Source organism: Mobula birostris, chromosome 4 (genome assembly GCF_030028105.1).
Source record: "Mobula birostris isolate sMobBir1 chromosome 4, sMobBir1.hap1, whole genome shotgun sequence".
In the NCBI taxonomy this organism is placed as follows: Eukaryota; Metazoa; Chordata; class Chondrichthyes; order Myliobatiformes; family Myliobatidae; genus Mobula; species Mobula birostris.
Window position 1 is genome coordinate 204706477 of NC_092373.1, and position 128821 is coordinate 204835297.

Consider the following 128821-nt stretch of genomic DNA (forward strand, 5'->3'; position numbering starts at 1 on the left):
ATTAGTTAACTCATTAGCCCATTCACGGCAGCATTTCCAGGCTCTACAGCTCGGCCGATTGAAGCCAGTGACGTTCTTCATGCCTCCCTCCCTTGTACTACTCTGCCCAAGATCGTACACCAGCAGCAAACACGCCATCTCAAAATAAACCAGCACCAAAACAATCTATGCAATACACCAAATCAGAACTAATAATGATGACAACACCTAAACAATGCAGGTGGATGCGGGACTTATCGGTCGCTTTGCCCTGCCGCGCTGAGCCTTGTGTCACGTGGCTGCGCGCTGATTGGCCGCGACGGGCAGGGGTCAGGGGTCGGAGTGGAGAGGAGAGGAAGATGGCGGCTCCCATGAGCGAGGTGTTCTCGTTCTGCACCGATCCCAAAGCGGCGGAGTCCCGGCTGGAGGTTCGGGAGGTGGGCGCAAAGGTGAGGAGTTGGGGGAGGGAGGGAGGAAGGGAAGGTAGGTGAGGGGTCAGGGAGACGGTGAGGAGTCGGGGGCTGGGTAAATTTGTTGGGGTGAAGGAGGCGAGGTAAAGTGATTGGGAGGAGGGGTCTAGGGAGATGGGGAAGAGTGGGAGAATTTTAGTGGGGAAGCGGAGAGGGGAGAAAAATGTTATGGTCGAGGTCAGTGGGTGGGCGGAGACAGGAAAAAGTGAGGTGGGATTGGGGGAGAGGGAAGGGTCAGGTGACGGGTTGGTTAAGTGGGGATGAAGGTGAATATAGAGACGGAGGAGAGAGTAGGGGGTCCTGGGGAGACTGGGCGTTTGTGGAACCAGGAGGGAAGTTGTGGTTTTAAGGAAGAGGTGGAGGAGTGGGGAAAGGGGTTGAGAGAGGAAGAGGAATGCAGGGGAAGTCAGTGGTTTCTAGGGAAGAGGGATAGGGAGGTCATAAAGACAAGTGTTGATTCAAGGAGAAGAGCAGGCATTCAGGGATAGTAGAGAGTGAAAGGGTGAGTGGAGTCAAAGGGAGAGAGAGAGGTGTGGAAGGACTGGTTAAAGGTGGACAGAGGTAAGGAAGAAAGATGGGAGAGGGAAGGGGTAGAAGGTGAAAGGAGTCAGGAGGAGGGAGACAGGGTCAGGGGTGAGTGTTAGCATGTGTTTGGTTGGTCAAAGGTGAGAAAAGACAGTCGGTGGTTACAGATAAAGTGAGGGAAACATGGGAATATAGGGAATGTACATGGAGAATAAAAACTGAGGAGAGTATGTGGCTGGGAATGTGACCGGAGAAAGGTGTGAATGGGGGAGGGAACATCCCTGACAAATTACCCAAAGAAAAAATACGCTGAATTTAATTGAGATGTGTGATGTAAAGCATCCTAGTAGAATTTATTGTGTTACTGACCGTGTTCGGTTCCACACATTTAACCTGCAATTTTGTGCTAGTCATCAAGGGTCTACTCGGCATGTTGATCAGGCTTTTACAGGTGCTCAGTTTATGTTTATGATAAGACTGATCCATTTTTGCACTCTGTTGTGTCTAAGGGAAAGGGACTCTTTGCCACTAAGGTTATAAGGAAAGGGGAGACAATCTTTGTGGAGCGGCCCTTGGTTTCTGCCCAGTTTCTCTGGAATGCCTTGTACAAATACAAAGGTAAGGAAACAAACCTGGACTGGCTGATATCTTGGTTGTCTCTTGAGCTGACAATCTTGGGCGTCACAGTCGCGTAGAAATGATGAGGGTTCAATTCCCGCCACTGTCAGTAAGGACTTTTCCCCATAAACATGAATTTCCTCCCAGATTCCAAAGGCGTACAGTTAGAGTTAGTAAATTTTGCTCATGCAATGTTGGTACCAAAAGCATGGCGACAACTTATAGGCTGCCTGAGTATAATCCTTGAAATGTGGATGTGTGATGGTGTGAACGGAGCTTCACTCTGTGTCTGACCCTGGGAGTGTGTGATGGGACAGTATGGAGGAAGCTTCACTCTGTGTCTGACCCTGGGAGTGTGTGATAGGATAGTGTAGAGGGAGCTTCACTCTGTGTCTGACCCTGGGAGTGTGTGATGGGACAGTGTAGAGGGACCTTCACTCTGTGTCTGACCCCAGGAGTGTGTGATGGGACAGTGTGGAGGGAGCTTCACTCTGTGTCTGACCCTGGGAGTGTGTGATGGGATAGTGTAGAGGGAGCTTCACTCTGTGTCCGACCCCAGGAGTGTGTGATGGGACAGTGTAGAGGGACCTTCACTCTGTGTCTGACCCCAGGAGTGTGTGATGGGACAGTGTGGAGGGAGTGTCACTCTGTGTCTGACCCTTTTTTTTTTTTACAAAATAACTTTATTACAAATTCATTGCTACGATATGTATAAACCAGTGACTGGCACGATTACTACACTACAAATAGACAATACACATTAAACTAAAATGTTTCCATCTCTGTCAATGATGGCACTAACCCCCCGAGGAGCCCAATGGTCCTGGAACGCCTCTATGGTCACCTTGGACAGCACATGCTCCTTCTCAATATTTACCCGGGCATGAACAAACCCCTTAAACATTGCCAGGCAGTCTGCCTGGGCAGATCCCTCCACCACCCATTTCCATGACCTGCGAATGGCTGTTTTCGCCAGCCCTGGGAGCAAGTTGACAAGGACATCTTCATCCCTCCGTGCCCTCCTCCTTACTGGATGACCGTTTATAAATAGGGTGGGACTGAAATGTAACCAGAAGGCGAGAAGCAGCCCACCTAGATGCGCAGAAAAGGGCTGCAGCCTCACGCACTCCACGTACGTGTGGTACACCGTGTCCTCCAGCCTGCAGAAATGACATGAGGCTGGGAGATCCATGTACAAACTAAAGAACTTATTGCAGGGCACCGCTCTATGCAATGGCCTACACCCCAGATCCCCAAGGTGCATGGGAAGAACTCCCTCATAAAGGGACTTCCATTGGGGAACCCCCTCACCTCCAGGTGGAAAGACAGCCTGCCATGGCGTGTCGGGACGGTGGACAAGGGCTAGGAAGTGGAGGGTGTGGAGCAGCAGCTCATACAGGTACCTCCTACTTGTATCCCTGAATGGGTTTGTAGGTGTCGATGAGAGATGGCTCAAGTTGTGTGGGCTCGGCTCTCAGTTAAGATTGCTGGGCCTGGGCCTGATAAGCAGCTGCGGCGGTGCAGAGGTGAGCCCAGCCGGAATGGTTCCACGCACCTGAGCCGCACCAACATCCATTGAGATAGGGCAGGGGTTGACCCTCTGCCAGAGGAGGGGACTTCCAGCCTGAAGCAACCATGTTCCACACTCTCAGTAGGTCCTGATAGAAGCCGAGCAGACTCTGCAAAGCAGCATGGCTGACGCTTACTGGTGGTAGCCGCATCTCTTCGTGAAGACCGCAGCCCCTCCGGAGGAAGAAAGTCGCCAACACATGCCACCTGGGAGGGTGCTCGGCGTACAGGAACCTCCGCAGGTTCGTGAGGCAGAGAGCCGCCAGTCGCTTACGGACACACACAGGCAACTGTCAGCCCTCTCCCTCTGCGAGACTCAAGACCGCTGCAGAGACCCAGTGTTTCCTGTTACCCCAGAAGAAGTTCACTGACTTCCTCTGCATTCTCACGACAAAGGAGGCAGGTGGGGCCAAGGTGACCATCCGGTACCACAACATGGAGGCCACTGGCTGGTTTATGACCACCACCCTGCTTCGATACGAAAGCACCCGGAGAAGGCTTGACCAGCACCCCAGCCAGGCCATGACTTCCGTCTCCAGGTCCTGACAGTTCGCCAGCCAGGTCTCCCCAGAAGGACTCAGGTAGACCCCCAGATAGAGGAGATGTCTGGTGCTCCACTCAGAAGCTCTCATCTTCTCTGGCAGAGAGTCCACCTGCCACTGACCCACTAAGAGTCCAGAACATTTTGCCCAGTTGATCCTAGCGGAGGACACTGCTGAAAAGCTTCTTGGCACTCGCGCATCCTCCGCGGGTCACTGGGATCTGTCATCATGAATGAGGAGTACATCATCGACGTAGGCCGGGAGGATGACCTCCATGTCCGATTCATGCAGAACCAGACCCGTCAGCCTTCGCCGAAGAAGGCTCAGGAATGGCTCAACACAGATCGCATACAGTTGACTGGACATGGGGCACCCTGACGTACTCCTCTTCTGAAGGGAATGGGTGCTGTCAGTGAGCCACTGATCTTAACAAGGCACTCTGCGGCACCAGGAAACTGGTCTACCCGGTCAAACACCTTCTCCTGGTCAAGAGAGAGAAGTGCTGCCGGGGACCCAGTCTCATGGAGCAGGTGGATCAGATCCTGTAGATGGACATTGTCCTGAATGCACTGGCCCGGGACTGTGTAAGATTGGTCAGGATGGATCACCTGTCTCAGTACTGAGCCAAGATGGTTAGCCATTGCCCAGGCGAAGATCTTGTAGTCCGCACACAAGAGGGAGACCGGGTGCCAGTTGTTTAGCAGGCGGAAGTCTCCCTTCTTGGGCAGTAGGCCCACGACAGCGCTCCACCATGAGAGGGGCATTTCCCCTGTGTCTAGGTTCTCCCCTAGGACAAGGCTGTAGTCATCCCCCAGGACATCCCAGAAAGCCTGTGATAAAACTCTACACTCAGACCATCTAAGCCAGGGGACTTACCCGTCCAGAGTTGCTGAAGGGCAGCAGACAGCTCCTCCTGAGTCAGGGGAGCGTCCAGCCGCACTACGTCCTCAGGGCTGACCTTAGGCAAATCTTTCCAGACCTCATTGCACATCTCTGCATTTGACTAGGCTGATGAGAATAAGGACCGATAGAATGAGCGGACCTCTTTATTGATTTCATCAAGGTCCATGATGGAGGAGCCATCAGCAGCCAGTAACTCCACTAACTGCTTTTGGACTCCCCGCCACTTCTCTAACGAGTAGAAGGGTGAGCCACGGTGCAAATCCTACAGCGTTTGGATCAGTGACCTCACGTACGCACCGGAACTGCTGGAGCTGCAGATTCCCTCGCAAGTCCTCCTTCTCCTGGTATTCCTGCCATAGCTGTAGGTCCCCAGCAGTCGGATCAAGATGGGACTCTAGGTCAAGCTGCTCAATCTCAGAGCAGCGCCTCTTTGTCGACCCCCTAGTGTACTCCCGACATAAAAACCAGATGTGGGCTTTGCCCACATCCCAGTATAGCCGGATGGAGCAGAAATCTCCTCGTCTCTTTCTCTCCAAGTGACCCAGAACGCTTGGAACGAATCCCGGAATCAGCTGACCTCCAGCAGCCGGTTGTTAAAATGGCAGTACCTGGATCCCACCCGAGCGTGCAGAGGAATAAATTCCATCCACACAAGGTGGTGGTCCAAGCACAACACCGTCCACATGGAGAGGTATACAGGCAGTCTATCCGGGAACCTCCCTCTTTAGACCTCGAGAAGGCGCTCAAGTTGGGGTGAAGATTCCGCTTGGAGTCCACCAACTTAAAGGACCCGCCGAGCTCCTTCAACTTCTTTGCCGATGCTGGGTGGCGCTGGAGACCAGAGCGGCCCTCCACCTGGAGGGTACAGTTGAAGTCTCCCCAGAGGATGACGCTGTGCTGAGCTCAGCAGAGTGGACAGCTGACAGAAGAGGTGCGTCTGCATCACCCTGTGCGTACACATTGATAAAATGCACGGGTACACCATCCAGGCACACGGCCAGGTGGAGCAGACAGCCGGGCATGACATCTTGGACTCTTACAATTTCCAGCTGGAACGTCGGGGCCAACAGGATCATCATCCCATTAGAGTTCGAGCTGAGGTGGCTCATGTAGACCCCGCCCTGCCACTCCAGGAGTGAAGTGATCTCGTCCCCAGGGATGGTATGGGTTTCCTGCAGGAAACTCACCGCATATCTGCCATGCCTGAGGACTGAGAGATTGTTAAATCTGCGGAGGGAATCCCTGCTACCAATTACATTTAGACTAGCTACGGTGAGCTTCATGTCGGGAGTACACTAGGCCTCAGCACTGGTACCCTTCCCAGTGAGAGCGGAGGCGCCCTCAACCACACTTTCCCGAGAAAGCAAGAATGTTCTTTGCTTTCCGGGCCGAAGTGGTGCCAACGCCACCCTGTAACCCACCGTCTCCCGAAGGAGTGGGGCTGCTTCCCACTCCAATGTCCCTCACTAGGTCATCCAGGAAGGATTTCAGCTGTTCCCCGTTGTTCCCAGACACAGCTTTCCTCTTCCCCTTCCCCTTCCATCTGAGGATGACACGCAATGACTTAACCAGCCTTGGCATGCTAGACGAGCGAAGCGAGGCTAGTTTCGGCCGATGCTTTGCACCCTCAGAGGTGAGAATGAACTCTCTGAGCTCCTCCACAGGTATCAATGGGGATTTCTCAGGAGGAGTGAGAATGTCCATTGTCTCTCTATCAACAGAGTCTCCCTCCACTACGAATAGATCCCCCATCTTCCTCCCTGTGTGTTCTAATAGAATGCTGTACTTGTAACCCACACTGCACAGCGGGTACCTCACTCATACCTGCCTGCTCCACTGTTGTATCAACCTTATCCACAGTTACGACAATGGAGGGATAATCTCCAGGAGCTCCCTGCGAGCCATGAGTTGATGGGGTCAGCAAGCAGAGTACATCACCCTCCCCAGGAGACAGGTACGAGGGGACCCCAGCAACTCTGGTCCTAGGGATCCATTGGCAGCCTGATGCTGCGAGTGAGAGAGGCTAGTCTCCGCTCTGCTTACATTATTTGATACACTTGCCTCCATGGAGGCACTAACTACTCAGTCCTGGGTGTAGGGCTCCAGAGCTGTCTCAGTTGCACAAGCAGGGCTAGTACCACCTTTCTGCACAAACACTCCACCTGCCACAGGACAGGAGGCCACATCTGGGGATTCAGGTTTAGAACCGAGCTGCAACCGGATTCCCACCCCTTCCAGGGACTCCCCCGCATCTACATTCCCTGCCCTCTTGGGGGAAGATCCCCTTTTCCTCTTCAAGCCGGAGGAGCACACAGGAGCAGGATTCACCGATGCAGCGGCACTCTCTGCTTCCATCGCCCCGTCCACCTGCGCGCTTCCCCGAGCCTCCTGCTGCACTTCGGGGCAAGTGAGCGAGAGCTCTGTGTTCTCGGGGGCCAACATCTTAGGGTGTTTGGATTTCTTCTTCACTTTCTTGCCCCACGCAGGCTCCACCCATCCCCTGCCGGAACCTTCCTGCACGTAGCCTCAAGATCTCCCACCCGACCACGGGCAGGAGCAGGGCCTGAAACATACGTAGGATAAGGGACAGGAGTAAGGGTAGTGGCAGCCGCAGGAATAGGAACAGGGGCAGAGGCAGCTGGGGCACTGGTGCCAGAAGTGAACTCCCTACGGTTTCGGGTGTTGGGACAGTCCCTCCGAAAGTGCCCCACCTCCCTGTACGCATGGCACCATGGGCGCTCAGAGCTCCAATACACCTGATATTCTACCCCCTCGTGCCGGACAGTAAACCGGCCCTCAACATCGTCCTCCCATGCCAGCTGCATGAACACCTGGCGCCAGAAAGAGATTACGTTGTGGACGGTGCATCTCTCAAATTTGTGCCATATGGCAGTTATCCCTGACCTTACTTGTCCCAAGCGGGTTAGATGGGGAAGCAGGATCTCGTTGGGGATGAAAGGCTTGACATGACCGAGGACAGTTCGTTGCGTGGGAGCTGTCACCAGCTCCATCTGTAAAAAGATGTCTTCCACTGTGATCCCCCTCCTGAGAGCCCGGTGCACTAACTCATCATTCCCCAGATAAAACACTTCCTTCCAGAACTCTTTCTCAGAGGCCAAAATACTGCCTTCCCCAGCCAAGTCCTCCATGGCCTCCGCACATTGTTCCAGAGTTATTCCAGGATGCAAAATACATTGCACCCGCGCTCATCTTCCACCGACTGAAACAGGGCATTGTCCAAGGCTGGAGAGGCAGCTGCCTTTGCATAGCTCCCCGGAGGCCTGCGGCTCCCTGGAGACCAGTCCCGCATGCTGGCACTATGTCCAAATCAAGAAATACACGGCGGTACCTGTTATGGAGTCCTGAAACGAGTAGAGTAACTGGACGGAAAAGTTTATACTCTGTAATACCTTGCTGGCTCGGCGCCAGAAATTCCAATGCCAGGAATGGCTCTGTCAGCCCTGAAGAACTCCCAGGCCGTGAGAGGTTCAGACGTCTCAAAAAATGCTCCCGCTCCTACACCGAACGAGAATCACGACAACAAAGGAGGAGGGGTGCTGTCCCGATCTTAGTGGGGGAACAATGGCGTTTGTCTCCTTGTTTTCGGAGCAAAATGGCTTCCTGGCAAATTGCCAATGGCTGCAGCTGGGAGCTACGTAATAGCAGCCACCAACAAACCCAGTCCAAACTGGCAGAAAAACTCTGAAGTCTCCACACTAAAACAGCCAGTCACTAAAATTTTCAAGAAACCCTTCGAATCCCCTCCAAAGTGTCTCACGAACTTTATGCAACAGTTTTTCCTCGATTTCTCCCATTTCATTCAGAATAGCTTCGCTCTGTGTCTGACCCTGGGACTGTGTGATGAGACAATGTAGAGGGAGTTTCACTCTGTGCCTGACCCCAGGAGTGTGTGATGGGACAGTGTGGAGGGAGCTTCACTCTGTGTCTGATCCTGGGAGTGTGTAATGGGACAGTGTAGAGGGAGCTTCACTCTGTGCCTGAGCCCGGGAATATGTGATGGGACAGTGCAGAGGGAGCTTCACTCTGTGTCTGACCCCGGGAGTGTGTGATGGGACAGTGGAGAGGGAGCTTCACTCTGTGTCTGACCCCAGGAGTGTGTGATGGGACAATGTAGAGGGAGCTTCGCTCTGTGTCTGACCCTGGGAGTGTGTGATGGGACAGTGGAGAGGGAGCTTCACTCTGTGTCTGACCCCAGGAGTGTGTGATGGGACAGTGGAGAGGGAGCTTCACTCTATGTCTGATCCCGGGAGTGTGTGATGGGACAGTGGAGAGGGAGCTTCACTCTGTGTCTGACCCTGGGAGTGTGTGATGGGATAGTGTAGAGGGAGCTTCACTCTGTGTCTGACGCCAGGAGTGTGTGATGGGACAGTGTAGAGGGAGCTTCACTCTGTGTCTGACCCCGGGAGTGTGTGATGGGGCAGTGTAGCGGGGGCTTCACTCTGTGTCCGATCCTGGGAGTGTGTGATGGGACAGTGGAGAGGGAGCTTCACTCTGTGTCCGATCCTGGGAGTATGTGATGGGACAATGTGGAGGGTGTTTCACTCTGTGTCTGACCCCGGAAGTGTGTGATGGGACGGTGTAGGGGGAGCTTCACTCTGTGTCTGACCCCGGGAGTGTGTGATGGAGAGAGCTTCGCTGCATCTTCATCTGTTTGAATTTCTCTGCAGCCTGTGATCACTGTATGAGGTCTCTGGAGACAGCCGAGGAGAACAGTCAAAGATTGTCAGGAAATCCCAGCCTGATCCTTCCCCACCCGGAGCAGTGCACGGTCCAGAAGGAGCTCTTTGACACTTGTCCCATGTGCCTGGTAAGGCTCAGAATCAGAATAATAAGACCGTAAGATACAGGAGCAGAAGTAGGCCATTCGGCGCATCGAGTCTGCTCCGCCATTCAGTCATGGGCTGATCCAATTCTTCCAGTCATCCCCACTCCCCTGCTTTCACCCCATACCCTTTGATGCCCTGACTAATCAAGAACCTATCTATCTCTGCCCTAAACGCACCCAATGACTTGGCCTCCACAGCCACTTGTGACAACAAATTCCAGATTTATCACCCTCTGACTAAAGTAATTTCTCCACATCTCTGTTCTAAAAGGACGTCCTCCGATCCTGAAGTCGTGCCGTCTTGTCCGAGAATCCCCTACCGTGGGAAGTAACTTTGCCGTATCTAATCTGTTCAGGCCTTTTAGTATTCAGAATGGCAGACTTGATGAGCCGAGTAGCTTGATTCTGTTCCCTTACCTTATGGTCTTGTAGAATGTGTTGAGGTTTGGAAGATGTCAGTGCATCTGCTGTCTCTGTAGTCACCTCCTTTAGAATGGCTTAGTGTAAATGCTGGAAATTCAGAGCAACACACACAAAATTCTGGAGGAACTCAGCAGGTCAGGCAGCATCTGTGGAGAGGAATAAACAGTTGACATTTTGGACTGAGACTTTGCATCAGAACACTGATCATGATGAAGGGTCTCAGCCGGAAAAGTCGACTGTTTACTCCCCTCCAAAGGTGTTGCCTGACCTGCTGAGTTCCCCCAGCATTTGGGTGTGTTGCCCTGGATGTCCAGCGTCTGCAGAATCTCTTGTGTTTATGATTTTCTATTAAATCTTTCTCTCTCACTTGAAACCTTATGCTCTCTGATTCTTCATTCCCGAGTTCTAGGTAAAGACTGAGTGGATATCTCCCCCACCCCCGGCTCTGCTCCTTGTGATTGTATCCTTCAATAAGATCATCCCTCGGTCTGCTACACTCTAAGAAACAGAATCCTAGTCTGTCAAATCACAAATACCAGAGATTCTGCAGCAACCACACAAAATGCTGGAGGAACCCAGCCGCTCAGGCAGTATCTCTGACCACTACCTCCCCCGAGCATTTTGTGTGAGTGTGTGTATGTGTGGGTGTTGCTCTCTCGGTGGGGTGCTGTCTGGAGGGATGCGGGCCGCCTCACTGAGTGGGATGTCCTGTTTCGTTGCTGACTGGCTGTTGATCTTGCTCCCCAGGTACTTTACTGCAGTGCCGAGTGTAAGCAGTCTGCACTGCGGCAGTATCATCAGCCTCTGTGCCTTGGTCCCTCGAAGGATGACCCCCAGCACCCTCTGAACAAGCTTGAGGAAGGGTGGAGGTTAGTAACAGTGTTACTTCCTTGTTCACAAGCTAAATCTAATGTATGTCTGATCCTGATTCAATTTGCCAGCTTGTACTCCTCCTCTCCTTCCTCCACCCCCCACCCACCACCTAATTCTGGCTTCTTCCCCCTTCCTTTCCAATCCTGATGAAGGGTCTCAGCCCAAAACCTCGACTGTTTGTTTCCACCAATAGATGCTGCCTGACCTGCTGAATTCCTCCAGCATTTTGTGTGTGTGTTGCTCTGGATTTCCAGCATCTGCAGAAACTCTTGTGTTAATGATTTTATTTATTTATTTTACTTAACGATACACCATGGAGAAGGCCCTTCCAACCCTTCGAGCTGCGCGTGTATACATTTGTGAAGTTTAAAGCTAAGCTTAGGAATGATTGCGACGCTGCTGAAAAACGCCAGACCTCCTTCAGTCTGCATATTCTGACTGGCTAAATTTCCATCTGCTATGGAGGTTCCAATGCACAGGGTTGGAAAAAGCTGCAGAGGGTTGTAAACTCAGCTAGCTCTATCAGTCATTGAAGACTTCAAAACACCATGACTCAGAAAGGTGGCATCCATTATAAAGGACACTCACCACTCTGGAAATGACCTCTTCTCAATACTGTACTATCTTCAGGGCGGATGTAGAGGAGTCTGAAGAAGCAGACTCAAAATTTTAGGAACAGCTTTTTCCCCTCAGCCATCAGATTTCTGAATGGTCCATGAACAATATCTCAGTATTTTTGCTCTTTTTTTTTTGCACTATGTATTTATTTTTGAAAATATACTCTTACTGTAATTTATATATTACACAAAACAACAAATTTCACAACATATGTCAGTGAGAATAATCCTGATTCTAATTCACTTTACTGTTATCCTGAAAACACAAAGCAAGTTGTTTTAGGCTATTTGCCCCCTCGAGTCTACTCCATCACTTCATCAAGGAAGGGAAGTAGCAGTTCCGGAAGCTGGTGGTGTAGAACTTCAGGTTTCTGTAGCTCTTAGGTAATGCTAGCTAGAAGATGGCGTGGCCCGGATAGTGGGGGTCTCTGATGGATGTTGTCTTTTTGAGGCAGCCTCTCCTGTAGATGCTACCCGATGGTGGGGAGGGATGTGACCGTGATGGATGCACTACTCTCTGAAACTTCTTGCATTCCTGTTTATTCAGACTGCCGGTCCAGAACATGATACAATCAGTCAGGATATCACCATAAGACAAGGGAGCTGAATTAGGCCATTTAACCCATCAAGTCTGTGCTGCCATTTGATCATGACTGATTTATTCTCCCTTTCAATCCCATTCTCCTCCCTTCTCCCCGTAACCTTTGACAGCCTTACTTATTACAAACCTATCAACCTCCGCTTTAGACATGGCCCAATGACTTGGCCGCTACAGCGATCTGTGGCAATGAATTCCACATATTCACTACCTTCTGGCTGAAGAAATTCCTCCTCATCTCTGTTCTAGATGGACATCCATGTATTATGAGGCCACGCCTTGTGGTCCTAAACTCACCCGCTATAGAAAACATCACCTCCACGTCCACTCTTTCTAGGCCTTTCAATTTTCGATAGGCTTCCATGAGATCTACCCCCCGCCATTCTTCTAAACTCCAGCAAGTACAGTCACAGAGCCATCAAACGCTTCTCATATGTTAACCCTTTCATTCCCAGGATTATTCTCATGAACAACCTCCGGACCATCTCCAATGTCAGCACATCTTTTCTTAGATAAGGGACCCAAAACTGCTCACAATGTTCCAACTGCAGTCTGACCAATGCTTTATAAAGCCTCAGCATTACACCCTTCGTTTTAGCAGTACATCTGTAGAAGTTCGTTAGAGTCATCAGTGGCAAGACAAACCTCCTAATGCACAGGAATTTAAAGCTGCTGGCTCATAAACAAACAGGGGATGTCCAGAAACATCTAACGACCACTCCATGGGCCCTCTGAAGCTGGAAGGTGTCATCTACAGTGCTGTCAAGTGGCACTTACCCAGTGTTCTTAGTGGGTTCCGTTGCTCTTGTTTTCTGGTTCCACTTTTCAGAAGACCGTGTGTGTGTGTGTGTGTGTGTGTGTGTGTGTGTGTGTATATATACATTCAGTGGCCACTTTATTTAGTACACCTTGTTAATGCAAATATCTAATCAGCCAATCGTGTGGCAGCAATTCAATGCACAAAAGCATAAAGACATGGTCAAGAGGTTCAGTTGTTGAGACTAAACATCAGAATGAGTACGAAATGACTTTGACCGTGGAATGATTGTTGGTGACAGATGGGGTGGTTTGAGTATCTCAGAAGCTGCTGATCTCCTGGGATTTTCAATCTCTTCAAACTCCAAGTGAAACTGTTGGTGCCAATGGGGTGGGTTGATTTTCATGCACAACAATCTCTAGAATTTACAGAAAATGGTGCAAAAAAACAAAAAAATCTAATTGGTGGCAGTGCTGTGGGTGAAAACGCCTTGTTAATGAGGGAGGTCAGAGGGGAATGGCCAGACTGTTTTGAGCCAATAGAGAGGTGACAGTAACTCAAATAACCACGTGTTACAACAGTGATATGCAGAAGAGAACCTCTGAACACACAACATTTCAAACCTTAAAGTGGACGGGCAACAGCAGCAGAAGACCACAGTGGGTTCCACTCCTGTACCTAATAAAGTGGCCACGGAGTCTATGTCTGGCTGTTAGTGAGTGAGGTTTAATGTTAATAAATATTCTCCCTCTGTTTCAGGAGCATGCATTACCCTCCAGAGACGGCTAGTATTATGCTGCTGGCCAGAATGGTGGCCATAGTAAAACAGGTGAATAAAGAGACTCCAGGACTTTGGACCAGAGACGGTGATTAGGGCACAGGTTGTGTTTGGTGGGTTCCAGTCAGATGCAATATGCACTGTGAATTATTTCCACCAAAGTTATTCAAACATGGTGAAAATCACCAAGTGTCAGGTGACTGGTAGCTGACCTGACTTTTCTCATTTACATTATTTTTTATGTATAGATGCAACACTAAAGTAACCTAATTAAATTTACCAATTAAACCGTTTTAATTAGGGTGACAGTGTGGGGATATATCGCTAACAAAGGAGATGTAAGGCGCTCCTTCCCTCCGCTGGCTTGCATTTCACCCTTGGGCAAGGTGTAGCACCTGTTTAGCACACCCCCACTTCTCTTCCACCTCCCCCCCCCCCCCGAATCAGGGACATGTGAAGCCATGGGAGCAGGTGGTGGAGGGTCGCATGAACAGTTGGCACATATCACAAGTCCTGGTTATGCGACCACTGACTCCAGGCAGACAGTCTCTGAAGAGTATTGATAATGATTCGGGTCACCCGTCATGTAAAGACACTAGCCAGAAGGCAGCAATGGCAAATCACTTCTGTAGAAAAATTTGCCAAGAACGATCATGGTCATGGTAAGACCACAATCATCTACGTCATACGACATGGCACATAACGGACGTACAAATCAGCCTTCTAACGTGTATGCCTCTGTGATGTGGGAGGAAACCGGAGCACCCAGAGGAAACCCAAGTGGTCACGGGGAGAACGTACAAACTCCTTACAGACAGCGGCGGGAATTGAACTCCAATCTTAGAGCTGGCACCGTACAGCGTTATGCTAACTACTGCGCTGCCGTGAAGAAAACAGAATTCAAAATGTAGTGTTGCAAGTAGATTTTAGAGAACTTTCTGACCACTCTGGAATGAAGATTTAAAAAGAGAAGAATGATTGTAAGGAGCAACACACAGAAACTACTGGAGCAGCTCAGCAGGTCAGGCAGCATCTGTGGAGAGGAATAAACAGTCAACATTGCGGGTTGAGACCCTTTAACAGGACTCGAGCCTGTAATGATTGACTGTTTATTCCTCTCCGTAGACGCTGCCTGGCCTGCTGAGCTCCTCCAGCATTTTGTGTGTGTTGCTCTGGATTTCCAGCGTCTGCAGAATCTCTTGTTTTTATGATGTAAAAGATTAAAGATTAGCTTTATTAGTCACTAAAGCTAATCCTACCTTATCACGCCATTGTTGAAGCTTATCCCAGTGACCAAAGGCGCATTTCCTGCTCCTGTTCTATGACTCTGACTATGGATGGGGACATGGGGGGAGGTGTGGTTGAGCGATATCAGAGCCAGTGTAACTCAACATCTACCTGTGTCACTTTCTCCCTAAAGGCAAAAGACAAAAGTCGCTGGATAAGGCTCTTCTCTCAGTTCTGCAGTCGAACAGCCAATGAGGAGGAGGAGATAGTTCATAAACTGATAGGAGATAAGTTCAAGGTGTGTGCTTCGCCAACGTTGCCACATTCACTACATTAACACCACTCTTTGTATTTACTGTGGAGATGGACATGGAAGCCAGTGAATTCAGGGGAGGGATCACTGATATCCTGGGCCGTATCGATTGTTTCTTAAATGTCCTTGATGTATCTGTCTCTACCACCACCCCTGGCAGTGTGTTCCACACACCCACCAGTCTCTGTGATTTTTTTTTAAAAAATGCCTGCCTCTGACACTCCCCCCAAATGCTTTTCCCCAATCACCTTAAAATTTTGCACCCTCATATTAGCCATTTCCACCCTGGGGAAAAAAGTCTCTGGGTATCCATTCGATCTATACCTCTTATCATCTTGTACATCTCTATCAAGACACCTGTCATCCTCCCAAGATTGAAGCCCTAGCTCAGTCATCCTGTCCTCATAAGACATGCCCTCTGATCCAGGCAACATCCTGGTGAATCTCCTCTGCACCCTCTCTAAAGCTTCTACTTCCTTCCTATAATGAGGCGACCAGAAATGAACACAATATTCCAAGAGTGGTCTAACCAAGGTTTTAAAGAGTTACAACATTACCTCTTGAACTCAATCCCAACCCGCCCCCCAACTAATGAAGGCCAACACACCAATATGCCTTCTTAACCACCCTCTCAACTTGTGCGGCAACTTTGAGGGATCTGTGGATGAAGAGGTTTAAATATTTGAAGGTGTGAGCCTGACTAGACATGTCCTAGGATCGCGGAAGAGAGACAGGAGGTTGTCGGAGTTGTGGCAGAGTCTTGTACCTTTGTTATTCACAGGTGAGTTATTGGAAGACTGGAGGATGGCTGCTGTTGTGCCTTTATTTAAGATGGGCTGCATGAACAAGCCAGGAAGCTACAGTGGTGGGATAGTTACTGGAAATGATTTAGAGTCATACAGCACAGATACAGGCCCCTTAGCCAAGCTGGTCCATGCTGACCAGAGTTTGCATCTAAGACAGTCCTATTTGCCCTTGTTTGGCCCATATCCCTCTGATCCTTTCCTGTCCAGTTACCTGCCCACCTGTCTTGTAAATGTTGTTAATGTTCCTGCCTCAACCAATTCCCCAGGCATATATCACTTCCTTCCATATAGCAACCATCCTCTGGATGAAGAAGTTGCCCCTCAGGTTCCTAATAAATCTCTCCCCTCTCACCATAATCCTAGTTCTTAATTCCTTAGCCCTGGGGAAAAAGACTGTAAGACCATAAGACAAAGGAGCAGAAGTCGGCCATTTGACCCATCAAGTCTGCTCTGCCATTTTATCATGAGCTGATCCATTCTCCCATTTAGTCCCACTCCCCCGCCTTCTCACCATAACCTTTGATGCCCTGGCTACTCAGATACCTATCAATCTCTGCCTTAAATACACCCAATGACTTGGCCTCCACTGCCGCCCATGGCAACAAATTCCATAGATTCACCACCCTCTGGCTGAAAAAACTTCTTCACATCTCTGTTCTGAATGGGTGTCCTTCAATCCTTAAGTCATGCCCTCTCGTACTAGACCCCCCCACCATAGGAAACAACTTTGCCACATCCACTCTGTCCATGCCTTGCAACATTCGAAATGTTTCTATGAGGTGCCCCCCTCAATTCTTGTAAACTCCAAGGAGTACAGTCCAAGAGCGGTCAAATGTTCCTCATATGTTAACCCTCTCATTCCTGGAACCATTCTAGTGAATCTTCTCTGAACCCTCTCCAACGTCAGTACATCCTTTCTTAAATAAGGAGAACAAAACTGCCCACAGTACTCCAAGTGAGGTCTCACCAGCACCTTATAGAGCCTCAACATCACATCCCTGCTCCTATACTCTATTCCTCTAGAAATGAATGCCAACATTGCATTCACCTTCTTCACCACCGACACACATTCACCGTATCAGTGCCTCCCTCATGACCTTATACACCTCTATAAGGTCCCACCCCAACCTGCTCTGCTAAACTATAGCTCAGACTCTCTCCATAACTCAGCCCTTCAACTCCTCTGGCAACAATCTCATAAACAACCTCTGCGCTCTTTCCAACTGAATGCCAGCTTTCCTGTAACAGGACAACTTTAGTGGAGAGTTGTTTTTCAGATCGGAGTCCTGTGACCAGAGGTGGGCCCTAGGGGTCAATTCTGGGTCCACTGTTTCTCATTTATTTTAATGCTTTGCACAAGGTGTAGTGAATCTGTAAAGGACAAGGTTACACACAAAATTCTGGAGGAACCCGGCAGATCCGGCAGAGTCCATGGAAATGAACAGACAGTCAATATTTCAGGCTAAGATCCTCCTTCAGGACTAGAAAGGAGGGGGGAAGACACCAGAATAAAAAACGTTGGGGGGGATGGGGGAGAAAGGAAGATTTGCTGGAAGGTGATAGGTGAAACCAGGTGGGTGGGAAAGGTAAAGGACTGGTGATGACAACAGGGTTCTTGTGAGGTGGGTGGTGAAGAGTTTTGTCTAGGATCTAGATGAACTAGGAAAGTGAGCATAAAGGTGACAGATGAAATTTAACTCAGTCAAGTCTAAATGAGTGGTGGCACGGTAACGTAGCGGTTAGAGCAACACTTCACAGAAATCAGTGATCAGGGCTCACTTCCCACCACCGTCTGTAAGGAGTTTGTGTGTTTTCCCCATTTCCTCTGGATGCTCCAGTTTCCTCCCACATTCCAAAAACGTACGGGTTAATTGGTCACGTGGGTGTCATTGGCGTGGGCTTGTTGGGCTGGGAGGGCCTGATACCGTGCTGTATCTGATGAAAATAAGTTCTCCCTCATATCTTGTTTGTGGTCTCATATCTTGCTGCTTTCAACCAGGGTCAGCTGGAAATGCTACGGCAGCTCTTCACCGACGCACTATACGAGGACAGTCTCAGCCAGGTAAACTCCCTGACCGAGGGCTAAGCTAAAGACTGAACTGGGTTAGTGAAGATCCGGATAGAAACGACACCCTCTGGCTAAGTTCTTGATCGTGATTTCATGCTTTAACCACCCCACCCCTTCTCCTGTCCTCCCCTCACCTCGTTCAAACCCTCCCTGGTGCCCGTTCCCCCTCCCACTTCCCGCTTTTCTTCCCATTCTTCCTCATCCCTTACCTCCCCCTCTTGTGAAGCCTCCTCTATCCATACCCCTCCTCCTTCCCATCCCCTCCAAAAACAAACCCAAAACACTTCCAACCCCACACATTTCAAATATGAGTACTCAACCTATAAATGGTAACATATATGCACTTCGATAATAATGTTGAAATTTTGTATGTCTCTCTCTCCCTCCTTCCGTGAGCCTCACTCTCACAAGCTCTCTCTCTCTCTCTCTCTCTTTTTTCTCTCTCTCTCTCTCTCTCTCTCCCCTGCAGTGGTTTTCCCCGGATGGTTTCCGCTCACTGTTTGCTTTGGTTGGAACTAATGGACAAGGGATTGGCACCAGGTGAGCTGTGACCCAGTAACCACTGGTGTTGGGGACGGGGGTTGGAGGGAGCCCAGAAACTCCTCACCCTTCCTCTTGTATCCTCTCATCCTCTTGTTGGGGAATAGGAACTAAGGATCATTGTTAACACAGACCATAGACCAGGATAGTACATCCGGTTTGATTCCAACATCTTAGAGAAATTTGGATAGGTCCATGGATGGGAGGGATATGAAGGGCAATGGTGTAGGCAGATGGGACTAGACAGAATAATAGTTCAGCATGGACTAGATGGGCCAAAGGGCCTGTTTCTGTGCCGTGGTGTTTTAAGACTACATGTGACAACAATAAATCAACCGATCAATCCAGGCAGCATCCTGGTAAAGCTCTTCTGCACTCTGTCCACGTGCTTCCCTCTTCCAGAGATACTCCTGTCCATCCTCCAGTACTTAAAGCTTCATTGGAATGGTGGTCTTGGCCCAAAACATCAGCTGTTTATTTAATTCCATTGATGCTGCTTGACCTGCTGAGTTTCTCCAGCATTTTGTGTGTGTGTTCTATTTCAAGCTACTGGCTTCTCTCCGAGACAAGGTGGTGTCTCTGATTCAGTAACTCTGACCTCATACCTATTTCCCTGGCCTTCCCTTTCTCCTATGGTCCACTCACCTCTCCTATCAGATTCCTTCTTCTCCAGCCCTTGACCTTTCCCACTCACCTGCCTTCACCCATCACCTTCCAGTTATCCTCACCCCCCCCCCACCACGTTTTTATTCTGGCATCTTCCCCCTTCCTTTCTAGCCCTGAAGAAGGGTCTAGGCCCAAAATGTTGACTCTTTATTCATTTCCATAAATACTGTCTGACATAGACTCATAGAAAAATACAGCACAGAAAAAGGTCCTTCAGCCCATCTACTCTGTGGCGAACCATTTAAACTGCCTACTCCCATCGACCCGCACCGAATCCATAGCCCTACGAACCCCTAACGCCCATGTACCTATGCCAACTTCTCTTAAACATTGAAATCGAGCTCGCGTGCACCACTTGTTTTGACAGCTAATTCCACACCCTCGTGACTCCCTGAGTGAAGAAGTTTCCCCTCATGTTACCCTTAAACTTACCACCTTTCACCTTTAACCCATGACCTCAAGTTCTAGACTCAGCCAACCCCAGTGGAAAAAGCCTGCTTGCATTTACCCTGTCTACAACCCTCATAAATTTGTATACCTCTATTAAATCTCCCTTCAAAGCTTTCACATTCCAAAGAATGAAGTCCTGACCTATTCAATCTTTCCCTATAACTCAGGTCCTCCAGTCCTGGCAACATCCTTGTAAATTTTCACTGTAACCTTGTTGACATCTTTCCTGTAGGTAGGTGACCAAAACTGCACACAATACTCCAAATGAGGACTCACCAATGTCTTGTACAACTTAACCATAACATCGCATCTCCTGTACTCAATAATTTGAATCCTGAGGGCCAAGGTGCCAGAAAGCTTTATGACCCTATCTGCCTGTGGTGCCACATTTAATGAATTATGGACCTAACAAATGGTTTATTTCACTCTGTCACAAATATCAAATTTAATGATTAAAATCCTAGAAAAGAGAGATTTCTGGAATTTAGATACTAGCGGGCTTTCCCAGAAATGAATGTTTCTCCGTTGTATGAACAATGAGTATTGCAAGTTGAAAAGTTGTTTCTTTTTAGTTGTGTTCTTGGTGCTGCTCCAGGCCAGGCTGACTGACTCCTGCCAATATCAACAATTTCTCTACCCTCCACCCTTGCAGATCCTTTTAGCTTCTTGTTCCCTGTAAAGAACACACCCTCTGAACATATGATGTCAGGCACCAAGATGAACTAAGCCATCGGTCATCAATGTGAATTCCAGCCAGACAACAGAGATAGCCATCTCTCAAATTCACCAAAACCATAGTCCATAAGATATAGGAGCAGAATTAGGACATTGTCCCATCAAGTCTATTCCACCATTTTAAATTGACTGATTTATTTTTTTGTCTCAATCGCATTCTCCCCGTATTCATTTCCATAAGTGCCACCTAACCTGCTGAGTTCCTCCAGCATTTTGTGTGTGTTGCTCTGGATTTCCAGCATCTGCAGAATCTCTAAGGTTTAATTTTCCATACATTGATTGGGACTCCCATACTGTTAGGGGTCTAGATGGCTTAGAGTTTGTAAAATGTGTTCAGGAAAGTTTTCTAAATCAATATATAGAGGGACCAACTAGAGGGGATGCAATATTGGATCTCCTGTTAGGAAATGAGTTAGGACAAGTGACAGAAGTCTGTGTAGGGGAGCACTTTGGTTCCAGTGATCATAACACCATTAGTTTCAACTTGATCATGGACAAGGATAGATCTGGTCCTAGGGTTGAGGTTCTTAACTGGAAGAAGGCCAAATTTGAAGAAATGAGAAAGGATCTAAAAAGCGTGGATTGGGACAGGTTGTTCTTTGGCATGGATATGATCGGTAGGTGGGAAGCCTTCAAAGCAGAAATTTTGAGAGTGCAGAATTTGTATGTTCCTGTCAGGATTAAAGGCAAGGTGAATAGGAATAAGGAACCTTGGTTCTCAAGGGATATTGCAATTCTGATAAAGAAGAAGAGGGAGTTGTATGACGTGTATAGGAAGCAGGGAGTAAATAAGGTGCTTGAGAAGTATAAGAAGTGCAAGAAAATACTTAAGAAAGAAATCAGGAGGGCTAAAAGAAGACATGAGGTTGCCTTGGCAGTCAAAGTGGAGGATAATCCAAAGAGCTTTTACAGGTATATTAAGAGCAAAAGGATTGTAAGGGATAAAATTGGTCCTCTTGAAGATCAGAGTGGTCGGCTATGTGTGGAACCAAAGGAAATGGGGGAGATCTTAAATAGGTTATTTGCATCTCTATTTACTAAGGAAACTGGCATGAAGTCTATGGAATTAAGGGAAACAAGTAGTGAGATCATGGAAACTGTACAGATTGAAAAGGAGGAGGTGCTGGCTGTCTTGAGGAAAATTAAAGTGGATAAATCCCCGGGACCTGACAGGGCGTTCCCTCGGACCTTGAAGGAGACTAGTGTTGAAATTGCAGGGGCCCTGGCTGAAATATTTAAAATGTCGCTGTCTACAGGTGAGGTGCCGGAGGATTGGAGAGTGACTCATGTTGTTCCGTTGTTTAAAAAAGGATCGAAGAGTAATCCAGGAAATTATAGGCCAGTAAGTTTAACGTCGGTAGTAGGTAAGTTATTGGAGGGAGTACTAAGAGACACAACCTATAAGCATTTGGATAGACAGGGACTTATTAGGGAGAGTCAACATGGCTTTGTGCGTGGTAGGTCATGTTTGACCAATCTATTGGAGTTTTTCGAGGAGGTTACCAGGAAAGTGGATGAAGGGAAGGCAGTGGATATTGTCTACGTGGACTTCAGTAAGGCCTTTGACAAGGTCCCGCATGGGAGGTTAGTTAGGAAAATTCAGTCGCTAGGTATACATGGAGAGGTGGTAAATTGGATTAGACATTGGCTCGATGGAAGAAGCCAGAGAGTGGTGGTAGAGAATTGCTTCTCTGAGTGGAAGCCTGTGACTAGTGGTGTGCCACAGGGATCAGTGCTGGGTCCATTGTTATTTGTCATCTATATCAATGATCTGGATGATAATGTGGTAAATTGGATCAGCAAGTTTGCTGATGATACAAAGATTGGAGGTGTAGTAGACAGTGAGGAAGATTTTCAGAGCCTGCAGAGGGACCAGCTGGAAAAATGGGCTGAAAAATGGTAGATGGAGTTTAATACTGACAAGTGTGAGATATTGCACGTTGGAAGGACAAACCAACGTAGAACATACAGGGTTAATGGTAAGGCACTGAGGAGTGCAGTGGAACAGAGGGATCTGGGAATACAGATACAAAATTCCCTAAAAGTGGCGTCACAGGTCTATAGGGTCGTAAAGAGAGCCTTTGGTACATTGGCCTTTATTAATCAAAGTATTGAGTATAAGAGCTGGAATGTTATGATGAAGTTGTATGAGGCATTGGTGAGGCCGAATCTGGAGTATTGTGTTCAGTTTTGGTCACCAAATTACAGGAAGGATATAAATAAGGTTGAAAGAGTGCAGAGAAGGTTTACAAGGATGTTGCCGGGACTTGAGAAACTCAGTTACAGAGAAAGGTTGAATAGGTTGGGACTTTATTCCCTGGAGCGTAGACGAATGAGGGGAGATTTGATAGAGGTATATAAAATTATGATGGGTATAGATAGAGTGAATGCAAGCAGGCTTTTTCCACTGAGGCAAGGGGAGAAAAAAAACAGAGGACATGGGTTTAGGGTGAAGGGGGAGAAGTTTAAAGGGAACATTAGGGGGGGCTTCTTCACACAGAGAGTGGTGGGAGTATGGAATGAGCTGCCAGACAAGGTGGTAAATGTGGGTTCTTTTTTAACATTTAAGAATAAATTGGACAGATACATGGATGGGAGGTGTATGGAAGGATATGGTCCGTGTGCAGGTCAGTGGGACTAGGCAGAAAATGGTTCGGCACAGCCAAGAAGGGCCAAAAGGCCTGTTTCTGTGCTGTAGTTTCTATGGTAACTCTTATTACCTCTGGTGCTGTGGTTTCCCCCCAAAGATGTACTGGTTGGTAGGTTAATTGGTTATTGTAAATTGTCCTGTGACAAGGGTAAGGTTAAATTCAGTGTTGCTGGCAGCATAGCTCAAAGGGCCTATTCTGCACAATATCTCTAAGTAAAATAGATAAACAAAACTGCTTGTGTGTAACAAGTGACAGGTCTGGACAGCCTTTTGTTGCTGCCTCACAGGTATGAGATGCAACAAGTTCCTGGTACTGTGTTACTGTCTCAAAGGGCTGAATGGTGAACTTTCTCGCTGAGTGGGTTGTTCCTCCTCTTGTTCCGACAGTTCACTGAGTCAGTGGGTCCATGGTTGTGACGCCCTCGAGCTTCCTGCACTGCTGCGAGAGGAGCTGGATGGCTTTATTGACCAGCTGTACAAAGACATTGAGACAGGTAGGAGCCTGCTTCTGTATAACCTGCAGCTTTGTTAAGCCATAAGACATAGGACCAGAATTAGGCCATTCAGCCCATTTGAGTCTTGTCTGCCATTCCATCATATCTGATTTATTTTCTCTCGCAGCTGCATTCTCCCACCTTCTCCATATGACCTTTGATGCCCTGACTAATAAAGAACCTATCAACCTCTGCTTTAAACATACCCAATGACTTGGGCTCCACAGCTGTCTGTGGCAATGAATTCCACAGATTCACCACCCTCTGGCTAAAGAAATTCCTCCTCATCTGTTGTCTGAAGGGATGTTCTTCTATTCCAGGGGCTCCCAACTTGAGGTCTATGGATCACTCGGTTAATGGTAGGGGTCCATGGCATTACAAAGGTTGGGAACCCTGTTATACTTTGAGGCTGTGGAATCTAGTCTCTAGTCTTAGACTCCCCCGATATTGGAAACATCCACTGCACGTCTATCTAGGTCTTTCAATGTTTGATAGATTTCAATAAGATCCCCCCTGCCATTCTTCTAAACTTCAGCGAGTACAGGCCCAGAGCCATCGAACACTCCTTGTGTTAACCCTGTCGTTACCAGGATCATTCTTGTGAACTTCCACTGGACCCTCTCCAATACCAGCACATCCTTTCTTAGAGATGGCAACCAGTTCTGTGTTGATAATGTGTGTAGGAGACTTGGTTAGGACCTAAGGATGCTGGAAGAACTCAGCCGGTCATTGACTCTGTGCTGGTGTGATGGAAGGATGAGCCCCGTTCCTGTTCTTTCTCTGTGTCTGTCCTGTGAGTCAACCCAGCATAGGATTTGTACTATGAATAGTAGGGCACGATGGGGTTATGGGGGAGGGGGACCTAAACCTTGCCATGGATGGCTACCACCCCATCCCATAAACGAAAGGAAATTATAGGCCAGTTAGCCTAACCTCAGTGGTTGAGAAAGTGTTGGAGTCTTATTAAGGATGAGATTTCAAGGTTCTTGGAAACTAATGATAAAATAAGTCAAAATCAGCATGGTTTCTGTGAAGGGAAATCTTGCCTGACAAATCTGTTAGAGTTCTTTGAGGAAGTAACAAGCAGGATGGACAAGGGAGAAGCGGTGGATGTCATTGACTTGGATTTTCAGAAGGTGTTTGGTGAGGTGCCACACGAGGCTGCCTAACAAAATAAAATCCCTTGGCGTTAAAGGAAAGATACTGGCATGGATAGGCAGGAGGCAGCAAGTATTATCTAAATGGGGAGAAGGCACACTACTAGTGTCTTCCACAGTGAAGACAGATGCAAAGTACCCATCAAGTTCATCTGCCATTTCTTTATCTCCCATTACTTCCTCACCAGCATCATTTTCCAGTGGTCCAATATCAGCTCTCACCTCCCTTTTGCTCTTTATATAACTGAAAGTACTTTTGGTATCGTGCTTTATATTATTGGCCAGTCTGCCCCATATTTCATCTTTTCCCTTATAGCTTTTTTAGTTGCCTTTTGTTGGATTTTAAAAGCTTCCCAATCATCCAACTTCCCACTCACTTTTGCTACCTTATATGTCCTTTCCTTGGCTTTTATGCAGTCTTTAACTTCCTTTGTCAGCCATGGTTGCCTAACCCTGCCATTTGACAACTTCTTCCTCTATGGGACATATCTATCCTGCAACTTGTGAACTATTCCCAGAAACTTCAGCCATCTCTGCTCTGCTGTCATCCCCTCATCCAATCCATCTAGGCAAGCTCCTCTCTCATGCCTCTGTAATTCCCTTTTTTCCATTGCGATACTGATACATGTGAGCTATGCTTCTCCCTCTCAAATTGCAATATGAATACAATAAACTGCCTAATAAGATGTGGGTTATTACAGAACAGCCAATCTAAGATGGCCTTTCCCCAGGCAGGCTCAAGCACAAGCTGCTCTAAAAAGCCATCTTGTAAGTATTCAACAAATTCCCCCTCTTGCGATCCAACACCAACCTGACTTTCCCAATCCCCTTGCATATTGAAGTCCCCCATTACAATTGTGCCATTAACCTTATTTCATGTCTTTTCCAGCTCTGTTTGCAATTTCAACCCCACATCTTGGCTACTATTTGGAGGCCTATATATGATTCCCATAATGGATTTTTTACCCTTGCAATTTCTTAACTCCACCCACAAAGATTCAACATTCTCTGACCCTATGTCACCTCTTTCTAAAGATGTAATTCCATCTCTTACCAACAATGCCACACCACCGCCTATGCCTTCCTGCCTGTTCTTTCGATACAAAGTATATTATTTGACGTTAAGCTCCCATCTTGGCCTTCATTCGACCACGACCCAGTGATGCCCACGTTGTCATACGGACCAATCTCTAATTGCGCCACACGTTCGTCCACCTTATTCCAAATTCTATGCACATGTAAATACAGCACCTTCAGTCCTGCGCTCTTTGCCCTTTTGAATTTTGCCTCTGTGGTACAATTTAACCCTTTGCTCTGTCTGCATTTGTACCCAATCATTGGCTTGTCCTTCCTTACATTCATGTTACACCCATCATCTACTTGTAAACCCACTGGCTCATCCTCAGCTGTATCATACCGGTTCCCATCCCCCTGCCAGATTAGTTTAAACCACTCCCAACAGCTGTAGTAAATCTGCCTGCAAGAACGTTGGTCCCCCTAAAATCCAGGTTTGATTAGGAAGCTTAAGGTAAAGGAACCCTTAGGAGGCAGAGAACATAATAGGATAGAATTCACCCTGCAGTTTGAAAGGGAAAAAATAGAAACAATTATATCAGTATTACAGTGGAGTAATGGGAATTGACAGGCATGAGAAGGAGCTGGCTATAGTTAATTGGAAGGGGACACTATCTGGGGTGGTGGCAGAGCAGCAGTGCCTGGTGTTTCTGGGGGGAATTTAGAAGGTACTGGATAGACGCATCCCAAAGAAGTAGTAGTATTCTAAAGGGAGGGTGAGGCAACCATGATTGACAAGGGAAGTCAGTGATAATTTAAAAGCAAAAGAGAGGGCATATAATAGCGCAAAAATTAGTGGGAAGTTAGCGGATCCAGAAGCTTTTCAAAAAAATTAACAGAAGCCAACTAAAAAAGCCATAAAGAGAGAAAAGCTGAAATACGGAGGTAAGTTAGCCAATAATATAAACGAAGATGCCAAGTATTTTTCAGATATAGAAAGAGTAAAAGAGTGGTGAGAGTGGATAGCAGACCGCTGGAAAATGACACTGGAGAGGTAGTAATGGGGGAGAAAGAAATGGCAGATGAACTTAGTAAGTAATTTGCTTCCATCTTCATTGTGGAAGACACCAGCAGTATGCCTGAAATTTGAGTGTCAAGGGCAGAAGTGAGTGTAGTTGCTCTTACAAAGGAGAAGGTGCTTGGGAAGCTGAAGGTAGATAAGCTACCTGGACCATATGGTGTACGCCCCAGGGTTCTGAAAGACACAGCCGTAAAGATTGTGGCGGCATTAGAAATGAGCTTTCAAGAAACACTAGATTTTGGAATGGTTCCAGAAGACCAGAAAATTGCAGATGTCACTTCACTCTTCAAGAAGGGAGAGAGGCAGAGGAACAGAAATTATAAGCCAGTTAGTCTGACATTAGTGGTTGGGAAGATGTTGGAGTCGATTATTAAGAATAAGGTTCTAGGGTACTTGGAGGCACATGAAAAAATAGGTCAAAGTCAGCATGGTTTTCCAAAGAGGAAATGTTGCCTGACAAATCTATTAGAATTCTTCGAAGAAATAGCAGGCAGGATAGATAAAGGAGAGTTGGTGAATTTTGTTTACTTGGATTTTCAGAAGGTCCTTGACAAGGTGCCACACGAGGCTGCTTAACAAGATAAGAACCCATGGTATTACTAGCATTGATAGTAGATTGGTTGACTGGCAGGAGGCAAAGAGTGGGAAGAAAGGGGCCCTTTTCTGCTTGGCTGCCAGTTCCACAAGGGTCTGATTCTTTTTTATGTTATATGTCCATTATTCAGATGGGGGTTTGTTGCAAAGTTTGTGGACGATACAGACAGATCGAGTAGTGTTGACAAAGCAGGGTGTCTGCAGAAAGACTTTGACAGATTAGGAGAATGGGCAAAGAAGTAGGAGATGGAATATAATGTAGGGAAGTGCATGGTCATACACTTAAATAAAGGCTGTTTTCTAAATCAGAGGTGCAAAAGCATTTGGAAGCCCCTGTGCAGGGTTCCCTAAAGATTAATCTGCAGTTTGAGTCGGTGGTAAGGAAGGAAAATGCAGTGTTAGCATTAATTTCGAGAGGACTAGAATATAAAAAGCAAGTATGCAATGCTGAGACTTTGTAATGCGTTGGTCAGATTGTGAATGGTTTTGGACCCCTTATCTAAGAATAATGAGCAATGAAGAAGATGACGCCAGCAAACAACGCAGCCAAAGGTGACGTCCTTCAAACAGTTCACAAAACTACTGTTACTACTTCTTCGTTCAGATATGATCCTGTTCTATTGGAACCTGTGACCACGAGTGCGCATGCGCCGGTCGTGCATGCAGCCTATTACAGCCACTCCAACTAGTTTTCTTACTTTTTTAACTTACATTATTTGTTGTTTTTTTTCACGGTAACATATCGAAGCTGCATCCTCTCTAACATGCTGATGGAGAGAGTTTTATTTGGGTTTTCAGCGCTGGAAATAGTTACATTCGGACACGTCTCATTAGCGGGACAGAAGCATGGTCGCATTGTTTATTCCAGGGACCAGCTGGTTGCGCGTAAGCTGGCTGGTTTAGCGAACAGAGTGGCGGACACCCCGGCTGAAATCTGGAGGAAAACACACAGAGGATGCAGAGGGGGATCAAAAAGGCGAGGAAAGAGGACCGGGTCGAGACAACAGACTTGTGGAGAAGAGGAGTTATAAGCCGTGTCTTCCCTCTCTCATTATGGGCAATGTGAGATCGCTGGGTAATAAAATGGATGGGTTGACGGTGCTAGTCAGGAGTCAGAGAACATTTCGGGAGTGCAGTGTTATGTGTTTTACTGAAACATGGCTACACGAGGACATACCCGACCAAAACGCTTCCATAGAAGGTTTCCAGACCGCTCGGGCTGACCGGAAGTGCACTGAGAGCGGTAAGCGTAAAGGAGGGGGGCTTGCTGTTCTGGTTAACAACGGATAGTGCAATCCTGGTCATATTACAATCAAGAAACGTGTTTGTAGCCCGGATATTGAACTTTTTGCTGTTGGACTCCGGCCATATTCCACCGAGATGCAACACTGGGCGTCATGGCCTGTGACCATCGAACTTTGCAGCTCCTCCCGTGAAGGGTCAGACACCCTGACACCCTGAGCCAATAGGCTGGCCCTGGACTTATTTCCATCTGGCATAGTTTGCGTATTGTTGTTTGATTGTTTGTGGTTTTTGTATTGCTATATTTATGCTCTATTTTCGGTTGGTGCAGCTGTAACGGAACCTAATTTCCCTTGGGATCAATAAAGTATGTCTCTGTCTATACATTCTGATAGTGTGTTTTCGGGCCGATTGAGTGACCTAGCACTTTGCTGTCTCTGAGGGAGTTTCGTGAGGTTTCGAGCACAGCGTGTGGCCTTGTGGCCTGGAGGCCAAGAACCTGGAGATGGGGCTCGAGCCCATGAGGAGTGTTTGATGGCTGTTCAGAAGAGTGAGGGAGGCTCTCATTGCAACCTATCGAACATTGAACGGTCTGGATAAAGTGGATGTGGAGTGTATGTTTCCTATAGTGGGAGAGTCTAGGACCAGAGGGCACAGTCTCAGAATTAAGTGATGCCCATTTAGAACAGAGATGAGAATTTTTTTTCAGCCAGAGACTCGTGAATCTGTGGAATTCGTTGCCACAGATACTACGGAGGCCAAGTCATTGGGTATATTTAAGGTAGAGGTTGGTAGATTCCTGATTAATCAGGGTGTCAAAGGTTACAGGCAGAAGGCAGGACGATGGGGTTGAGAGGGATAATAAATCGGCAATGATTGAATGGCAGAGCAAACTAGATGGGCTGAATGGCGTAATTCTGCTCCTATGGTTTTATGGCCAAAGGTCCTGTTTTTGTGTTGTGATTGCTCTGTGACTGAATCTCTGGGAAGGTTAAAAGTAACAGTGCGGTTCTTGTGTTCTCCGGTGGAAGAAGGTGAGTGATATGCTGGAGTGGTGTGTAAACCGATGCACTGATGGTTTGGTGTTCCCACAGAGAGTGGGGAGTTTCTGAACTGCGAGGGATCTGGACTGTACCTTCTGCAAAGCTGCTGTAAGTAACTGAGGTGATGTGTAGATTCTACCACAGATCAACATTATCCTCGCTGTCAAAGCAAGTTTTACACTCCCCCCACAGGGCAATGAATTTGTCCCATATGACTGAGGAACTGTGTGAGGGAGCTGGATTAATGTCAGTGGGGATACCGTTAGTGACACAGGGCGCTGGGGGAGAGGGGTCACTGGGGGACAGTGTGAGGGAGCTGGATTAACATCAATGGGGATACCGTTAGTGACACAGGGCGCTGGGGGAGAGGGGTCACTGAGGGACGGTGTGAGGGAGCTGGATTAATGTCAGTGGGGATACTGTTAGTGACACAGGGTGCTGGAGGAGAGGGGTCACTGAGGGACAGTGTGAGGGAGCTGGATTAATGTCAGTGGGAATGCCGTCAGTTCTCTCACTACATGACATTGAGGTACGATGCTGGTGGGCAAGTGTTTGTTACTCTATAATGTGGTATTGTTCTGAAGTCACCAGATCGGTCAATTTGTTGCTGGAGTACAGTGCCAATGGGATCACATCTGGTCAGCTGAAGGGTGGGGTGCAGGTATAGGGCAGGGGCCAATGAGGGGTGGGGTGAGGTGGTAGACAGGCATAAAGGTAGTGTGAACACATGTGTAACCTTTGACCTCTGCTGCAGGTAACCACAGCTGTATCCCCAATGCTGAAACGTCTTTCCCAGAAAACAACTTCCTCCTTCACCTGACAGCACTACAGGATATTCCAGCTGGGGAGGTGAGGTCCTGTCACCGTGTCCATTCGTCTCTGAGCACCTGAGTGTAACATCAGCAGACAGACACCTCGCTCCCAATCAATTCACCCTTCCACAAGTAGATGCTGGAAATCCAGAGCAACACACAAAATGCTGAGGGAGCTCAGCACATTTCAACCCAAAATGTTGACTGTTTATTCCCCTCCATAGATCTGCCTGACCCGCTGAGTTCCTCCAGCATTTTGTGTGTGTCACCCTTCAACAAGATCAATGGTTTAGTTTAGAGATTATTTTTATTTGTCACATATATATTGAAACATTTAGTGAAATGCAACGTTTGCATCGACCAACACAGTCCTAGGATTGAATTGAATCGACTTTTATTTCTTAAATCCTTCGCATATATGAGAAGTAAAAATCTTTGTTATGTCTCCATCTAAATGTGCAATCATAGTAATTGATAATCAGTTATAATAAATGGAACAGTCAATGTAACATAGAAATACACTCAAATCAGCGTGAGTTAACCAGTCTGACGGCCTGGTGGAAGAAGCTGTCCCGGTGCCTGTTGATCCTGGCTTTTATGCTGCGGTACCATTTCCCGGATGATAGCAGCTGGAATAGATTGTGGTTGGGGTGACTCAGGTCCCCAAAGATCCTTCAGGCCCCCTTTTCACACGTCTTTTAAATGTCCTGAATAAAGAGGAGGTTAACAACTACAGATGTGCTGGGCTGTCCGCACCACTCTCTGCAGAGTCCTGCAATTGAGGGAAGTACAGTGTCCATACCAGGCAGTGATGCAGCCAGTCAGGATGCTCTCAATTGTGCCCCTGTAGAAAGTTCTTAGGATTTGGGGGCCCATACCAAACTTCCTCAACTATCTGAGGTGAAAGAGGCACTGTTGTGCCTTTTAAACCATACAGCTGGTGTGTACAGACCATGTGAGGTCCTCGGTGATGTGGATGCTGAGGAACTTAAAGCTGTTTACCCTCTCAACCACAGATCCATTGATGTCAATAGGTGTTAGGTTGTCTCCGTTCCACAAACAGCTCCTTTGTTTTAGCAACATTGAGGGAGAAGTTGTTCTCTTGACACTATTGTCAGAGAGATGACTTCTTCCCTGTAGGCCACCTCGTTATTGTAGCATGCCAACAGTTTATTGCACGTAATTGTACGTCTTTGAAATATGGGAGGAAACCAGAGCACCCGGTGGAATCTTTTGTGGGCAGAATATATAAACTCTTTACAGATAGAGGCAGGTACTGAACTGTGATCGCTGGCACAGTGACGCATTATGCAAACCACGACATTACCATACTATCCTATTCTGCAGATTTCTGGTATCTGCAGAATCTCTTGTGACTATGCACATCCACCTGAATTTTGATGATTTTGATGTTTCTACAGGAGATCTGCATCACGTACCTGGACTGCTGCCAGCGTGAGCGAAGTAGACACTCACGGAACAAGATCCTCAGGTAGAGACACCCTTGCCCTCCCCTCAGCCCCGGCACGGATCCCCTCACCCTCCCCTCGGCCCCCAGCACAGGTCCCCTCGCCCTCCCCCTCGGCACGGGTCCCCTCACCCTCCCCTCAGCCCCCGGCACGGGCCGCCTCGCCCTCCCCTCGGCCCCAGCACGGGTCCCCTCACACCCGGCACAGAGTACTCAGATTCTTGTGCCTTTGTACCTCCCCTCCCCCCCTTTATAAAAGACGCGATCTCCTGGCGGCCACCCATTTCAATTCCCAATGTCACGTGTCTGTCCATGACCACCTCTACTGCCATGATGAGGCCACCCGCTCTCTCTGGTTGGAGGTCACCTCATATTCTGTCTGAGTAGCCTCCAACCTGACAGCATGAACATCAATTTCTCTAATTTTATCTCCCTCCTCCTCCTCTCTTTTCCTATTCCTCATTCTGGTTCCTCTCTCACCTGCCCATCACCTCCCTCGGGTTCCCCTCCTCCTTCCCTTTCTTCCATGGTCCACCATCCCCTCCTATCAGATTCCTCCTCTTGCAGCCCTTTACCTCTTCCACTAATCACCTCCCCACTTCTCATTTCACCACCCCCACCCACCTTCCCCCTCACCCACCTTCCCCCTCACCTGATCTCAGCTATCACCTGTCAGCTTGTACTGTTTTCCCTCCTCCACACCTTATCCCGGCTTCTTCCCCCTTCTTTCCAGTCCTGACGAAGAGTCTTGGCCCAAAGTGTTGCTCTTTTCCTGCATAGATGCTGCCTGACCTGCTGAGTTCCTTCAGCATTTTGTGTGTGTTGCTCAATATTCCCAGCATCTGTCATCAATACAGGAGATGGGATGTTATGCTGAAGGTGTATAGATGCTGCTGAGGCCTAATTTGGAGTATTGTGTGCAGTTCTAGTCACTTATGTACAGAAAAGATGGAAAAAGTTGAGAGGAAATTTACAAGTATGTTGTCGGGACTTAAGAACCAGAGTTTGATGGAAAGGTTCAGTCAGTTCGGACTTTATTTCCTAAAGCATTGAAGAATGAGGGGAGATTTGATAAAGGTATACAGAATTATGAGGGGTATAGACAACGATCACCCACGTCATATGATATGGCACCTGATGATGACGATAAATGTAAGCAGGCTATTTCCACTGAGCTTGGGTGGACTAGAACCAAAGGTCATAGGCTAAAGGTGAAAAGTGAAATACTTAGGGTAACTTTGTCACTCAGAGGGTGATGAGAATGTGGAACGAAGTGCCGGAAGAATGGTGGATGTGGATTCGATTTCAACATTTAAGAGAATGTACATGGATGGGAGGGGTCTGGGTGCAGGTCAGTGGGAATAGACAGAATAACAGTTTGGCATGGACTAGATGGGCTGAAGGGCCTGTTTCTGTGTTGTAGTGTTCTCTGATTATCTGCAGAATCTCTTGTGTTTATATCTTCACTCTAATCCAATTTTTCCCTTATCTTGACCCTTATCCCTCTAAAGTCATGTCAGTCACAAACCTGGCCATGTACTTCAATATATCTAGTTATACCTGCCTCCACCACTTCCTCTGACAGTTGGCTCCATACAGCTACTACCCTCTCTATGTATAAAGGAAATATTGCCACTCAAGTTCTTATTAAATCTTGGGAGTGTGTTGGGACAGTGTTGAGGGAGCTTCACTCTGTACCTGACCCTGGGAGTGTGTGATGGGACAGTGTAGAGGGAGCTTCACTCTATGTCTGACCCCGGGAGTGTGTGATGGGACAGTGTAGAGGGAGTTTCATTCTGTATCTGACCCTGGGAGTGTGTGATGGGACAGTGTAGAGGGAGCTTCACTCTATGTTTGACCCCAGGAGTGTGCGATGGGATGGTGGGAGGCAGCTTCACTCTGTGTCTTACTCCGGGGGTGTGTGAAGGGACAGTGCAGAGGGAGCTTCACCCTGTGTCTAAAACCCATGTTATCTCTCAAAGGGAGAACTATCTGTTCGTCTGCTCCTGTCCGAAGTGCGTGGCTCAGGCAGGTGACCTGGACTTGACATCAGAAGAAGAGGAGGAGGAGGTGGAGGGTGAGGCGGAGGGCGCTGAGCTGGAGGACGAGATGACGGACGTTTAAAGCATGCACCAGCAGCAGGAGTCCAGCAAAGAGAGTGGCTGAGCAATCTTTGTATCAGTAATGCAATAACCACACCCAACCATCCATCACATCAAGCAACACACATCAAAGTTGCTGGTGAACGTAGCAGGCCAGGCAGCATCTCTAGGAAGAGGTGCAGTCGACGTTTCAGGCCGAGACCCTTCGTGAGTTAGTCCTGACGAAGGGTCTCGGCCTGAAATGTCGACTGCACCTCTTCCTAGAGATGCTGCCTGGCCTGCTGCGTTCACCAGCAACTTTGATGTGTGTTGCTTGAATTTCCAGCATCTGCAGAATTCCTGTTGTTTGCATCCATCACATCAATCAGTCTCTGTACAATATACTTCCTCCACGTCACACTGGTCAACTTATCGGGCTGCTCTCTGGTCTCTGGACTTTGCTGGTTTGGGTGGGGCAGGTTGAGGAGGGGGCTGGTTCCACCCTGGGTATCTGCTCCTGGAGTATTCCACGTTGCCCCACCCAGCTCATTTGGCACTCTGGCAATGAAGGGGGCTCCTGGCAGAGGTCCACTCTGGGCGGGACAGTGGGTGAACCAGGCAGTATGCAGAGGCAGATCTTGCTGCAGTCTCTGCCAGTGGGCTGCATCCAGTGACCTCATGCACCCAGCGTTGGTCGGACCCACAGGGAAGGGGTGGCCTGGGGTTCACACCTGCAGGAAGGGAAGGGGGGTGCTGGGGTTACAGCAGGGTCCGTCTCCTTCAGCCGTGGAGGATCAGACTGGGTCTACTGTGGGAAAGGCAATGGCTTTTGGCAGAACTTTCATTCATTATCAAACTGCTCAAAAATGATGTTTAAAATCATTTCAACCCACAATGTGCACGTGTTTGTTGGAGAGAGGAGTGTGTGCGCGTGCGCTTGCGCGCAAAAGGTAGATACGTGATTTATTTATTTGGAGATGGAGCGTGGAACAAGCCCTTCCAGCTCAACAAGTCACATCCTCCAACAACCCACCTATTTACCCAAAGCCTCATCACAGGGCAAATTTACAATGACCAATTGACCTACTAACCCGTCTGTCTTTGGACTGTGGGAGGAAACCGGTGTACTCGGAGGGAACTCATACTGTTACAGGGAGAACAGACAAACTCCTTACTGTTGGGATTTGACTCTAAACTCCAATGTCCTAAGCTGTAATAGCGTTGCACTAACCACTTTCTGTGGTGGTGGCCCAAATGGATTGTGAGTGTGTCTGTCTGAACAAAAGAGTACGCAATATCACGTGGCATCTGTGTTGTGCAGAAGATACTTCAATGTTTCAGGGAGCCCACAGCAGTCTGAAGGGATGATAGTGGTTGGCTCCCACCGGGAGTCCCAGAAGGGCTGGACCCTGTGTTAAATGGCAGTGGCCTGTGGCCCAGGTCCCCATTGGTGGCCAGCTCGCCCCCTCCTTCCACTGAGCAATGATCACCACCAAGTATGGAGCCAACTCCTGTGCTGGTTTACACACTGGATGTTACTGCACAGCAGGAAGTTCACCACTGACTCAGGTTTCTGTTCCCACACAACTCCCTCCCCGTAAAAGGGGGTGCTTGTCAGGGAGAAGGCATAGAGTGAGATGGAAACGGCTTGGAGTAGCAGACCGGGCTGTAGGAAAAGGTGCAGGGTGGGCACTCTAGGGCAAGGTTGTTTTGAGGTGTTACCCTTGTAGTGTGGTCACTCGGGTCGAGTATGATGTCTTAAGGGGTTGTCTGTGGTGCTTCCTCAGGAGGCTGATCGGGATGTTAGGGTGGATTCTGTCTGTGTGACATTGTTTGATGTGGAGAAGCTGATGGTCAGGGTCCAGTGGCACGGAATGCAAGTGACTCTTCACTGCCATTCTGCTGTGTCGTCGTCATCTGCTAGCACCATTGCTGAGGTCTTAATTGGATCGCTCTTTGACTGGAACTTTCTCCCTGACCTTGTTGCCATGGGTGACTCTAGTAGGAGCCAAGCTCCAGATGGCACTGCTGTCAGAATCTGATGAACTCGCAAGCCCCTCCACTGGTACAATCCTCAGAGAAGATTGGCTTTGGAGCTGCTGCGGTTCTGAAAATCCCACACCCACAGGAGACAATGAGGCTCGAGAGGACATCATGGGGGAATGGAATATTTTTATGTTACATAAAGTGGAGAGAAAGAAATCTATATAAACATTTTTCTTACAACAGACATAACGTCGATTAGTCAGACCCATCACTAGGTTAGTGATAAAAGTAGCAGACAATATCAATCATTGTCCCAAACCAGTGACGTACACCTAGTTCTCTCGATAAAGGGTTAAAGAAATAAAATGGGAATGTGTTCTTTCCCTCTTTCCTGCCCCCCCCACATGCACACCACCCACCCTCCCCCCCACATACCTCCCCTGCACACTCCTCTCCCCCCCCCCCCCCCCGGCATGCAATCTCTCTCTCTCAACCCCCACTCTTACCATCACTCTCTCTACTCTCCACACTCTTCCTCTCACCAAAATTTACAAGAATGGGCGTAAGGGGTGATTTGAGACATTGCATATTGAAAGGCCTAGATAGATTGAATGTGGAGAGGATATTTCCCTTCATGGGGGAGTCTAGGACCAGAGGGGAGGGATGTCCCTTTGGAATTGAGATGAGGAATTTCTGTGGCCAGAGGGTGGTGAATCTGGAACTCAATGCCACAGACGGCAGTGAAGGCCAAGTCATTCATTATATTTAAAGCAGAGACGGATGTTCTTGATTACTGGGAGAAGGGTTGAGAGGGAAAATAAATCAGCCACGACTTGGTGGGCTGACTGACCTAATTCTGCTCTTAAGTCTTATAGTCTGACTCACCTCGAGCCCAGACTGGGTAAAGATGGAGGTATCTCCTGAAGCCACCAGTAGACCAGAGGAGAGAGTCTAAAGCAGGTGATCATCGATGATATGGAACACAACAGTTCAGGCCCTTTGGCCCACCATGTTGTGCCTGAACCATCTTAGATCAATGCCATATGTGGCCAATTGATCTCACAGTTCATCAACTGGGCCTCCTATGCACAAACAGCCTCTCACTTTTTGCATTGAATTTCAAGTGTGCATGTTTCTCATCTCAGTGGGGCCAGTTCATCACTCCCTCACAAAGTTCTGCAGCATGTACCATGGCCACCGTGACTCAATAAAAACCTTTAATCATACAACTCTCTTGTCATTTTGCTCCATGCATACGTAACAGTGCCGACCTTTTAACCTACTTTGAAATCAATCTAACCTTTCCCTCTCATTTACCCCTCCAATTTTCTATCATCCATCTGCATTTCTAAGAATTTCTTCAATGTCAAGTTCCACCAGTCCCGGAATTGTGTTCCACACACCCACATTTGTTCTCACATCTCATTTCGGCCCACAATGTTGTGCTGTCCTTTTAACCAGTCCAAGCTCAGTCTAACCCCTCCGACATAACCTACTGTAATCGAAGATTGATTTGTTGTCAGATGCACCCAGGTGCGATGAAATTCCTTGCTCGTGGGAAGTTGAACTTCCTCAGCTGTCATGCTGGATTTGAACTACAGACCTGTTCAGTCCATTGAGACCACACTGAGCTTCAACCACTGATTTCCCCCTTTATTCTCCCCACACTCTCATCATCTCCCCAACTCATCCACACAGCAGCCAATTAACCTGCACACCCACACATCGTGGGGTGTGGGAAGGAACCGGAGCAGCCAGGGGCAATCCATGCTATCACAGGGAGAGCCTGCGGACTCCACATAGACAGCACCATTGGTGGAGATTGAACGGGAGTTACAGGGCTGGTAAGGAAGTGCTCCTATCAGGGGTGGTACTGCCCCTCACCCTGCCAGCTTCTCCATAGCTCCAGCTCTGCAGGCTACAGGACCCATTTGTGCAGGGATGAGCAGTCCCACTTCCTGCCCCAGTTCCCCTGGGACTCAGGGGTCTCCACTGTAGGCATGGAGGCTGACCTAGTGGGTGACAGGTGCTGCCTTAACAGGATAGAGTTCCCATTGTCCTTAACCTACCACATCCAGCACATTCTCCATAACGTCCGCCCTCTCCAATGGGATCCTACCACCAAACACATCTTTACCTCATATTCCCCTCCATCACTCTATCCACGTCTCTCTTGTCCACTAATCCCTCCACACTGATCTCCCTCCTGTCACTTACCCCTGCAAATGGGATAAGGACTACACCTGTCCCTGCATCACCACCATAGAATGCTTCCAGTAATTTCATCCCCCCCCCCACCACCTTCTCTCTTTTCAATTCCCCATTCTGATTCCCATCTCACCCCTCCCCAACTACCCAACATTTTCCTCTGGTTCTCCTCAATTTCCCATTCTTCCTCCTTTAACACCTGTTGGGGGTCATGTACTCTATCTGCACTCCTGGTTCAGCCTGCTCTGGACCAGAGAGACCTGACGCAGATTGGGGAACTGCTTTCACTCAATCAGCATCAGGGAGGATTTCCCGGTGGTCAACCATTTTAATTCCAATTCCCATTCTGACATGTCAGTCCATGGCCTCCTCTGCTGCCACAATGAGCTCACTCTCGGGCTGGGGGAACGATATCTCACAATTCCTTCTGGCTAGCCTTCAACCTGATGGCATGAATATCGATGCCTCTAACTTCTGGTAATTTCTCCCAACTCTCCCTTCTCTCTTTTCCCATTTCCCATTCTGGTTCCCTTTCTTCCATGGTTCACTGTCCTCTCCTATCAGATTCCTCCTTCTCCAACCCTTTATCTGTCTCACCATAACCCTCTCATCTTCTCACCCAGTCAATCACCTGGTCTCACCTATCACCTGCCAGCTTGTACTCTTCTCACCTTTTACTTCATCCCACTCCACCCCACCTGGTCTCACCTCTCACCTGCCAGTTTTTTTTAGTCCTCCCACATTCTCACTTCATCTCATTCCACCCCACCCACCCAGTCACCTGGTCTCACCCCTCACCTGCCAGTTTGTAATCCTCTGACCTTCTCACTTCATCCCACCCACCCCACCCACCCAGTCTCACCTATTACCCGCCAGTTGTACTCCCACCTCCCTATTCTAATTCCTTTCCAGTCCCGATAAAGGGTCTCGGCCCAAAATGTAAATTGTTTATCTCCATCCATAGAAGCTGCCCGACCTGCTGAGTTCCTCCAGCACTTGTGTGAGTTCCTCCAGTGACTGGGCAGCAGCATCACTCTGGAACCTGCGGGAAGAGGCTGAGGGGGTCAGGGTGTGGAATCCAGTGAGGAGATAATTTAATACAACACCAAACCACGAGCATCACAAACTGTTCATTTGATCCGGCCAGAAGTCCTTGAGGTGCCGTCTCCTCACCACAGAGTCCAAGGCGGCTGCTTCAGGTGGAAGGTCGGGACCCCGCTCACATTGACGGGGATGGAGATGACGGCCCAAGGCAGCCCGTGGACCTCCAGCGATCGTCGGATCATATATCTGTCCAGCACAGGAAAAGGAAGCCGTCACATGCTGAGATTATAAGGCAAAGCAGCAGAATTTGACCCATGGATTGCTCTACCATTCCATCATGACTGATTAATTATTGCTCTCAACCCCATTCTCCTGCCTTCTCCCCTTAATCTTTGATGCCCTGACTAATCAAGAGCCTGTAAACTTCTGCATTCACAATATCCAATGACTTGCCACCACAGCTGTCTGTGGCAATGAATTCCACAGACTCACTACCCTGTGGTGACTAAAGAAATTTCTCCTCATCCTTGTTCTACTAAATGGATGTACCTATATTCTGAGACTGTCCATTCTGGTCCTAGACTCCCCCACTGCAAGAAACATCTTCTCCACACCCACTCTGTCTAGGCCTTTCAATATTCAATAGATTTCAATGAGATTCCCCCACATTCTTCTAAATTCCAGTGAGTACAGGCCCAGAAGTATCAAACACTCCTTGTATGTTAACCCTGCAATCATTCTCATGAACCTCCTCTGAACCCTCTCCAATGCCAGCCCATCACTTCTTGGTTGAGGGGCTCAAAACTGCTCATAATATTCCAAGAGCAGTCTGACCAATGCTTTATAAAGCCTCCGCATTACATTTTTGCTTTTAGGTTCTAGTCCTCTTGAGGTGAATGCTAACATTGCATTTGCCTTCCTCACCATCAAGTCAATCTGTAAGTTAACCTTTAGGGCAGGGGTTCCCAATCTGGGTCCAGGGATCCCTCAGTTAATAGTTGAGGTTTATGGCATAAAAAAGGTTGGGAACGCCTGCTTTAGGGAATCCTGCACATGGACTCCCAAGTCCCTTTGCACCTCCGATTTTTGAATTTCCTCCCCATTTAGAAAATAGTCTATGCCTTTATTCATTTCTATCAAAGTGTATGACTATACGCTTCCCTACACTACATTCCATCTGCCACTTCTTTTCCCATTCTCCCAGTCTGTCCAAGTCCTGATTCCTCAATACTGCCCACCTCTTCTGCTTCCTCATCACTACCTGCCCCTCCACTTATCTTCGTATCATCCGCAAACATTGTTACAAAGCCATCAATTCCATCATCCAAATCATTGACACATAACACAAAAACAATCAGTCCCAACACCACCCTCCCGTGGAACAGCACTAGTCACCGGCAGCCAGTCAGAAAAGGCCCCCACCTGCCTTTACCTGCATTTCGCCATCACCTAGGGAAGGGCTGCACACGAGGGAGAGGAATGAGGAATGAAAGGCTTCGTACACAAGGCAAAAATGGAATTGGTTTACTAGTTTACTGAGGCACAGTGAGAAACTTTAGTTTGCATATAACCTACATGGATTATTCCATATGCAAGTGTGAAGCTTGTTTCTTTATAGACATATATCAGCAGTGCAAAACTACTCCCTCTAGTGAAAGGGCTTGTCGTGTCCATTCCAGGGCCGTTCACTCACTTTTGGTTCCCCACCAGAGAGTCAGCTCTCACCTGTACGTCCTAATAGCTGTTTGCATGTGACATCAGCCTCACCCCAGTACATCACTTTAATAGGTGGGGTCAAGAGAGTGGAGCTGCCCCAGGTCAATGGCTTTTCCACTTTAAATAATCTCCCGTACAGGTCTCTTGTCATCAGGACAACCATCATATTTTATATACACAGTATATATCATATTTATACATACATCTTATTAGAGTACATCTTATGTATTGCACTGTACTGCTGCAAAAAAAAAAATTTCATGACGTTAGTGATAAAAGTCAGATTCCGATTCTGAGTGGAGATGTCTGGCCTGTATACTGTGGAGAGAAGGGTTAAATATCACTGTCACATGGCACAGAAACAGGCCTTTCAGTGCAGCTCATCCATCCCGACCAATAATCTCACTTAAACCAGTCCCATTTGGCCACATCCCTCTAATATTTCCCTATCCATGTCCCTGTCCAGAGACATCTTAAATATTCAGGTACCCACCTCAACCACTTCCTCTGGCAGCTCATTCTACACATTTACCTCTACACTGTCCCTCGGGTTCCTGTTAAATCCTTTTCCTCTCACCCCAAAACCGGGCTCTCATTCTCAATCCCCTAAGCCTCGGGAAAAGTCTGAGCGCATTCACCCTAGACAATTACAGTCACACTCACCCGTCCTTCCCAAGAAGGAAGAGAGCAGGAATCTCACTCTCCTGGTTTGTCCCGTCCTGCACCATGTCAACGTAGGAGTTGTCATTGTCAAAAGCATTGTCCGAGATGATCACTGCCCTGCCACCGTGCTCCTGGATAATGCGGGCTTTGGAGAGAAACGAACAACCCCTGCAACACACACACACACACCACTGGTAAATACTTTATTATCACAGGTAACAGACAGAAAATGCTGGAGGAACTCAGCGGGTCAGGCAGCGTGCATGGAAGGGAATTACAAAGTCAATGTTTCAGGGCAAGAACCTTCATCAGGACTGGGAAGGATGGAGACAGAAGCCAGAGTAAGGTGGTCGATGGGTGGGGGGTGGGGGAGGACGCGAAGAAATACAAGCTAGCAGATGATAGGTGAGACCAGGTAAGGGGTAATGTGAGTAGGAAGGGGATAGGTGGAACAGGTAAAGGGCTGAAGAAGAAGGAATCTTATACAAGAGCAGAGTGGATCGTAGCAGAAAGGGAAGTAGGAGGGGAACCAGGTGATGGACAGGTGAGGAGAAGGGGCAAAATGGAAAATTGAGAGAACGCTTCAGAGATGAAATTACCATAAGTTTGAGAAATCAATGTTCATACCATCAGGTTGGAGGCTACCTGGATGGAGTATGAGGTGCTGCTCCTCCAACCTATGTTTGGCCTCATCGTGGCTGGAAGAGGAGGCCATGGAGCAATATGAGAATGGGAAGTTAAAAGGGACAGGTTTAACTGAGAGGGGAGAAATACAAAGGAGATCTGAGGGGCAGGTTTTCACACAGAGGGTGGTGGGTTTCTCGAGCCTGTTGCCAGAGGAGACGGTCAATGCAGATACAGTCACCTTGTTTTAAAGGCACCTGGATAGGGGATGAGGGCTTAATGCAGGTAAATAGGATCACCATTGGGTGTTATCACAGTCAGCATGGATACGATGGACCAAATGGCCTATTTCTGTTCTGAATTGTTCCATGAGGTGGAGCTGGATTTCTCCCAGACCTCAGCTTAAAAGGGAAATCCAGAGCAACACACAAAATACTGGAGGAACTCAGCAGGCAGGCAGCACCTATAGAAGGGAATAGATGGTCAATGTATCGGGCCAACACCCTTGATCCTGGCCGAATGATGGATCGTGGTCCGAAATGTCAACCATCTTTCTCTCTACAGATTGTGCCTGACCTGCAAAGTTCCTCCAGCAGGTTGTGTGTTCTTTCATATCCCAGCGTCTGCCATCTCATGTGTCTCCTCAACAACAACCTCACTGAATCTCCAAAGTTCAAAATCCCGTCATCAGCGAGTCTTAGGGTCAAGACCAAAGTCGGCAAATCCAGAAGTCGAGGCCCCTGGGTCATGGATCTGCAAGTTGGAAACCCCTTTGGTGGCCACTGTTCCCTTTAAACTGCACAGGTTCACAGCTGCACAGTAACTGAAATGCTCCCGTGAACATAGCCTTTGTTGCCACACAGCTAGAAAAGGTTCGCGAAATGTGGAAGGTTTTCATTGTTGTACTGTATTTCACCATATCCTTCAATTAATAAATAAAATCAAAAGTCTGTGATTTTTCAGTTTTCATTCTGAATGTTCATCGTATACATATTACAAAATAAAAACATTTAAAGTTCCGCGCAGGTTTCAGGCCATGTAAAAATTTCTTGCTCAAAAATTTGGTCCTTGCAGCTGTTAAAAATAATTACAGGGAACGTTGGTCGTGGCCCCTGGGTCAGGGGTCTGGGATCTGGAGACCCAATGCCTGCGAGTCTGGACCAGGGACTGTCCTAGTGTCAGAGCACTGTCTGTGTGTTTGTTTTGCTTCATTTAGAGATTCTGCGTGGAATAGGACCTTCCGACCCTTCGAGATGTGCCTCCCAGCAACCCCCGACAACCTCGTTTTACCCCTAACCCAATCGTGAGACAATTTACAATGACTATTTAACCTACCCGGGTCATCTTTGGACTGTGGGAGGAAACCACAGCACGCGGATAAAACCCACATGGTCATGGGGAGGACGTACAAATTCTCTAGAGGACAGCGAGATTCAACCCTGGACTGCGACACTCCCAGCCGTAAAGGCATCGCGCCTTCTGTGGCACCCATGTTTTGTTGTGGTTATTGTTGCTGCTTGTGACAACACCGTAAGCTTGCTATGTTCGTGCCGGAATGTGTGGATAACTTCACTTACCTCAACACTGAACTGACTCCACAACCTACGGACTCACTTTCAAAGACTCTACAACTCAAGTTCTCATTATTATTTATCGATTTTATTTTTTGTCAAGTTTGTTGTCTTTTGCACACTGGTTGTTTGTCTGTCTGTCTTTGTGTGATTTTCATTGACTATCGTGGTTCTTTGTTCTACTGTGAATGCCTGCAAGAAAATGAATCTCAGGGTTTTATATGGTGGCATATCAAAGTTCAAAATCAATTTATTATCAAAGTATGAAGATGTCACCATATTCAACTCTGAGATTCATTTTCTTGTGGGCAGTCACAGTAAATACAAGAAACAAAATGAAAGACTAGACAAGCAACCAGCATACAAAAGACAATAAACTGTGCAAATACGAAAATAATTGAGCAATAAATATCAGGGACATGAGATGAGGTGTTCTTGAAAGTGAGTCCAAAGGTTGTGGGCACAGTTCAGTGCTGGAGCAAGTGAAGTTGAGTAAAGTTAACCCCACTGGTTCAGGACCCTGATGGTTGAGGGGTAATAACTGTTCCTGAACCCAGTGGTGTGGGTCCTGAGGCTCCTGTACCTTTTTCCTGGTGGCAGCATCGGGAAGAGAGCATGCCCTGGTAGTGGGAGTCCTTGATGAAGAATGCTGCTTTTCTACAACACTCTGTGTAGATGTATCCAATGGTGGGGAGGGCTTTACTTGGTTGGTGCAGCTGTAACGAAACTCAATTTCCCTCGGGATCAATAAAGTATGTCTATGACTATGTCTATGTCTACTCATAATGGACTGGGTTGTATCCATTACTTTTTACAGGATTTTGCGTTCAAGGGAATTGGTGTTTCCCTATCAGGCTGTGATTTAACTAGTCAATATACCCTCCACTACATATCTATAGAAGTTTGTCAAGGTTTGAGATGTCACGCTGATAAAGTTTCTTAAATTTTTAAACTTGCAGCCTGCCCACAGCATATCCTTAAGTTGTGTTGGTTAACCCAAATAAATAATTTCAGTGTATTTTTCAATGTACATGTGATAAATAAATCTGAATGTGGGTCAGGTCGGATTTCAAAAAGTGGTGGATACAGCCCGGGTAAAGGTCTCCCCACCACTGAGCTGCTGTCATCAGGAAGGTGGTACAGGAGCTTCAGGACTCACACCACCCGGATCAGCAACAGTTAATACCCCTCAACCATCAGGCTCTTGAACCAGAGGGGGTAACTTCACTTAATTTCACTCACCCCATCACTGGACTGCTCCCACAACCTATGGACTCACTTTCAAGGACACCTCATCTCATGTTCTCAATATTTATTGTTTATTTATTTATTATTATTATTTTGCCTTTTGTTGTACTTACTATGAATGTCCAGAAGAAAATGAATCTCAGGGTTGAATATGGTGAGATACATGTATCTTGATAATAAACTTTTTGAATTTTTGCATTAACTGGGTGCCTCCTCCTGCTCTTGTGTGTCAAACAGAGAACTTACTCGCCAAGAAGTGTCTGTTTGTTGGCTGTGAATTGCTGTGGACACAGGGCTCAGTGGGTATGTGAATCCTGTCTCCATAGCAGTGTTGAAGGAGGTTCATACCCACCCTCGCTCAACCAAGGCGATCTGATCCTGGATAAATGCCCCGTTGTTCAGGTCACCGCAGGCTTGCGGGGGGTCTGCGGGAACCAGGTAGATCTGCTCATATCTGGTGTGCTGCGGAGAGAAAGTCAAAGATACAAACATCTATTTCTCTAACTTGGGCTAGTCACTACCCTCCACTCCCCCTCTTTGTTTTCCCCTTTTCCCACCAGCCCTTTAACCCTCCTCTTTTCCTTCCCCACCCTCTCCATCTACCAATCACTCACACATCCCACCCTCCTCACACCCCCTCCCTTTATTCCACGGTCCACCGCCCTCCCCAAATATGCCCAATGACTCGGCCTCCACAGCCATCTGTGCCAATAAATTCCACAGATTCACCACCTTCTAGCTAAAGAAATTCCTGCTCATCTCCATTCTAAAGGGACGTCCTTATATTCCAAGAGTTCCCAACCTTGTTCATGCCATGGACCCCCATCACTGACCAAAGGGTCCATGGACCACAGGTTGGGAAACCCTACTCTATTCTGAGGCTGTGCCCTCAGGTGCTAGGCTTCCCCACTATAGGAAACATCCTCTCTATCTCGGCCTCTCAATATCCATGATACCATACATAGGAGCAGAATTAGGCCATTCAGCCCATTGATCCTGTGCCGCCATTCCAACCTCGTCTTATGGTCTCATGGTCTTCTTCGGCCCTTTCTCACTTCCACCCATCACCTCCAGCTTCTCAGGTCATTCCCACTCTCTCACCTGTATATCACCCCATTCTATCATCTGCCAGCTTCTCAAGTCATTCCCACTCTCTCACCTGTATATCACCCCCATTCTCCTATCATCTGCCAGCTTTTGCTGCACCACTTCACTCAGCCTCTTTAAACAGGCTGCCTCCCCTTGGGATGTTTCCCACAATGGGAGTGTCTGGGACCAGAGGGCATAGACTCAGAATAGTGGGACATCCATATAAAACAGATGAGGAGGAAATTCTTTGGCCAGAAGGTGCTGAATCTGTGGAATTCAGTGTCAAAGCCAGCTGTGAAGGCCAAGTAATTGAGTTTATTTAAAGTAGAGATTGATAGGTTCTTGGTTTGTCAGGGTGTCGAAGACTATAGCAGGAGAATGGGGTTGAAGGGGTTAATAAATCAGCCACGATGGAATGGCAGAGAAGACTCGGGCTGGGTGGGGAATCTCTCCTCCAAGGTCTTATGGTTTTTCCAGTCCCGATGGAGGGTCTCAGCCCAAAACATCAACTGTGTATTCCTCTCCATAGAAGCTGCCTGACTTGCTGAGTTCCTCCAGCATTTTCTCTGTGTGATGCTGCAGGTTCCAGCATCTTGCGTCACTTAGGTACAGCCCACTTACCATGGAAACAGGCCCTTCAGACACCCAGTTAACCATTCCACACTCCTACCAACTCCTCCACTAAAGATTCTACTCCTCAACAATACACTGGGGGGAGGGGCCAATTAACCCACTGACCCCGCACGTCTCTGGGATCTTTGGGGAAACTGGAGCACGCAGGGGAAACCCACACAGGGAGAACCTGCAAGCTCCACGGAGACAGCACTGGAGATTGGGATCAAACTAGGGTCTCTGGGAAGTGAGGCAGCAGTCAGGTCATAATTAGCATCCAAAATGTTGTTTCAAGCACACAGGAGAAGCAACGGGCCAAATGGGGTCACAGAGTCATCGAACATGGAAACAGACACTTCCACCCAACTCATTCATGGTGACCGAGATTCCCTCTAAGCTCATCCCTTTTGCCTACGTTTGGCCCATATCACTGTAATCCAGGAGTTCCCAACCTTTGTTATGCCATGGACCCCTACCATTAAACAAGGGGTCCATGGACATCAGGTTGGGAAGCCCTGCTCTAAATCTTTTCAATCCACGTACCTGTCCAGGTATCTTTTGAATATTGCTAATGTACCTGCCTCAATCACTTCCTGTGGCAGCTCGTTCCAAATGCTGACCACATGGATAGGATCACAGAGTAGCACAGGAGAGAAACAGGCCCTTTGGCCCATCTAATCTATACCTATCTCATCAACCTGCACCTGGACCATAACCCTGATGTGAATCGGTTTTTTTTAATACTTTATATTAGTTGAAATAATGCAAAACTAAAATTGTAGTTTTTAGTATTTTTAACTATTTATTTCTAACAAACTCATGTATTTTTCACAATGCATGGTCTTTTGCCTCCACTTACTGGCAGAAGGCAGTATAGCAGTTACATATATTTCCATACAGGGGCGACACAGCAATGCAATGGTTAGCACAACACTTTACAATGTAGACTACACAGGTTCAATTCCCGCTGCCACCTGTAAAGAGTTTGCACATTCTCCCCATGACTGCAGGGTTTCCTCCGGGTGCTCCGGTTTCCACCCACATCCCAAAGACGTACAGGTTGGTAGGTAAATTGGTTGTTATAAATTGTCCCACTATTAGGCTAGCATTAGATTGTGGGATTGCTGGGTGACCTGGCTGGAAGAGCCTACTCTGCATTGCATAAATAAACAAACAAACCTTTTCATTTTTAAATGGCTAAGTATGAGCATATTATACGCCTGTTACAATTGTTAAGCCTTTTGATTGGATTCTGTTAACAGAAATTCCCTGGATATCTCGAGTATAAAGGTGATAGATTTTTCAAATGCGCCATCTTTGAATCTACTGAAGCTCTTTAATCAACTCCTCAGCTCTTCACTTAGTCTCAAATGCTCTGCATCTGTTAAACTTTAACATAAGCTATCACAAAGAATCAATGAATCAAAGATTCTCGATCATTCCTGAACTCCTAAAAGAACTCAGAAATGGAAAATTACTGACATCTGACACTCTCCATACTCCTCCCATCCACGTACTTATCCAAATTTCTCTTAAATGTCACAATTGCACTTCTGCTAGCAGCTAGCACCACCTTCTGAGTGAAGAAGTTCCCGCTTGCATTTACCCAGTCAATACCCCTCATAATTTTGTCAAATCTCCCCACAACCTCCTACGCTCCAGGGAATAAATTCCCAGCCTATTCAACCTTTCCCTGTAAATCAGGTCCGCAAGTTCCAGCGCCATTTTTGTAAATTTTCTCTGCACTCTTTCAAGCTTATTGTAAATAGGTGACAAGGCCTACACACAATATTCCAATTTTGGCAACACCAACATCTTGTACAACTTAAACATTGTATCCCAACTCTTGGCGTCGATACTCTGATATTTGAGGATGTAAGAGAAAAGGTGGGTGATGGGCTGTGTAGGAGGGAAGGTTTAGACAGATTGTGGAGTACGTTTGTATAGGCCAGCATAACATCATGAGCTGATGGGCTCAGTCCTGTTCTGTTTTCTATGTTCAGCATAGGCAGCCTTAAGCATCTGGGGGCCGTTTCAAGAGTTAATGTGGGGCCCTACCCCCGCTTCCCAATTAAAAAAAAGAAAAAAAGCGAATATTCAAGTTGGTTTGCATCAATAATGGTATAATTTCAGACTTAAACGTTGATGCATTATATGCACTTTCAGCATAATGGACAGGCAGCTCAACATAATCCAAACAATTCTATTAATTAAAACTGAAACAATGACATTTTTTGCTTTGGGGTGAGAAGCCTCGCCCTTTTCGGCAAATAGTCTGCATTGAATGGCACTATGTGTTAGGTATCAGCTGACATAAGAACATCTTAAACACTTTCCCTCCAATTAAATTAATAACAAAAGCAATGTCATATTTAATGAAAATTCACACTTTATTTATTCAATGAACGGTGTCTGAAAGTTAACTACTGGAAGTTTACAACAAACGGCGTCGCATGCTCTTTCAGCACCACGGACAGCTCACGTAAGGTCTGGAGAGCGAACAGGAGGAGAGTGAGAGAGCGAGGGGACGCAAGCGGGAGAGAGAAATTACGATTTGTGGAAACGCGCCTAATCGCCTATACACATTTTGAGTGAAATACGTGGTTTATTTTATTATTTTAATTATAAACTTTATTTCTGCTAAAAATGTGTTAAAAGACTTACCACTAGAACTTCACCACCGTCCTGTGCTTGAGTGCTGAGAATGCTTTAATGAGCTCATCTTTGTCCAGCGATCTTGTTATTTCATGCTCAATTGATATCTGAGCAGGAGCTGACAGACGCTCCTGGAGCGTGGTTGTCCTCAGATGCGTTTTGATGAGCTTTAGCCTTGAAAATCTTCTCTCTCCACTCGCTACAGTCACAGGCACTGTCAGCATGAGTCTTAGAGCAATGGTGAGGTTAGGATACAGTTCAACCAGATCGTTGCTGTAAATGTAGCTCAGAATCTGCAGGTCAGTGGTTTCTTTTGCAGGTCCGGCACTGACAGCAGCCAACACCTTGTGCAAAAGGTTCTTAGCATCCACACCACCAAGTGTCCTCTCCATGTTTACGCAGCTGTCTTTCAGTGTGCGACTTTGGGTGGCTTTTTTCATTTCCTCTCTTCCATAAATGAAGCCAAACAGACTGTAAAATGACCCCATCGGCTTAAAGCACTCACTAATGCCTGTGATAGCAGAGTCCACTAGTAGAAGGAAAACTTCCCTCTTGTACCGTTCCTTGGGTGCCACTGTCAGGAAAGGATCTGCACTTTGGGACTCGTACTGGAACTGGCGTTTTGGTTATCTGATTCGTGCAGTAGGAAAGACTATTGGCATCCCTATCTCTTCAGCTATGTCTCTGGCATCTGTTTGGGCGGATGAAAGGCCATTCTCTCTGTATTCCTTGAGAAATTTCAGAACATATTCCACCTCGCGCTGTAGCACATCGATTCCCACTTGTGGGCTCTGGGGCAGCTTGCAGACACGATTCACCTCCTGTAAAACGTTGTACCAGATGATAACAGTCAGCAGGAATTTCCATGACGTGATCTCCTGTTCTAGGCCTCTGGCTGCAGATGTGGTTTCACTGTCACCTTTCTGTGTGGCATGTTCAATCAGTGACAGGAGCGCATTGCCAACATCGGGAAGCTGGTAGCGCAGGACTTTCACACTTTCCACGCGGCACTCCCATCGCGTGTTGGATATGGCCTTGAGGGTCATCTGTGGCACGCCCTCCTTGAAAATCTCCCATCTCTGTGTCGATGAGCTGAACAGTGTGTATAGACGTTACAGCACCCCAAAGAAGCTCACAGACTCCACTGTTGATTTTGCAGCATCGACAATGACTAAGTTTAGGTGTGGCTGGCGCATGGCATGAAGTGCTTTTTTATTAATATCTAGCACCCTCTTCTGCACCCCGCTATTTTTCCCCCGCATATTGCTCCTGTTATCATATGCCTGCCCCCTGCATTTTGAGATATCTAATCCTAACTTCTCCATATGCGTTAAGAAGACGTCGGTTAGGCCTGCACCTGTTGTGTCGAGCGCTGGCAGGAAACCAGCAAAATGCTCACTAACAGCAGCTCCGACATTTACCTGGCCCGTGACAATGTGCAGTGTCACAGAGAGCTGCTCCATGTGTGCAGCGTCAGTGGTGCTGTCCATTATCACCGAGTAGTAACGTGATTGTCTTACTCTCTCTGTTATCGCTTCCAGTGTCTTGTCTCCAATAAGTGTGATTAACTCATTTTGTATGGTTTTCCCCATGTAGTGGTCAGCAATCTCTTTTCTCTCTGCTCATCACTGGGTCGAACTCGACAAGCAGCTCCACCAGACCTAGAAATTTCCCATTATTTGGTTCATGAAGGGTGGAACTGTGGCCACGGAAAGCAAGGTTTCATTCAGCAAGGTGACAGACTATGGCAATGAACCTCTTCATGACATCATTCCATTTTTTTTCCCCAGTGTTTGCATTTCTTGGTATGTGCTGTCAATAGCACTGTGAGTTCCTAAGCGCGTCTCCAGCTCGCGCCAGCTATCCATGTTGGCACGGTGCGCATTTGACTTCTCATGATCCTGGAGTGTGAGAGTGAGTCGCTCCCACACTCTGAAACCTCCGCAAGTGAGACTGTGATTTCGCTTGCCAAATAGGGTACAGTAGAAACAAAAGATTCATGATTCTGAGTACACTAACCATGACCTACGAATGGTTTCTCCATTTTTCATCTTCATAATATATCTGTCCATGGTAAAATGACGGCATGATTGGCTCTGTGGAAAGTTAGTGTCCTCTAACTAAACAGGACCTCTCCTAACAATGTCGATCCATCGATCACTGGTAGTATGCATTGGCCAACGTGCCGGATCGGTCTCTGTGAATGTTAGTGGGGCTTTCTCTCTGTCTGGTGGGCTGGTGGCAGCATCTCCCTCACCTGTCTCAGTTGTAGGACTGTCACCATGCTGTGGTGCTTGTTCATCAAACAAAGTTTGATCATCATTATCACCATCTGTTTGAGTAGAATTGTTCTTCTCATTTTCATTGCTCTGATTACCAACATCTCCTGTACCGCTTACACTGTCACTTGGCACTGCAGCCCCATGCTGTGACGATGGTGCAGCAGCAACTGTAGTCAGTGGGCCTTTTACAGATGCCGGACCAAAGAAAGATGTAACTTTTGGGAGACTATTTAGACGTTTTGTTCTGTTGTCTAATATTTTCCATTTTTCAGCACCACTAGGATAGGAGCGTTTTATTTTACCCTCATTGCAAAGTAGCCTTCTTTGCTAGGAGCAATGTTTACAAGTGAAGTAAATATTTAAATGTATTTTCTCAGATGTCAGTCAGTGAGTGCCCACTGGTGGTTCGGCTGGCAAAAGCAGGAGAATATTGTGGTGTCTGGGAGCTGTGCATTAAATTTTTGCATGTCAGTCGGGAGCCCCTGGGAGGGTGGGGCCCGCTTCAGTTAAAACGGGTGAAACGTAGCTAAGGCCACCTATGATGTTCAGTACAGTGCAAAGACATAACATTACTATAAATTACAAAATGATGAGAAGCATTGATTGTGTGGATAGGCAGAGGCTTTTTTTTCCAGGGCTGAAATGGTTAGCACAAGAGGGCACAGTTCCTAGGTGCTTGGAAGTAGGTACAGAGGAGATGTCGGGGTAAGTGTTTTATGCAGAGAGTGGTGAGTGTGTGGGATGGGCTGCTGGCGGCAGTGGTGGAGGCAGATACAATAGGGTCTTTTAAGAGACTCCTGAATAAGTACATAGAGCTCAGAAGAATAGAGGGCTATGGGTAACCCTAGGTAATCTCTAACATAAGGACATGTTCGGCGCAGCTTTGTGGGCCGAAAGGCCTCTATTGGGCTGTAGGTTTTCTATGTTTCTAAAATAAATATCATCATTATGTGTCATGTCACATGATGTGGGCGGACATGGTCTCCATGTTCTTGGCAAATATTTCTGCAGAAGAGTTTGCCATTACATTCTTCTGGGCAGTGTCTTTACAAGACAGGAGACCCTAGCCATTATCAATACTCTTTGGAGATTGTCTGCCTGGTGTCAGTGGTTTCATAAGCAGGACTTGTGATCTGCGCCAGCTGCTCATGCGACCATCCACCACCTGTTCCCATGGCTTCACGTGACCCTGATCAGGGGGCTAAGCAAGTGCCACATCTTGGCCAAGGGTGACCTGCAGGCTAGTGGAGGGAAGGAGTGCCTTACACCTCCCTTGGTAGAGACGTATCTCCACCCCACCCGATCACAAAAAATAAATATGGTGCAGAAACAAAATGAATAATAAAAGCCCTGAAGAAGGGCCTCAAGTTGAAACATCGACTGTTTATTTATTTCTAAGATGCTGCCTGACCTGCTGAGCTCCTCCAGCATTTTGTGTGTGTTACCTATAATGAGGTATTCATGGGCTATTCACAAATCTGATGGCAGAATCTTGGTCCTGGCCTGTTTATTTGTACATACAGGACATTTATTCAAAGCTGTTAACACATTAATGATCCTAAAATGCTCCTCAGGAGCTCTTGGAAATAAACACCGACTGAGCCATTGAAGAAAGTGACCAAAGAGATAACCTGAAGGATTTTGCATTTGTACAAGCTGTCGGTGGGGCCACATTTGGAATACCATAAGATATAGGCGCAGAATTAGGCCATTTGGCCCATTGAGTCTGCTCCATCATTTCATCATGGCTGATCCACTTTCCCTCTCAGCCCCAATATCCTGCCTAAGAATCATAGCAACAAACAGCACAAAACAGGCCCTTCAGCCCATCTAGTCCATTCTGAAACCATATAAACTGCCTACTCCTATCCACCTACACTGGGACCATAGCCCTTCATATCTTTACAATCCAAATACCTCTCCAAACTCCTCTTCAACATTGAAATCGAGTTCACGTGGACCACTTGTGCTGGCAGCTCATTCCACACTCTCACAACTCTTTGTGTGAAGACGTTTCCCCTCATGTTCCCCTTAAACTTCTGACCTTTCTGCCTTAAGCCATGACCTCTGGTTGTAGTCACAGCCAACCTCAGTGGAAAAAGCCTGGTTGCATGTACCCTGTTGATATCCCTCAATCTTGTATACCTCTATCAAATCTCCTCTCAATCTTCTATGTTCTAAAGAACACAAATCTAACCTATTCAATCTTTCCTTATAACTCGGGTCCTCCAGATCCAGCAACATAAATTTTATCTGCACTCTGTCAAACTTTTTTTTAAAACATCTTTCCTGCAGGTAGGTCACCAAAAATGCACACAATACTCCAAGTTAGTCCTCAGCAACATTTTATACAATTTCAACATACCATCCTCTCTCCTGTATGTATTCAAGACATTTATTTATGAAGGCCAATCTGCCAAAGCTTTCTTTACAACCCTATCTACCTGTGACACCACTTTCAATGAATTATGTACCTGGATTCCCAGATCCCTTTGTTCTACCGCACTCCTCCGTGCCCTACTGTTCATTGTGAAAGACCTACCCCGTGGTTGATTCCACCAAAGTGCAAAACCTCACACTTGTCTGCATTAAAATGCATCTGCCATTTTTCAGCCCATTTTTCTGGCTAATGCAGATCATAAGACCATAAGACATAGGAGCAGAATTAGGCCGTTCAGCCCATCGAGTCTACTCTGCCATTCTATCATGGCTGATCCCGGATCCCACTCAACCCTTCAATCACTGAATCATCCTCATGAACCCCCTCTGGACTCTCTCCAATGACAACACATCCTTTCTGAGATATGAGGCCCAAAACTATGGACAATACTCCAGGTGTGGCCTGACCAGTGTCTTATAAAGCCACAGCATTATCTCCATAGAAACCACAGCACAGAAACAGGCCCTTTGGCCCTTCTTGGCTGTGCCGAACCATTTTCTGCCTAGTCCCACTGACCTGCACACGGACCATATCCCTCCATACACCTCCCATCCATGTATCTGTCCAATTTATTCTTAAATGTTAAAAAAGAACCCGCATTTACCACCTCGTCTGGCAGCTCATTCCATACTCCCACCACTCTCTGTGTGAAGAAGCCCCCCCTAATGTTCCCTTTAAACTTTTCCCCCCTCACCCTTAACCCATGTCCTCTGGTTTTTTTCTCCCCTTGCCTCAGTGGAAAACGCCTGCTTGCATTCACTCTATCTATACCCATCATAATTTTATATACCTCTATCAAATCTCCCCTCATTCTTCTACGCTCCAGGGAATAAAGTCCTAACCTATTCAACCTTTCTCTGTAACTGAGTTTCTCAAGTCCCGGCAACATCCTTGTAAACCTTCTCTGCACTCTTTCAACCTTATTTATATCCTTCCTGTAATTTGGTGACCAAAACTGAACACAATACTCCAGATTCGGCCTCACCAATGCCTTATACAACCTCATCATAACATTCCAGCTCTTATACTCAATACTTTGATTAATAAAGGCCAATGTACCAAAAGCTCTCTTTATGACCCTATCTACCTGTGACGCCATTTTTAGGGAATCTTGTATCTGTATTCCCAGATCCCTCTGTTCCAATGCACTCCTCAGTGCCTTACCATTAACCCTGTATGTTCTACGTTGGTTTGTCCTTCCAACGTGCAATACCTCACACTTGTCGGTATTAAACTCCATCTGCCATTTTTCAGCCCATTTTTCCAGCTGGTCCAAGTCCCACTGCAGGCTCTGAAAACCTTCCTCACTGTCTACTACACCTCCAATCTTTGTATCATCAGCAAACTTGCTGATCCAATTTACCACATTATCATCCAGATCATTGATATAGATGACAAATAACAATGGACCCAGCACTGATCCCTGTGGCACACCACTAGTCACGGGCCTCCACTCAGAGAAGCAATTCTCTACCACCACTCTTTGGCTTCTTCCATCGAGCCAATGTCCAATCCAATTTACCACCTCTCCATGTATACCTACCGACTGAATTTTCCTAACTAACCTCCCATGTGGGACCTTGTCAAAGGCCTTACTGAGGTCCATGTAGACAATATCCACTGCCTTCCCTTCATCCACTTTCCTGGTAACCTCCTCGAAAAACTCCAACAGATTGGTCAAACATGACCTACCACGCACAAAGCCATGTTGACTCTCCCTAATAAGCCCCTGTCTATCCAAATGCTTGTAGATTCTGTCTCTTAGTACTTCCTCCAATAACTTACCTACTACTGACGTTAAACTCACCAGCCTATAATTTCCCGTATTACTTTTCGATCCTTTTTTAAACAACGGAACAACATGAGTCACTCTCCAATCCTCCGGCACTTCACCCGTAGACAGCGACATTTTAGATATTTCTGCCAGGGCCCCCACAATTTCAACACTAGTCTCCTTCAAGGTCCGAGGGAACACCCTGTCAGGTCCCAGGGATTTATCCACTTTAATTTTCCTCAAGACAGCAAGCACCTCCTCCTTTTCAATCTGTACAGTTGCCATGGTCTCACTACTTGATTCCCTCAATTCCATAGATTTCATGCCAGCTTCCTTAGTAAATACAGACGCAAAAAACCTACTTAAGATCTCCCCCATTTCCTTTGGTTCCGCACAAAGCCGACCACTCTGATCTTCAAGAGGACCAATTTTACAATCCTTTTGCTCTTAATATACTTGTAAAAGCTCTTTGGATTATCCCTCACTTTGACTGCCAAGGCAACCTCATGTCTTCTTTTTGCCCTCCTGATTTCTTTCTTAAGTATTTTCTTGCATTTCTTATACTCCTCAAGCACCTGATTTACCCCCTGTTTCCTATACATTTCATACAACTCCCTCTTCTTCTTTATCAGAGTTGCAATATCCCTTGAGAACCAAGGTTCCTTATTCCTATTCAATTTGCCTTTAATCCTGACAGGAACATACAAACTCTGCACTCTCAAAATTTCCCCTTTGAAGGCTTCCCACCTACCAATCTCCTTGTTTTTATATTCTATTCCCCTTGAAATAAATGCCAACACTGTATTTGCCTTCTTTACCATAGACTCAACCCGTAAATTAACCTTCTGGGAGTCTTGCACGAGGATTTCCAAGTCCCTCTGCACCTCTGATTAAACCTTCTCCCCATTTAGATAATTATTATTATATTTCTGTTATATTATATACACTATTATTCCTTTTACCAAAATGCATTAACATACATTTCCCAACACTGTATTCCATCTGACACCTTTTTGCCCATTCTTCCAATTTGTCTAAGTCCTGCTGCAATCACATTGCTTCCTCAGCACTATCTACCCCTCTACCTATTCTTGTATCATCCACAAACTTTGCCACAAAGCCACCAATTCCATTATCCAATTCATTGACAAACAATGTGAAAAGTAGAAACACTTGGACAGGTACGTGGAGGGGTGGGATTTAGAGGGATATGGACCGAATGCAGGAAATTGGGAATAGCTAGGTGTGCACTGCGGTCAGCATAGACCGGATGGGCTGAAGAGCCTGTATCCATGCTGTATTACTCTGTGATCATTAAACACCACTGGGTCGCCCTGCTGCAGCAACACACTGAGGCTGGAGAGCTTGCAGAGTACTTCAGTGCCATGGTACACGCACAAGCCCTTCAACATGCAGAATTCACAAAACACTACACAAAAAAAAATTGAGAAGTAGAATAAAATTTGCTCTCACCTAATTTATGTGAAAATATAAATAAATTGCAATAGTCAGGAGAATGAGTTCAAGAACCATGTTGCAACTCTATAAAACCCTGGCTAGAGCACACTTGGGAGTATTGTGTTCGATTCTGGTCATTTTATAGGAAGGATGTGGAACCTTTAGAGAGGGTGCAGAGGAGATGTACCAGGATGTTGCCCCAATTAGACAGCATGGATTAAGAGGTTAGGCTGAGTGAGTTAGGTCCTTTCTCTTCAGAGTGAAGGAGGATGAGAGTTGATTTGATAGAGGTGTACAAGATGATAACAAGAGGCACAGATCCGGTGGGTGGTGATAGAGACAGATACATTAGCGATATTTAAGAGACACTTAGATAGGCACATGAATGATAGAAGAATGGGGGTCTATGATCGAGGGATTGATCTTTGAGTAGGCTAAAAGGTCAGCACAACATTGTGGGCTGAACGGCCTGTACTGTGCTGTTCTATTCAATTCTATGTTCTTATCATCTCACATTTCTGATACCTGCGCAAATGCCCATTACAGAAATCTTCAACACGCATCGTTTTCTCAGAACGCCACCCTCCCAGAACATGAAGCTTGCCAGTACTTACAAAGATGCCGCCAAAGTCTTTGGCCAGGTTGGTCTGAAAGATGTAGCGAATATCTGCAGGGCTCAACACTTGAAAATATAAATATTCATTCACTCCCAAGCCTGTATTAGGAATAAAAAATAGCAAGAAGGCATCATGGAGAAGAAAGCAAGACGTCAGCTGACTCAGCTTCAGAAGGTGAATGAGATTCACGATGTCCTCTTTAACCCTTACCAATTTTTATCCATGCACACTAGAAAGCATCTTATCTAGATGCATCACAGTTTGGTACGGCACCTGCTCTGCCCGTGATCACAAGAAACTGCAGAGATGTGTGGACACAGCTCAGCACATCACCGAAATCAGCCTCTCCTCCATTGACTGTCTACACTTGTCATTGTTTTGGTAAAACAATCAGTATCATCAAAGACCTCACCCACTCTGGACTTGGTCTATTCTCTCCTCTCCCATTGGGCAGAAGATAAAAAAGCCTGAAAGTACATCCCACCAGGCTCAAGGACAGCTTCTACCCCACCGTTACCAGACTATTGAAGTACGATAAGGCTCTTGACCTCACCGTCTACTTTGTTATGGCCTTGCACCTAATTGTCTGCCTGCACTGCACTCTCTCTGTGACTGTAACACTTTATTCTGCATTGTTATTGCTTTTCCCTTGTGCTAACTCAATGTACTGATGTGTTGAAGTGGTCTGTACGATGACAAGCAAAGAGTAAGATTTATATAAAGATTAGCTTTATTTATCACATGTAGTTTGAATCATCAAAACATTCAGTGAAATATGTCATTTGTGTCAATGACCAACAGTCCGAGGATGTGCTGGGGTTGCCATGTTTCCAGCACCAATACATCAGCTTACTGATCCTAACCCATTTGTCTTTAGAATGTGGGAGGAAACCGGGGGATACTCGCGCAGTCAGAGAGAGACTGAACCCTGAACACTGATGCTGTCACTGTAATAGCTTCATGCCATCCGCCATGCTACCGTAACACCATTCAGGGAGGGTTCTTTGTCAGACGTCAGCACCTGTGACAATATAAACTTACTTTCCAATTAGTTTGGGTCCTCTGCTCTACTTGCGAAAGGGTTTCAGATGTCGAAAGCTTGAAGAGGCAGGTGGACAAAGTGACCGGCTGGTCATCACTCAGAGGGTTACAAGGTCAAGGGCAAGCTGTGAAGCTGTACTGAGCAACTGCTACACTAGGGGAGGTGGTTATCAATGGTGTAAGCAGTAAAAACTATGTAGCATTTATGTTCAATTTATGCTTTTCTGGTGAATGCTGCTCTGTACCTGCGATGCTGAGGTGAGTTTTTCGTTCTACCTGTTTGCACATGGACTTGTGCAGATGACAATAAACTTGACTTTCAACTTTGCATATCTTCAAGGAGCGATGCCTCAAAAAGATAGCATCCATCATTAAGGACCCCCATCATCCAGGACATGCCCTCTTCTCATTGCTACCATCAGGAAGGAAGTACTGTACAAGCCTCAGGACACACACTCAGTGAATCAGGAACAGCTTCTTCCCCTCTGCCATCCAATTTCTGATGGGACATTAAACCCATGACTCTTGCACTACTTATTTAATGTAACTATTTATATATAAATAAATCTTTATTTGGCGTGTAGCCAACTGGTTAAGGCGTCGGTCTAGTGATCTGAAGATTGCTATTTCGAGCCTCAGCTGAGGCAGCGTGTGTGTCCTTGAACAGGGCACTTAACCACACATTGCTCTGCGACGACACTGGTGCCAAGCTGTATCGGCCCTTGCCCTTCCCTTGGACAACATCAGTGTCACGGAGAGGGGAGACTTACAGCTTGGGCAACTGCCGGTCTTCCATACAACCTTGCCCAGACCTACGCCCTAGAAACCTTCCAAGGAGCAAATCCATGGTCTCACGAGACTAACGAATGCCTATATAAAGAAAATATTTATTTGAAACATCGAGGGGCTGTTTATTCCCCTCTATACATGCTGCCTGACCTGCTGAGTTCCTCTGGCATTTTGTGTGAGAGATTCTGCAGATGCTGTTGATTTTAGCAACACACACAAAATGCTAGTGGAACTCAGCAGATCAGGCAGCATCTGTGAAGAGGAACAAAAGACAGCATTTTGTGTGTTTTACCACCAAAACACAACACTCCGATTTTCTTGACAGTAAACTGTATCAGTCACCTCAGCAACCATTCCTGTCTATACTTTCTGAAGTCCATTACAAACCACTTCGCAGTTCACTACACCTCCGTGCCTTGTACTGTACGATTTCCTCGTCAGTCACTTCATCTCTCTGACCATCAACTCAAGATGCTGGAAATCCAGAGCAACACACACACATATAAAGTTGGAAGTACTTGTCAGGTCAGAGTCCTAATGAAGCATTTCAGCCCGAAATGTCAACTGTCCGCTCCTGTCTGCCTGACCTGCTGTCTCTCCAGCATCTTGTGTGTGTTACTCATGACACATCGGTGATAATAAACCCAATGCTGATTCATCGTGCGGTAGGTTACAGAGCCAACGTCCAGCCTGTGACGCACCACCAACTTAACACTATAATCACAGGACAATTTACGATGACCAGTTAACCTACTAGCTGGTACGTCTTTGGACTGTGGGGAGAAATAGGAGCACTAAGGAAAGCTACACTCACACAGGGAGAACATGCAAGCTTTCTTACAAGATTGAACTCCAAATTCTGTCACCCTGAGATGTAATAGTGTCACACTAACCACTAAGCTACTGTGGAGCTTATATCGATCAGCACAGCACTGTGTCTGAATGGCCCATACTGTTCTGCTTCCTGTCTGATCTCCAGCACTGAGTCTCACAAACACACAGTACAGACAGGCCCTTCAGCCCAATTGCTAGTCCCAGTTGGGTCTTGTAGAAGAGAAACAAAGCGCGAGGTAATTGCCCAAAGTGATTTGGCTCTTCCCCTGCCTCAGTGATTGCCACCCTCGCGGAAGGGAGGGGGAGATAGTGTAGCAGTTAGCATAACACCAGCAATCCCTCCGCTGTTTGTCAGGAGTTTGTACGTTCTCCCCATGACCCCGTGGGTTTCCTCTCACAGTCCAAAGATGCACCGGTTAGGGTGAGTCGGTTCTGGGCACACTAGCTTGGCACCAGAAACGTGGCAACACTTGCGGGCTGCCCCCAGCACATGCTCACACTGTGTTGGTCGTCGACGCAAAAACGACACACTTATCCCACTGGATAAATCCTCGCCATCCGCACTGAATGTTCCGATGTACGCCTAACAAATAAATTTGAATCCGATTGCTTCCCGACACAATGGGAATACAAGCCACCGCCAGAGCTGTCCTGTGAATCAGCTAAAGGGGCTAGACTGAACGTGCGGCCATCTCAGTCTATTAGTTCCATCCAGGCAAACTGTCCCTTAATTCAACTCTCCGAAACTCTCTGGGTTTTATTCCAGGACTGGCCAAAGCTGTCAAATTTACTAACATGGGGCTTGCGACCGGTTTGCATATAGCTGCGAAATCTCCCTCTCGCCGGCCTGTCCAGCGTCTCTAATGCAATAAAAGCAGTGGGCTGCATGAACTCACCCGCAGCTGCCAGCATCTGCAGCAGCAGCAGCAGCACCGGAGCCAACACTCGGGGCCACAACGGCGACCTCATCATCTGGCCTTCAGCGCCTGCCAATCAGCCGCCCACCTCCCGGGATCCGTCAAGCGAACAGGACGCTTCTCATTGGACAAATCCTTGCCGTTTGTAATTTCTATTGGATAAATAGCCTGCCAGTAAAGCGCCGTGCCGCCCAGCCCACGCTTCACCTCATTGGACAGGTCGGAAGAGACTGCTTTCCGTTGGTCTCTGAAGCTGTCAATTACTTTCAACCCGCCTCCTGGTCAAAGTTAGACGGAATTGATTCGTTGATTCACGATCGGCGAGGTTCACTGCCTATAACTGTAAAAAAATTGCGGCAATTAAATCTGCAAGGCAAAATCTATGCAAATATATGCAGATTTTATGCAATGATATGCAGAATATATACACAGAGTGGTGGGAGGAGGGGTTGGTAAAGGCAGATACATTCGAGATATTTAAGAAACTCCGGTGCATGGATGATAGAAAACTAGAGGGTTATTGAACTGGAAGAGATTGACCTTGGATTGTGTTAAAAGGTTGTTACAACATCGTGGGCCAAGGAGATGTGTGCTGTACTGTTTTAAGATTTATGTTCTATAATGCACAAATTATCGAACAAGATGAGAAAATCTGCAGATGCCAGAAATCCAAAGCAACACACACAAAATGCTGGAGGAGCTCATCAGGCCAGGCAGCATCTATGGAGAAGAGTAAACAGTCAGCCCTAAACGTGGACTGTATAAATGCTGCCTGGCCTGCGGAGTTCCGCCAACTTTTCTGTGTGTTGCTTATCAAATAAGAGCTGACTTGATTGGATGTACATTTATTATCAAAGTATATATACAGTATACAACCCCGAGATTCATCTTCACACAGACAGTCATGACAGAAAGAACCGTGGAAGCAATCATTCAGAGAAAAATATCAGATATCATCCCCCCCCATGCACAAAGGAAAATCATGCAAGCAGCAGCAAAACTAACCGAGCAGAAACACAGAAAATAAAACACAAAATTAAATATTTCCGTCCAATGTTCATTGTTTGTAGGGTACCGCGATTCAAATATTGCCCAAAAGTAGCAACAAAAATGGAACAACCAGAACTAGAACCATAAGAACTCAATTCTAGTCCAAACCTGCAGTCCTCGTCGATTAAACCGCACTCCAGCCCCGTCCACCAATGGTGTTGAGAGATCACTGAAACACAAGGACCTTCCCCTGGGAGCAGAGAGTGAGAGACCGCTGCACACAAATGTCTTCTCTGGCAGCCGTGAGCGAGAGGCTGGTAGACAGCTCGCCTCCTGCACCCACTGCGATGATTTCTATCTTCCTCGGCACTTTAATCAGTGAGAGATGGAGTTGATCATGGGCTCATCCCCCGGCTTCCCAGCTTCCCGTGAGCCTTGGTCGCAGACTCGTGGAACACTCCTGGAGGCAGTAAATCGCCTGATCACTTGATCGGCCCCAAATCACACCACCGAAATGTAGATAACAGGTTCTACCAGCAGCAGAAGCACGTCTGAAATAAAAAGAAGACGTAGAAGAAGTGAAGGCAATTGCTTCATGAACCATCTTGGGGATGTCGCCTTTGCTGGTGCCATCTTTGTGTACAAGATAAGAGGCATAGATGTAGTGGACAGCCAGGGACTTTTACCCCCGGATGAGAATGGCTAATACGAGGGAGACATAATGTTAGGGTGGTTGGAGGAAAGTATAAGGGGGATGTCAGAGGTAAGTCTTTTTACACAGAGAGTGGTGGGTGCAAGGAATGGTGGTGAGTTACAAAATACACGTGGACTAAGATGTTAACTATCCTGTGCTATCACCAGTGGGATCATCAGTTGATCTGCCACCTGATGATAGAGGCAGATACGTTAGGCACATTTAAGAGATTCCTAGACAGGCACATGGAAGATAGAAAAATGGAGGGCTACATAGGAGGGAAGGGTTAGCTTGATCTCGGAGTAGGTTTTAAAATGTTGGCACAACGTTGTGGGCCAAAGGACCTGTACTGTGCTGTAATGTTCTGTGTTCTAAGTTGAAAGAGAAACAGACTTATTGTTTCAGTCCCCTTTCCTTACAACCGGGAAAGAGAGAAAAATAAGCAGTCCAGATTACACAAGTTTCTTGTCATTTCCAGCATGAAATTTCTTACTCTCGTGAAGGTCACAAAGCAAAGAGTACACATGCTAATAATATAGTAAATAAAACAATAAAAGCAGTGATGAAGACAGAACGATTGAATACCACATAGCAGTGCAAACTGAAGTAGAGCCAAAAGAAACACCAAGGTGACTATTTTGGAATTTACAATGATTTTTATGCCTTGCACTGTACTGCCGTCACAAAGCAACAAATTTCACATCATATAAGATGGTTATAGTTATATATCATACAGCCCTCATTGCTGGGGGAAAAGCTCCATTCAATGCTGGTTGGGACTTCCATTGTATTCTGAACAATGGACTACCTGAATGGCAGACCACGGTTTGTGCAACTTCAGGGCTGTGTGTCAGACATGGCTATAAGCAGCACTGGGGCCCCACAGGGGACTGTATTGTCTCCCTTCCTGTTTATCCTGTATACCTGGTACTTTAGATACAACACTGGGTCATGTCATCTGCAGAAATTCTCTGATGACTCAGCAATAGTTGGGTGTATAAAGGGAGGACGGGAGAATGAATACAGGGCCCTGGTGGAGCACTTTGTCAAATGGTGCAAAAATGAATCATCTGCAGCTCAACATCAGTAAGACAAAGGAGATGGTGATGGACTTTAGGAAGACTAAGCCTACACTGCTCCCTGTTACTATTGGTGGTGAGGACTGGATGTAGTGAGGACCTACAACTACCTGGATGACAGACTTGAGTGGAGCACCAACACAGAGGCTGTGTACAAGAAGGGCCAGAGTCGCCTCTATTTCCTGAGGAGACTGAGGTCCTTTGGAGTATACAGGCCTACCAGTTCATTTTTGCCAGTACAATCTTCTATGTGGTGGTGTGCTGGGGCAATGGCATCAACACAAGTGATGCCAACAGGCTCAATAAACTGATTAAAAAGCCATACTCTGTTATAGGAGTCAAACTGGACTCACTGGAGGCTGTGGTAGAACAAAAGACCCTCCGGAAAATCCTGGCGATTCTGGACAATGTTTCTCACTCTCCGCATGCCACCTTGGCTGAACAGAGGAGCACATTATTCATAGACTAAGGCAACTGTGCTGCTCCAAAGAGCGCTATATCAAGTCATTCTTATCCTCGGCCATTAGGCTCTATAATGAGTCAACCCATAGCCGAGAAAGTGATCATTGACTGGTAAATCTTGTGCGCTTTATTTTTAAGGTAACTTATTTTTATTCTTTCTTACTTCTCTTCTAATATTTGTATATCTGTGCACTTGTAATGCTACTGTGACACTGTAATTTCCTTTGGGATCAATAAAGTATCTATCTATCGATCTATAATTAAACCGAAACCTGGTAATAGTAAATCTGAGTCTAATTCTGAAGTGTATAGTCACATGTACAAGTACAGGTGCAATGAAAAACTTACTTGTAACAGCATCACAGGGACATTACATCAGATAAGCAGCGTTCAAAAGAAAAAAAAATCGATGTATTTATTATCAATGTACATGAGATTCATTTTCTTGCAGGCATTTACAGGAAAATAAAGATATACAATATGCTGACAAAGACTGACAAGCAACCAATGAGCAAGAGAAGATAACTTGTGCAACTCATAAAAAATACTGAAAATGTGAGTTGTTAAAAAGTTGTTGAAAGAAAGTCAGTAATTTGATCTGTGTCAAATTTACTTTGAACTTTGAACTCTGAGTGAAGTTGTCTACGCTGGTTCAAGATCGTGTTGGTTGAAAGGTTGAAGGAGCATAATTGAGAGCATCCTGACTGGCTGCATCACAGCCCGGTATGGGAACTGTACTTCCCTCAATCACGGGACTCTGCAGAGAGTGGTGCAGATGGCCTAGCACATCCGTACATGTGAACTTACACAGAAACATAGAAACATAGAAAACCTACAGCACAATACAGGCCCTAGGCCCTTCTTAATGTACTGGTTGGGCACAGGAGTACATTCAGCCAGAGACTCATTCCACCGAGATGCAGCACAGAGCGTCATAGGAAGTCATTCCTGCCTGTGGCCATCAAACTTTATAACTCCTCCCTTGGAGGGTCAGACACCCTGAGCCAATAGGCTGGTCCTGGACTTATTTCCTGGCATAATTTACATATTTAATTATTTATGTTTTTATTACTATTTAATTATTTATTGTGCAACTGTAACGAAAACCAATTTCCCCTGGGATCAATAAAGTATGACTATGACTATGACTTCGGCCCACAAAGCCGTGCTGAACACATCCCTACCTTAGAACTACCTAGGCTTACCCATAGCCCCCTATTTTTCTAAGCTCCATGTAGCCATCCAGGAGTCTCTTAAAAGACCCTATCGTTTCCACCTCCACCATTGCCGCCGGCAGCCCATTCTACGCACTCACCACTCTCTGCGTAAAAAAACTTACCCCTGACATCTCCTCTGTACCTACTTCCAAAACTATGCCCTCTTGTGTCAGCCATTTCAGAAGCCCTGGGGAAAAGCTTCTGACTATCCACACGATCAATGCCTCTCATTATCTTGTACACCTCGATCAGGTCACCTCTCATCCTCCGTCAAACCAAGGAGAAAAGGCCAAGTTCACTCAACCTATTCTTATAAGGCAAGCTCCCCAATCCAGGCAACATCCTTGTAAGTCTCCTCTGCACCCTTTCTATGGCTTCCACATCCTTCCTGTAGTGAAGCGACCAGAACTGAGCACAGTACTCCAAGTGGGGTCTGACCAGGGTCCTATATAGCTGCAACATTACTCCTTGGCTCCTAAACTCAATCCCATGGTTGATGAAGGCCAATGCACCGTATGCCTTCTTAACCACAGAGTCAACCTGCACAGCAGCTTTGACTGTCCTCTGGACTTGTACCCCAAGATCCCCCTGATCCCCCACATTGCCAAGAGTCTTACCATTAATGTTATAGTCTGCCACCATATTTGACCTACCTCACACTTATCTGGGTTGAACTCCATCTGCCACTTCTCAGCCCAGTTTTGCATCCTATCAATGTCCCACTGAAACCTCTGACAGCCCTCCACACTATTCACAATACCCCAACCTTTGTGTCATCAATAAATTTACTAACCCATCCCTCCACTTCCTCATCCAGGTCATTTATAAAAATCGCAAAGAGTAGGGGTCCCTGAGGCACACCACTGACTACCGACCTCCATGCAAAATATGACCCATCTACAACTACTCTTTGCCTTCTGTGGGCAAGCCAGTTCTGGATCCACGAAGCAATGTCCCCTTTGATCCCATGCCTCTTTACTTTCTCAATAAGCCTTGCATGGGGCACCTTATCAAATGCCTTGCTAACATCCATATACACTACATCTACTGCTCTTCCTTCATCAATGTGTTTAGTCACATCCCCAAAAAATTCAATTACGCTCGTAAGGCACGACCAGCCTTTGACAAAAGCCATGCTGACTATTTGTAATCATATTATGCCTCTCCAAATGTTCATAAATCCTGCCTCTCAGGATCTTCCGCATCAACTTACCAACCACTGAAGTAAGACTCACTGGTCTATAATTTCCTGGGATAGTCCTCCTCCCTTTCTTAAGTAAGGGAACAATATCTGCAACTCTCCAATTCTCCAGAACCTCTCTCGTCCCCATTGATGATGTAAAGATCATCGCCAGAGACTCAGCAATCTCCTCCCTCACCTCCCACAGTAGGCATCACTGAATTGTGGCTGAAAGAAGATTACAGGTGGGAGATTAATGCCGAAGGATACACATTGTATCAAAAGGATAGGCAGGAAGCCAGAGGAGGTGGCGTTGCTCTGTTGGTAAAAAATGAAATCAAATCATCAAAAAGAGGTGACAGACAAAAAGAGGTAGGTGTTGAATCTTTGTGGACAGAGGTAAGGCACTGCAAGGCTGAACAGACCCTGATGGGAGTTGGTCTTCAGACCTCCAACCAGTAGCAAGGATGTGGTCTACAAACTACAATGGGAGATAAAACTGCATGCCAAAGGGCAATGTTACAATGATCATGGAGAACTTCAATATGCAGGTAGTTTTGGAAAATCAGGTTGGTGCTGGATTCCAAGAGGGGGATTCCAGAATTGATTGGAGAGCTTGAGGGAAATGAACCCTTAGAGGCAAGTGATCTAATTCATACTGAAATTTGAGGAAAAGCTGAAGTCAGATGTACGCATCAGTATTACAGTGGAGTAAAGGGAATGACAGAGGCATGAGAGAGGAGTTGGCCAGAATTGATTGGAAAGGAGCACTGGCAGTGATGACGGTAGAGCAGCAATGGCTGGAATTTCTGGAAATAATTCAGAACGCACAGGGTATATACATCCCAAAGAGGAAGAAGTATTGGAAAGGAAAGATAACACAACCATAGCTAACAAGAGCAGTCAAAGCCAGCATAAAGAGGGCGTATAATAAAGTAAAAATTAGTGGGAAGCTTTTAAAAACCAACAGAAGGCAACTACAAAAGTCATTAAAAAGGTAAAGATGGAATATGAAAGTAAGCTAGCCAATAAAATTGAAGAAGATACCCAAAGTTTCCTCCGATACTTGAAGTGTAAAAGAGGGTTGAGAGTTGCTATTGGACTGCTGGAAAATGATGCTGGAGAGGTAGTAATGGAGGAGGAACTGAATAAATATTTTGCATTAGTCTTCACCGCGGAAGACAGTAGCAACATGGTGGAAGTTCAAGAGTGTCAAGGGTCATGAAGTGTGTAAAGTTACTATAACTTGAGAGAAGGTTCTCAGGAAACTGAAAGGTCTGAAGGCAGATTCAGACCTTTGGTGGGCCAGATGGCGTACCTCCCAGAGTTCTGATAGATGTGACTGAAGGGATTGTAGAGGCATTAGTAATGAGCTGTCAAGAATCACTAGATTCTGGATGGTTCTGGAAGACTGGAAAATTGCAAATGTCACTCCACTCTTCAAGAAGGGAGAGAGGCAGAAGAAAGGAAACTATAGGCCAGTTAGTCTGACCTCAGTGGCTGGGAAGATATTGGAGTTGAATATTAAGGATGAGGTCTCAGGATACTTGGAGGTACATGATAAAATAGGCTGTAGTCAGCATGGTTCCCTCAAGGGAAAATCTTGCCTGACAAATCTGTTGGAATTCTTTGAAGAAGTAACAAGCAGAATAGACAAAGGAAAATCAGTTGATGCTGTGTACTCGGATTTTCAGAATGTCTTTTACAAGGTGCCACACATAAGGCTGCTTAACAAGCTATGAGCCCATGGTATTACAGGAAAGATTCTAGCCTGGATAAAGCAGTGGCTGATTGACAGGAGGCAAAGAGTATGAATAAATGGAACCTTCTCTGATTGGCTTCTGGAGACTAGTGGTGTTCCACAGGGGTCTGTGTTGGGACTGATTCTTTTTATGTTATATGTCAATGATTTAGATGATGGAATTGATGGCTTTGTTACAGATTATATGAAGATAGATGGAGGAGCAGGTCTTTTTGAGGAAGAAGAGAGGCTACAGAAGGACTTAAACAGATTAGGAGAATGGGCAAAGAAATGACAGGTAGAATGCAGTGTCAGGAAGTGAATGGTCATGCACTGGTAGAAGAAATAAAAGGTTGACTATTTTCTAAATGGAGAAAAATACAAAAAACTGAGCTGTAAAGGGACTTAGGGGTGCTTGTGCAGGATTCCCTAGAGGTTATTTTGCAGGTTGAATCTGTGGTGAGGAAGGCAAATGCAATGTTAGCATTCATTTTAGGACGACTAGAATATAAAAATGAGGATGTAATGTTCTTTATAAAGCACTGGTTGAGAGCAGTTTTGGGCATCTTATCTTAGAAAGGCTGTGCTGAAACTGGAGAGTGTTTAGAGAAGCTCACGAAAATGATTCCAGGATTGAATGGCTTGTCATATGAAGAGTGTTTAACAGCTCTGGGCCCGTATTCACTAGAATGCAGAAGAATGAGGGATGACCTTATTGAAACCTTTTGAATGGTGAAAGGCGTCTCAAAATAGAGGGGTGTCCTTTTAGAACGGAGATAAGGAATTTCTTTAGCCAGAGAGCGATAAACTGGAATTCTTTACCACAGGCAGCCGCGGAGACCAAGTCTTTATGCATATTTAAGGCAGAAATAGATAGATTCTTTATGGTTCAGGGCAAGAAGGGATACGGAGAGAAGGCAGGAGACTGGGACTGAGAGGAAAATTAGATGAGCTATAATGAAATAGCGGAGCAGGCTCGGTGAGCCAAATGGCTTACTTTGGTCCCGTATTTTACAGTCTTAGTGTTCGAGCCACCATCTTCGCTGCTAGCACGGAGGCGTCATGGTCACCATGGCGACCGGCGGGTGATGGCGTCATGACGCCAGACCGGTGGTGGAGTAGTTGCTGGAAGGTTCGGGCGGCGCGGTGGATGCCGGGAGGTTTTCCTGACAGTCGACAAGATGATGGTGAGCGGGGGGGGACTGGCGTGGGAGAGCGGTGTAATCCAGCGCCATCTACTCCCGGTGGATGCGCTGCTGCCGGGGACAGGGGCCCAGCGTGTGCCGGGCGGGGCGTCCTTGCGGTTGGAGCGGGTATTAGTGAGCGATCGCTTCGCATGGCGGGGTGAATGGGGTTGGGACTGTGGGCCGCAGCCTTGAGCCGAGCAGAGGGAGACGCTTGCCGGTGATCTCTTTAAGGGGGCGGTGGCTGTGAGCGGGCGGTCGGGTCGGGTCAGGTGCATCGAGGCATGGGTGACAGCGCCCTAGTCAGGGGAGCAGCCCCCGGGGGGTGGTCACGGTAGGTCAGCGTGAGCACAGCAAGATCCAAACACTCCGGCCGGATGGAGGTGGAGGGGGAGGCTGTCCCGGAGGCACCAGGCTCAGCTCTGGAGAGGAACGGCCCCATGACCTTACTGTTCCTCTCCTGAAGGACAGGGCATTATGTGGTGTAGTTGTTGCACTTTGTTTTATCAGAATCCCATTGTCCATAGATGCACCAGTTGGTAATTCACCACTGGCATATGTGGTGAAATTTGTCGTTTGCAGTATTGAAATTTGCAGTACATAATAAAAAATCTCTAAATTACAATAAGAAAATACAAATAAGCAACTTGGTGGTGTAGTGGTTAGCCCAATGATTTACAATACCAGCGATCTGGGTCAAATTCCTGCCACTGTCTGTAAGGAGTTTGTACGTTCTCTCTGTGACAGCATGGGTTTCCTTTGGGTGCCACGGTTTCCTCCCACAGTCCAAAGACATACCAGTTGGTAGTTAATTGGTCACTGTAAAAATTGTCCTGTGATTAGGCGCGGATTAAATCGGGGGATTTGCTGGGCGGTGCAGCTCAAAGGGTCAGAGGGCCTATTCCACAGTAATTAATCATAAATAAATATGTAAAATTAAATAAGTAGTGCAAAAAGAAAGCAAAAAATAATAGGTAATGCACATGGGTTCATCTGATGACAGAGGGAAAAAAGCTGTTCCTCAAACATTGAATTTTAGTACAGCCCTGAGCTCAGCTAGGAGCACTGTTGTAATGAATTGACCTGTGCAGACAGTATGCAAAGCAAGGTACATATGACAATATGACCTTGGTACATTTGACAGTAATAAACCAACAGCAGTTCGTCAGTGTGCTATCAGCACTGGCCACAGCTGCCTCCCTCCCCATCCTCTGCCCTGTCCCTCCTGGTGCTGTCTGTGATGTCAACCCTATACCTGCTGCTGAATTATGACTTCGTTTCAAGGAGCAGTGCCTCAGAAAGGCAGCGACCATCAGTAAGGACCCCCATCACCAGGTCATGCTCTCTTCTCATCGCTACCGTCAGGAAGGAGATACAGGAGCCTGAAGGCACACACTCAACGGTTTAGGAACAACTTCTTCCCCTCTGCCATCGGATTTCTAAATGGTCATCGAACCCATGAAGACTACCTCACTACTTTGTTTTTATTTTTGCATGCTTATTTAATTTAACAATTTATACTTGTAATTCAGTTTTTTTTCTCTATTATTATGTGTTGCATTGTACTGCAGCTGCAAAGACCAAATTTCACGGCATATGCCAGTGATATTAAACCTGATTCTGATTTTTCTCTTTCTCGCAGCGCTGTCTCACTGTAGCAGCTCAGTATGGCAACTGCTCTGCCCAAATCTAATTAACAGCAGAGAACTGTTCACACAGTATGTTGGAGGAACTCAGCATCTATAGAGAGGAATAAATAATTGATGTTTTGAGCGGAGACCCTTGAACAGAGCTATTCTGTTTTCCTTTGTACTACCTCAGGGTATGGCATCCGTTAGTCTTGCGAGAGCATGGATCTGTGGCTGGAAAGTCTCCAGGGTGCGGGCCTGGGCAAGGTTGTATGGAAGACTAGCAGTTGCCCATGCTGCAAGTCTCCCCTCTCCACGACATCAATGTTGTCCAAGGGAAGGGCATTAGGACCCATACAGCTTGGCACCAGTGTCGTCGCAGAGCAATGTGTGATTAAGTGCCTTGCTCAAGGACACAACACGTTCCCTCAGCTGGGGCTCGAACTCACAACCATCAGGTCGCTAGTCCAATGCCTTAACCACTTGGCCGTGTGCCCACACGTACCTCAGTGTATGAGAGGTTCAGATAAGGGAGTATGTGATGGGACAGTGTAGACCTGAGCTTCATTCTGTGTGTGACCTCTAGGATAATGAGGGGAGATGGGGTAAATGCAAGCAGGTTTTTTCCAGAGGTTGGGTGAGACTAGAACTAAATATCATAGGTTAAGGATGAAAGGTAAAAGATTTAAGGGGAACATGACGGGGGAACTTCTTCACTCAGAAGGTGGTGTCAGTGGTAGTGGTGGATTTAGGCTCAATTTAGTCATTTCATAGGAATTTGGATAAGTACTTGGGAAGGCTCTGGAGGTCTATTGTACAGGTTAATAGGACTAAGCAGAAAAACAGCTTGGCATGGACTAGATGGGCTGAAGGGCCAGTGTCTGCTGTAGTGTTCTGTGACTAATGATCTGTTTGGATGGCATGTAAACAGAAGCTTTTCACTGCATCTCTGTGCGTGTGACTCAGCAGTAATAATAAACCACTCCAGCGATGCGATGCATCGTGGTATTGACAAGCCAGAGTGATAGAGCATAGGACAGCATAGCAGCAGGCCCCTCGGCTCAGCTCATCCATACTGACCAAGATGCCCATCCCATAGTTCATATATTGGCATGGCCAAATTAGATCAGGTCACCTTGATGTTCGTGAAAGAAAATCAAACCCTGTATGGTACCTTTCATGATTTCGGAATGTTCCCCAAGCTTTAGATCCACTGGAGTGAGTTGCAGGTGTAATTGCTCTCGTACTGAACAAAATTTGTGACAAGGTTTTGTGAAGCAAACTTTGCAAACAGAAATTGTATTGGTGCTGTTGGATACAGAATAAATACTTAACTGGAAACTGTTCCATGTCATTTACTGTCGTGTCTGCTTGAGAGAAGAGGTGAGTCTGTACTATAAAGCTAGCAGTATTTCAGATCCTGGAGAACATTTGGGGATTTACAAGGTTCAGTGCTCCTTCATTTGCACTGAATTGTTTATCCTTCTCCAGGGGTTCCCTACCTGAGGGCCATGGACCCCTTGGTTAATGGTAGAGGTCTGTGGCATGAAGAAGGTTGGGATCCCCGTTCTAAACTAAGTGCACAGTAGAATCATTGAGTAGCCCTCTGCTTTGCTTCCATCTCCCAGCGACTGGCTCTGTTGTACCACTCAAGCCATCATGCCCACTTCTCATTGCTACCATCAGGAATGGGACACACACTCAACATTCTTCCTGTCTGCCAACAGGTTTCTGAATGATCCTTGAACACAACCTCACTATCTACTCTTTGTGCTCTATGTATATTTCTTACTGCAATTTACAGAATATTTTATGTATTGGACTGTACTGCCACAAAACAATAAATTTCACTGTACTGCTACAACACATGTTATGTCGCTGATAATAACCAGATCCCGGGTCTGGTTTTGGCACTCACCGTTTGCCCTGGATTCTCATTCCCAAGTCATGGATCATGGCATTGATGGACCTTTCTGCAGTGTTCCTGACAGCCTTGGGCTGGTACAAAAAACCGCACCAGCCAACACCGTAAAGCAGAACATTCAGGATTAGCTGTGCAAGTAAACATTTCCAGTCAAAGCTCTTGCACAGCTAATCATGTTTCCTGACCCGAGTGTTGCAGACGGGGTTTGTTTTGCCTCAAAGTTCCAGCATCTGCACTATTTTGCTGATAATGAAGTATCCTTGACAGAAACGTAGCCGCCAGTCTAAACAGTTGCATAGACAATAGTGAGAAAATAGCCACAGAATCTGTTTCTGTAATTTTAGTAATCTAGGATAAATATTACGATATCCAGAACTTCCTTGTCCTGATGAATGGTCTCGGCCCAAAATGTCGACGCAATTCCTCTCCATAGATGCCACCTGACCTGCCAAGTTCCTCACATTTTGTGTACTTATGAATACAGGGAAGCTATGTAGTTGTTTAATAGAAAATGCTACCAGTGCTCAGCAGGTCAGTCAGTGTCTGGAAAGTGTAACAGAGTTAATAGGTCATGATTTATCATTGGAAATCTGTTTCTGCTTCCAATTTGCTTGTGTAGGGTTGGCAATCGTTGCTACTTGCACATGGAAACATTTTCCCACTCCCTTAGCCTTAAACCTCCAGTGCTTCCATGCTACTTGAAGTCCTTTGCCGTCAGCTGATGGAAACAGATTTGCTGTGATACTGCGCACTTCTATCAAATTTCCCTTCCACTGTTCAACTTTGAGAAGAGCCCAATCTAACCTTGTTACAAATACCCCTCATTGCTGATAAATCTCTGCCCCCTTTCAACAACAATCACAGTCTTCCTATTGGTTAATTATCAGTTCAAAACTTTGTTTTGCATGGCATCCATCATATCAGTACATTGAGGTTGTTCAATGGCAAATAATAACAGAATACAGAATAAAATGTAATGGTCATAGAAAAGTACAGCATAGAAAAAAGCCCTTTGGCCCATCTAGTCTATACCGAACTATTTGAACTGCCTACTCCCATCAGCCTGCACCAGGACCATTGCCCTCCATACCCCTACCATCCACCTACCTATCTAAGCTTCCTTTAAGCGTTGAAATTGAGCATCCACCATTTATACTGAGAGCTTGTTCCACACTCTCAAGACCCTCTGAGTGAAGAAGGTAACCCTTAAACTTGTAAACTTCTTTCACCCTGAACCCATAACCTTTATTTGTAGACCCACCCAACTTCAATGGATAAAGCTTGCTTGCAATTACCCTATCTATACCCCTCATAATTTTGTATACCTTTATCAAATCTCTTCTCAATCTTTTATGTTACAAGTAATATATTCCTAACTTATTCTGTATTTCCTTATGATTCAGGTTATGCTGTCCTGGCCACATCTTTGTAAATTTTTTTTCTGTGTTCTTTCAATCTTATTTACATCTTTCCTGTAGGCAAGTGACCAAAACTGCACACAATACTCTTGTATAGTTACAAGAAAAGTGCAGTGCAGGCAGACAATATGGTGCAAGGCCTTAGTGAGGTAGACTGTGAGATCAAGAGTCAATCCTTATACTGTTCATTTGTCTTATAACAGAGACATAGAAGCTGTCCTTGAGCCTGGTACTATGTGCTTTCAGACTTCAGACTTTTGTATCTTTTGCTGAATGGGAGGGGGGAGAACACAGAATGTTCTGAGTGTATGGGGTCTTTGATTATGTTGGCTGCCTTACAAGAGTCCATGGAGAGGTGGGTGAAGGCTGATTTCTGTGATGTGCAGTTGCTATACCAAGTTGTGAAGCATCAAAAAAGGATGCTGTCTGTAGTGCATTGGCAAAAATTGAGTGTCAAAAGGAACATGTCAAATTTCTTTAGTTTCCTGATGAAGTAGAGGTGCTAGTGTGCTTTCTTGGTTGTGGCATCTACATGGTTGGACCAGGAAAGTCTTTTGATAAGGTGTTCACTCAGCTCTTAACCCTTTTCACCTCCACATTGTTGAGCGTGTGCACTGTCCTCTTCCTGAAGTCAGTGAAGGGCTGTTTTGCTTGTTAAGGGTGAGGTTGTTGTTATAGCCCATGCCATTTGCTCTCTATCTCCTTCCTGTAGTATGGCATTATTATTTGCGATACAGCCCACAATAGTGGTGTTATCTGCAAACTTGTAGATGAAATTAGAGCAGAATCTGGCCATGCAGTGAGGATGCAACTCATGAAACACCTGTTTCTTGTAGAATAATCATGGCAGAGGCGTTACTGCCTGCCTATCCTTACTGATTGCGCCTGTTCATTGGGATGTCGACAATTCAGCTGAATTGAAAAGCAAGCCTTTGTAAATTTGAACAATTTAGAAAAATTTGTCTTGAACAACTCATTTTCTTCAGTTTAATATTAGGCAGCATATTTGTCTAATTCAGAAGTTACTGATCACAAAACACTTGAACTTGTTAATTAGTCTGCCCCTAGATACTACTGCAGTACATGAGGATGGGCTGTATTGGTGGGGAAAATTTGTAATCTGGTTTACCTCCTCAGCTGTCAGGTGCTGAGGCACTCATGACAATATTTGACAACTAATAGGATGTTTAATCTCTCAACCACCATTACTAAAATCAAAATCAGGTTTATTACCACGAACTTACATGATATAAAATATGTTTTGTGGTAGCAGTACAGTGCAAAGATATAAAATTACTCTAAGTTACAAATTAAATAGAGCGTAAAGAAAAGGGGTAACGAGTTAGTCCAGATGCAGTTCATGTGGAACAAGAACAAGCTGCCAGTGGAAGTGGTGGACTTTCTTAAATGTTGAAATCAAATCTGAATCCACCACTTCCACTGGCAGCTTGTTCCACACTCTCATAACCCTCAGTGAAGAAGCTCCCTCTCATGTTCCCCTTAAACATTTTACCTTTCATCCTATAGTTCTAATCTCACCCAACTTCAGCGGAAAAAGCCTGTTTGCATTTACCCAATCTGTACCCCTCTATCAAATCTCTTCTCATTCTACTCCATTCTGGGGAATAAAATCCTAGCCTATCCAACTTTCCTCAAGTCCTGGAAACACCCTTGTAAAATTTTCTCTGCACTCTTTCAATCTTGTGACAACTTTCCTGTAGGGAGACGACCAAAAACTGCACTCAGTATTCCAAATTATTTCTCATCAATGTTTTATACAACTTCAACCTAACATCTCAACTCCTGTACTCGGTACTTTGATTTATGAAGGCCACTGTGTCAAAAGCTTTCTTTGTGACCCTATCTACTGTACCTGTGAAGCCACTTTCAATGAATTATGGATCTGTATTCCCCGATCTCTCTGTTCTACTACACTCCCGAATGCCCTACCATTCACCATGTAAGTCCTATCCTAGTTGGTCCTCCAAAAGTGCAACATCTCACACTTGTCTGCATCAAATTACATTTTTCCAGCTGGTCTGGATTCCGCTGCAAGCCATGATGGTCTTCCTCACTGTCCACTACACCCCTAATCTTGGTGTCATCTGCAGATTTAATGGTCTAGTTTACCACATTATCATCCAGGTCATCCATACAGATGACAAACAATGGACCCAGCACCAATCCCTGCAGCAAACTACAAGTCACAGGCCTCCAGTCAGAGAGGCAACTATCTTCTACCACTCTTTGGCTTCTCTCACAAGGCCAATGTCTAATTCAGTTTATTACCTCATCCTCAATGCCAAGCGACTGAACCTTCTTGACCAACTTCCTATGTGTGACCTTGTCAAATGCCTTGCTAAAATCCATGTAGATACCATCCATTGCCTTGCCTTCATCAACTTTCCTGGTAACTTCCTCAAAAAATTCTATGATTGGTTAGACGTGACCTACCACCCTCAAAACCATGTTGGCAACCCCTCATCAGTCCATGTACTTATATATCCAAGTTTATCCAAATACTTCTATATCCTGTTGCCTAGAATAGCTTTCAATAACTTCCCACTACTAACGTTAGGCTCAGCAGCCAATAATTTTTGGGTTTATTTTTAGAGCCTTTCTTAAATAGTGGAAAAACATTAGCTATCCTTCAGTCCTCCACTACCTCACCTGTCGGTAAGGATGACTTAAACATCTCTGCTAGGACCCCTGCAATCTCTGCATTTGCCTCAGGACAGTAACCACTTCCTCCTCTGTAATCAGTATGGGGTCCATGACCTCGCTGCTTCATTGCCTCACATTTGTAGACTCTGTGTCCATCTCCCAAGAAATACAGATGCAAAAAATCCATTTAAGATCTCTTCTATTGTAGCGGTGTGCTACACACAGCGCTAGAATAACCACACGGAGTCGGTGAGTTAGAGTTGCGATGAAAGAGATTTATTCAAACTTCGCGGCCTGCTTTAAAGCCTTCCTGTTCCCGCCCTCCCTGGGGCGGGACTGCTGTGGGGAATGCATATTCCCAGACCCTTTCCACGCGCAGGATTTTCCCCCTGCTGGTGAAGATGGCCTGGCGCCCTTTTTGGGGCCGGCCCTCTGCCTGCGTGCGCTGTTGTGAGCCGGTTCGTGTGTGCCAGAAAGTGGGTCGCCACATAACACCCCCCCCCCCAGAACCAGCGATACCTCCCCCAATGTCCACAGTCTGGATCGGCCTCTGTTTGGGAGGTCTGCCCCTGCGCCGCGGTGCCTGAGCCTGAACCGGCTGCGCCAAGTCCACATGGGCCGGTTTGAGTCGGTCCACCGTGAAAACCTCCTCTCTCCTCCCAATGTCCAGCATGAACGTGGACCCGTTGTTCCTGATCACCTTAAACGGCCCCTCGTAGGGCCGCTGTAGCGGTGCCCGGTGTCCGCCCCGTCGTACAAAAAGAAACTTACAGTTCTGCAGGTCTTTGGGTACGCAGGTCGGGCTCTATCCGTGCTGTGAAGTGGGGATGGGGGCCAGGTTACTGAGCCTCTCCTGTAGTCTGTCCAGGACTGCTGTGGGTTTTTCCTCTTGCCCCCTTGGGGCTGGTATGAACTCTCCTGGGACTACCAGGGGTGCGCCGTACACCAACTCAGCCGACGAGGTGTACAGACCCTCTTTGGGCACCGTGAGGATTCCGAGCAGGACCCAGGGAAGCTCGTCCACCCAGTTAGGCCCCTCCAGGTGGGCCATGAGAGCCGATTTCAGGTGATGGTGGAAGCGCTCCACTAGTCCGTTCGACTGTGTGGCAGTTGTGTGGTGTAGCTGAGATCCTAAAAGGTTGGCCATAGCCGACCACAGGCTGGAGGTGAACTGTGCTCCCCTGTCGGAGAGGTAATGTAGGCCATTACCCCGAAGCAGGCTACCCAGGTTGCGATCAGTGCTCGGGCGCAGGATTCGGAGGTGGTGTCGGTGAGCGGGACTGCCTCTGGCCATCTGGTGAACCAGTCTATCATAGTTAGGAGGTACCGCGCTCCTTGTGACACTGGCTGGGGCCCCACGATAGCCACATAGATGTGGTCGAACCTCCGGCGGGTGGGTTCGAACTGCTGCGGTGGAGCCTTGGTGTGCCACTGCACCTTGGCCGTTTGGCACTGCATGCACGTTTTGGCCCATTCGCTGACCTGTTTATGAAGCCCATGCCACACGAACCTGTTGGAGACCAGCCGGACGGTTGTCCTGATGGAGGGGTGTGCTAAGTTGTGAATGGACTTGAAAACCCGCCGGCACCAGGCTGCTGCGACGACGGGGCGGGGTTGGCCGGTAGCTACATCACATAGTAGGGTCCTCTCACCTGGGCCTACGGGGAGGTCTTGGAGCTGCAAACCGGAGACTGCAGTCCTGTAACTGGGGATCTCAGCGTCTGCCTGCTGTGCCTCTGCCAGCGCTGCATAGTCCACCCCCTGGGACAGGGCCTGTATGGTCGGTCTGGATAGTGCTCCGCCACGATGTTGTCCTTTCCCGAGACATGCTTGGATGTCTGTCGTGTACTCGGAGATGTAGGACAGATGTTGCTGCTGGCGGGACGACCAGGGGTCGGACACCTTCATGAACGCAAAGGTAAGCGGTTTGTGGTCCGTGAACGCGGTGAAGGGCCTACCTTCTAAGAAGTACCTGAAATGCCAGATTGCCAGGTATAGTGCCAATAGCTCCCGGTCGAAAGCACTGTATTTGAGTTCAGGTGGTCGTAGGTGTTTGCTAAAGAACGCCAGGGGTTGCCAGCGACCCTCGATGAGTTGTTCCAGCACTCCACCGACTGCTGTGTTGGATGCGTCCACCGTGAGGGCAGTAGGAACGTCCGTTCTGGGGTGCACTAGCATCGCGGCGTTTGCCAAGGCTTCTTTGGTTTTAATGAAAGCGGTTGCGGCCTCTTCGTCCCAGGTAATGTCCTTGCCCTTACCCGACATTAGAGTGAACAGGGGTCGCATGGTTCGGGCTGCTGAGGGGAGGAAACGGTGGTAGAAATTCACCATACCCACAAATTTCTGCAGGCCTTTGATTGTGTTGGGTCGGGGGAAGTTGCGGACCGCGTCTACCTTGGCGGGCAGCGGGGTTGCCCCGTCTTTAGTAATCCTGTGGCCCAGGAAGTCGATGGTGTCGAGTCCGAACTGGCATTTGGCTGGGTTGATTGTAAGGCCGAATTCACTCAGGGGGGAGTAGAGCTGGCGGAGGTAGGACAGATGCTCCTGCCGACTACTGTTTGCTATGAGGATATCGTCCAAATAGATGAATGCAAAGTCTAGGTCGCGTCCCACCGCATCCATTAGCTGCTGGAACGTCTGTACGGCATTCTTTAGACCAAACGGCATTCGGAGGAATTCGAAAAGTCTGAATGGGGTGATGAGTGCTATTTTGGGGATATCGTCCGGATGTACAGGGATTTGATGGTATCCTCGGATGAGGTCTACCTTGGAAAAGGTCCTTGCGCCGTGTAGGTTTGCTGCGAAGTCTTGAATGTGCGGCACAGGGTAGCGGTCTGGCGTTGTAGCCTCGTTCAGCCTGCAGTAGTCACCGCATGGTCTCCAGCCCCCCGTTGCCCTGGGCACCATGTGCAGGGGGGAGGCCCATGGGCTGTCGGACCGTCGTATGATCCCCAATTCCTCCATCTTCTTGAAATCCTGCTTCACCAGTCGGAGCTTGTCCGGGGGAAGCCGTCAAGCACGGGCATGGAGGGGTGGTCCCTGGGTCGGGATGTGGTGCTGTACTCCGTGTCTGGGCATGGCTGCCGTGAACTGCGGTGTCAGTACTGATGGGAAATCCGCCAGGACCCTGGTGAATTCGTCGTCGGACAGCGTTATGGAGTCCAGGTGTGGGGCTGGCAACTGTGCTTCACCCAGGGAGAACGTTTGAAAAGTCTTGGCGTGGACTAATCGCTTCCCTTGCAGGTCGACCAGCAGGTTGTGGGCTCGTAGAAAATCCGCCCCCAGGAGTGGTTGGGCCACGGCGGCCAGTGTGAAGTCCCACGTGAACCGGCTGGAGCTGAACTGTAGCTGTACCGTGCGGGTGCCGTAGGTTCGTATTGTGCTGCCATTTGCGGCCCTCAGGGTGGGTCCCGGTTCTCTGTTGCGGGTATCATAACTCGTTGGAGGTAAGACGCTGATCTCCGCTCCGGTGTCGACCAAAAAGCGGCGTCCCGACTGCTTGTCCCAGACGTACAGGAGGCTGTCCTGATGGCCAGCCGCCGTAGCCATCAGCAGGGTGGTCTGCAGCGGCGGGCCTCTGTGCTCCACCGCTGGTGGTAGAAACACCATTGTTCGTTGGGCTCACGGCTTTGTGATCTGTGCGACGGGCACCCCTCTCTCTTTCCTCGCATTCCACAGCACATCTGCTCGGGCCGCCACCTCCCGGGGGTTGCTGAAATCTGCGTCGGACAGCAGCAGGCATATGTCCTCAGGCAGTTGCTCTAGGAACGCCTGCTCAAACATGAGGCAGGGTTTGTGTCCTTCAGCCAGGGCCAGCATCTCGTTCATTAATGCTGACGGCGGCCTGTCTCCCAAACCATCCAGGTGCATTAAGCGGCGTGCTCATTCGTGCCGTGAGAGTCCGAAAGTCCTTATGAGCAGAGCTTTGAATGCTGTGTATTTGCCGTCCTCCGGGGGCGACTGTATAAACTCCTCAACTTGTGCAGCTGTCTCCTGGTTGAGTGAGCTCAGCACGTAGTAGTAGCGAGTGGACTCCGAGGTTATCTGCCAAATGTGGAACTGAGCTTCTGCTTGTTCGAACCATAAATGGGGTCGCAGCGTCCAGAAGCTTGGCAGTTTTAACGAAACTGCGTGAACAGATGCAGCGTCGGTCATCTCTGGTCCAAATATCGTTTGGGCTGTCGGGGTCACCAATTGTAGCGGTGTGCTACACACAGCGCTAGAATAACCACACGGAGTCAGTGAGTTAGAGTTGCGATGAAAGAGATTTATTCAAACTTTGCGGCCTGCTTTAAAGCCTTCCCGTTCCCGCCCTCCCTGGGGCGGGACTGCTGTGGGGAATGCATATTCCCAAACCCTTTCTGCGCGCGGGATTTTCCCCCTGCTGGTGAAGATGGCCTGGCGCCCTTTTTGGGGCCGGCCCTCTGCCTGCGCGCGCTGTTGTGAGCCGGTTCGTGTGTGCCAGAAAGTGGGTCGCCACGCTATCTCTTTCAGCTCCATGCATAAATTACCACTGATCTTCCAGAGGACCAATATTGTCCTTTGCTCTTAATATGTCTATAGAGCCCCTTGGGTTTATATCAATTACAATGTGGATAAAATGTTGTCAAAGTGGATGGATTGGAAGTCTGAGATTATCGGCAGAAGAACTAGAAATGGCATTTTTTTTGTGAGTTGGACTATGCCTCCTGAATGAGCACTCAAAGCAATTTCAAAGTAACTCTCAAAAGAGAACTTGGCAAATGTTTTTATGGCAGGATCTCAGGAGAGAAAAAGGGGATGGAACTAATTGGGGAGCTCTAACCAAAAGTTCAGCACAGGTACTTTGGGCTGAATGAACTTTTCATTCAGATTAGTTCATCTTTTTTTGAACTAGTCCATCACTTCTAGGTCTCCTAATTAGAGGAGCTAAATTTAAGATTATTGCAGGAAAAGAAAGATTTAAAAGATCCGGGTGCAAAATATGTAATTTCTCCATCATGCCTTTATTGTTTTTTAAAAATCTTATGACTCCTCTAGAGTTGGTAATAATTTTACTCTGTATTGTAGTTTTAAAACGTGACTTATTAAGAAAGTGATATCTGTGGATTCATAGAGTCAGAGTGATAATAGCACAAAAACAGGTCCTTCAGACATGTCTGTCTGTGCCAACTGCTTTACCCACCTACACCAATCCCATTTGTCCGCATTTGGACTGTATCCCTCTATGCCTTGAAGTGTCTTAAGTGCTTCTTAAACATACTAGCTAGTTCAATATGTTTCCATTTCTTTGGTAGTCCGCACCGGTTATCCTCCTCAAAGAGGGGACAGATACTTCGCAAGGGACTCCACAGCTGGTCAGCAACATTAATGCCTGTCAGGTTATTGCTGAGGCCATTCGAACCACGCTGGGGCCACGTGGGATGGACAAACTGATTGTGGATGACAGAGGTAAAGGCACTGCGCAATGTGTTGTGCTGTTTCTATCTTTACAGATCTGTGTAACATGCTTGAGAAATGCTGGGGAGCTGATCCAGATTGGTTGAATTGAGAGAACTTCCCTGATGATTTCTATTTCATTGCAATATTTAGGGCCATTGAGCAGGGTCTGCCAGTCAGTGTACAGTTGATGCAATGGATTCAAATAACCATTGCCTGTTCTGCTGTAGTAACTTTAGTTTTATTCATCTTTCAGTAGCTTTTACTCTTAAATTTGCATTGTTACTGTTTTACTTTATTTTACCTCAATGCACTGTGCAATGATTTGATTTGTATGAATAGTATGTTAGATAAGCTTCTCTCTGTGTCTGTGACAATAGTAATAAACCAATACCAAAACCATTGTTTGTTGAGGGAAGGCAACCTCTTCCTATGTTGAGGTGGGGAGTTGTGTTACTAGAAAACAGCCCTGTCCAATTTTCCGTAACTTCAAGCTGTGAGGCGTCACGGTAGCACAGTGGTTAGCACAATGTTTTACAGTACCTGCCCCCCGCTGCCTGTAAGGAGTTTGCATGTTCTCCTCGTGACCGCATGAGTTGCTTCCGGGTGCTCTGATTTCCTCCCACAGTCCAAAGACGTACCGGTTGGTAAGTTAATTGGGCATTATAAATTGTCCTGTGATTAGGCTAGGGTTAAATTGAGGGTTGCTGGGTAGTACGGCTCAAAGGGCCAGAAGAGCCTATTCTGCACTGTACCTCAGAGTCATAGAAAAGTACAACACTGAAGCAGACCCTTCGGCCCTTCTAGGCTATGTCAAACCATTTAAACTGCCCACTCCCATCAACCTTTCTACTCTTAGCTCAATAAATAAACATAAATCATCCATGCTTACTTCAAGAAGTGCAAGATTTAAAAAAAAATGCTTGTGTTGATTGATTTACTTTTTATGCAGGCATTCTGTCTGAGCGTATTATTCAGTCTTTTGGTAGTGATTTCTGAATTTCGTAAAGCTGAATGGCCATAATGCATGAGTCATCTGTGTTGCAAGCAGAGATGGTGCTGTTCCCAAATCACCTTACACTGCAGTTCACCCCAAACTCTTACAATGCCCCTTGCAGAGTATCCAGCTCAGTTATGCTGGACCAACTTGGCATCTCAGCTGATGTGTACTACATAATTGGCAAGGTTTCTGTATATTGCTATTGTGTACGTACAGTTTATTTTCCCATTCTGGGAGTTCACAATTTCTCGCACAATCGCAAGTTTAATTCTGCATTTTTATTTAAAGGGAAAGCGACCATTTCAAATGATGGGGCCACCATCTTGAAGCTGCTCGATGTTGTTCATCCAGCTGCAAAGATCCTCGTAGATATTGCAAAATCACAGGATGCTGAGGTAAAACCAGCTGCTTTACCCCCACTTGTGGTTGGAATCACAAACTTCATAGCTACCAGAGTTTTTGATAAACAGCTACAAAATGGTGGAGGAACTCAGCAGGCCAGGCAGCATCTATGGAAAAAAGTACCTGCTTGTTCTGGCGGACGGAGCGTAGATGCTCGGCAAAGCAGTCTCCCATTTCGATGTGTTACCACCCACTTTAATTCCGCTTCCCATTCCCATTCTGATATGTTTACCCATGTCCTCTTCCGCTGTTGGGATAAGGCCACACTTAGTTTGGAGGAACAACGCTTTATATTCCATTTGGGTAGCCTCTAACCCAATGGCATGTACATCGATTTCTCAAATTTCCAGTAATGCCTCCACCCCCCCCCCCACCACCACTTCCCATCCCCTTGTCCCTCTCTCATGTTATCTCCTTGTCCCTCCCCCTTTATTCTTTTTTCCATGGCCTTCTGTCTCTTTCACCAATCAACTTCCTAACTCTTTGCTTCATCCCACCCCTCCAAGTTTCACCTATCATCTGGTGTTCCTCTCTTCCCTCCCCCCACCTTTCAAATCTACTCCCCAGCTTTTGTTCTCCAGTCCTGCCGAAGAGTTTCAGCTTAAAACATCGACTCTACTTTTTTCCATAAATGCTGCTTGACCTGCTGAATTACTTCAGCATTTTGTGTGTTTTGCTTGGATTTCAGGTATCTGCAGACTTTTTCTTGTTTGTGAGAGTATTTGATAGTTGTAGATCAGATATATATCACCTATATTGTAAAGAGGGTTCTACAACAGGTAATCAACACTACCCAATGCATTATCGGCACCAGCCTACCTGCCATACAGAAAGGTGCTGGTAACATCATGAAGGATGCCACCCACCCTGATCATGAACTGTTTCTCCCACTCCCGTCAGGTAAGAGGTTATGCAGCATCCGCACCATGATCACAAGTTACTTCCCCAAGCACTAAGATTGATCAACACCTCCACCCACTAACCCACCCCTCCAAATCTACATATACATCATCTAGCTTTGCCTTATGTACATATAATCAGTTGAGGAATATAATAGTTACTTGTACATTGTGTTTTATAGGATTATTTTTATATTTATATTTGTTGTGTTTTTTATTGTGTTTTGTGTTTTTTTATGTTTCATTTTATCCAGAGTAACAATCATTTCGTTCTCCTTCACACTTGCGTACTGAAGAATGACAGTAAATAATCTTGAATACAAAGTAGGTATATTGACTGTTCTTCTGTTTCCAGGTGGGCGATGGGACCACTTCAGTTACTCTGCTGGCTGCAGAATTCCTAAGGCAGATAAAATCGTATGTGGAAGAGGGGCTTCACCCACAGATAATTATCCGAGCCTTTCGTACAGCCACCCAGCTGGTAGTGTACTTATTCAGTAATTTTACAATGGATGTCTAAGATTTGTCATTGTCTTTCTGAAATAGTATTTACAAAGTTGGTGTTTCTCCTATCTTGCACAAAAAACTATTCACACGCATTACTGCCGTCCTCTGAAAAGTACATTTACTGTGTGGCTCATGTTGCAGTACAGGGACAGGCCTTGCGACCCGCCATCGCTGTGCTGTAATATAAGCCACATATCATGTAGTTAACGATATGTGGGTGCAGACCACGGTGCCTGTCTAAACTAACTCTGTCTGCTTGCATGGCCCTGTTGGTCTACTTCTCACTAGATCTCTCTGTATGTCCATGCTTTTAAGAATTTTGCCTTTCACTGAAGACCTTCCCTTGCATTTGATCTGCCAAAATGCATCACCTCCCATTTAAGACCATAAGATATAGGAGCAGAATTAGGCCATTTAGCGCATCGTGACTGCTCCACCATTTCATCATGGCTGATCCAATTTTCCTCTCAGCCCCAATCTCCTGCCTTCTCCCTGTGTCCCTTCATGCCCTGACTAATCAAGAATCTGTCAATTTCTGCCTTAAATATACATAAAGACGGCACAAAGAATTACACAGATTCACCATTCTCTGGCTAAAGGTATTCCTCCTCAACTTCATTCTAAAAGGATGCCCCTCTATTCTGAGCCTATGTCTTCTGGTCTTAGACTTTCCCACCATAGGAAACATATTCTCCACATCCACTCTATCAAAGCCTTTCACCATTCTATAGGTTTCAATGAGGTCAGCCCTCATTCCTCTGAATTCTAGTGAATACAGGCCCAGAGCCATCAAATGTATGGAATTGAGTGGGATCTGGGATCCGCCATGATGGAATGGTGAAGCAGACTCAGTGGGCTGAATGGCCTAATTCTGCTGCTATGGCTTATGGTCTAAATGCTGTTCATTCGACAAGCCATTCAACCCTGGAGTCATTTTTGTGAACATCCTTTGAACCCTCTCTAGTTTCAGCACAACCTTTCTAAGATAAGGGGCCCAATACTCGAAGTGAAGTCTCACCAGCGCTTTATAAAGTTTCAACATTACATCCTTGCTTTTACATTCTAGTCCGCTTGAAATGAATGCTAACATTGCATTTGTCTTCCTCACCACAGACTCAACCTGCAAATTAACCTTTAGGGAATCCTGCACAAGGACTCCCAAATCCCTTTGCAATTCAGTTTTGTTTTTGTATTTTCTTTCTATTTAGAAAATAGTCAACCCTTTAATTTCTTCTACCAAAGTGCATGACCATACACTTCCCGACACTGTATTCCACCTGTCATTTCTTTGCCCATTCTCCTAATATGTTTAAGTCCTTCTGTAGCCACTCTACTTCCTCAAAACTACCTGATCTTCATATCATCTGCATTCATTCCAAATCATTGACATATAACGTAAAAAGAATTGGTCCCAACACAGATTCTTGTGGAACACCACTAGTCACCAGCTAGTCAGAAAAGGCTACCTTTATTCCCAGTCTTTACTCCTGCCAATCAGCCACTGCTTTATCCATGCTAGAATCTCACCTGTAGCTTGTTAAGCAGCTTCATGCATGGCACCTCATCAAAGGCCTTCTGAAAGTCCAAGTACACAACATCAGCTGATTTTCCTTTGTCTATCCTGCTTGTTACTTCTTCAAAGAATTCCAACAGATTTGTCAGGCAAGATTTTCTCGAGGAAACCACGCTGACTACGGCCTATTTTATCATGTCCCTTCAAGTACCCTGAGACCTTATCCTTAATAATCAATTCCAACATCCTCCCAACCACTGAGATCAGACCAACTGGCCTATAGTTTCCTTTCTCCTGCCTCTCTCCTTTCTTGTAGAGTGACATTTGCAATCTATCATTCTTCTGGAACCATTTCAAAATCTAGTGATTTTTGAAAGATCATTACTAATACCTCCATGATCTCTTCAGCCACCTCTATCAGAATTCTAGAGTGTACACCATAATCTGGTCCAGGTGACTTTATCTACAGGAGGCAACTGGAACCTCCACCATACTGCTAGTGTCTTCCACAGTGAAGAACGGAACAGAATAGTTCATCCACTATTTCGTGGTTCCTCATTACTACCTCTCCAGCATAATCTTCCTACAGTCCGATATCCACTCTTGCCTCTCTTTTACCTTTAATGTATCTTAAGAAACTTTTGGTATTCTCTTTAATAATATTGGCTAACTTACATTCATATTCCATCTTTACCTTCTCAATGACTTTTTCTGTTGCCTTCTGTTGATTTTTAAAAGCTTCCCAATCTTCTAACTTCCCACTAAACTTTGCTCTATTATATCTCTTCAGCTTTGACTTCTCTTGTTCGGCATGGTTGTGTCATCTTTCCCTTAGAATACTTCTTCCTCTTTGGGATGTATATATATTCTGTGCCTTCCAAATTGCTTCAAAAATTCCAGCCATTGCTGCTCCGCCCGTATCCCTGCCAGTGTTCTTTTCCAATCAATTCTGACCAACTCCACTCTCATGCCTCTGTAATTTCCTTTACTCCACTGTAATATTGATACATCTGCTTTAGCTTCTCCTTCTCAAATTTCAGGGTGACTTCTATCATATTATGATCACTTGCCCCTAAGAGTTCTTTTACCTAAGGTCTAGTCAATTCTGGTTCATTGCACAACACCTAATCCAGAATACCTGATCTTCCAGTGGACTCAACCATGAGTTGCTCGAAAAAGCCATCTCATGGGCTTCCTAGAAATTCCCCCTCCTGTAATCTAGCACCAACCTGATTTTCCCAATCTACTTGCGTATTGAAGACCCCCATGACTATTACCCTTTTGGCATGCATTTTCTATCTCCCATTTAATTTGTAGGCCATATCCTTACTGCTGTTTGGGGGTCTGTATACCCTTGCAGTTCCTTAGCTTGATCCACAATGATTCAACACCTTCAACACCTATGTCACCTCCTAATGATTTGATTTCAGTTTTAACCAACAGAGCAACGCCACCCCCTCTGCCTTCTTGCCTATCCTTTCAATATAATGTGTGTCCTTGGACATTAAGTTCCCAGCTATTATCTTTCAGCCTACAACATCATACCTGCTAATCTGCAACTGTGCTGCTAGTTCATCTACCTTATTCTGAACACTCCACGCATTCAAATACAACACCTACAGTCCTGTATTCACCCTTTTTGATTTTGTCCACCTTTTATACTGCAACTCATCCTGTGGACTACAGTTTTGCCCTATCAACAACCTCTCCTCACTACAGATTGCCTCTGTTTATAAACTAGCTACCTCATCTTCAGCGCTATCATCTGTCTTTCTTGCATTTAAGTATAGGCAGCTCAGGACACTAGTCGCACCACGTTCAACCTTTTGATTCCTAACTTTGTCTGAAGTCTTGCCAACATCTGCCTCCGCAACCTCTCCATGAATTGATCTGGCACTCTAGTTGCCATCCCCCCTGCAACTCTAGTTTAAATCCCACCGTGCAGCATTAACAAACCTTCCTACATGGATATTAGTCCCTCTCCCGTTCAGGTGCAAAATGTTCTTTCTGTACAGGTCCCACTTTCCCTGGAAGAGAGCCCATTGGTCCAAAAATCTTATCCTCTCCCTCCTTTACCATCTCCTTAGTCATGTATTAAATTCTATAATCTTCCTGGCTCTGGCCTCACTAGCACGTGGCATGCATAGCAATCTTGAGACCACAATCCTGGAGGTCCTGCCCTTTAACTTAGCACCTAACTCCCTGTCCAGAACCTTGTCACGTATCCTACCCATGTGTCGTTAGTATCTACAAGGACCACGACTTCTGGCTGTTCACCCTCCCACTTAAGAATGCTGAGGACCCAATCTGCAATTTCCCAGACCCTGCCACCCAAGAGGCAACATTCCATCCTGGAATCTTGTTCTTAACCACAGAACCGCTTTTCCGTTCTCCTATTAACGAATCCCCTATCACTACAGCAACCCTCTTCTCCCCCCCTTCCCTTCTGAGTCACAGAGGCAGACTCAGTGCCAGAGACCCGACCACTGTGACTTTCCTCTGTTAGGCCATTCCCACCGTCCCCCACTCACCCCTGCCGACAGTATCCAAAGTGATATTTCTGTTGTTAAGTGGGATGGCCACAGGGGTACTCTGCACCTTGGGTGTAACTATATGTCCTATCTATTACCCTGTTCGCCTCCCAAATGATCTGGAGTTCATCCAGTTCCAGCTCCAACTCCTAACGTGGTTTGTTAGAAGTTGTAGCTGGATGCACTTCTCACAGTTATAGTCTTCAGGGTCACTGGAGGCCTCCCTGCCTTCCCACATCAAGAAGAATGTTTCAGTATCCTCCGTTTAATCCCTGCAGTTCCAGCTGAACTGATCGAAAAAGGAGAAGGGAAAAACTTGAGCTTTTCTTTCCTTGCTTTCTCTTTGTGAAGCCTCAAAGAGCTAAAGCCTTAAAATCACCACTCTGACTATTCTATTCAGATGACGGCTGCTGCGCTTGCCCCGCCTTCCTTTAATTTGCTCTTACTAATCAATCCCAAACACCGATCGGCTGCTGGTTAAAGTTCTATTATGCTACCGTGACCCACTCCTGCCTTTCATCCTTGGTCAGTGGACCTAATTGAAGTCCCCACCTCTCCAGACTTCTGATGTCTGGCTTGGCTGCTGGTCAAAGCTCTGTTTGTCTAAGGTTTGCACTATAGAATTCCCTCCCTTTACATTTTGTTCTCCTTTGCAAATACATTTGAAATTTACTTTGGAATGAACAGTTTTGAAGTTCTTCTTGTATTTTCTTCTTGCTATGGTGTTGATCTTTACCACTTTTGCTCGTGTGACATAGTTTGAGATATCTTATTCTAAATAAATGATATTAACAACGGAGAGATTCTCTGATCTGGTATTGCATTCACAATAACAGATCTTTCCTTGAAGATTCATATTGGGACACACACAATGTGGTCAGCACTCTTTAGGTCAGGCAGCATCTATGGAGTCTACATTTTGGGCCGAGACTGTTCTTCAGGGCTGTTTGTCAGTTGACCAGTATCAATGTCTCATGTAGACATTGCTAAGCAGATTATCAGGTCACTATCACGTTGCTCCATTTGTCAACTTGCATGTAGGTTGGTTGCATTCAACAATACAACTTAAGGCATTATGGCTGTAAAGTGCTTTTAGAGGTCCTGAGTTTGTCCTCCACATGTACCTCAAGTGTTAGGTACACTCAGCAAAGTAGTTTAGTGTTATAAACTTTAGTATTATCATCTTGAACTGTGTGTATGATTTTATATTTTTTGTTTGTGGAACAGGCTGTGGAAAAAATTAAAGCCATTGCTGTAACTGTGAAGAAAGATGACAAGGAGTAAGTGATCTGCCTCTGATTACATTGGTCTACTATGTCTACTACCTAGTGGCTTACTAGGAATATTCACATCTGAGTTTGGTGATACTGTTATAGTTTACCATAGAGTGAATGAGTGACTATTACCCACAGTCACCACTCAGTAATTATTTGAAGCAATATTTGATAATCTAAAAACGGTATTAACAAGTACGTTGTTCAAGTTGAAGTTAATTGTAATTCAACTATACACAATACATATGTATACAGCTAAACGAAACAGCATCCCTCAGGGGCCAAGGTGGGGCACAGTATTTACAGTAATGACACCACATACTGTCACACAACAAGGCCCTGAGTGAGACAGCCTGATGGTTGATGGCGCATGGGACGTTGTCCAAGAGCCACGTTTCAGCAAAAAACAAGTACTCGGCAGTTCCTCATTTCACACGTTCTATCGATGTATGAGTTAGGGTTAGAAACTTGAAGACATACTTTGTTGGCGACAGAAGCATGGCGACACTTACGGGCTGCTCCTAGCACAATCCTCAAACTATGAGAGAATACATATGTATTTCACGGTGCGTTTTGAAGTAGAGGTGACAAATGAAACGAACCTGTAAATCCTTCTGTACTAATAGAGGATGAACTTGCTGCTTTGTTTTTATTTTAGTCCTTTCAACAGTTTTGTTTCTTCTCTCCTGTCTCGTGTAGGCAACAACGAGAGCTCCTTGAGAAATGTGCAGCTACGGCCCTCAGCTCCAAGCTGATTGCTTTGCAGAAAGATTTCTTCTCCAAGATGGTGGTAGATGCGGTGATGATGTTGGATGATCTCCTCCCACTGAAAATGATTGGAATGAAGAAAGTTCAAGGAGGTGGTTTGGAGGTCAGTGTGACTGCGGGTGACAACTAGTTTTAAATGGTAGCTTAGTGATTTTCTTAAAAGATTTCCTATAATTAAATGCATTTGTATTTCATCCCTCTGTGAAGACAAGAAGCTTTTATCGACGTGACATACCAACGCTTGAACCTGTTTAAATTTTTTGTTTCAAAAATATACTTCTTCATGTTGAAAGCCGATAGTCGTGCCCATTTTACGTGTCCTGATAATGGAATACCACAGCACAGAAACAAAACCTTTGGCCCATCTAGTTCCTGCTGAATTGTTACTCTGCTTAGTTCCATTGACCTGCATCGGCATCAGGGTCCTCCATACCCCTCCCATCTATGCACTGATCCAAATTTCTTTTAAATGTTGCATTTGAACCACGTTCATCACTTAGCTGGCAGCTTGTTTCTGTTTTCCTGAGGTGTTTTGTCATTGTCTGTGTTCTGGATTACTCTCAGTGCCACGTGCTTGCCAGGGCAGGAATATGATATTGGTACACATGAATGAGTGGCTGAGGAAGTGGTGCAGAGGGCAGGGTTTCAGATTTCTAGATCATTGGGATCTCTTCTGAGAAAGGTATGACTTGTACAAAAAAGACAGGGACCCAATGCGGGTAGGTTTGCTGAAGCTGTTGCAGAGGGTTTAAACTAAGTTGGCATGGGGCAGGAACCACGGTGATAAGACTCAGGGAGTAGTAGTTGGTATACAACTTGATGCAGTTTGTAGTGGGACTGTGAGGAAGGACAAGCAGATGATGGGGCAAAATTGCAGTCAGTGGGTTGAGGTGAAGTGTAATATGGGGCAAAATCAAAAAGGGTGATGAATATAGGACTGAAAGTTATATTTGAATGCATACTGTATACAGAATAAAGTAAATGATCTTGTAGTGCAGTTAGAGATTGGCAGGTATGACATTGTGGGCATGACTGAAAGAAGATCGTAGTTGTGAGCTTAACAACCATGGATACACTTTGTATTAAAGGGACAGGCAGGTAGACAGAGGGGTGGGATGGTTCTGTTGGTTAAAAAAAAATGAAGTTAAATCCTTAGAAAGAGGTGACTTAGGATCGGAAGACATGGAATTAAGCAATTGCAATGGTTAAAAGACCCTGATGAGAGTTATGTATGGGCCTCTAAACAGTAACCAGGATGTGGGATATAATTTTCCATGGGAAATAGGAAAAGCCTATAATAAGGGCAATATAATAACTCTTTCAAATCTCTTACTAGCTCTTCCTTCAGTTAGTCCTGACGAAGGGTCCCAGCCTGAAATGTCGACTGTACCTCTTCCTAGAGATGCTGCCTGACCTGTTGCGTTCACCAGCAACTTTGATGTGTGTTGCTAATAAGGGCAGTGTTAAGATAGTCATGGGGAATTTCAGTATGCTGTTAGATTGGGAAAATCAGGTTGGTGCTGGATCCCAAGAGAGGGAATTTGTAGAATGACTATGAGATGTTTTATTTTAGAGCAGCTACGGTTGAGCCCACTAAGGAAAGGCAATTCTGGATTGGGTGTTGTGTATCAAGCCAGATTAGATTAGGGAACATAAGGTAAAGGAATCCTTCAGAGGCAGTAATGTGATAGGATTCATCCTTCAGATCTAGAGGGAGAAGATAAGTTCGGATGTATCAACACTACAGTGGAGTAAAGGGAATTGCGATTGGAGCTGTCCAAAGTTGATTTGAAGGGAACACTAGCAGGGATGACAGCAGAACAGCATTGGCTGGAGTTTCTGAGGGCAATTTACAAGTGGCTGGATAGATGCATCTCAAAACTGAAGAAGCATTCTAAAAGAAGGATGAAGCAACTGTCAAGGGAAGTCAAAGATAACATAAAAACAAAAGAAAGGGCATATAATATAGCAGAAATTAGTGGGAACTTTGAGGATTGGGAAGCTTTTAAACCAACAGAAGGCAACTAAAACAATAATGAGAGAAAAGATGAAATATGAAGAGAAGCTAGCCAATAATATCAAAGCGGATACCAAAAGTTTTTTTTTCCGGATATATAAAGAGTGAAAGAGGAGAGAGTGGGTATTAGACCACTGGAAAATGATGCTGGAGAGGTAGTAATAGGGGACAATGAAATGCTGGACGACACCAGCACAGTGAAAGACAACAGCAGTACGCCAGATATTCAAGAGTGTCAGAAGGCAGAAGTTGGTAGTACAAAGGTTAAGGTGCTAGGGAAGCTGAAAGGTCTGAAGGTAAATAAGTCACCTGGAAAAGATGGACTACAGCCTGGGGTCTGCTATTTGTTACGATCTTTTAAGAATCACTAGATTATGGCATGGTTCTGGAGGACTCTTTAAGAAGGGAGCGAGGGAGAGGAGGGAAATTATAGGCCAGTTAGCCTGACTTCAGTAGTTGGGAAGATGTTGAAATCTTTTGTTAAGGATGAGGTTTCGGGGTACTTAAAGGCATATGATAAAATGGGCAGTTGTAAGCATGATTTCCTTAAGGGGAATTCTTGCCTTTCAAATCTGTTGGACTTTGAGGAAATAACAGGCAGGATAGATGAAGGAGAATTAGTGAGTCTTGTTCATTTGGAATTTCAGAATGCCTGTGATAAGCAGCCACATAACAAGAGCCCATGGTAGTACAAGAAAGATATTAGCATGGATAGAACTTGGCTAATTGACAGGAGGCAAAGAGTTGGAATAAAGAGAGCTTTCTCTGGTTGGCTTCCAGTGACGACTGGTGTTCTGTAGGGGGCAATATTCGGTTTGCTTCTTTTCATGTTATATGTCAGTGATTTGGATGATGGAATTAAAAGTTGCTGGTGAGTGCAGCAGGCCAGCAGCATCTCTAGGAAGAGGTAACGAGATGCTGCCTGGCCTGCTGCGGTCACCAGCAACTTTTATCTGTGTTGTTTGAAATTCCAGCATCTGCAGATTTCCTCATGTTTGGATGATGGAATTGATGGCTTTGTGGCCAAGTTTGCAGACGATGCAAAGATTGGTGGAGGGGTAGGTAATGTTGAGGAAACAGAGTCTGCAGAAGAACTTGGACAGATTGGGGGAATGAGTAAAGAAGTGGCGAATAAAATATAGTGTTGGGAAGTGTATGGTCATGAACTTTGGTAGAAGGAATAAAGATGTAGGCTATATTTTAATCGGTGACAAAGTTAGAAAATCAGAGGTGTAAAGGGACTTGGGAGTTCTCGTGCAGGATTCCCTGAAGGTTAACTTGCATGTTGAGTCAGTTGTAAGAAAGGTAAATGCAATGTTAGGGTTTATTTCGAGAGGACTAGAATATAAGAGAAAGGTTATGATGCTGAGGGTTTATAAGCCATTGGTCAAACCGCACTTGGAGTATTGTGAACGGTTTTGGGCTTTTATCTTGGAAAAGATGTGCTGGAATTGGAGAGGGTCCAGAGGAGGTTCATGAGACCGATTCCAGGAATGGAAGGGTTAACATATGAGGAGCGTATGATGGCTCTGGGTCATCACTGGAGTTTAGAAGAATTAGTGGTACAGATCTCATTGAAACCTACTGAATTTTGAAAGGTCTAGATAGAGTGGATGCGGCGAGAATGTTTCCTATGAATCAGTCATGACGAAGCAGGCTCAATGAGCCAAGTGGCCTAATTCTGCTCCTATGTCTTACGGTTTAGTGATTGCATTTTTAAGAGTGTGTCTGATGTAAACTGAAGTTACAAACAAGAGAAAATGTGCAGATGCTGGAAATCCAAGCAACACACACAAAATGCTGGAGGAAGTCAGCAGGCCAGGTAGCATCTATGGAAAAGAGTACAGGTCACATTTTGGGCCAAGACTTTTCAGCAGGACAGCTGTGATTACATCTGTTTGTAATGATGATCATTGATAGTTGGTTGTATAACTTTCTCTGGTCTGAAGGCTATCTAGCATTATTTCTGTTCTTTGTCCTAATCAGATTTATAACTCTGCTCCCATTGCGCCTTTAATCTCATGATTATGAGATTGCTGTTGATGTGATGTATAATCAGATGTAATTTGTAAGTTTCTGCTCTTGTCTTTTTGAATTATCTCTTATTTTGTTTAAGACCTGCTGATCCTTCTTTTTCCATGAGCCCCTTAAGCTACATGCTGATATAATCATATTTTTTTTATTAACCAATAAATTATAAGGGAAACATGCAGGTCAGTCAGCATCCATGAGAGATTGCGTGGATTGAAAGCAGCCTTATTTAGTCTTGTGAATTTCTACATGCAGGTCCTTCCCGGATTATGACGGGGTTTCATTCCTGAGAACTGAACAATTTGTAAGTTAGAAATACAGCTGCCTGCAATAGAACATTGAACATTACAGCACAGTACAGGCCCTTCATTCCATGATGTTGTACCTGGCTTTTAACCTACGCCAAGATCAGTCTAACCTTCCCCTCCTGCTTAGCCTTCTTTTTTCTTTAATATTTTGTTTATATTTAAATCAAAATATAGACTAACTAAGAGCAATATGAAGTCCAATCAGGGCATTCAGATTTCTCTGCATGATGTAATGAAATTGCCACAAACTGAGATTCCCCACCTCCCCAGCCCCACAATAACCAAACCCCTACCCCACTGGTCTCTCAAGCACACAATGGTATGTAGGGGCTGTTCGTAAGTCAGGCACTGGAGGATCCACAATGTACTTCTGTCTCATCGTCACGTCCATCCATTCAACCATAAAACAAAGGAGCAGAGTTAGGCCACTTGGCCCATTGAGCATACTCCACCATTCCATCATGTCAGATTTATTATCTCTCTCAGCCCCATTCTCCTGCCCTCTACTCCCCCTCTCCCCCCATAACCTTTTGCACCCTTGCTAATCAAGAACCTATCAACCTCTGCTTTAAATATACCCAATGACTTGGCCTCCACAGCCATCTATGACAATGAATTCCACAGTTTCACAACCCTCTGCCTAAAGGAATTCCTTCTCATCTCTGTTCTAAAGGGACATCCTTGTATTCTGAGGCTGTGTCTGGTCCCTGACCATTTTATTTGAATTATTAGTTAAGACTGGGTGGTCTGGTTGCTGATGATCTTGCACATGTTAATATTTGACCTTCTGCACGTGTATAAACAATGCTGGACCACTCATCAATTGTCACTCTGTCCCATCATAATGTGGAAATTGCCAGCTTTAGTGAAATTCTCTCATCTTTGGTCTTAACCACAGGAATCTCAATTGATTGCTGGTGTCGCCTTCAAGAAAACGTTCTCTTACGCTGGATTTGAAATGCAGCCCAAGAAATACGACAAGCCAAGGATTGCCCTACTGAATGTGGAACTGGAACTCAAAGCTGAGAAAGATAATGCAGAGATTCGGGTGGACAATGTTGAGGTCAGTGCTGTGGAGAACAGATCAGTTTTTAATTCCATTCTGTGTTTGTGCAGTGGGTGGAGGGAATGTGTAGTTTAGAGCTATTATTTATTGAGATCAGTGCAGAATAGGCCCTTCGAGCCATACCACCCAGCAATCCCATGATTTAATCCTAGCCTAATCATGGGATAATTTACAATGACCAATTAACCCAGCAACCAGTAGCTCCTTGGACTGTGGGAGGAAACCAGAGAAAACCCATCAAAGAGAGAAAGTACAAACTCATGACAGGCAGTGGCAGGAATTAAACCTGCGTCACCTGCAATGTTCCCTCTAATTTGTAATGACCAGTGTGTGCAAAAATCTTGTGCTATCCATTTTTTTGCCCAGTGCCAACAACAGGCACATGAATAATTTCTTCAATAAAAACAGTATAAATAAACCAGTTCTAAAATCTGCAGACAAATCATTGCAAACTCTACATTGTCAACACTGTCCACGTCAGAAATTGGAAAAGGAAGTGTGATTGCGTACGATCGTGAAATACACTTAACGTGCCAATGATGTAGAGGATGACAACCTTCTGTGCGCAGTTTAAATTCCTTTGTGCGCTAGTAGCAAAAGATGTTTATGCATACACACTTTAGAGAGAATATTGGTCGCCTGTACTATAACGCATTGTGCTCACCACTACGCTACCATGCAGCTCCATAGAATATAGCACAGTACAGCACAAGAACAGGCCCTTAAATTAGTAATCAAATGGCCAACGAATCTAATCTCTTCTACTGACGCACTATCCATATCCTTACATTTCCCTCACATTCGTGGGTCTATCTAGATGTATCTTAAATGTGCCTAATGTTTCTGCCTCTACCACCACCCAGGCAGCACATTCCAGGCACCCACTACTCCCTGTGTTTATATTTTTAAAAAATTAAAAACAACAACAACTTGCCCCTTCGCCTTTGAAATTACCCTCTCCCCCCCCACCACTCACCTTAAGTTCATGCCCTCTGGTTTTAGACATCTCAGTCCTGGGAAAAGATACTGTTTGTCTACTCTATCTATGCCTCTCATTATAAACCTTTATCAGATCTCCCCTTAGTCCCCGCTGCTCGAGAGAAAACAACCGAAGTTTGTGCAATCTCTTATCTGTTTACTAATTCCCATTACACTGCTGGGAAAAAATAGTACAGGGGTTGCAATATTGAGAATTCCTAATACTTCCAGAGGAGGTAGCTTCTGGAGGCCAGATCTTCAGTGATAGAGTCAAGAGGTTAATCTGGCCTTTACTGTGTCTAGTGCTTTCAGCTGTTTCTTAATATCCCATCTTAACTGTATTTGCACATTGGATACTGTACATCACATAAATCCTATCCAGTTAATCTGTTTACTCCCGGTCATTGGCATGTTGGTGGAAGATATCATCATTAGTCTTATTAAGTAGCACCAATGTCCAAAGTTCAAAATAAATTTATTATCAAAGTACATATATGTCACCATATACGACTTTTGAGATTCACCTTCTTGTGGGCAATTGTAAATAGAAAGAAATGATCAATGAAAAAGTACACACAATAGAGATAGACAAACAACCAATTTGCAAAATACAACAAATTGGGCAAATACAAAAAGAAAAGAAAGCACTAATTAATTAATAAACAAGCAATAAATATCAAGAACACAACTTGTAGAGCCTTTAAAAGTGAGTCTGTTGGTTGTGGAATCAGTTCAGTTGATAGGGTGAGTGAAGTTATCCCCACTGGTTCAAGAATCTGATGGCTGAGGGGTATTAACTGTTTCTGAACCTGTTGGTGTGGGACCTAAGGCTCATGTACCTCCTGTTGATGATGTCCACTTTGGATTCTACCAAATTCTCCACAAACATTGTGCAAAGAGGTGACCAGAATCGCACACATTACCGTAAGTGTAGAATAGCCAAGGCAACCGTGGACTGAGTGCTGCAGGAGCATTCAAAAACTAAACTCAGTGGTGTTGGATCCAGATGTTCTTTGGCAGTCAAGAATGAGGCTTAAAACTTGTCGATTATGACCATTTACTGTGTGTTGCAAGAGCAAAGAACAAATAGAAAAAGAGAACAAATTTGTGGTAGTTTTGTACAAAAACTATCTCCATCTAGAAGTATAACAACATTCCAACAGCAATTAAACTATAAAAAAGCCAGATTCAAGAGGTGTTACACCTGCTGTAGAAAAACTGCAAAGCTTCTTGAAAAATACAGAAGCAGGTATGCTACAATTACTGGAAATTCATGTATAGAGATGATTACGCCATTGGCATAGCGGTTAGTTCGACACTCCCAGCTCAGGGCGTCAGAGGTCAATTCCGATGCCCTCTGTAATAAAGTTTGTATGTTTTTCCCGTGTTTGGTGGGTTTCCTCCCACAGTCCAAAGACGTTCCAGTTAGTAGGTAAATTGATTATTGGAAATTGTCCTGTGATTAGGCTAGGGTTAAATTTGTGGGATGCTGGGTAACGTGGCTCGTTATATACTGTATTCATTTTTAATTAGAACTAATAATAGAACTAATTTGTGAGGAAAAATAGCAATTTTACACTATTATCCCACAGTGATAATCCAAGATAAAACAGCCATTGGTTAAAGTCACACTGCATACAAGTGTTGTGGTTGTCAGAAATTCATCATCACTCCTCTGCAGAAATTCTTCAGATCAATGTCTGTGGCCCAACCATCTTCATCTTATTGTCAATGATCTTCCTTCCAACATAGATCCAACAATGGGAGGGTTCACTGATGATTGCATAATGCTCAGTTTCATTTACCACTCCTCAGATGGGAGGCCTGGTCAGCATTTAGGAAAAGAGCACAGAAAGGCTAGACAATTTCCAACTAGAGATGGTCTAATCACCTACCCATGATTGTCAATGATCTCTGCCACGTACCCTGTCATCAACAACTTGGGGTCATCACTAACTGGAAACTATTTTCTAAATTAAAAAATCAGGGTCTTAGAAATCTTCGTCCAAGATTCCCTAAAGGTTAACATGCAGGTTGAGGCAGTGCTAATGAAATCAAATGCAATGTTAGCATTTATTTTGAAAGAACTAGAATATAAAAGCAAGGATGTAATGCTGAGGTTTTATAAAACCGTAAGACCACAAGACATGGGAGCAGAATTAGGCCATTTGGCCCATCAGGTCTGCTCTGCCATTCAATCATGGCTGATCCTTTTTTCCACCCCTTGCCCTTTTCCCATAACCTTTAATGCCGTGACCAATCAAGAACTTATCATTCTCTGCCTTAAATACACCGAACAACCTGGCCTCCACAGCTGCCTGTGGTAACAAATTCCACAAATTCACCACCCTTTGGCTAAAGAAATTTCTCTACATCTCTGTTTTAAATAGATGCCCTTCTATCCTGAGGCTGTGTCTCTCGCCCTAGAGTCCCCCGCCATGCAAAACATCCTTTCCACATCTACTCTGTCAAGGTCTTTCAACATTCGAAAGGTGTCAATGAGAGCCCACCCCCACCCTTTCATTTTCAGAATCATCCTTGTGAACCTCCTCTGAACCTTCTCCAATTACAGCACATCTTTTCTTAGGTAAGGAGCCCAAAACTGTTCACAATACTCAAGGTGAGGCCTCACCAGTGCCTTATGAAGCTTCAGCATCACATCCTTACTCTTGTATTCTAGACATCTGGAAATGAATGCGAACATGGCATTTGCCTTCCTCACCACCAACTGTACCTGCTAGTTAACCTTCAGGGGATTCTGCACCAGAACTCTCAAGTCCCTTTGTATCTCAGATTTTTGGATTTTTTCCCCATTTAGAAAATAATCTGCACATTTATTTCTACTACCAAAGTGCATGACCATGCATTTTCCAACATTGTATTTCATTTGCCACTTTCTTGCCCATTCTCCTAATCTGTCTTAAGTCCTTCTGTATCCTACCTGTTTTCTCAATATTATCTGCCCTCTCCACCAAGTTTTGGATAATCTGCAAACTTGACCGTATAGCTATCTATTCCATCATCTAAATCATTGATAATCAGCATAAAAATAAGCAGTCCCAACACTGACCCCTACTAGTCGCTGGAGGCCAACCAGAAAAGGATCCTTTTATTCCCACTCACTGTCTCCTACCAATAACCCATGCCAGTAACTTTCCTGTAATACCATGGGCTCTAACTTGGTAAGCAGCCTCCTGTGTGGCATCTTGTCAGAGGCCTCCTGTAAGTCCAAATATGCAACGTCCACTGCATTCCCTTTATCTATCCTACTTGTAATCTCCTCAAAGAATTCCAACAGGTTCGTCAGGCAAGATTTTCCCTTAAGGAAACCATGCTGACTTTGTCCTATCTTGTCCAATGTCACCAACTACTCCATAACCTCATCTTTAACAATTGACTAACATCTTCCCAACCACTGAGGTCAGGCTAACTGGTCTATAATTTCCTTTCTGCTGCCTTCCTCCTTTCCTAAGAGTGGAGTGACATTTGCAATCTTCTAGTCCTCTGGCACCATGCCGGAGTCCAGTAATTTTTGAAAGATCATTACTAATGCCTCTACAATCTCTACTGCTACCTCTTTCAGAATCCTAGGGTGCAATTCACCTGGTCTGGGTGATTTATGTACCTTTAGGTCTTTCAGCTTTTTGAGCACCTTCTCCCCTGTAATAGTAACTGCACTCACTTCTCTTCCCACACGGTCTTCAACATTGGGCACACTGCTAGTGTCTTCTCACAGTGAAGACATTGGTCAGACCACATTTTTGGAGTATTGTGGGCAGTTTTATGCCCTTTATCTAAAAAAATACATGCTGGCATTGTTGGAATCTATCCAGTCTTTCAAGTTGTCCCAGGTGTGCATTTAAGGAAAGACACTACCTCTCCTAGAGATGAAGTCTTTAGAGCTTCTGGTGCCATTTTGGTAGCTCTGGATTTTTATAGGATGGAGATGCTTGCCCATGTCCAACCTTCCTCCTTTCGCAGCCAGGCTTGGGACTGTCTATGATGGAGATAAAAACAGAAAATGCTGGCAGACAGAACAGGTAGCATCAGTGGCGAGAGAAGCAGAATTAATATTTCAGGTTGACTTCAAACACTGCCTCTGCTTCTTTCTGCACCGATTCTGCCCTACCACTGATAATTTCCAATGTTAGCCGATTCTTGACCACCCTGGTCAATCATACCAATGTATTTTACCACCCTGGTGCACCACACCACTTGTTTCCCCTCTTTACTTGAACCTGCTATTAACTAGTCTGGTTTCTTGTCCCTTCTAGGATTACCAGGCCATAGTTGATGCTGAGTGGAATATTCTTTATGATAAGCTTGAGAAGATCTACCAGTCCGGAGCGAAGGTTGTGCTGTCGAAGCTTCCCATTGGAGATGTGGCAACCCAGTATTTTGCTGATAGGGACCTGTTCTGTGCTGGCAGAGTACCAGAAGAAGATCTCAAGCGGACCATGATGGTCAGTGATTCCGCAGAGTTTAATGATAAACTGTTTGAATGGAAATGTGCTGTGTGAAGTGTGTACTTGATGTAACTTGGCTGTTGCTAGATCTGGGAATCAGATCCATGGGTGTCACTATGTATTGTGATTGATTTAAGATTAAAGATTGTCTAAGATCATTCCCAGTACACAAGTGCAAAGGAGAACAAAATAGTCATTACTCCAAGTCTGATGCAGCACAATAAGATAGGTAACACAACAGTAAAAAAAACATAGTAAATATAAGATAGCACATTAGGTCAATAGTATGTCCATAAAATGAAGCTAGACACATGGGTGTCTGTACATAAGGTGACTCTGACAGGAAATGATAATGTAGTAATGGTTGGGGCTGTTGGAGTGTGGAGGGGTGGGTTAGTTGGTGGAGATGCTGATCAGCCTTACAGATTGGGAAAAGTCACTGTTTTTGAGTCTGGTGGTCTTGGTGTGGATGCTGCATAGTTTCTTCCCTGATGGGAGTGGGACAAACAGTCCGTGAGCAGGGTGTGTGGTGATATTGTTCGCCTTTTCCCGACAGCTTTCATATATATGTCCTTGAGGGTAGGTAGGCTGGTGCTGGTGATGCTGTGGGCGGTTTTGACTACCTGCTGTGGAGCCTTTCTGTCCATTGTAGTGCAGTTACCACAACCTGTATTAAAAGGCCCGCTGCAATTGATAGGACCTCATCTCCATGAAATTGTTGATAAGAAATATAATAGCAAAAGCAAAGCTGTAGACTCTGGAAATCTGAATATCTTCCAAACTTTGAAAAAATGAGAAAGTTTCGGGGAAAGGCTACAAATGCTGCCTCACCCGAGTTCCTCCAACACTTTCTATTTTTAATACTTAATAAAATTGTCTGGGAGTTAATGAAACTGATGTTGATTCAATCCAGAGGATCCAGAGGAGGTTCAAGAGAATGATTCCAGAAATAAAAGGATTAACATATGAGAAGAGTTTGATGGCTCTGGACCTGTACTTGGAGTTTAGAAGAATAAAGGGTGGATCTCATTGAAACCTACTGAATGTTGAAAGGCCTAGATAGATTGAGTGTGGTGAGGATGTTTCCTATAGTGGGGGAGCCTAGGATCTCAGTGCACAGCCTCAGAATAGAAGAATGCTGCCCCTTTAGAACAGGAGTTTCTGTAGCCAAAGGATGGTGAGGCTGTGGAATTCATTGCATATATATTTATAGCAGAGGTTGATAAGTTCTCGATTATTAAAAACATCAGAAGGTTACAAGAAGGCAGAATAGGGCTGAGAGGGATAATAATCAGCTGTGATGGAATAGCAGAACAGGCTCAATGGGCCAAATGGCCTAATTCTTCTATGTCTTGTGGTCTTAGCTACTTCAGGTAACAGGTGAGCAGTTGTTGGATTTGAGTTATGTAATGGTGAGAGTGTTATGGGGTTCTCTTGTTATTTTTTATTTTTCCAAATTTCTTACCTATAGGTCAACCCTTTCTGTATTCCAGTTCGGAATCCGCTCCTTGCCACAGAAATTGATTTGCCGTCTGACCAAACAACCATCAAAGCAGGATTAGTTTGGAATAGTCAGGATCTAAGAAACGCGATGATACTTTTCCCAGGGTGGAAATGGCAAAAGGGGGCATAATTTTAAGGTGATTGGATGAAAATATAGGGTGGATATTAGATCACAAGCAAGAGAAAATCTGCAGATGCTGGAAATCCAAGCAACGCACACAAAATGCTGGAAGAACTCAGCAGGCCAGGCAGCATCTATGGTAAAGAGTAAACAGTTGACGTTTGAGGCCGAGACCCTTATCAGGACTGGAGAAAAAGGATGAAAAGTCAAGAGTAAGCTGTTGACTGTTTACTCTTTTCCATCGATGCTGCCTGGCCTGCTGAGTTCCTCCAGCATTTTGTGTTTGTTGTTGGGTGGATGTCAGAGGTGGTTTTTCACATAGAGAATGGTGGATGTTTGGAATACACTGCTGGAATGGTGGTGGAGACAGATACATTAGGGACAATATGGATAGGCATATGAATGATGGGGGGCTATGTGGGAGGGAAGGGTTAGATTGATGAGAGAAAGTTAAAAGGTCACTACATCATTGTGGGCTGAATGTTCTCTACTGTACTGCTTGATATTAATGGAATGGTGCATCTTTTGAGTCCCTGCAGACATTTTTGTGTTTGTGTCCTTCAGGCTTGCGGTGGTTCCATTCAGACCAGTGTTAATGCCATGACAGAGGATGTGTTGGGACAGTGTGAGCAGTTTGAGGAGGTCCAGGTTGGAAGTGAAAGGTAATTGAAACTTGGTTTGTATCTGCATGGCCTGAAGCCTAGCATTAACCTTTTTGTTTGTACATGGAGTCACACCATGGATCTATCACACAGCAACAGCAACACTGGTGTTAGTATATAGACCAAAATGTTAATACTGACTGAGGCATTACATTGGGATATAATGCATGTGACATTTCAGATAAATACAAGACTTCATTGATGCTGTCACCAACGCTGAGTGAGATGATTCAGATCTCAGTGTTGGGAACTACTGCCTCTCTTATGTATGAAGGACCTGGATTCAGAAACTGGTTAAGTTCAAATCAGAGTGGACATTAGAATTAACTGAGGTGGCCAGAATGAATTAGACATGATACGCAACTGGACAAAACAAGGTCCATGTACCTCAGATGGGATGAAAAGGTAAATGAGGTGTAATCTTGAAAAGAATTGAGAAGCTTGCTGAGAAAGTTTTAGTAGAACTAATGATAAATGTGCCAACTCGAACAGGTGAACTATAAGAGCCATATAGCAGAGAAACAGGCCCTTTGATTGACAACAACATCAGTGTTAATCTCATCTTCTAGCACTTTATCCGTAGTCTTCTGTGCATTTCAAGTGCTTGACTGGATACCTATGTGTAATGAGAGTGTCTTATTTCCACCAACACTTCAGGCAGTGCCTTCCAGATTCCAAGACCCTCTAGGTGAAAAGTTTCTTACCTGGGTTCCCTCAAAACCTCCTACATCTTTTACCTTAAACCTCTCTATGACATATAAGGTGTTGGTGAGGCCAAATTTGGAGTATTGTGTACAGTTCTGGTCACCTAACTAAAGGAAATATCAAGGAGGTTGAAAGAGGTCAGACAAAATTTACAAGGATGCTGCCAGGACTTGAGGACCTGAGTTATAGGCAAGGTTGAATAGGTTAGAATTTTATTCCCTGGAGCGCAGGAGAATGAGGAGAGATTTGTTAGAGATGTACAAAATTATGAGGGGTGTAGATAGGGTAAATGCAAGCAGGCTTTTTCTACTGAGCTTGGGTGAGACCAGCACTGGAGGTCATAGGTGAAAGGTGAAATATTTCAGGGAAACTTCGTCACTGAAGGTGGTGTGAGTGTGGAATGAGTTGCCAGCAGAAGTGGTGGGTGCAGGTTCAGCTGCAGCGTTAGAGAGGTTTGGATAAGTACAAGAATGGGAGGTGTTTGGAGGACTATGGTCTATGTTAACCCTTTCATTCCTGGAATCATTCTCGTGAATCTCCTCTGGATCCTCTCAAATGCCAGCTCATCTTTCTCAGATAAGCAGCCCCAAACTGCTCAGAATACTCCATGTGGTCTGACCAATGCCTTATAAAGCCTCATCCTTGCTTTTATATTCTATTCCTCTCAAAATGAATGCTGACATTGCATTTGCCTTTCATTTACTAGTTTATAAAATTAAATGAGCAAAGCTGGAAGTATATGGTAGGGCATTCATGTACAGGTAGTATAAAGGCCAGTGTTGAATCTTCTGTGGATGCACAGAAAGCTACCACAAGAAGATGGATGGTGATTGGTTGAGATGGAAGAGGTAAGCCAGGGGATTACAGAGAGAGCAGCCCTTTTGAAAAGCTGAAAGGATATGGAAAGGTGTCTCAGTTGGAATGGAACGTAGACTAGTACAGCACAGGAACCGGCCCTTCGGCCCCCAGTGTTGTGTCAAGTCAATTAAATTAGTAATCAAATGGCCAACTAAACTATTCCTTCCATTTTCCTCACAATCTTGTCTAAACGTCTCTTAAAGGTCTGCCTCCACCACCGCCCCAGGCAGTGCATGCCAGGCATCCACCACTCTTGTGTAAAAGAGCAAATTGCCCCTCACATCTCCTTTGAAGTTACACCCTCTCACCTTAGATGCATCCCTGTGGTATTAGACATTTCAACCCTGAGAAAAAGATTCTGTCTACTCTATCTATGCCTCTCATTAGATATCTAGCCACTGCCTTTTCAGAGAAAACAACCCAAGTTTGTCCAACCTCTTGTGATAGCACATGACCCCTAATCCAGGCAGCATCCTAGCGAACCTCTTCTACCCCCTCTCCAAAGCCTTGACATCAACCAGGGGTGACTGGAACTCTATGCAATACTCCAGATAAAGCCTAACTAGAATTTTTATAAAGCTGCAATAATAATACACCTTCGTGACTTTTAAACTCAATGCCTTGACCAATAAAGGCAAGCGTTCTTAACCACTTGTCAACCTGTGTAGCTATTTTCAGGGAACTATGAATTTGAACCCCATGATCCCTCTGCTCATCAACATTGTTAAGGGAGTAGAGTTGAGGAAGATTTTCAGTGCCATAACAAGTTCAGCTACTTGAAGAAGGGTGCTGTTGGAGAGGGGTTTGCTTGACCCTTTGTTCCAGGACAATGTGTGTATGAGATGTCAGTCTGTCCTGCTGTAACAGAGCGGTTCGAGGGATTGGACAACAACTTGGAATCAGCTGCCAAAGAGGCATAGGCCACCAGAGGTATCATTGATATAAGCGGGAATGGACTGGATAAGGAGAGAAAGAACAGGTTAAAGCTAGACAGAAGTAAGCCCCATGAGACAAGAACCCAGCTTGTGGGTCTCCCAGGGAGGACATAGAAGCAGTGTGCACAGAGGACAGTGAGTTCAGAGGCTGGAGGGAAGACCTCCTGAGGAGATGGGGTCGGTGACTGGGAGATGATGGTCAGTGGAGTTGTGAAAAGGGAGGTATGAAGAAGTGTCTGGGCTGTTGACATTTAACATCTGTGAGTTTAAGACCATGAGACATAGGAGCAGAATTAGGCCATTCGACCCATGGAGTCTGCTCAGCCATTCCATTATGGCTGATTTATTACCCCGTTCAACCCTATTCTGCCTTCTGCCTTTGACCTATGAATATCTGCTTTAAATATATTCAATGACTTGGCCTCCACAGACACCTGTAGCAGTGAATTCCACAGATTCACCCCCCTCTTGCTAAAGAAATTCCTCCTCATCTTTGTTCTGAAAGGATATCCTTGGATTCTGAGGCTGTGCCCTCTGGTCCTAGACTCCCCCACCACTGGAAATATCCTCTCTGTCTAAATCTTCCAACATTCAGTATTCAGTACAATCCCCCTCATTCTAAGCTGCAGTGAGTACAGGGCCTGAGCCATCAAACACTCCTCTTATGTTAACCCTTTCGTTACCGGGATCATTCTCGTCAATCTCCTCTGGACCCTCCATGCCTGCACAGTGTAGATCAGGTCATAAAACCACAACACACTGGCCTTGTCAGCAGGTTTGATGATGACATTGGGGTTGGTTCTTAGCAGAGTGTGACATAAAGGTCCAGATGACCCAGTGGAGTTGAAGGTAGTCATTTTGACTAACCAAGCAGGAGCTACATTGTGAAGAACATTCAGATGTCTTTCTAAATGAAGTAACATGCTCTTGTGTTGCCATGGCTCACCTGGGGTTTAAACTGTTGCTTGTTTTGGGGATCTGCAATGGACACTGGTAACCTCTCTTACCTCCACCCCTAGGTACAATTTTTTCACTGGGTGCCCCAAGGCCAAGACGTGCACGATCATTCTTCGAGGAGGCTCTGAGCAGTTCATGGATGAGGCAGAGCGCTCCCTTCATGATGCAATCATGATTGTCAGGCGGGCCATCAAGGTGAGAGCTTAAAAATTCAAGATTCAGGATTGTTTAATGTCATTTCTAGTACACAAGTGTGAAGGAGATCAAAATAGTTGAGGTAAAGAACACAATAATAAAAAAGCATAAATATAAATACGTAAGATAGCTTATATATATTGATTGTATGTTCATAAAGTAACGCTAGCCACAGAAGTCTCTGTGCATAAGGTGACTGACAGGAAATGATAAACGCACCACTCTGTTAAAGAAGCCTACATCTGACATCACCCCTATGTTTTCCTCCAGTAACTTTCAAATTATGCCCCTGGTGTTAGCCATTGCTGCCTGGGGAGGGGGTGGGGGAGTGGTAGCTGTCCACTCTACCCATGCCTCTTATCATCTTGTACACCTTTACCTCTCTTCCTCCTTTACTCCAAAACAAAAAGCCTTAGCTCACTCAACCTATCCTCATATGACATGCTCTCTAATCCATTTTGCGTCTTATTTTCACAGAACGACTCTGTGGTTGCGGGGGGAGGTGCCATTGAAATGGAAATCTCCAAGTACCTGAGGGACTATTCTCGAACCATCCCTGGCAAAGCGCAGCTTCTAATCGGGGCATATGCCAAGGCCCTGGAGGTGATCCCACGGCAGCTGTGTGACAATGCTGGGTTTGACGCCACCAACATCCTCAACAAGCTACGTGCCAAACATGCCCAGGTAAGGACCAGTCTCTGACCACTCCTCCCTCACCCATGGGACACATGTGAAAACCTCAGGCATGGTTATTGCATTACAGGGAGGGGGAGCAGCCATTCCAGTCTCTTGGGTCTTAGAGTTTGTTTCTCCAGCAGATTCTATCCATGTTCATGATTGATTGTCCTCTCCCCCATAGCATGGAAGTGGGCCCTTTGAGCCATCAGGGCTGCACCAGTCAAGCTTCCTATCTAAGACAGTCCTATTTGCTTGTGTTTGACCCATATCTCTCTGGGTGGCACAATAGCATTGTGGTTGCATAATGCTTTACAGTGCTAATGATTGGGGTTTGATTCACACCATGTTCTGTAGGGAGTTTGTACATTCAACCCATGACTGACTGGGTTTCCACTCACATTTTAAAGACGTACCAGTTAGGGTTAGTTAGTGTGGGCATGCTGTGCTGGTGATACTTGCGTGAAACCCCCCCTCCCCCCAACCCATTCTCAGTTTGTTGGCTGTTTACACAAAAAAACATTTCATTCACTGTATGTTGTATGTTTCAGCGTATATTTATTTATTTAGATACGGCACATTAACAGGCCCTTCTGGCCCATCAAACCCGTGCTGCCCAGTTATACCCATGTGGGAAGAAACTGGAGCATCAGGAGGTACCACACATGATCATGAGGAGAACATACAAACTCCTTCCAAACAGGGCAGGAATTGAACCCAGGTCACTGGCACTTTAAAGTGATGTGCTAACCATTACACTACCGTGCCATCCAACTGTATATATGACCAATAAAGCTAATGCAATTTAATCTTAAGCGGGGAAGGAGAAGGAGAGAAGGGGCTGTGGGAAGTTGTGATTGAACACAGTCCCTTCCCAGAGTCCGTGTAGTGATGATGATGTCCTGCTTACTGTTGCAGGGAGGAATGTGGTATGGCGTGGATGTCAACAACGAGGACATTGCAGATAACTTTGAGGCCTGCGTCTGGGAGCCATGTGTAGTGCGGATCAACGCCCTTACCGCTGCGTCGGAGGCTGCGTGCCTGATTCTGTCTGTGGATGAGACCATCAAGAACCCACGCTCCACTGTAGATTCCTCAGCTCTGCCCAAGGGTCGGGGCAGAGGCAGGCCCCTGGGTCATTGAGTCAGCTCTGCATAGCTCTACTAGGGCAGACCCAGCACTGATTGCATTCCATCAGCAGCCCTTCTGCGGCCACACATAAAGTTTTTGTGTGGCAGGCCCCTTATGAGTGATCTTGTGCTTGGGGGCAGTATTCTGCAGAGATCTTCCAACTTTCAGCTCTATTTATTGTTTTCATCATTTGTATTTCTGACGGAAGCATGTCTGAGAAATAAAGTTCCAGTTTCAACAAGCCTGAAGTTTTATGTCTATTTTGTGTCGTATGATCACAGTTACAGACTGATCTCTTTGCTCTTCCTTCCTGTCACCATATTATTGTCTTCTTTCTCCCTTGTGTTTATCCGTTCTTCCCTAGACACAAACGCAAACTCAGTGGGTCAGGCAGCATTCGTGGAGGGAAATAGTCAACATTTCGGGTTGAGACCCTTCATTTGGACTCACCAACGAATCAAAATCAGGTTTATTATCACTTACATGCAGTATTGAGTATAAGAGTTGGGATGTAATGTTGAAATTGTACAAGGCATTGGTGAGGCCAAATTTGGAGTATTGTGTACAGTTTTGGTCACCGAATTATAGGAAAGATGTCAACAAAATAGAGAGACTACAGAGAAGATTTACTAGAATGTTGCCTGGGTTTCATCACCTAAGTTACAGAGAAAGGTTGAACAAGTTGGGCATTTATTCTTTGGAATGTAGAAGGTTGAGGGGGGACTTGATAGAGGTATTTAAAATTATGAGGGGCATAGAGAAGAGTCTTCCATTCAGAGTGGGGGAGATTCAAACAAGAGGACATGAATTGAGAGTTAAAGGGCAAAAGTTTAGGGGTAACATGAGGGGGAACTTATTTACTCAGAGAGTGGTAGCTGTGTGGAACGAGCTTCCAGCAGAAGTGGTTGAGGCCGGTTCGATGTTGTTTAAAGTTAAATTGGACAGCTATATGGACAGGAGAGGAATGGAGGGTTATTGGCTGAGTGCAGGTCAGAGGGACTAGGTGAGAGTAAGAGTTCAGCATGGACTAGAAGGGCCAAGATGGCCTGTTTCCGTGCTGTAATTGTTATATGGTTATAGTATGTAGTGAAATTTGTAGCTTTGCAGCAGCAGTACAGCTCAAGACAAAAATTGCCGTAAGTTACAAAATTAAATCATGTGAAAGAAATAATAAGAATTCATGGTACATGGACTATTCAGAGACCAGATGGGGAGGGGAAGAAAAGTTCTATTTTAACTTCATCAGTCCACAGGACTTGTTTCCAAAATGCATCAGGCTTGATTAGATGTTCCTTTGAATCTTTTGAATAGAACTTTTTGGCCACAATTAAAAAGGGTATGTTTGGAGGAAAAAAAGGGTGCAGAATTTCATGACAAGAACCCCTCTCCAACTGTTAAGCACGGGGGTGGATCGATTATGCTTTGGGCTTGTGTTGCAGCCAGTGGCACGGGAAACATTTACTGATAGAGGGAAGAATGAATTCAATTAAATACCAACAAATTCTGGAAACAAACATCACACTGTCTGTAAAAAAGCCGAAGATGAAAAGAGGATAGCTTCTACAACAGGATAATGACCCTAAGCACACCTCAAAATCCATAATGGGCTACCTCGAGGCACAAGCGGAAGGTTTTGCCATGGCCCTCACAGTCCCCTGACCCAAACATCATCAAGAATCTGTGGATAGACCTGAAAAGAGTAGTGCATGCAAGATGTCCCAAGAATCTCACAGAACTAGAAGCCTTTTGCAAGGAAGAAAGGGCAAAAAACCCCAAACAAGAATTGAAAGACTTAGCTAGCTACAAAAATGTTTACAGGCTGTGATACTTGCCAAAGGGGGTGTTACTAAGTGCTGACCATGCAGGGTGCCCAAACTTTTGCTTCGGGCTCTTTTCCTTCTTTGTTATTTTGAAACTGTAAAAGATGGAAATAAAAGAAGTTTTCTTGCTTAAAATATTAAAGAAATGTGTCATCTTTAACTTTATGCCTTTTGGAAATCAGTTCGTCTTTTACTCGCTTAACTATTCACTGTAACCGAAATTTTGACCAGGAGTGCCCAAACTTTTGCATGCCACTGTATACTGGAATTGACATTGAACAATCTTGAATCTAAATCCATGTCCAGTAATTTTTACCTACCTTCTGACATGGAAAAAGATTCCTGCACTGCACCTCATCTATATCCCTCACAATCTTATACACCTTGGTCAGAGAGCCCTACAGCACTGAAACCACCAAAATCACCAAAATCACCAAAATCACCAAGGTCTCCCTCCCTCTGTTTGTGATGTTTACTAGCAGCATTATAGACAAAGGGCCCGAAACATTGTTGAGGATCCCTACCACCCATCCCACAGTCTCTCTGACCCACTACCATCAGAAAGGAGCATCAGGACTAGGACTGCCAGACTGGGTAACAGCTTCTTCCCTCAGGCTGTGAGACTAGTGAACACCCTGCTACCATCAAGGTCTTAACACTAGGACAGCAAACTGTTTATTGTTTTCCTGTGCTGCACACTACATGCATATTGAATTATATTTTAAAAAATTATTTTTGGTAATATTTTGTTTCATGTGCTGTGTGTGATATATATTTTCTGGGTGCACTGTGGTCTGGAGGAATGTTTCATTTGGTTGTATATATGTAGTCAGATGACAAACTTGAACTTCACTAGTCCATACCGACCTGATCTGCCTAGTCCCACCTAATTTGAATTTGAACTGACTATTTTTTACATCTTTCACATACATAAGGAGTACAAATCTTTATGTCCTGAATAGAGGGAAGTTCACATCTACAGATGCGCTGGGCCATCCACACCACTCTCTGCAGAGTCCTGCGATTGAGGGAGGTACAGTTCCCATACCAGGCAATGATGCAGCCAGTCAGGATGCTCTCAATTGTGCCCTTGTAGAACGTCCTTAGGATTTGGTACTCATGCCAAACTTCTTCATCCATCTGAGGTGAAAGAGGCACTGTTGTGCTTTTTTTTTCACCACACAGCCAGTATGTACAGACCAAGTGAGGTCCTCTGTAATGTACATACTGAGGAACTTAAAGCTGTTCACCCTCTCAACCCCAGATCCATTGATGTCTTCTTTCTTTTTCAATATTTTTTATTGATTTCTATATAGAAGAATAGAGTCCAAAAGAATACATATTATAAAACAGAAGAAAAAATATAATAATACCAGATACAGTATATTGAATCACATTAACGAACTCCTTACTCTATATTCATATAGATTAGATTAATTCGTATATTAGAATATAAACAGTTTTATTTTTAAAAAAAGATCTATACCCACTACCAAAGTTGAAGCTGTTTGGGGGAAAAAAGAAAAAAAAACCTTATCAGATAATAACATATGCTATTATCCAACTTCTGTACTTTAACGAGAAGTCAAAGATCATGAAAATAATTTAAAAACGGTCCCCACAAATTTTGAAAATCTTGATTAGATTCAGAGGTTGAACAATGAATCTTTTCTAAATTTCAGCATGCCATAACATCCCGTGACCACTGAGTGTGGTTAGGTGGAACAATATCCTTCCATTTAAACAAAACTGCCCTCCTAGCCATAAGAGAGATAAAAGCCAGAATGTGCAGATCAGATGTCTTCAAGATGGTATCTTTCCTTCCAACAATACCAAATAGGGCAGTCAAAGGACTAGGCTTGAAATTTACTTTAAAGAGTACAGAAAAAGTTTGGAATACTTCCTTCCAATATTTTCCAGGACTTGGGCATGTCCAAAACAATAGACAATAGGTGTAGGAGTGGGCCATTCGGCTCTTCGAGCCAGCACCACCATTCACTGTGATCATGGCTGATCATCCACAATCAGTATCCAGTTCCTGCCTTATCCTCATAGCCTTTGATTCTGCTATCTTTAGATAGATAGATAGACATACTTTATTGATCCGGAGGGAAATTGGGTTTCGTTACAGTTGCACCAACCAAGAATAGAATATAAATAAAACCATAAATAATTAAATAATAATATGTAAATTATGCCAGATGGAAATATGTCCAGACCAGCCTATTGGCTCAGAGTGTCTGAACCTCCAAGGGAGGAGTTGTAAAGTTTGATAGCCACAGGCAGGAATGACTTCCTATGACGTTCAGTGTTGCATCTTGGTGGAATAAGTCTCTGGCTGAATGTACTCCTGTGCCCAACCAGTACATTATGTAGTGGATGGGAGACATTGACCAAGATGGCATGCAACTTGGACAGCATCCTCTTTTCAGACACCACCGTCAGAGAGTCCAATTCTATCCCCACAACATCACTGGCCTTACGAATGATTTTGTTGATTCTGTTGGTGTCTGCTACCCTCAGCCTGCTGTCCCAGCTTTAAGAGCTGTATCCATCTCTTTCTTGAAAACATCCAGAGACTTGGCCTCCACTGCCTTCTGGGGCTGAGCATTCCACATATCCACCACTCTCTGGGTGAAAAAGTGCAACCTTGTCCAGGTCTGTGCCCTGGAAACCTTCCAAGATGCAAATCCATGGTCTCATGAGACTAATGGATGCCTATTAATGTCTGGATTGAAGAGGATGTCTTATGAGGACAGGATGAGTGAGCTAGGGCTTTTCTCTCTAGAATGAAGGAGGATGAGAGATGTTCAAGATGATAAGAGTCATAGATTGAGTGGACAGCCAGAGAGTTTTTCCCAGGGAAGAAATGACTAATACGAGGGGGGTATAGGGGGTATAGGCACATGGATGATAGAAAAATGGAGGGTCTTGTGGGAGGGAAGAGTTAGATTGATCTTATAGTCAGTTAAGAGATCGGCACATTATTGTGGACCGTAGGGCCTGTTCTGTGCTCTAACATCCGATGTTTTATGTTCTAGGTTATCATCTGACAATTTTTTTGTATTAATATATACAAATTTATTCACTTCTAAGGCAACAAGAACTCACCAAACAGCTAACAGCAGCAAGTAAGAGCTGCTAGTCTAGCTATGTAACATAATGATTTTTATGTCTTGCACTGTACCACTGTCACAAAATAATAAATTTCACAACATTTACCGGTGACAATAAGCCTGATTCTGATTCTGCTGGAGGAGCTCAGCGGGTCACACAGCATCTTTGGCAGAATGTGTGGGGGGTGAGGGTGTTTAATGATTGTCAGCGTTTGTCACCAACCCAGCTGAGTTCGTCCGGCAGATTGCTTATTTCTCCAGATTATTGAGATTTTTCTTCACAAGTAACTTTCGGGACATTTCTAACTCTTTAGAGTTGTACATAAGAGAAATACAACTCATCAGATTTGCAGTGTGGAGATGTCACCACCAGATGTCTCCCATGAGCTGAATCAGCTCGATGTGTAAAAGGCGCCTTGGCGTTTGGAAATATGCAGTAGTCGTGGCGCTTTAACTCAAAGTTTAAAGTAAATTTATTTTCAAAGTACATATATATCACCATATACTACCTGAGATTCATTTTGTTGTGGACATTCACAGTAAATACAGGGGCCCCATGGTAGGATAGCGTCTAGTGCAACGCCGTTACATCTTGGGACATCGGAGTTCAGTCCCGGGCCGTCTGTAAGGAGTCTGCACGTTCTCCCTGTGACCGCGTGGGTTTCCTCCGGGTGTTCCGGTTTCCTCCCACATTCCAAAGGCGTACTAGTTAGTAGGTTCGTTGGTCATTGTAGATTGTAAATTGCCATGTGATTAAATTGATGGGTTGCTGATAAATAACCTCCCTTCCCCTCTGAAGCAACACACATCAAAGTTGCTGGTGAACGCAGCAGGCCAGGCAGCATCTCTAGGAAGCGGTACAGTCGACGTTTCAGGCCGAGATCCTTCGTCAGTCCTGAAGGGTCTCGGCCTGAAACGTCGACTTTACCTCTTCCTAAAGATGCTGCCTGGCCTGCTGCGTTCACCAGCAACTTTGATGTGTGTTGCTTGAATTTCCAGCTTCTGCAGAATTCCTCGTGTTTGCGTCTCTTCCCCTCTCTCTCCCTTTCTCTGATAAATTTTACGGATACCCGTTTAACTCAGCGACTATTTGCATAAAGCCGCCAGTGGCCGCCTCTTTGTACTTTCCGCCGAACGTTCCCGCAGTCTTCCATTATTCATGGCATAGCGACATGTAAACAGATGCATAATGGAAATCAAGTTGTCGGCGTGTGGACAATGAGTTGGCGGTATTTAAATCATATCTGCATAGGTCGGGAATTCAGACCTGCCACTTCATTAGTGTATACGTAGTTCATAGGAGGCGCACCCGAACCCCCACATTCACACTGACAGTCTCACCCAGTCGCACCACTTCCCTCCCTCCTATACAGACGGTTCCGTTCATAGTCCATCAACCTTCAGGGGAAGCAGGGGTTACAGACATTTACCTCCAGGCACCAGGCGTTAGTCCAGATTCCAGTTTAATGTTCACCTCTGGGAACTAGGAGTGAGTCCAGATTCCAGTTTCACGTTAACAAGAGAAATTCTGCAGATGCTGGAAATCCGAGCAACACACACAAAATGCTGGAGAAACTCAGCAGGGCAGGCAGCATCTATGAAAAAGAGTACGGCTGACGTTTCGGTGCCCAGAGGAAAACATTTAACTGGTACCTGGACTAACTCCTGGTGCCCGGAGGTGAACGTTTAATTGGAATCTGGACTAACTCCTGTTCCCCGGGGGTGAATATTGAACTGGAACCTGGACTAACTCCTGGTGCCCGGAGGTGAACGTTAAACTGGAATCTAGACTGACCCCCTGGTGGTGCCAGTAACGCATTGAAGCAGTTCTGACCGTCCGTTGCCTCAGTACAGTTTCGTAGCTTTATCTATCACCTGAACATGGGAGCACACGGTGCGATGCATCATTTGCATTAACAACCTACATTTGACAAAAGACGCATTTCACTGTCTGCTTCAACGTACAGATTTGATCTCATAGACATGAGATCACCAATCACGGTTGGATTTCCGCTCAACACACAAAGTGCTGGAGGAACTCAGCAGGCCAGGCAGCGTCTTGAAAGAGTGAACGGGCGACGTTTCGGTCCAAGACCCTTCTTCAGGACTGGAGAAAAAAAAATATGAGAAGAAGGTGGGGGAAGGGAAGGAAGAAATATAATTTCTGCTTCTCTCTGTACAAAGATTGTACGTCCTTCCTGTGACAGCGTGGGTTTCCTCTGGGTGCTCCAGTTTCCTCCCACAGTCCAAAGACATATTGGTTAGGGACACTGCGCTCAGGGAAAGATAAACACCAGACTCCTGCATGGGGCTTAGAAAAATAGAGGGCTATAACCCTAGGTAATTTCTAATGTAAGGACATGTACTGCACAGCTTTGTGGACCGAAGGGCCTGTATTGTGATGTAGGTTTTCTATGTTGAAACAAGCCTCTTTCCTGCACGCACACACACACGCACACACACACACACACACACACACACACACACACACACACACGCAAACACACGCAAACACACACACACACACACGCACACACACACGCACACACACACACACGAACAGAACAAGGAGATATTAGATAGAGGTATAAAAATTATGACAGGTATAGTAATTAGGTCTGTTCCACTGAGGTTGGGCGAGACTACAACTAGAAGTCATGGGTTAAGGGTTAAAGGTGAAATGTTTAAGAGGAACATGAGGAGGAAATTTTCATTCAGTTTGGAATGAACTGCCAGCGCAAGTGCTGGATGTCAGTTCGATGTCACTATTTTAGAGAAATTTGGATAAGTACCTGGTCGGGAGTGCAATGGGGGCTGTGGTCCAGGTGCAGGTCGGTGGCAGTTAAATAGTGTATTTGTCACGAACTCGATGGCCCCAAGGCCTTGTTTCTGTACTGTAGTACTCAATGACTCTATGACACTCTCTTTCACTCACTCTCTTTCACCCCCCTCTCTTTCACCTCTCTCTCTTTTCTCTTTCTCTCTCACACTCTCTTCCAACCTTTCTCGCTCTTTCCCCTTCTCTCTCTTTCACACTCTCTTTCACTCTTTTTTCTCTCTCACACATACTCTCTTTCAACCTTTCTCTCTTTCTCTCTCTTCCCCTGCTCTCTCTTTCACTCACTCTCTCTCTCTCAGGCGCGCGTGGACAGACACTCACACACTATGTTAACGCAGTAATACAGTGAAACGCGTCTCGAAGCACGAAGGCACACAGCTGACAAACACACTCCGAATTCTTCTCCAAAGGATCATATTTTATTTCCGTTCACAACGTCTTTATTTGTGGTCCAATTCCCCTCGGGTATATAAAAAATACTCGTTTCCTTGAGACTTAACGGAGACGTTCCCGGCCCTGCCCTAAGAAACGGCTGCCGGTCTTTGCCTCCTGCGACCGACATATTCCATCCCAAATAAAGTCAAAGTCAAAGTAAACTCATTGTGAAAGTCGGTATTTGTGACCATGTACAACCCTGACATTCATTTTCTTACAGGCATTTACAGGAAAGTAAAGAAATATATGGGCCGTACCCTCCAAATATCCAGACCTGCCTCTCATTTTTTTTGCACTACCTTACTTTCCATGTTTCTATTTTCTATTTATGATTTATAATTTAAATTTTTAATATTTACTAATTTTTACTATTTTCAATATTTAATATTTGTAATCCAGGGAGCGGGAAGCGCAGAATCAAATATCGCTGTGATAATTGTACGTTCTAGTATCAATTGTTTGGCGACAATAAAGTATAAAGTATAAAAAACGATTCATCGACAGAGACTGACAAATAACCGATGTTCAAATGACAAATTATGCAAAAATAGATCAATCGATAGATAGTTAGATAATGGATAGATGAAAAGATAGATGGATAGATAGATGGACGGATTGATAAATAGATAGATAATGCTGAAAACATGAGTTGTAGAGCCCTTGAAAGAGCGTCTGTGGACTGTGAAATCAGTTCAGAGTTGAGGTGAGTGAAGTTATCCACGCCAGTTAAAGATGCTGATGGTTGTAGGCTAATTTCTTTTTCACTGAAACGAGAATTTATGAACTACACACAGATAAAGACTTATAAAAAATGTGTAAAAGAGGACAAATCGTAATAAATATAACAAAAGTAAATAAATAATACAGAGAATATGAGTTGTACAGTCCTTAGAAGTGAATTCACGGGTTGCGGAATTAGATTTGAGGTGAGTGAGGTTCAGGAGCTCGATGGTTGAAAGGTAATGATCCGAGTAAATGGATATTCACACAGTCAGAGCATTAGAATTTGTAATGGTCATTAACAATGTGCTGTGATGATTTTTGAATCAAAACGCATTCGTTCCTTTTGATTCTGGTGCATTGTCTACAGTTCTGATGGTGAGGCGCGCTGAGATCCCGTTTGTTCAGGGAGTTTTGGAAAGTCGGGTCTTGTATTCTGTACTTAGAGAAAATTTACACGGAATGCACGTCACCGAATTGGCCATTCAGTCAGTGTGGAGGATTAATGCTGAATGTAAGAATCGCCCAGTCTCCATTCCCGTTTGCCCCCCTTCCACTCCCATTGGGATTGAGTTTCCAAACCCGGACCGAGGAGTTTCTCAGAATCAGGTTAATTATCGCTGATTTATATGAGATATGTTGTTTTGCTTCAGCAAAGACCTAAGATAACTATAAATGACAAAATAGAGAGGAATAACGACAGAGTTCGTGGTCTGTTGAGAAATAGGAGGCGAGGGTTAGGTTAAAGGTCAACACAACATGGTGTGCCGAAGGACCAGTACGTTCTAAGTTCAGTGTTTTATCTGGTGATGGAGGAAGAAGTTGTTCCTGAACCTTAAAATTCCAAATGGACCTTTTCCTTAATACGCTCTATTTCTTCTTTACCGACGGGAAAACTGTATAGAACTTCTCATAATCTATCGCGTTTGGTATAGAACATAGAAATCTACAGCACATTACAGGCCCTTCGGCCCATATTGACGTGCCGACCATGTAACCCACTCTGGAAACTGTCTACAATTTCCCCAGCGCATAGCCCTCAATTTTTCTAAACTCCATGTACCTATCTAAGAGGCTCTTCAAAGACCCTATTGTATCCGCTTCCACCACTGCCGCCGGCAGCCCATTTCACGCACTCAGCACCGCTGTGTGAAAAGCTTACCCCTGACATCCGCTCCGTACCTATTTCCAAGCAGCAAGTATGTCACCAAAAGCTCCAGTGAATTCCTACAGTTGTACGGTGGAGAGCGTCCTAACTGATCGTGTCACCGCCTGTTACGGAAGAAAACCTCCAGAGAGATGCCCGCTTCGTCATGGGCACTCGCCACCCCAGCATCCAGGACACCTTCAAAAGGCGATGCCTCCAAAAGGCGGCATCCAGGACGTGCCCTCTTCTCGCTGCTGCCGTCAAGGGGGAAGTCGAGGAGCCTGAAAACACACGCTCAACATTTCAGGAACAGCTTCTTCCCACCCGCTCTGTCTGCGATCAGATTTATGAACAAACAACGAACCAGCCCAGGAGGACTACCTCACTGTACCGCTGCCACAAAACAACAAATTTCACCACATATGCCAGTGATATTAAACCTGGTTCTGATCTGTGACCCCGCATTCTAATCCTCATCCCCGACCCCAGGAGACAAGTTTTTGTACGGTTTTTGTTACGTGGTATAGAACTCTCCGGCGTCCGACTCGCCAATTTTTCATATCAGAATTCCACGCCGCGCGGGACCCAGCCATTCTCGGAGAACTTTCCCACGGCGACATCAGGAACTCGCGAGGATAATTCACTCTGCCACGAAGAGACACATCACAGACTTGCAGCCTGCAGAACCGAGAGTCCTGTCGCAGTGTCGGCGGAATGTTCGGGAGTCTGCCTCACGCTCTAAAGCTGTTTCGGCCTTCTGCCGTTACCTAGATTAGTGCGGCCGCCAGCTGAAAATAGTTTCCGCCTGTTTATAGTGATCAGGGTTCTGAAATCACACTCTCTAAGGGAGTAACTGTGCTCCCGAGGGTGACTGCGGAATAACTTCTCAACGCACCACCCGCACCAGCCTACACATATATACAGAAGGGTGCCGGAGGCCAACAACATCATCAAAAATCCCACTCCCAGAGCAGTTCAAGAGCATTAGTGTTTCCATACAGGCTGTGATCCAACCTGTCAATATACTCTCCCCACACATCTATAGAAGTCTTACAGAAATTTTGGATGTCATGTCACGTAGCATCCACGCCAGGAACACCAGACTCGGAAACAGTTATTTTCCCCAATCAGTAAAGCTGATCAACACCTCCACCCACTAACCCACCCTTTACACACACCCGCCCCAACTCCTTACCTACGGACTATCGTCACTTTGTGGGCATACAATCAATCTTTGTATGTATGTTATCTTATGTATTTATATTTATTGAGTTATTTTATTACTGTTTTTAAATCTTATTGTGTGGTTGTGAGAGTGTATGTGTGTGTGTGTGTGTGTGTGTGTGTGTGTGTGTGTGTGTGTGTGTGTGTGTGTGTGTGTGTGTGTGTGTGTGTGTGTTTGTGCTGCATCGGATTCAGAGTGACAATTATTTTGTCCTCCTTTACACTTGTGTACTGGAAATGACATTAGACAACACTGAATCTTGAAGAAGTTCAGTTTTGTAAGGTTTTGCCCACAGACCGCAGCCACGACGGCGAACCCGTCTGTTCGCTTCGCATCCTTTAAAACGAGAAATCTTTTTCAAATCCTAACGGCACGAAGAGAAAAGTACAAAGAACAAAATCCGTGACAGAATGCAGAGTGTACTCTTGGTGGCCACTTATTAGCTGCAGCTAACCACCTGCTCGTTAATCTTGAATTCAAGTTTCAAGACTGTTTAATGTCCTTTCTAGTACACAAGTGAAAAGGAGAATGAAATAATTGTTACTCCGGATCCGACGCAACACAGAAACAACATAAGATAAAGAACACAGTAATAAAACGCACAATAAATATACATAGATAAGATGGCTTATATACATAAATTAACTGTATGCTCATGGGTGATTTCAACCCAAATCCACTCGAAGTTCTAAGTTAAAAGTAAATGTATTATGAAAGTACGTCTATGTCACCATATGCTGCCCTCGGATTTGTTTCCGTGCAGGCATTCATAGTAGAACAAAGAAATACAAGACAATCAACGAAAAACTACACACAAACAAAGACCGACAAACAACCACTGCGCAAATAAAAAACAGACAAATAAATAAATAAATAATACTGAGTACACGATTCTTTGAACATGAATCGGTAGGTTATGCAATCAGTTCTGCGTTAAGGTGAGTGAAGTTATCCACACGGTTTCAGGACCCCGATGTTCCTGAACCCGGTGGCGTGAGTCCTGAGACTCCTGTATCTTCTTCCTGATAGCAGAGGCGAGAAGAGAGCACTGCCTGAAGGGTGGGCGTCCTTGATGATGGATGCTGCTTTCTTGTGACAGCGCTCCATGTAGATGTGCTCACTGTTGGGAAGGACTCTACTGAAATCAGTAAAGAGCATGTGAAAATTTAAATTTGGAACTAACGGGGTCAGGTTGAGACATAGACAGTTATAACAGTGTGCATATATGGGCACCTCAGTATACATTGTGTCTGGGTGAAAACCTTCTGCTGAAGCTGTTTTAAGGCTGAATCTGCCTTTTTGTGGATCTCCTGGGATCAGCCTTCCGTCTTCTTTTTAAACAGATGAGTGGACCAACCGTTGCTCTGAGCTGGAAAGTTTTCACACGGTCTGAAAACTGCACGGGACTTTAACAAAACATGACGTAAAAGAAGATTCCAGCTGCACGGCAACAAAGACTATGTGCGCGGGAGCATTTCAGTCACTGCGCGGCTGTGCACCTGCGCAGCTCAGAGAGATCAGTGACTGGGATATATTTACAGTTTTCTTTGTACATCCTAGCCTACTATGCTTATGCTTCGGTGTGTTCGGGTTTCATTTATCTTCCCTTCCCTTTCTCATTTATAAACACCACGTCTCATTATCTGCGTATATCTGTGTAACTGCTCCCTTTTCTGGGTGTATAGCTATCATTTTAGTGTGAATTTTTACACCTTTTTCTCTTTGCATTGTCTTATCAGTACATTTAAACACTACACTGGTTAGGACGCACTTGGACTATTGTGTTTGGTTCTGGCCTCATTATAGGAAAGATGTGGAAGCTTTAGAAAGGGTGCATAGGAGATTTACCAGGTTGTTGCCTGGATTAGAGAGCATGTTTTATGAGGATAGGTTGAGGGAACTAGGGCTTCTCTCTATGGAGTGAAGGAGGATGAGAGGTGATCTGACAGAGACGTACAAGATGAGAAGTACAGATGAAGTGGACAGCCAGAGACTTTTTCCCAGGGCAGAAATGACCAACACGAGGGAGCATAATTGTAAAGTGATTGGAGGAAAGTGGAAAGTATGGGGGGGGGGGGTGTCAGGTGTAGGTATTTTACAGAGACTGGCGAGTCGAGGCAGATACATTAGGGACATTTAAGAGAATGATAGAAAATTCTCTTAATGATAGAATGATAGAATGATAGAATGATAGAAAACTGGAGGGATATGAGGGCGGGAAGGGTTAGATTGATCTTAGAGCAGGTAAAATTATAGGCAAAACATCTTGTTCTATGTTCTGAGTAGAAGTACAGTATTGAAAGGATTAAATGCATTTCAGTAGATTGCCAGATACCAAACCGTCGTCATGGTTACACTGTACACTAATAACTATCATTACTATTGAAGAGAACATTACCTTTCTTACTTATTGCTTTGCTTGCTTATTTACTTAAGCTCATCACCCCTATGGTGCCAAAGGCCGCCGACAGCATATCGCCGGAGTTCTCTGTCCTGGGCCAGTCTTTCAAGTCGGCCCCAGGTGTAGCCCATCTTCTTGGTGTATCCTTCCTCTCCCAGGGTTGAGGTCTTCGGAGCTTCTGTAGGCGTCTCTGTGGCTCTGGATTTTTACGGATCGGGTTGCTAGACCCACGTCCAACTCTCCTCCTTCCGTAGTTGCTATTTCTGGCACTATTTATTTATCTTGTCATTTCTAGTAATTTCTGTCTTAGTACTGTACTGCTGCAATAAGACAATAGATTTCAGGCCATGAAACCTGATTCTGACTCGGAAGGGATCCCGGGTCGGCCTTTGGTTAGGATTCGTGCTTTCATTTATCCCGTGTACACTGATACAGTGAAATGCGCCGTTGGCGTTAACAACCGTGGTTGTGCTGGGGACAGGCCACAAGTGTCACTACGCGTTCCGGCACCAAAATATGCTTCTCTCTGGACAGTATCGCTCGGCCGCCTCTTTCTCAACCCAAACAGTTGTGGAGTTTAGTTTGCGGAAGGACCGATGGCGGGCTGCAGTAAAATAGCAATAGCCTGCTGGACAGCGAGCGAGTGAGAACACGGTGCCGGCGATTAGGGAGGACCCGCCAAGGAGCAACTCTTTCCCCGTGATTTTTACAGAGGATCTGAACACTTTACACGAGAAAGAAGAGATTCTGTAGATGCTGGCAATCTTGAGCACCACACACACAATGCTGGCCAGGCGTTTCGGGCCAAAACCTTCAGTCCTGTGTGTTTATGCACATCATGTCCCGAATTAAGGTCCGAGAGACAACCGAGCTTCAGCCAGACCCGTTAACCCCTCGGTGACCATTCTCAGACCCCGCTTCGTGGCCGAAGTGCAATTTTCTTGAAGATGGGTTTAGAGCAAAGGTGTAAGTGGAAGTCTCTCAAATTGAAGCTTTAGGGTGTCGTAGGCAGTTATACAATTCAATTACGATTCTCTATTCACATAAAATATACAATATGTTATAAATTACACAGCACTGCTGCCGCAAAGCACACGTTTCAGGACACGGGATAATAACCCCGATTCTGATTCAATCCTCTATCCACAAATCAATCGAAGCACCCAATGAAATTCGTGTTCCATAAAATACTTGCTTTGTCTTCTCCAGTCTGGTCATCATCACATTATCGCCCACCTCTCTATTCTCCCCTATATCTGAACACAAATAATATCCGGTCCTCTCCAACTAGACTCCTTCTACGAACACGTCTGACTCCATATCCACAAATACAGAGCTCAAAGTAAAAAAAAAACACCGCAGTTTCCTGAAACTCGAAATAAAAGTTTAAAAAATGCATCAAATATTCAGTAGAACAGACAGCGTGAGTGGAGAGATATGCTGTCTGAACCAATGAGTATTTCCAGCAGTTCCTGAATCTATTTCCTTGTATACCTATCTCCTATCTATCTGTCAGTCAGTCTGTCTGTCTGTCTGTCTATCTATCTATATCTATCTATCTGTCTATCAATCCGTCTCTATCCATCTATCTATCTATTCATCTATCTATCTATCTATCCATCTATCCATCCGTCTATCTATCTATCTATCTATCTATCTATCCATCCGTCTATCTATCTATCTACCTGCCTGTCTGGCGGTCGATAGTTAGGGGGACAGATAGGAGATTCTGCGCCAGCAAAAGGGACTCCAGGACAGTGTGTTGCCTCCCGGGTGCTGGGGTCCAGGATGTCTCTGAGCGGTTGCAGAATACTATTGAAGGGGAGGGTGAGTAGCCAGAGGTCGTGGTACATGTTGGTACCAATGACATAAGCAGGAGAAGGGTAGAGGTCCTGCGAAGTAAGTTTAGGGAGTTAGGAACGAGGTTGAAGAGCAGGATCTCCAAGATGGTAATCATCGGATTACTCCCGGTGCCCAGAGCTAGTGAAGGTCAGAACAGGAAGATAGAGCAGATGAATGAGTGGCCGAGCAGATGGTGCAGGGGGCAGGGTTTCAAGCTCTTGGATCATTGGAACATCTTCTGGGGAAGGGGTGACCTGTACAACTGGGATGGGTTGCACCTGAACTGGAGGGGAATCGAGATCCTGGGAGGGAGGGAGGTTTGTTAATGCTACTGGGGAGGGTTTAAACTAGCTGTGAAGTGGGGTGGGAACAGAAGCGAAGAGGCAGAGGATGGGGCAGTGGGCATACAAGCAGTGGCAGCTTGTAGGGAGCTTGTGAGGAAGTATAAGCAGGAGATAGAGCAAAGATGCACTGAGCCAGATGGTTGGCAGTTGTCTATTTTAATGCAAGGAGTATCATAAGCAAGGCGGATGAATTTAGAGCATGGATCAATAATTGAAACTAGCACGTTGTGGCCATTACAGAGACTTGGATGTCTCAGGGGCAGGAATGGCTGCTGAGTGTGCCAGGCTTTAGATGTTTCAAAAAGGACAGGGAGGGAGGCAAAAGATGTGGGGTGTGGCATTGCTAATTAGGGATAGTGTCACTGCTGTAGAAAAGAAGGAAGCCATGGCGGGATTATCTACTGAGTCGTTGTGGGTGGAAGTCAGAAAGAGGAAGGGGGCAATAACTCTACTGTTTTTTTTTTATAGACACCGCCCCCCCCCCCGCACTAGTAAGAGAGACATCGAGGACCAGCTAGGGAGGCAAATTCTGGAACATTGCAATAACAGGGTCGTGGTGGTGGGAGATTTTAATTTTCCTAATATTGACTGGCATCTCCTTAGCGCAAGGGGTTTAGATGGGGTGGAGTTTGTTAGGTGTGTTCAGGAAGGTTTCCTCACACAATATGTAGATAAGCCTACAAGAGGAGAGGGTGTACTTGATCTGGTATTGGAAAATGAACCTGGCCAGGTGTCAGATCACTTGGTGGGAGAGCATTTTGGAGGTGGTGACCACAACTCTATCTACTTCACCATAGCACTGGAGAGAGATAGGAGCAAACAATTTGGGAAAAAAATTAATTGGGTCGGGGGAAATATGACGCTATTAGGCAGGAACTTGGGAGCAGATATTCTCAGGGAAATGCACGGCAGAAATGTGGCAAATGTTCAGGAAATATTTTCATGGTGTTCTGCATAGGTTGAGGCAGGGAAAGGATGGTAGGGTTTAAGAACCATGGTGTATAAAGGATGTGGAAAATCTCGTTAAGAAGATAAGAAAAGCTTACGAAAGGTTCAAGAAACTAGGTACTGTTAGAGCTCTAGAAAATTACAAGGGTGCTAGGAAGGAGCTCAAGAATGAAATTAGTAGAGCTAGCAGGGGCCATGAGAAAACCTTGGCGAGCAGGATTAAGGAAAACCCCAAGGCATTCTCCAAGTAAGAATAGGACCAATCAGGAGCGATATTGGAAACACGTGCATAAAACCAGAGGAGTTAGTGGAGGTCCTTAATGTTGCTTCAGTATTCAACAGTGAAAAGGACCTTGGCAATTGTGGGGATGACTTACAAGCGCACTGAAATACTTGAGTGTATAGACATTAAGAAAGAAGATGATCTGGAGCTTTTGAATGGTATTCAGTTAGGAAAGTCACGCGGACCAGATGAGATATACCCCAGGCTACTGTGGGAAGTGAGGGAGGAGATTGCTGAGCCTCTGGCGATGATCTTTGCATCATCAATAGGGAAAGGAGAAGTACTAGAGGATTGGAGAGTTGCAAATGTTGTTCCTTTATTCAAGAAAGGGAGTGGAGATAACCCAGGAAATTATAGACCAGTGAGTCTTACTTCAGTGGTGGGCAAGTTGTTGGAGGGTTTATGAGCATTTGGAGAGACATAATCTGATTAGGGATAGTCAGCATGGCTTTGTCAAGGGCAGGTCGTGCCGTAGGAGCCAGACTGAATTCTTTGAGGATATTACAAAACACATTGATAAAGGTAGAGCAGTGGATGTAGTGTATATGGATTTCAGTAAGGCTCCCTATGTCAGGCTCCTTTAGAAAGTAAGGAGGCATGGGATCCAAAGAGACCTTGCTTTGTGGATTCAGAATTGGCTTGCCCACAGAAGGCATATGGTGGTTGTAGATGGATCGTAATCTGCATGGAAGACAGTGACCAGTGGTGTTCCACATGGATCTGTTCTGGGACCCCTCCTGTTTGTGATTTTTATAAATGACCTGGATGAGGAAGTAAAAGGGTGGATTAGTAAGTTTGCCGATGATGCAAGAGTTGGGGGTGTTGTGGATAGTCTGAGGGGGTGTTCTCAGAGGTTACAACGGGACATCGATAGGATGCAGGACTGGGCTGAGAAGTGGCAGATGGACTTCAACCCAGATAAGTGTGAAGTGGTTCATTTTGGTAGGTCCATTTTGAAGACAGTATATAATATTAATAGTAAGACTCTTGGCAGTGTGGAGGATCAGAATGATCTTGGGGTCCATGTCCATAGGACACTCAAAGCTGCTGCGCACGTTGACAGTGTTGTTAAGAAGGCATATGGTGTGTTGGC

At 45.5% G+C, this 128821-nt stretch overlaps 3 protein-coding genes across 3 annotated transcripts; 2 read left to right on the top strand and 1 right to left on the bottom strand.

Annotated features, from left to right (window-relative positions):
* The first annotated feature begins 320 nt into the window (after window positions 1-320).
* smyd5 (SMYD family member 5) lies at window positions 321-34104 on the top strand. Its single transcript, XM_072254824.1, has 13 exons — window positions 321-428; window positions 1484-1592; window positions 9295-9434; window positions 10623-10744; window positions 13480-13549; window positions 14919-15023; window positions 17844-17906; window positions 18382-18452; window positions 23341-23447; window positions 29630-29686; window positions 30333-30427; window positions 31812-31882; window positions 33841-34104. The coding sequence occupies exons 1-13, from the start codon at window positions 339-341 to the stop codon at window positions 33980-33982; spliced, it is 1242 nt and encodes a 413-aa protein (XP_072110925.1). The 5' UTR covers window positions 321-338; the 3' UTR covers window positions 33983-34104.
* A 4884-nt stretch (window positions 34105-38988) lies between these two features.
* LOC140196886 (protease-associated domain-containing protein 1-like) lies at window positions 38989-69946 on the bottom strand. The gene is made up of 7 exons (XM_072256794.1): window positions 69868-69946; window positions 62666-63048; window positions 61487-61847; window positions 57924-58024; window positions 45352-45461; window positions 41557-41724; window positions 38989-39423 (listed from the first exon to the last, which is right to left on the bottom strand). Exons 3-7 carry the CDS (start codon window positions 61560-61562, stop codon window positions 39303-39305), a joined length of 576 nt encoding a protein of 191 aa, XP_072112895.1. The 5' UTR covers window positions 61563-61847; window positions 62666-63048; window positions 69868-69946; the 3' UTR covers window positions 38989-39302.
* Window positions 69947-69957: 11 nt separating this feature from the next.
* cct7 (chaperonin containing TCP1, subunit 7 (eta)) lies at window positions 69958-110849 on the top strand. The gene is made up of 12 exons (XM_072256795.1): window positions 69958-70057; window positions 82965-83118; window positions 84395-84501; window positions 85763-85888; window positions 91186-91238; window positions 91932-92103; window positions 97255-97419; window positions 102675-102863; window positions 105055-105152; window positions 108670-108802; window positions 109280-109486; window positions 110396-110849. The coding sequence occupies exons 1-12, from the start codon at window positions 70052-70054 to the stop codon at window positions 110618-110620; spliced, it is 1635 nt and encodes a 544-aa protein (XP_072112896.1). The 5' UTR covers window positions 69958-70051; the 3' UTR covers window positions 110621-110849.
* Window positions 110850-128821: the final 17972 nt, after the last annotated feature.

Bases quoted from the DNA above. Each gene is read 5' to 3' on its own strand.
- smyd5 (XM_072254824.1), top strand. From the start codon at position 339: ATGGCGGCTCCCATGAGCGAGGTGTTCTCGTTCTGCACCGATCCCAAA. The intron at 9,435-10,622 runs GTAAGGCTCAGA...CTTGCTCCCCAG, and splicing joins ACACTTGTCCCATGTGCCTG to GTACTTTACTGCAGTGCCGA. The intron at 18,453-23,340 runs GTGAGCTGTGAC...TTGTTCCGACAG, and splicing joins GGACAAGGGATTGGCACCAG to TTCACTGAGTCAGTGGGTCC.
- LOC140196886 (XM_072256794.1), bottom strand. From the start codon at position 61,562: ATGATGAGGTCGCCGTTGTGGCCCCGAGTGTTGGCTCCGGTGCTGCTG. The intron at 41,725-45,351 runs GTGGGTATGAAC...TGTGTGTTGCAG, and splicing joins ATCGCCTTGGTTGAGCGAGG to GGGTTGTTCGTTTCTCTCCA. The intron at 39,424-41,556 runs GTGAGTGTGACT...TGTGCTGGACAG, and splicing joins TTCCTTCTTGGGAAGGACGG to ATATATGATCCGACGATCGC.
- cct7 (XM_072256795.1), top strand. The intron at 91,239-91,931 runs GTAAGTGATCTG...TGTCTCGTGTAG, and splicing joins GTGAAGAAAGATGACAAGGA to GCAACAACGAGAGCTCCTTG. The intron at 108,803-109,279 runs GTGAGAGCTTAA...TTATTTTCACAG, and splicing joins TTGTCAGGCGGGCCATCAAG to AACGACTCTGTGGTTGCGGG.